The 137,430-nt window shown below is 36.3% G+C and overlaps 3 pseudogenes; all 3 read left to right on the plus strand.

Moving 5' to 3' along the window:
• Positions 1 to 9,659: 9,659 nt before the first annotated feature.
• Positions 9,660 to 49,629, plus strand: LOC144249028 (cytochrome P450 2C19-like; annotated as a pseudogene).
• On the plus strand, positions 14,402 to 14,874 carry LOC113176872 (putative ribosome biogenesis protein RLP24 pseudogene; annotated as a pseudogene).
• A 16,214-nt stretch (positions 49,630 to 65,843) lies between the features above and the next one.
• On the plus strand, positions 65,844 to 100,502 carry LOC113176870 (cytochrome P450 2C19-like; annotated as a pseudogene).
• The last annotated feature ends 36,928 nt before the right edge of the window (positions 100,503 to 137,430 follow it).

Raw genomic sequence — 137,430 nt, forward strand, 5'->3', positions numbered from 1 at the left:
ACAGAGCATTTTAAAAGAATGATTCATTCCAGGTATTCCCCTGTGGCGGTTGTGATTCACTTCTTAATTTTGGAAAGGTCATTCCTTAGCTCTCAGGAACCATTCCTAAAGTCTTAATTACTTGGTTCCCATAGTGGGTGTGTGCAGATAACTTGGACTATGGTGGGGAAAAGGTAATTGTGTTCCTGGCCCCAGGTTAGGAAGGGGAAGAGGAAGAAGAGGAAAAGAAAACATCATCCATTTTAAAATGAGCCTCAGTGGAAGAGCAGCAAGGACCCTATTTAAAGCATGAGGTAGAGCACTGGTACAAGAAGGGCAAACTTTCCTAACATGATAAAGTTTATTTACCAAAATGTACATAAAACATCATTCTTAACATTAATATGTTAAACCTCCATACATTCCAGCAGATGAGAATTGAAACAAGCATGCCTCTACCAACAATTCTATTCAATGCTATGCTAGAAATTGTAACCAGTGAAACAATACCACAGAGAAATTAAGACATGAGAATTAGAAAATGCTAAATAAAAATATTAATCCAGTCAGCCAGATAATGCACCTTGTAATTCCAAATAAATCTGCAGATAGGTCATTTTGTAAGGACAAATGACACACACATGAAAAAGGCGGGAGACAGGAAGGAAACCTCAGACCAGCAGGCTTTTCTTTATTCAGTATTTAGCAGTGGAGTTCATTGGTAGAACCCTGGTGTGGCTCATTTGCCGGGGCAGAAAATGGTCTGGGTTATATAGGCTTCCTTTAGGGTAGGACAGAAGGGCATTTCCTGGGGACCTTTGTATTGGCATTAGCGTGGTACAGGTGTGTCAACAGGGAGTTTTCTGTGGCTTATTGTATTGGTAGGAAGTGTCCCATTAGGTTGCAGGAGGGTCCCATTAGGTTGCAGAGGGTCAGGTCTGTGAGGTGCAAGTTCCTTTTGTGGTCTTTGTTCTGCCTGAGGCCTGGGATTTTAAAAGACAAAAGTTTAAGGGGAATGTCCTTGGACTTATTCTCCATATCCTTCAAATTTCACAAGAGTTCCAAATATAAGATTATAAGATCAAAATATGATTAAATGAATTCTATTTCCACAAAAAGAAATGACGGACATTATAAAAATTGTAATAATAAAACATTTTTATTATTCAGGAAAATCCTAATAAAAAATGTATAAACCACTGTACTGAACACAAAACATTAAAGAGAACATGTTTTATTTATGAACTGAAACATCCATTGGTCACATATCAGTTCTTTCCAAATGCATCACAGATTTACCCTCACCATGATAAAAGACCCAGATGAGTCAATGGGTGAATTGACAAACTGAATGATAAATATACATTTGGAAATGTAAACACTTAAGAAGACTGTGAGATCAGGTAGCAGGAGGCGACCAAAGGAGGCAGATTTAAAAGGAAGCCAAATGAGGGGAAGGAGGCTTTATTGAGATGTCACTCCAGGGTGGAACTCTATCAGACCCACAGAGTGGACAGGAGAAGGGTCTGAGGAGACCAGACTTGACCAGACTGGAATTTTATGGGGGCTCTTGGCAGGAAGGGAAGGGCTTGGGACAGGAAAAGGTGTTTTTAGAGTCCCTTGTCCCGTTGGAATTGGTAGGGGAGCTGGCTGAACTCCAGGATTGGCCAGGAGACCCTGTTGATTGACAGGCATTTCCGTTGACGCCTGACTGATGTTTCTTTCCCGTCTGGGCTGCTTGGTCCTAAGTCACCACCACCAACCTGACAAAGAACTAAAACAATATTAAACTGACAGAAGAAACTTGGAAGACTTGCACTGCCATATACCAGCTCCTCTTCTAAAGATTTATAGCCCAAAGTAGAAACAGTGACTTACCAGCTAGAGTCCAGGAAGAGATTGTGTGGTTGTCAGACAGTGGATCCTTTGCATGCAGACGGAGCTGCATGCCCTAGACGGATGCTGTTTTGTCTTGGATACATAGACCTCATTCTCACCAGCCAGCCCCACGCAATGACCTCTGATGTTAAATTCAGAAACTACCTTATTCCCAAGGTGGGTTTCTTCTATGCTGCACCGTATTGTTCTCAATATTCCCCAAATCACAATATGATTCCAAACTTCTACTGCACGGGACAAAAGTGCTAAAACCTTACCTTTGACTACTTAATGGGTTTTTCATGGTTTGATTTTGGGTTATAAATCTTTAGAAAAGGAACTGGCATTTGGCAGTGCAAGTCTTCCAAATTTCTTCTGCCAGTTTAACATTGTTTTAGGTCTTTTTAGTCCATTTCCCCAATGACTCATCTGGGGTTTTTATCATGGTGAGAGAAATCTGCTATGCATTTGGAAAGAACAATATCTTGACTTTTCAATTCATAAATAAAGTACATTTCCAATTTATTTGGGCTGCACATTATGTTCTTTTTAATGTTTTGTGTTTGGTACAGTGGCTTATAAATCTTTTATTATATGGAAATACAATTAATTTAATCATTTTTTGATCCTATATTTAGAACTCTTGTGAAATTTACCATTCATTGCCAATGATCTATCTATAGATTTATTTGGAATTACAAGGTGCATTATCTGGCTGACTGGATTAATATTTTTATTTAATATTTTCTAATTATCATGTTTTAATTTCTTGCTGTTATTGTTTCACTGGTCAGAATTTCTAGCACAGCACTGAACAGAATGGGTGGTAGAGGTGTGATTGTTTCAATTCTCATTTGTAGGAAAGTGTGGAGGTTTAACATACCAGTGTTAAGAATGATGTTTTATGTAGATTTTTGGTAGATAAACTTTATCATGTTGTACCAGTGCTTACCTCATGCTTTAAATAGAATTCTTGCTGCTCTTCCACTGAGGCTCATTTTAAAATGAATAATGTTTTCTTTTCCTCTTCTTCCTCTTCCCCCTCCTAACCTGGGGGCCAGGAAGAGGATTATCTTTTTTCCCACCATAATCCAAGTTATCTATATTTGAGCACACACCTACTATGGGAACCAAGTAATTTAGACTTTAGGGATGGTGCCAGAGAGCTAAGGAATGGCCCCTCCCAAATTAATAAGTGAATCGCGCCCCCCCTCCCCCCCACGGGAATGAATATGTTCTTTAAAAACCCCTCTGCCTTGGGCTGGGGATATAGCTCAGTTGATAGAGTGCCTGCTTTGCATGCACAAGGCCCTGGGTTCAATTCCCAGAACCACACCCAAACCAAAACCAACCTCCACTGTTCATCTCTGATGGGAGGTTCAAGTAGGAGGATCCTTATCTCAAAGCCAGTCTCTGAAGCCAGTTTCTGAGGCCCGGCTTCCTCATTCCTAAAATGAGATTAGGAAGATAAACATTATGCAAATGGGATCTTGATAAATTAAATTTTCTTACTAAAATAGCTTATAAATAACCATAGTAACCAGGTTAGTGACATAGTAGTATACATCAGTCCAATGATGTATTGAATCAAGACAAGAAAATGTATTCTTCTATTTTGATTTGCATATTGTTCCTTCTGTGCTTGGAGTATGTTTGATGTAGTCCCTCACACCTGCCTCCAAAGAACATGGCTGTTTTTCTATATTAAATATCATTGCTTGTGGTCCACCATTTAATTCCATTACACCTGACAAGAGCATAATAAACTGCAACAGAAGCAGTCCCATCTGGAAATGACTGGGGACAGTGAAGACATAGTTTCTCAAGCCTTCTCCTTTCAGTTCTCTGAGATTCGCTCTTCCTCAGTCCTGCCAAGAATGTTTCACCCCCTAATGATGGAGAGAGGTGAAACCAAATCTGCCTCTTCTCCTTTGGTAGACTCTCTGATCGGCTATGCTTGGAGTGAAATAATGAGTATAGACTTGATGGGAACTTTGTTGGTCTATAAACATAGTGTAGTGTGCATTCAGAGTAACTATGGGGAGTGTTTGTTTCACTTTTCTAATGTGTTTTTTTAGTTAGCTATGGTGTCATAGTGCACCATTATGGTTGTAAGAAGAGTTCATTTAAATTCCAGTTCTATCTACAGTGAATTGTATGAGATAATGGTATCCTGTTTTTGCAGAGTTTCCCTGACCCATTTGACAAAACAAAACAAGAAAAAAAACCAACCAACCAACCAAACAAAAACACTGCTTTCTGTTCTTCAAATTTTTTGTGGGGGAGGGGGAATTCTAAATGGCAAATTCCATATTTTCTTAGTTAACTATTTATATAGTCTTAAAATGTATAGATTTTAACTACATATTTTTATATTCAGGCAGTTGTGATTTTAGTTCAATTCTTTAAAATATTTAAAAGACTTCAAACACAAACTGTCTCCTACTGTTTGATAAATTATCACAAGTGTTAGACCAGGACACAAGAAAAGACCATTGACTCCAATTAAAATAAAATTAAAGCAAGCTTATTATTTCTACTGGCCAGGCTGCCTCTCCCACCCCAAACCAAGGGAACAAGACAGCAGCCTCAACTTTCCTGCAGCCCAGTCTTATAGCCCAGAAAGTTACACAAAGGGGGGTTACAGATAACAGAACTCTGTGGAGCATAACACAAATGGTAGTTTACATTTTTTTGCTGGCCCCAACATCAGAATTTATGAGGACCATTAGAGCCTCAGAGAGGGTTGTTGCCTGGCCAGGGAAGGCCAATATTTATGAGGTGTCACTAAAGTTTCAGAGAGGGCTGCTATCTGGTCAGAGAGCCAGGCATGGGTGAGTTCAAGGCACAGGCATAGTATCACCAGAGGTTGTGTTGTTGAGAGCCACAGCCAAAGGGGCCCCAGCAAACTTCCAGCTGCCAGCAAACTTCCAGCTGCCGGCTGATGATTGGCTCACAGTGGCCCCAGCAACATCTAGCTGATTGGCTCCTCTGCGGAGCTGCTCATTGGGCTGTTTCCCTGCCCTTCAGACTGCCAGCTGATGATTGGCTCACAGTGGCCCCAGCAACATCTAGCTGATTGGCTCCTCTGCGGTGATGTTCACTGGGCTGTTTCCCTGCCCTTCAGACTGCCAGCTGATGATTGGCTCACAGCGGCCCCAGCAACATCTAACTGATTGGCTCCTCCACGGAGCTGCTCATTGGGTTGTTTCCCTGCCCTTTCAGACTACGGAGCTGCTCATTGGGGGACTTCTTTGGCTCCGCCCACACGACCCAGCCAATCGGCCTCAAGAACAGGAGGATTGTGGGAGGTGGAGAGGTTTGTGTGGGTGAGAGGCTTGTGGAAGCCAGTGGTGGCAGTTGGGCTCTGAGGGTTTTTTCCTGAGGAGCTGTTTTGCTTGGCATTTGTAGTTCTAAAAATAAAGTTAGTTTCTTTTGACAAGTGGCTCCTGAATTGTGCCCAGCCAGACTGCGGCATTTGGTGGCTCGCACGGGGAGCGACTGAGGGTAAGTAAACTGCTCGCCCCTGAGGGCAGGGCGAGAGGATGGGTAGCAATTCTAAGTTTCCTCTTTTGTTTTGCTTCATTTTTGTTTTAACTTGCCTGTCCCTGGAGATGAGTGAGACGGAAGAAAAACGGCTCACATCTGAGGAAAAACTATTTGCGTCTGAGGAACAGATAGGGAGAAAGGACGGATGCACACGTCAGGAGGATAGAAAGGCTATAATGAATTTTTGTTGTTCCATTTTTATTGGATTCTGTCTCGGTTTTGTTTGGCGTCATCTTGTTGGATTGTATTATAGTAGAAATACGGGATCAGAAATTAGTAAAAAACAAACCGAAAGACTGTTAAGTAAATTGTTAGAGGAAGGAGGCATCCCAGTAAAATCAAGAACAGTCAGGGCATACGTTGATACAATACAAAAATGTAGCCCATGGCTTTTTAAGGAGGAGTTGTTAAATATATCACAGTGGGACCATCATGGTGAAGATTTAAAAAGAATAGAAAAAAACAACCCAGGGACTCTGCCAGTTGGCACATTGCCATTGTAGACATTGGTATCTGGTTTGCTTAGTCCAAAGCCTTCAGTTCAGACAAAGGTAGAGGAAGGAGAAGACATATTGATTCAAGTAAAAGAGAAGGTCTCTCAAGTTAGTCAGACAGAGGAAAAGATTCAAGTAAAAGAGAAGGTCTTTCAAACTAGTCAGGAAAGAGGAAGAAAGTGTAAAGCAGAAAAGGCCATTAGGGGAAAAGTTACAACAGGAGACTGCTAATAACACCTTTCTATCAGAGAGCATAAGTGTCCAACCAACAGCACCACCTCTACAGGAGACTGCTACTAACAGCATTCTATCACCAGAGGGCATAAGTGTCCAATCAACAGCACCACCTGCATATGCTAGGAGGCTCCCAACCCCCGCAGTTGATAGTTGGGATCCTGAGACAGGATCTCAAGTATGCCCTGTATTTGAGGTAGGAGGGCAGCGAATTTACCAGGGTTTAAATTTCAAATCAGTGAAGGAGCTAAAAGAGGCTGTAACAACCTATGGTCCTCAAGCACCCTTCACTGAAAGCTTGGTCGAATCCATTACCAACTTAAACATGACGCCAGCAGATTGGGCTAATATTTGTAAAGCTGTGCTAAATGGAGGTCAATACCTGTTATGGAAGGTTGCCAATGAGGAATTTTGCAAGGAGACGGCTAGGCGAAATGCAGCAGCTGGTTATCCTCAGAGAAATCTAAATATGTTGTTAGGAAAGGGACCTTATGAGGATCGGCAGCAACAAATTGCGTATGATCCTGGTGTATATTTACAAATTGCTGTAGATGCAGTTAAGGCATGGAAGACTTTACAAGGACATGGAGGTTTACAAGGTCAATTATCTAAGATAACACAAGGAGCTAATGAACCTTACGCTGAATTTGTAGATAGGCTTATTCAAACAGCTACCAGAGTTTTTGGGAATACAGAACAAGCAATGCCATTAATAAAACAACTGGCTTATGACCAAGCAAATCGTTGGTGCAGAGATATCATTAGACCATGGAAACAGGAAGATTTAAACACATATATTAAATTATGTAGAGACATTAATGAACAAGAGCAAGTCATGGCAGCTGCAGTAAAACAGGCTTTAGATGCCAGAGACATTAATGAACAAGGGCAAATTGTGGCAGCTGCAGTAAAACAGGCTTTATATACCAGGCCAAGAACATGCTACAATTGTCAACGAACAGGACATTTTAAAAGGAATTGCCCCATAGGAGGAGGGTTTAACAAAACTAGGTATCAAAGGAGTAGAATACCGGGTATTTGCCCATGATGCCGTAGAGGGAGACATTGGGCTAATGAATGCCGTTCTCAAACCACCATAGAGGGTACTCCATTACATTGGGCTAATGAATGCCGTTCTCAAACCACCATATAGGGTACTCCATTATCAAAAAACAAACAAGGACCAAGTGTTTATCCACGATATCATGGAGAAAGGCATCAGGCTCCGTTGCCAAAAAATGGACAGGGGGCCCCAATGCTCCGGGGCCCCAAACCACAAATATACGGAGCACTGGAGGAACCCAGCAACCCCATCAGGGTAGTGACCAGGGCACATTGTCCATCAGATCCCTCATCAGACAAACCAGAGGGAGCGCAGGGTTGGACATCTCCGCCTCCGCCAGATCAGTACTAACTCCAGAGATGGGAGTTCAAATCATTCCCACAGGGGTGAAAGGACCTCTTCCCAAAGGAACAGTAGGCTTATTATTAGGACTCAGTTCTTCTACGCTAAAAGGACTTTTGATAAGTCCTGGGGTAATTGATCCCGATTATGAAGGTGAAATAAAAATTATAGCCAGTTCTCCAAAGGGTATATCAGTAATTTCACCAGGAGATAGAATAGCACAGTTACTAATAATACCAAGCCTACATGATAAATTTTCCAGTCATGCTGTAGAAAGAGGTTCCAAGGGATTAGGCTCCACAGGTGTAGATTGGGCTATGTTTTCTTTAAATTTAGATTCTCGCCCCATGCTAAAACTAAATATTCAAGGACATGAATTTAATGGGCTACTGGATACAGGTGCAGACCTTAGCATCATCTCTCGTCAAGAATGGCCAAAACATTGGCCATTAAAACAAGCCACTCAAACGCTTCGAGGCCTAGGAGTGGCGACTAATCCCGATAGAAGTGCAATGGTATTAGATTGGAAGGATCCTGAAGGATGTGAAGGAACTATACAGCCATATGTATTGGATCATCTTCCCGTAAATTTATGGGGACGAGATGTCTTAGATCAATTAGGTTTGACATTAACAAATAATATCAATCAAAATGCACCCACTATTATGGCTAGACAAGGTTTTATGAAAGGAAAAAGATTAGAAAAACAAGAACAAGGTATAGCAGCACCAATACAAATAGATCAAGGAACAGACAGACATGGGTTGGATTTTCACAAAGGGCCACTGAGACAATAAAAATTACATGGAAATCAGAAAGTATGGGTTCCTCAGTGGCCCTTGACTAAAGAAAAGATACAAGTAGCTCATGATCTGGTCAAACAACAATTAGTGGAAGGACATATACAACCTTCTGTATCTCCCCATAATACTCCCATTTTTGTCATCAAAAAGAAATCTGGTAAATGGAGATTATTGCAAGATTTAAGAGCCATTAATAATGAAATGGTCATTATGGGACCTGCTCAATTGGGGATTCCTCAATTATCTGCTTTGCCAAAAACTTGGTATGTTTTAGTTATAGATATTAAAGATTTTTTTTTTCAAGTCCAATTCATCCTGAGGATAGTCCACATTTTGCATTTACTATCCCTGCACTAAATCATGAAGGTCCTGATCAGAGATATGAATGGAAAGTACTCCCTCAAGGGATGGCTAACAGCCCAACTATGTGTCAAATTTACATTAACAAAGTAATCCAGCCACTTAGAAATCAAAATTCTGAACTACAAATATTTCACTATATGGATGATGTATTATTAGCACACAAAGCTAAAAATACATTGCTAGAATGTTATGCCACACTTACAAACTTATTAAAAAATTATAATCTAGAGATAGCAATAGATAAAGTACAATTAAATTTTCCAATTAATTATTTAGGAGTTCTATTATCCTCAACCATGATCCGTCCACCTAAAATTCAAATACGAGTAGATCAACTCAAATCACTTAAAGACTTTCAAAAGTTATTAGGAGACATAAATTGGATTCATTTTTGTTTAACTTTTCAAAAAATTACACAAAGGGGGGTTACAGATAACAGAACTCTGTGGAGCATAACGCAAATGGTAGTTTACATTTTTTTGCTGGCCCCAACATCAGAATTTATGAGGACTATTAGAGCCTCAGAGAGGGTTGTTGTCTGGCCAGGGAAGGCCAATATTTATGAGGTGTCACTAAAGTTTCAGAGAGGGCTGCTATCTGGTCAGAGAGCCAGGCATGGGTGAGTTCAAGGCACGGGCATAGTATCACCAGAGGTTGTGTCCTTGTTTATTTGTTTGTTTCTTTTTTTAAATTCTCTGTTCTTGTGCTCTGTCCCAGAATGGCCAAACCAGATGGTCAAGGATAGAGATTTGTAAAGAAGAGAAAGAGTAAACATAATTTATTTTTATATTTATCAGGTGACCAATGGACACTCAGAAGGGATTAGAATTTATCTAGTTGATTGGCTCTGCACTTTTATGTCAACAGGACACATTCTTAATTATGAGGGAGAACTATAAAAGCTTTACCTTGACTGTAAACTCACAATTGTGTCAATGGAAGGAGAAGGCATCAATGGATCCAGTTGTGGTCCTGCTTCTGAGTTTCTTCTGTTTGCTTCTGCTTTCACTAGGGAGACAGAAGTCTGGGAGAGGGAAGCTCCCACCTGGCCCTACTCCTCTCCCAATTCTTGGGAATATTCTTCAAATAGATGATAAAAACATCAAGAAGTCTCTAAGCAATGTAAGTATGCCCATGCTCTTCCAGTAGCTTGCAAAGGGTAAGTAAATTAATGCTTAATTTTTAATTAAATGTATTCATGAGACAAATCATTAAGAGATTATTGCTTTGCAAATGCTCTCTGTGGGCTTTGATGTTTCCATTTGCCTTTTAAATCTTCCATTGTTAGAAATAGTGAAATGAAATAGTGTATCTGGGATAAGAGAAACATTTATTATTTTGACTCAGAATCAAAATATCAAAATGGCAAAGGTGTAATTAATGTGCCTCTACCCTTGTCTTAATGTCATTTTCTGTAATTTTTTGAAAAGTTAAACAAAAATGAAAGTGTTTTGCAAGTAGAGCATTCCTTCAAGATGTTATCTGATGCATTATTTGTAATTATGTTCATGACCATCAAAAGTAAACTTCTCTACATCATGCTAAGTGAAATGAGCTGGCTCAGAAAAATTAAGGATGGAGTGTTTTTTCTCATATGTGGAACTAGAGAAAAATAAGGAAAACAAAGTAGAATTGATCACGTATCAAAAAGATATAGATTAGTGGAGAAGGATACCCAGGAGGAGGTAGTGGAATAAGAAAGGGGAGGAAATGTGTATTGAATTTACAAATCACATATTATGTGATTTTGTGCACATATAAATATACCACAGGTAATTCCACCTTCATGCAGATTTAGAAAGTTCCAATCAAAAATAAATACATAAATGAGTGAAGGAAGATAGTAGAGTATAGGAAGCAGAATTGGGTAGGAAGGACAAAAAGGGAACAGAAAGTGTAAATGAGTAAAAGTCAATGTATGTATGATTTTGTTAAAATAAACCCAACTACTATGTATATCTGTAATGCCCTACTAAAATAATAATAATTATAAATATGAAATAAACGGTGGGCATTTTATTCAGCTGAGTGAACCAAACAAAACATTATGTACTCATTCTCAGGTAAGAAATATAAATGTACAATAATAAATAGTGATATCAAAATATAAACTTCTTTCAAGAAGAAAGCTATACATATGTTAAGAAACAGCTATGTGATAGTCTGTCAATGAGATGGTGAAATAGGATATCCTAGCCTTTTACTCCCTTTTCCTGAGAGAACTACCCACAAAATAAAAAAGCCCAAGTAGACTCAGAGGAGTCCACAATAGTAACACTATGTTGTAAAAACTCAAAAATAATTTCTCAGCTCGGTGCAATGGTGCACACCTGTAATCCCAGTAGCTTGGGAGGCTGAAGCAGGTGGATTGCAAGTTCAAAACCAGCATCAGCAATTTAGCAAGGCCCTAAGCAACTTAGCAAAACCCTGTCTCTAAATAAAATATAAAAAAGGGCCAGGGATATAGCTCAGTGTCTGAGTGCCCCTGGGTTCAATCCTCAGTACCAAAATTAACAATAAAAACCAAAAAATAATAATTTCTCAAACTGCTAGGAAGAATAGTTTCATTTTACCTGCATCTTCTCCAGCAGATTAAAAAGTTCATCCACCACGATCAGGCAGGATCCATGCCAGAGTTCTAAGGATAATCCAATGTACATAAATCAGTAAAAGTGATATAATGAAGGACAAGAAGAACATGACCATTTCAATGGGTGTAGAAAAAGCATTTGAAAAATTTCAAATCCTTTTCTGAGAAAACCTTAAAAAATGACACAATAATAGTGTCATTTAGCACACTAAAACACACATGACAAACCAATAACTAACATCAAACTCCATGGTGAAACTTGAAAGTTTTCCCTGAAAAATTAGGGAAAGTGCAAGAATACTGAGTCTGCCAGTTTTACTCAACATAGGTCTGAAGTACAAGCCAGGACAATTAAGCAATAAAAATAACTAAAATGTATACAAGTCAAAAAAGAAAAGTAAGAGTCTCTGTTTCTATCAGATGTAATGTACACATGTAAGACCCTAAAGTTCAACCGAAAACAATTAGAACTAATAAATTAATTCTATAGATTTAGCATATGTAAATAACATACACAATTCAGCAGAGTTTTAAAAAACAAACTATTTGATAAACAATCAAGTAAATATTTCATTTACAATAGCATGAGAAGATAAAAATATTTAGTAGCAAATTTCACCCAGGAAGTGAAAAATCTGTATACTGAAATATAAAACCCATCAATGAAAGAAGTCATAGAAGACAGAATACATGGAAAAATAATCCATGATTATGAATTGAAATATTAATTATTGTTACAGCCTAAGTTGATTTACAGGTTTAATGTAGTCCCTGTGAATAATCCAAGGCCTTTTTCATAGAAATTTTAAAAATCCTAAAATTTGTTTAGAACCGCAAAAGATTCTGAATGACCCATGAAATTTTATACAAGAAGAAGTCTGTAGGCACTGAATTATATGCATACCTACAGTAGGCAAAACATGAGAATGCAGGCATAATACAGACACATAGAACCAAGGACTCCATGCAGAGTACAGAAATAAACTTACGTTTTTCATAAAAGGGTGAGGAATATACAATGGGGAAAGAATAGTCTTTTCAGTAAAGAGTGTTTGGAAAACTGTATATCCACATGCAAAAACAAATGAAATTAGATTCGTTTCTAACATTACACATAAAAATTAAATAAAAACAGATTTAAGACAAATGTAATTCCTGAAAGCGTCAAACTTGTAGAGGCAAACATAGGGAAGATGTTATTGTTACAGTAATGATTTTTTTTTACATTTCCCTTTTTAATTGACATCTAAGAATTATACATGTTTGTAGGATGCTGTCATGTGGAGACTCAAGGAAACAAATTTGTGGTCTGACAGGTGGAAGAATATGCAAGACACAGGATTGTAGAATTTTTTTTTTCAGAGGTGATGACAGCCTTCAGCCTCCAGGTTCAGCTTCAACCCCCAGCCAGTTCCATTTTAGTCCCCTATTAACCCTCAGGGCTGTCCAGAAGAACTCATTGGCACTTCAGAGCATACCATACCCAGCAGGCAGAGGTTTTTGCTATTCTGGCGTAGGTGTGTGCCCAGTTCACAATGGTGTTGGTGAGGAAATGCCTATAGATGAAAGGACAAAGCAGTTATAGGTATTAGTACAAGTAAAGCACATCCATCCAAGAGAATGCATGCCATCTCTGAGTCCCAGGAAAGCACAGGAGCCACCTGTGGCCCCTCCACAGCACAACTGTCAGTACATATCACTATGGGGGAATGCTTCTTTTGCTATCACCATTCAGCTCAGCTCACTGTTTTGTACTGCTATCAAACCAGACAGCATCTATTTCTGACTTCATAGCCACTGCCTTCCACACAAGCAGTTTTCCACAGCTGGTCATCAGTGTACGAAACACTGAACAGTATAGGTGCCTTACCTGCAAGAATCAGAGCCATTTGCTGCTGCTGTTTCATTTCTGCATTACCAATGGTTGGGCTTGCAGGTGTTAATCTTCCACTTCCTCCTCTTCAGATTATGGGAGAGGCAAAGGGATATTTTCAAGGTATGTAGATCTTGCTTCAGCAAACATACTTTAACTCTCAAGGCCTCTTTATCTTGAAACTCCCTTATCTTTGCAGTCTCTGGTACAGCTGCATCAATTTTTGCTCTCAGAGCTGTAAAAAAAACATTTATCCCATGGCCCCAGTGGCTGTGCACATAGCTCCTCAGGCTGTTTTTCCATCTCATCTGCAATACCACTGCCATCTTTGTCCTTGGTGTTGGGATGGTGCCTGGGCTCCATTGCTCAGGTCACAATTTGATATTCATGGACATATATGTTTATATATACTTGTTTTTTTTAGCATTTTTTTTAGTTGTAGATGGACACAATATCTTTATTTATTTATTTGGTGCTGAGAGTCGAGCCCAGTGTCTCACACATAGGAGGCAAGTGCTCAACCACTGAGCTACAACTCCAGCCCCATCACTTTTAACATTTTTAAATGTACGTGTTTCTTCTTGCTTATCTTGAGGGTTAGGGCTTTGGTTTGTTTATTTCGAGGTTGTTTTATTTTGTTTGCTTTTCTTGTTTCCATTTCTCTCTTCTCCCACTAAAAAAGCCACTTTTTTTGTTCTTTCTCTCTCTCTTTCCTTTTTTTTTCTCCCTATTTTCTCCTCTATCCTTATAACCATCACCTGCTTATCTCTTTTGCATTGTCTCTGTTTACTTTTGGACATTATAAACTCCGTTCTACCTTCCTATCACATTATCGTCTATCTTTATAAAGTGTATTTTTGCCATCTTTTAGAATAAATTGGTTTATATAAATTCTGCCCACACCATTATTGCTGCTGCAGTTATTACTGCTGTGTATGACATAGTAGACTAACCAGACCTGAAAGAAAATCAGTGCCAATTAGATTACTATATTCAGCAAAATTGTCCTTTAGAATTAAAGATGAAATAAAAATCTTCCATGGCAAATACAAACTAAAAGAATTCACAACCAATAAGCCTGCACTATAAAATATACTCAATAAAATATTTTACGCAGAAAAATAAAAATAAAAAAGAAGCATAGGCATGAATTATACTAGAATCATAGTAAATTAAAGGAGAATTTACTTCCCAGCTGGCCGTTTGGATGGTGGGCTCCCATGCAGCATCAACATGTGCATTGAGAAGTTTTATTTCTGTTCAGGGACCATCTATCCAGGTCATGACATGATGTTTGTCCCCAACGATTATAAGGTATTCAGATTTGGTAAATCCAAATGTCATAAAGAAATTTAAAAAAAAAAGCATAATCCTCCATAACCAGGTGGACTAAAGCATCCCAGAAATCAGCTGGTAAAGAGCTTATGGTGGATAATTCATTTGAATTTGAAAAACATTGAAATGAATCTGTCAAATACCAGCAAGAACTATAGAATAAAGTTAGGATGCAATGAAGAAAGTTGAAGATATTAAATAGAAACAGCATGCTAAATCAGATTGAAGAAAAATAAAGAGCTACAGAAAGTTCAGGACATTAAAGAAGTCAAGCAAAACATCCATCTTATCTGATCCCCTCTTGGAGGCCAAGGAAGAAAAAAATGGTACAACAGTTACAACAGGATATGGACATGGAGAACGTTTCTTAAAAATAGCACTCTCTGTAACCATTTCTATATGTACATTTGAAAATCTCTTTTAGAGACTTAGAATTTAATTCTAAATTATTTATTTTTATATAAGGTCAGTGAAGTGAAAGGTTATTACAAATACTTTCCTCCTACATTGCTATCTGCAAAGCATCAGATTATGGATGTTAGATTGTACCTCATTGTAACATCTTTATTGATAGACATGTTAATTATTACATAAATCATGGAAATTCTGTTTACAAATGCACAAGTAGATTGTGGACAGAATGGCGATGCCATTTGGATAATGGCACTGGGCAGCATTTGTGTAATAACTAATTACAAGTTCATGTCCAGTGATATATAAAATAAAATTTTCTTTATAGTAAAATGTTCTCTTTATTATGTTATAGAAGGGAGGATACAGCAAGGAACTAACAATTTGTATGACAATCTCAAAATCATTTATTTTTATTTCAGAATTTTCTGGTTTGATTTATGAGCTTAAAGGGGATTAATAGCCTAATACATGAAGCCTAGTTATGCTGGGCTGTTTGACCTGGTTTGCCTGTTCTTGGCTGGTTGCTGTGGGTGTTTGTCAGGAGCGTGAATTATCTTTAGTTGAAATGGCACTGTACTATTTCTGCTTTAGAGAATAGTCAGTTCTAATTTGTGATTCATGTTAGAGAAAACTCCCTCCCTTTCCCAGCAATGATCTAGAAACAAAGAAATCCCAGCATCTTTTAAATTTTTTTGTATTGTTTTCTTTTTCTCTCTTTCTTTCTCTCTCTCTCTTTCTTTCTTTTCTTTAAAAAAACAGATTCCTAATTATTATGGAAAATAGAGTTTATGGGTATTGCATCTGCCCATCATTTGTACACAAAATAAAAGCATTTTTCAGTGGATAAAAAAGTAGAATAAATTCTAAATTAAATGTTAGAAATAAATAAAATGGCAGGAAAAAATCATCTTCCTGAAATAACACTGAATTAAACAGTCTAAACTCTCCAATTAAGACATAGATTGGTGGGCTGGAGCTGTGGCTCAGTGGTAGAGCGCTTGCCTAGCATGTGTGAGGCACTGGGTTTGATTCAAGCAATTAAATAAATAAAGGTCCATCAATAATTAATAAAAATATCTATAAAAAAGACATAGATTGGCATATGGGATTAAAAAACAAGACCCAATAATATGCTATTTGCAAGAGACTCATCTTACAGACAAAGACATCCACAGACTTAAGATAAAATGATGAGAAAGGATATACCATGAAAATTGTAGCTAGAAGTGAGCAGGGAACTACTTTTATATGAGATAAAGTGAACTTCAAAGGATCAATGAAACAAATATTTGGTTTTCTTTTTTTTTGAAAGTACACATAAGATTGATAAACCCTAGCCAAACTTAGGCAGTGTAGACCTAAATTAACTAAATTAAAGATTAAAAAAGAGATATTATTACAAATACTACAGGCAAAGATGATGCATAAAACCTATTAGGGTAAGCTAAAACATCTTGAATTTATTGACAAATTCCTAAAGACATATGACCTACCCCAATTGAACCATGAGGATATAGACAATTGAAGAATATTAATATCAAGTAACTAAATTGAAGCAACTACTAAAAGCTTTCAAACAAAGAAAAACTCAAAGCCAGATGGATTCTCAGCTGAGTTCTTCCAGATCTTTAAAGAAGAGTTAATATCAATACTTCTTATATTATTCCACAAAATAGCAAAGGAAGGATCACTGCCAAATTCATTCTATGAAGCCAGAATCACCTTGATACTAAACAAAGACACATCAAAGAAAGAAAATTTCAGCACAATCTCTTTGATGAGCAGAGATACAAAAATTCTTAATAAAATATTGACAAACTACATTAAAATGTATTAAGAAGATAATTTACAATAATCAAGTGCACTTCATTCCATGAGAATGAACTTAGTTCAACAAAGATTCAAATCAATCAATGTCATTTTGCCACTTAAATATTTACAGACAAGAATTACATGATTATCTCAATAGATGCAGAAAAAGCATTTGATGAAGTCCAGCACCCATTTATGTTTAAAACACTAGTTCTCTAGGAATAGAAGAAACTTATCTTGATATTGTAAGGGTTATGTGTGACAAACCCAAGGCCAACATCATACTCAATGGAGAAAAACTGAATACTTTTCTTCTAAAAAATGGAACAAGGCAAAGATTACCACCCTCACCATTCCTATTCAACATATTCTTTGAAAACTTTGCTAGTGCAATCAGGTAAAAGAGGAAATTAAAGTGATACAATAGGATAAAAAGAAGTCAAATTATCACTGCTTGCTGATGACATAATCTTATAATTAATAAACCCCAAACTCACCAAAAGACCTTTAGAGATGATAAACAAATTTTAATAAAGTCAGAGGATACAAGCTGTACATACACAAACTGATCCCTTTCCTATATATCAATAATGAATCTGCTCAAAAAAATGAGGAAAACTACTATCCCATTAACAATAACTTTGGAAAAATACTTGGGAATTAATTGAATGAAGGGAGTGGAGGACCACTACAATGAGAAGATTATAGCACTGAAGAAAGACTTGAAAGATGGAAAGAGGTCCTGTGTTGAGTATAGTCAGATTTAATATTGTCAAAATGACCATATTACCAAGAATATTATACAAATTTAATACAAACCCCATCAAAATACACATGACATTATTCACAGAACTAGGAAAAAGTTCTTAAATTAATTTGGAAGAATACATAAAGTCAAGAATGGCCAAAGCAAGCCTGAGCCATGCTGGAGGAATCACAGTGAACCTAAAATTTTACTACAGAATAACAAAAATATCATGGTGTTGGCACCATAACAGACCTGAAGACAAAAGTAATAGAATAGGAAACATGAGATAAACCCCCATAGATAGCCATCTGGTGCTTGATAAAGATGGAAAACACATACATCAGAGAAAAGATACCCTTTGTAACAAATGGTGTTCAAAAAGTTGGATATTCATATGTAGAAGACTGAAAGTTGACCCCTATCCATCAAAGTAAACTCAAAGTGGACCAAAGACCTAGGAATTTGTCCCCAAACTTTGCAACCACTAAAATAAAATGTACTACAACATGCCAACATATTGGCACAGAAATTATGTTCTTTAACAAAACTCATTAATTACAATAAATAAAACCCAGAATAAATAAGTGGGACAGCATCAAATTAAAAAGTCTCTGCTCAGTAAAGAAGATAATTAAGAAAAAAAGCATACAGAATGGGAAAAGGCTTTTGACACCTGCTTTTCAGATAGGGGATTAATATCCAGAATATGTAGAGAACTCAAAAAATTTAACAACAACAGCAACAACCAACCCCAATTAATAAGTGGGATAAAGAACTAAACAGACACTTCTCAAAAGAAGAAGTACATATGGCTAACAAATATATGTAAAACTGTTAAACATCCTTAACAATCAGGGAAATGCAAAGCAAAACTAAAATGAGAATTCACCTTACTCCAGTCAGAATGGCAATTATCAAGAATACAAATAATCAATATTGGCAAGGTTGAAGGGAAAAAGTATCCTCATACATTGTTGGTGGGACTGTAAATTAGTGTAACCACTCTGGAGATCAGAATAGAGATTCCTCAAAAAACTAGGAATGGAATCACCATTTGACTCAGCTGTCCCATTCTTTATTATATATACAAATGACCTAAAATCATCATGATCTAGGGATGTGGCCACTTCAATGTTTACAGCAGCACAATTCACAATACCCAAACTATGTAACAAACCAAGTGAAAATGAAGTTTTGATATGAAACTTGATTCCCTTCTTCTGCTGACAGGTGGGGCTGGAGTTTCTTCACTTCTGCTAGTGGGTGGAGTCTGCATAAAGTTGCAGGCCTCTGCACCCAAGAGGTGTTGGAGCTTTCTTTGACGGGCTATGGCTTCCCTTCTGATGTTGCAGCAGACCCCAGCAGCTCACCATCAATTTATTTTTCTTCCTAGTTCTTGTCTTATGAAATCCACAAACCAGGAGGAGTGAATAAGAGTAGGATTTATTGAACAATAGAAAGTGGAACAGAACTCTTACAATAAAATAGGGGACCCAATAACAGGTTTTCTCTGCCTAAGTGTGCTAGTGTAGGGGTTTATAAAGCACTTGGGTCATTGCTATTGGTCTAAACTTATGTTAATTAGGGTTTGGAAACATACCAGTGCTATTGGTTAACTCTGGAGTCTGCCACTCGACCAGTGCTGGCTTCATGAAAGAAGGTTTGGTTCATAGGTAATTGCTAGGGAGTTTTAAATTAAAGAGACAAGACTCTCATTACCTTTAATACCAGCTCTGAGATGGCTTCTCCTAGCTCCCGCCTCCAGCCACCTAATTTGGTGGTGAGGTTTACAGAAGAGACTAGCGAGCGAGAGAGAGAGAACACACCAGGGAGTGGACTTTTATTGGGGAACAAAAACTTCTGGGGAAAATCCCATCAAATGAATGTAAGGGGGCAGCATATCCCAAGATCAGGGGCGACGATTGGGTCTTTGGGGAAGTGGCCAGACACGCCTCTGCATGGACAAGCCCTTGGACCTAAAAAAGGGTGGGGAAGGCTCTAACATAGCTATGTCTAAGCGCCTCTCACCCAGCCAGGGATGTAACTCAAATCACATGCAAGGATGGCCTCCCACAGTGGACTCCAACTTTCATCCAAGTCTGCTCCACTTCCATTTTCTCACTGCAGGTCAGGAAGTGGGAGGTTGAGGTCCTAGAATGGACTATGCTCGGAACTTCTGAGTGCAGTCCTGTGCCAAGCAGGTTGGGCTTCTATAGCAGACGTCAATATCACGCCCAGGCCAAAAGTGACAGGTCAGCATGCTTTGGTCCACAGTCCCTCAGGACCCAAATGCTTGCCTGATGGTTTCCACGTGGCTGTAGGTTGTGCTTTTCTGCTGGAATTTCAACCCGCCTGGGCTGCCACTCTGCCACTGTACTGCCCTGCTGCTAGTTGGCAGTCAGCTGGTTTCAGGCACTTGGCAGCCCAGGAGCCATGTCACTAGGTGCCCATCATAGACAAAGGCTTAAAGAAATTGCGGTATAGATACATAATGGAGTATTATTTAGCCACACATAGGAATAAAAAAAAATAAAATTATGGCATTTGTTTGTTAAAAGGATGAAACTAGAGACCATCATGCTAAGTGAAGTAAGCCATACCCAGAAACTCAAAGTTGAATGTTTTCTCTGTCCTACAGAATTTGGACCAAAATAAGAGACAAAAAATAAAAGGGGGGATTTTATGAAATATAGAAGAGATCAATGGATAGAGGATAAGGATTAGAGAGAGGTATGGGAAAAGAGAAGAATAGTAGAATGTATCTGGCCTCACTTTTCTGTGTACTATATGAATATATCACAAGTGAATCTCTCCTTTATCTATATCCACAAGGTATTAATTTTAAAAAATCAAATAGAAGAAAAATTAATAGAATAGAGGGAAGGAAATAGGGAGAGGGAGGAGGGAAGAAAAAGGGAAGTATTGGGGAATTAATTAGAGCAAATTATATTCAACGCTTGTATAATTGTTTCAAAAAAGAACCCTAATATTATGCATAACCAAAATGAACTAATAAGAAATAAAAAAGTTATCTGCACGCCACATTAATTGCAGCATCATTGCAATAGTTAAGAAATGACACCATCCTAAGCAAGTGTTCATGATGGCTGAATGATCAAACCAAGTATGGTTTATATATAAAATGGAATCTTATTCCACCTTAAAAAAGAAGGACATCCTACCAATCACAACAACATGAAATAAGCCTGGAGCTATGCACTTTATGCTGAGGGAAATAGCCAGACAGAAAGACTTTTACTGTATGATCTCGCTTACATGTGGTATTTTATAAATAAATAAACAAAACAACCTCCCACAAATTCATAGTAATGGAGACTAGACTGGTAGGTATTAGAATCTGTGATGTGGGAGAAAAGGTGAGATATTTGCCAGAGTGCAAGTATTCAGTTATAAGGTGAATAAGTATGGAGACCTAAGGCACAGCATGGTTACTACAATAAATCATAATATATCTTATACCCCAAATTTGCTAATGGGTTCTCAGCACACACAAATGAAAATATTAACACTGAGGTGATGTGTATGTTAATTACCTTGGTTGTGGTAATGCATACTAAATTTAAAAATCACACTTTATATTCTAAATGTATATAAATTTTATTTTTCAATTATACCTCAATAAAGCTCTTTAAAAAAAGAAGGAGAAAATTCCAGGTTTGGAGTCGGTATAAGAGAAGGAAAGAATTGGATCGTTCAGGGTCTGCTGGGGCATGGAGTGGGTAACATAATTCTGTGGATTCTACAGAGTGCATTAGTCTGTACCCTATGAATTCTGTGAGGTCAGAGAAATTATTCTCCCATGAAATGGTGCATGGTCTGGCATTGTCTCCATGGTACTTGCTCTTCTACTATATTAGTGATACCTGTGGTTTTGACTATAAAGAGTGTTAAGATCATCTAGGGTCACTTAAAAAATATAGATTTACAGTATTTATTGCTGGCTTACTTTATCAGGATCTCTACTGCCCGAGCCCTGCTGGTGACCCTGAAGAAGTCACCTGGGTGTTGGTGTAAAATTTGATGGTACTGAGAGCTGATAAATTGTCCAAGCTTCAGAAGTTGACAAATATAGGTTTAAATTTGGGTCTTCTGTTTAGTATTCATGGTAAATTAAAAATGAGTTTGTAATTCTTTTGACTTCATTTACTTTACATGTGAAACAGGACTAATAAGTGCTCTAAGTGCATTGATGTGAGAGTTATAATTATTAGGATAGATATCAGTTGCCTGACCCAGGCATGGCACATCATAGACCATCCATAAGCAACAGCTATGATCACCATCATGTTTGTTAACAAAATTCAGATTTGAAGATTCACATGGCAGCAATAACACAACAAGTACAATGAGAATAATCTGAATAACAGTGTGAATCATTCAAAATACATAGGTCCAATAATGATGTCTTTGGCTAATATTTGGATTTTCTTTCCAGTTTCCAGTTGTCAAAAGTCTATGGCCCTGTGTTCACTCTGTATTTGGGCATGAAGCCCACTGTGGAGTTGCATGGATCTGAACCTGTGAGGGAAGCCCTGGTTGACCTTGGAGAGGAGTTTTCTGGAAGAGGCAGTTTCCCAGTGGTACAAAGACTAATAAAGGACTTGGTAAGGGTGCATGTGCATGGGGTAGTGGGCAGTGGTCATGGATATGAGGAGCTCAGAAAAAAAGAGACTTGGAGATCTCCTAAGGCTAAGCTGGGCCAACTTTTGCCTGCCACTCATCAGCTACCTCTGCCTCACCTGGGATCTCACTCCTAGTTTGTGTTCCCCTCTTTTAGGAATCATTTTAAGTAATGGAAACAGATGGAAAGAGATGAGGTGCTTCTCAGTCATGACTCTGTGGAGTTTTGGGATGGGGAAGAGGAACATTGAGGAATGTGTTCAAGAGGAAGCCCGCTGCCTTGTGGAGGAGCTGAGGAAAACCAAATATGGGTGATTGATTATCACTGTCTTTACCAGACTATCTCCTCCCTACTAAGGCCCTTGGGCATAGTTCCACATTTTGTCCTGTCTGTCAGCCTTCATGTGGAGGAGGGATGATTTGAAGCAGAGAGCTAGAGTTTGTGTGTCTTTGCTGCCTGTGCACAGGCATGAGTGGGCATGCATGGTGGGTGTAAAAGGTCATATAATCCCGCTCTGACCAGCTTTATTTCTGTTTTCAAATCATTGCATTATAAAAATAGAAGGTTTAGAGTTTCATTTTCTTAAAGAATTAAAGAACAGGGTTTCCCCATGGCACATTTGTGAGTTTCCCACTCCACAACTTTCACCATTATTCATTGAACACAGTGGAAATATCTGCCTTAGACCCTGTGGCACTGAAGCAAGTGATGTGTGATCTTGTTGAATTGGACAATGGTTGTATAGACAACTTTACAGGTTTCTTCTAAGGCTGGTGCCTACAATTTCCACCAAGAATTATACTAATGTATGGTTGCTCATTTATTTGCTTACATCCTAGAAAATCTCATTAATCATGATTATGGTAATTAGTTTCCTCTCCCTGTCCTCTGTTGTGATCCATCAAGTGTTTTTCACATTGTCTGATTTTTGGCTTGGATCCAGATTGATCTGTTTTTAAGTTTCTCTTCCAAATGTAATAAGAGGAAATACTAAAAATCAGACTTTTATCTGTGAATGACACACAGAAAGAAATTCCTGAGCTTCTGAAATTGCCCTCCAGTTCCTTAACTGAAATAAAGCCTTTTCTGAAAGCTTAGAACCCTTTAACAATTAAAGGATATTGGCAAAGTTGTATATAACTCAGCAGATTTGCTATTAGCCAATGCTGTATGCTCTCTTTTTTCCTGGTTTATTTATTTAAAAAATTATTTTATTGCTCTTATTTATTAACATGTAGTTATTGTGCATGTTTATAGGGGTGAGTATGATATTTCCACACATGCATACTGTAGACACTGATCAAATCCATCCTTTCTTCATCTAATGTCCTTGATCTACTCACCACCCACCTTTGCCCATTTTTAGTAATCATTCTTCTACCTTTATATTGACTTTCTTTTCAACTACCACACAAGACCAACCATTCAATATTGTCTTTCTGTGTCTGGCTTCTTTTATTTATCATCATGTTTTCCATTTCTGTTCATTAAGCTGTAAATAACAGGATTCTGTACTTCTTTATGGCTGAATATAACTCCATTTTGTATATATAACACAATATCTTCTCTTGTTGATAACCACCCATATTAATATCATGGCTTAGCTACCATGAGTAGTTTCACAATAAAACATACACATCTGTGAATGTCTTTAGTATGCTTATTTCATTTCCTTCATCTATGTATCCATATCAGTGGATTAAACCACTGTTTAGATTATAATTCTCATAATCCCACTATTTTAATTCTGAACGTCCCTGCATTTTCTCACACATGAGCATTTGGAGGGCAATTTATATCCAAAACATAATAACCCCAAAAGGAAAACCTTTGTCTTATTTTAATTCCTTTACATATAAAATGATAGGATTGTCCATAATGATGATCAACATTCAAATTTGTTAAAACATATTATTCTATTGGTGAATATGTTTCAGAAAAATATCTCAAAAGTTCACAAGAGAAAAGATTTGCCAAATAGATTTAAATTTGAAGCAACTGGAAATGATAAGTACTCCTTGCCAAGGGGGGGGGATTTATCTCCCCCTCTGTCTCTGAAATGAAGAAACAGATTCCATTTGTCATTTTAATCTTTTTGGTTTTGTTAGTTTAAAATAAAAAGATTTCTCACTTTTATTTTGACAAACACACGTCATTGTTTATGTATGTTTGCCTTTTTTCTCATAAAACATAGATGCTTTCTGCTTTTATTCATTTGTTCCACAATATACAATTTTATCCAGAATTGCTCTCTGTTTACTCTGTCCCTCTGCTGGTTTTACACATGAATCTTTCAAAAGGTCATTATATATGTATATTTTTAAAAATGTCTCCCTTACTACTTTTCCTTTCACCATCATTCGCAGTTACCTACAGGGTTTAATAATAAATAGGATTTTGCACTGAACGTGAATTAGCAGGTGTTTTTAAAAGTGATCTTTTAAAACAGTTTCCAAAATAAACGATACTTTTTAGAATGGCTTAAATTAAGGAATGCTGAATGTTTTCCTGTTAAGGGGACTTCTTGATAGATCATGCTTGAAGTTTCTAAAATTACCTTTTCTTATTATTTCAAAGATATAAACTTACATAAGTATGTTTTAATGTTAATAGTTTTAATGTTTCCGCTCCTTTAGGCTCACTATGTGATCCCACCCTTTTCCTGGGCTGTGCTCCTTGTAATGTGATCTGTTCCATTATCTTCGATAATCGATTTGATTATAAAGATCAGCATTTTTAAACTTTTTGGAAAAATTAAATGAAAACCTCAAGATTTTGAGCTCCCCATGGATCCAGGTTAGATCAAATTTCCTTTTTCCTAAAAAAAAAAAAAAAAACACTTATGGTCTTTTCTTAGACGTGTCAAACTTCTAATGTTTCAAGCAGTGAAGTGAATCTATACACCACAATCTCACCTATGGAGTTGGTGTCAAGGAGTGAGTATCAAGAAAAGATGAATGAGGGCTGGGGTTGTAGCTCAGTGGTGGAGCACTTGCCTGGCACGTGTGAGGTCCTGGGTTTGATCCTCAGAACCAATAAAAATAAATAAATAAAAATAAAGGTAAAAAAAAAAACTAAAAAAACAGAAAAGGAAAGATGAATGAGCCCTTTATTTTATGCTCAGGAATATGAATGCCCACATAGAGAGCTGATATGCAAGCCCATTGGCTCTCTGGCCAGTGCTTTCCCCAGTAACTCCCAGAGCCCAATTTTCATAAAGTACTTTGGTGACTGCTCAAAGCAAGACCATGGCACTTGGTGGGCATCCAGACCCCTGTGGAGGACTTATCATTCACAAGGGCTTTCCTCCAATCACCACTTAGAGATTTTATCACTTTACTTGGCAGAAACACCTTTGTTTAGGATATTAAGGAGAGAGAATTGATGCATGCACAGTTGTTGTCAATAAATAAATAAATAAATAAGAGGGGTTTGATGCTTCAGTTGAGATCCTAGTGGACAAGATCATAAGGTTAGAATAACAAAATGACTGGATTTTACTCTGTATAACCCCTGAACAAACACAGATTTATCCTATTCTCAGCTGGCATGTACTTTATTCTCCATAAAAGCTTATTGTGAGATGTTCAGAAATCTACTGGCTCTTGTGCAGATATTTTATCCATTGAATACCCAATTGTATTTTATGGTATTTGCAAAACCTTCCCTATTCCTTATAAATTATTCTATTCTGAGGCTACTTTATACCAGCAGCAGCAGAGGGCAGCATTTGTGCTCTTTGTTGGGTTACCCAAACACCCTTATATGTCCTTACTCTGCCCTCATCTACAAAATATGAATTGTGGTAATTCACACCAATTTACACATCCATATTATAAGGAAAAATTTGGTTGAAAAAGGAGAGAATTTATATAGACTTATTTTTATCTCTAAAAAATGATGTGTAAATATAGGAAATTATTATTATTTCTGATCCTCTAGTCATAGTTCTTTCCTTCATGTCTTTCTTTAAGCTTGGGAATTATTATATATTTACAATAAAGATCTACCCCTCAGGGTGAACATAATTTTTCTCCTACAGTTTCTAAGATGGACTATGTGTAAGATTTATGTACCTTTATTACATATTATTATTTAGTGAATATTTTATCTTTTACGTTTGCAATAACTTTCCTGCTGTCATTGACTTTTTCCCAGGGAGTCATAAAATATTTATTAAGAATATTGCTGGAGGAAGCCCTGGGCCAAGCCAGACCAGACTGGAGGAGGAAGCCCGGCCCTGCCCTGAGCGATAGTCCAGAGGAAGCCCATCAACCCTTAAAACCCATCAAAGGGGTTGTGGCTACCAGCACAGTTCTGCAGCTGATCCAGGTACCTGGTTTCCAACTCCCCCACCCTTAGCTGCCATAACTCAAAATATTTCCCACAAGCTTTTGGGGGGTGTAGCTATCAATGCAAAACAATAACTGTACAGGCACCTGGTTTCTACCTCAGAGACTAGAGTAGGGAAGATACGGGTGGAAGCTCATGTCCTTTCACACTGGCTACATCTACCACCCTGAACACAGGGGCTCAAGCTATGAATAGACAACACCACCTACTGGAAGAAAGGAATACAGAGATCTGAGAGACTTTTTTTTTTCTCTCTCTCTCTTTCACAACCTTAACATATGTAAAACCAAGAGCTGTGCATGAACAACCGAATCACCAAAATAATATAATATAGAGGAATTGCATATGCCCCACCTTCCCCCATTTTTTCCTTATTTCTTTCTTTTTCCTTCTCTCTTTTTTCTCTTTTCTTCCTTGTTATTTTTTTGTTCATTCTTACTCCCTCTATCTCACTTTCAACCCCCTAACTTTTACTATCTATATATAGGGTAACTTTCTAGATACAGATAGGAGGTTGAATCTATACATTCTTCCATAAATTTCCAGTCTATTTGTTAGAGTTCTCCAAAGTTGCTAAGTTAGTTTAACCTCATACCCTCACTCCTTTCCCTCTAAGTATAACATCCTTTGTCTGAAATTCAGTTTTCTATATGCCACCAGATATGGTATGCCTTTTATGAAACTAATGACTATATTTTTAAATAATAATTGAAACCAATATCTGTAGACTTTGATTCTAACTATAAATGTATTAATAAGGAAAACTTGTGCTTATATTATGTACTGTTGATGTTAGGAACTGTTAACATTGTCTTTCTCCAAAAAAGAGGGATTTTGGAGCTATACAAGAACAATATAAATATATAAGGGGAAAACCATTAACACAACAGTTTCACAAAGCTAGAAAGAAACATGAGCAGTATGAAAAGACAAGGAAAGAAAGGACCACAAACAATGCAGGTCAATTCAACATTAGAAGAGGTAATATCTGCAGCTGATGGAATGTTGGATAACGAGTTCAAATTTACATGCTTCAGACGATCTGGAGTCTCAAAGAAGATATTAGACACAAAATCAGACAAAGAAAGATCACTTTGACAATGAATTACATAAACAAATCCAAGAAGCAAAAGATCAACTCTACAGGGAGATAGAGGAGATATATATATATATATATATATATATATATATATATATATACCACCAGAAATCCTGGAAATGCAGGAAACAATAAACCAAATTAAAAACTCAAATGAGAGTATTACCAGCAGAGTAGAATACCTAGAAGATAGAACATCAGACAACGAAGACAAAGTTTTTCAACTTGAAAAGAACATAGACAGCTCAGTGAGAATGTTACGAAATCATGAGCAGAACATCCAAGAAATATGGGATAACATAAAAAGACTAAACTTAAAGAGTTATTAGGAAACAAGAGGGTATAGAGGTCCAAACCAAAGGAATGAGCAATCTGTTCAATGAAATAATACTAGAAAACTTCGCAGACTTAAAGAATGAAAAAGAAAATAGAAGCCTACAGGATGCCGAATGTACAAAATCATAAGAGATCCACACCAGACACATAATAATGAAGATGCCCAGCATACAGAATAAAGAGAGAATCTTAAAAGCCATAAGAGAGAGGAAGAAGATTACATTTAGGGGTAAACCAATCAGGATAATGGCTGATCTTTCAACACAGACTCTGAAAGCTAGAAGATCCTGGAACAACATATTTCAAACGCTGAAAGAAAATGGGTTCCTACCAAGAATCATGTATCCAGTGAAATTAAGCTTCAGGATTGAAGATGAAATAAAAATCTTCCACGATAAACAAAAGGTAAAAGAATTTGCAGCTAGAAAACCAGCTCTTCAAAACATCCTTGGCAAAACATTACAGGAAGAGGAAATGAAAAATAACAATGAAAACTAACCGCAGGAAGTAGTATAGTAAAAGGAAAAACTAAACAAAGAGGAAAAACAAATCATGTCAAGTAACATAAATAACCAAATATGGCTGGAAGTACAAACCATATCTCAATAGTAACCCTAAATGTTAATGGCTTAAATGCACCAATCAAAAGACATAGGCTAGTAGACTGGGTTAAAAAAAACATCCAACAATATGCTGCCTACAGGAGACTCATCTGATAGGAAAAGACATACACAGACTGAAGGTGAAAGGTTGGGAAATATCATACCACTCATATGGACCTTGGAAGCAAGAAGGGGTGTCCATACTTGTATCAAATAAAATAGACTTCAACCAAAGTTAATCAAAAAGGATAAAGAAGGACACTACATACTGCTCAAGGGAACCATACACCAACAAGACTTAAAGATCATTAATATATATGCCCCAAACAGTGGTGCAGCTACGTTCATCAAACAAACTCTTCTCAAGTTCAAGAGTCAAATAGACCACAACACAATAATCATGGGAGATTTTAACACACCTCTCTCACCACTGGACAGATATTCCAGACAAGAGTTGAATAAAGAAACTATAGAGCTCAATAATACAATTAATAACTTAGACTTAATTGACATATACAGAATATACCACCCAACATCAAGCGGATACACTTTCTTCTCAGCAGCACATGGATCATTCTCAAAAATAGACCATATATTATGTCACAGGGCAAATATTAGCAAACACAAAGGAGTAGAGATACTACCATGCATTTTATCTGATCATAATGGAATGAAATTGGAAATCAATAATAAAATAAGAAAGAAAAAATTCTACATCACATGGAGAATAAACAATACGCTACTGAATGAACAAAGGGTTACAGAAGACATCAAAGAGGAAATTAAAAAATTCTTAGAGGTAAATGAAAACTCAGACACAACATATTGAAATCTCTGGGACACTATGAAAGCAGTACTAAGAGGAAAATTCATTTCATGGCGTTCATTCCTTAAAAGAAGGAAAATCCAACAAATAAATGACCCCACACTACACCTCAAAGCCTTAGAAAAAGAAGAACAAATCAGTAGCAAATACAGTAGAAGGCAGAAATAATTAAAATCAGAGCTGAAATCAATGAAATCAAAATAAAAGAAACAATCGAAAAAATTGACAAAACTAAAAGTTGGTTCTTTGAAAAAATAAATAAGATTGATAGATTACTAGCCATGCTAATAAAGAGAAGAAGAGAGAGAACCCAAATTACTAGCTTATGGGATGAAAAAGGCAACATCACATCAGACACTTCAGAAATACAGAAGATAATTAGAAATTATTTTGAAACCCTATACTCTAATAAAATAGAGGATAGTGAAGGCATCTATAAATTCCTTAAGACATATTAACTACCCAGATTGAGTCAGGATGATATAAACAACCTAAACAGACCAATATCAAGTGAGGAAATAGAAGAAGCCATCAAAAGACTACCAACCAAGAAAAACCCAGAGCTGGAAGGATATACAGCAGAGTTTTACAAGAACTTTAAAGAAGAACTAATACCAATGCTCTTTAATCTATTTCAGGAGATAGAAAAAGAGGGAGTACTTCCAAATTCATTCTATGAGGCCAATATCACCCTGATTCCAAAACCAGATAAAGACACTTCAAAGAGAGAAAATTTCAGACCAATATCCCTAATGAATTTAGATGCAAAAATTCTCAATAAAATTCTGGCAAATCAGATACAGAAACATATCAAAAAGATTGTGCACCATGACCAAGTGGGATTCATCCCTGGGATGCAAGGCTGGTTCAATATGGAAATCAATAAATGTTATTCACCACATCAATAGACTTAAAGATAAGAATCATATGATCATCTTGATCGATGCTGAAAAAGCATTTGACAAAATACAGCATCCCTTTATGTTCAAAACGCTAGAAAAATTAGGGATAACAGGAAGTTACCTCAACATGGTAAAATCTATATACGCTAAGCCTCAGGCCAGCATCATTCTAAATGGAGAAAAATTGAAGGCATTCCCTTTAAAATCTAGAACAAGACAGGGATGCCCTCTCTCACCACTTCTATTCAACATAGTTCTTCAAACACTAGCCAGAGCAATTAGACAGATGAAAGAAATTAAAGGCATAAATATGGAAAAGAAGAACTTAAATTAGCACTATTTGCCAATGACATGATCCTATACCTAACAGACCCAAAAAGTTCAACCAAGAAACTTCTAGAACTAGTAAATGAACTCTCAAAGTGGCAGGATATAAAATCAATACCAATAAATCAAAGGCATTCTTGTGTATCAGTGACAAATTTTCTGAAATGGAAATGAGTACAACTACTCTATTCACAATATCCTCAAAAAAAAATACCTGGGAATCAACCTAACAAAAGAGGTGAAAGATCTATACAATGAAAACTACAGAACCCTGAAGAAAGAAATAGAAGAAGACCTTAGAAGATGGAAGGATTTACCTTGCTCATGGATTGGTAGAATTCATATTATTAAGATGGCCATATTACCAAGAGCACTTTACAGATTCAATGCAATTACCATCAAAATCCCAACGACACTCCTTGAAGAAGTAGAAAAAGCAATCATGAAATTCATCTGGAAAAACAAGAGACCCAGAATAGCTAAAGTATTTCTAAGCAGGAAGAGTGAAATTGGTGGTATCGAGATTCCAGATTTTAAACTATACTATAGAGCAATAGAAACAAAAACAGCATGGTACTGGCACCAAAACAGGCTGGTAGACCAATGGTACAGAATAGAGGACACAGAGACAAATCCACAAAATTATATTAGACAAAGGTGCTAAAAAACAAAGGTGCTAAAAACATGCAATGGAGAAAGGATAGCATCTTCAACAAATGGTGCTGGGAGAACTGGAAATCCATATGCAACAAAATGAAATTGAATCCCTTTCTCTCACCATGCACAAAAGTCAACTCAAAATAGATCAAGGAGCTAGGAATCAGACCAGAGACTCTGTATCTAATAAAAGATAACGTTGGCCCTAATCTTCATCACGTGGGGCAGGCCCCAAATTTCTTAATAAGACACCTTAGCACAAGAGTTAAAACCAAGAATCAACAAATGGGATGAATTCAAACTAAAAAGTTTTTTCTCAGCAAAAGAAATAATATGTGAGGTGAATAGGGAGCATACATCCTGGGAACAAATTTTTACTCCTCAAACATCAGATAGAGCTCTAATCTCTAGGGTATACAAAGAACTCAAAAAGTTAAACAACAAAAAAGCAAATAACCCAATCAACAAATGGGCCAAGGACTTGAACAGAAACTTCCCAGAAGAGGATATACAATCAATCAACAAATACATGAAAAAATGCTCACCATCTGTAGCAATCAGAGAAATGCAAATTAAAACTACTCTAAGATACCATCTCACTCCAATAAGAATGGCAGCCATTATGAAGTCAAACAACAAGTGCTTGCAAGGATTCGGGGGGAAAAAGGTACACTCATAAATTGCTGGTGGGACTGCACGTTGGTTCAGCCAATTTGGAAAGCAGTATGGAAATTCCTTGGAAAGCTGGGAATGGAACCACCATTTGACCCAGCTATTCTCCTTCTTGGACTATACCAAAAAGACCTAAAAAGAGCATACCACAGGGACACAGCCACATCAATGTTTATAGCAGCACAATTCACAATACCTAGAATTTGGAACCAACCTAGATGCCCTTCAATAGATGAACTGATAAAAAATGTGTGGCACTTATACACAATGGAATATTACTCAGCACTAAAATATAACAAGATCATGGCATTTGCAGGCAAATAGATGGCATTAGAGCAGATTATGCTAAGTGAAGTTAGCCAATCCCTAAAAAACAAATGCCGAAAGTCTTCTCTGATATAAGGGGAGTGATTCAAAATGGGATAGGGAGGAAGAGCATGAGAAGAAGGCTACTACTAAATAGGGAAGAGAGGTGGGAGGGAAAAAGAGGGAGAAGGGGAGTTGCACTGAAGATGGAAGGAGAACTTCATTGTTATACAGAATACATATATGATGTTGTGATGAGAAAAAGAAAAAAAAAGTTTCTCACATTAGATTGGATAGAGAGAAAGGATGAGAGAGGAGGGGAGGAGTAGGGGGGATAGGAAGGGCAGCAGAATAGAATAGACAATATGATTGATGTATGTACATTCCATGTAAGTATTATATGTCAAAATACATTCTGCTGTCATGTACGACTAAAAAAAATAAAAATAAATTGTATGGTAAAAAAAAAGAATATTGCTGACTTGAAACAGTATTTTCTGGAGAAAATAAAAAAAACACTAAGAATCCCTAGATATTAACAATCCTAGGGACTTTATCGACTGTTTCCTGATTAAAATGGAAGAGGTAGAATATGAACAACAGCTCAGTTTTCTGATTGCTTGCACATTTTGTGATTAATGAACCACAATTTTCTGATTACTAGTGCTAGTTATAGATTGTTATATATCTTGTCTTTATAGATCTGCATGAATCATCATAGAAGAATTGAATGTGAAATTTAATTGTTAAATAACTAGAATACATGAATCCTCTTCTGTAGGTGCTAGTAATCTACCTGAAGATAGGTAGAATATGCACTTCGGGTGAAAAGGAACCAAGTGCCCAAACAGTGGCTCATGCTTAGTAATCCCAGCAGCTCGGGAGGCTGAGGCAGGAGGATCACAAGTTCAGAACCAGCCTCAGCAAAAGCCAGGTGTTAAGCAACTCAGTGAGATGCTCTCTCTAAATAAAATACAAAATAGGGCTGGGGATGTGGCTCAGTGGTTGAGTATGCCTGAGTTCAATCCCCAGTATACCCTTGCCAAAGGAACGAATTATTAAAAAGTTCCAAAATATAAATTGGAGCCATAAAATGCAGATTGAAAAGATAACTTGTCCTCAGTGTATGGGAGGATGAGAAGGAAATAGTTGACCAAGAAGGGCTTCCTGCATGTTCTGGTTCTGAGGTTTGAGTAGGTCTTGACATATATTCAGTGAGGGATAGGGTAGGGATTTTCAGGTGGGTCAAATGGTCTTTGTAGAGGCTCAAAAGTATGTAATAGCAAAGAGATTAGGTGAATGGAAAAAAAAGGAAAGCCTTAGTTGAGTATCACTAAAGTGAATTTGAACAGAAAAGGAATGGAGAGTGGTGTTTTCAAGTAAGCTATAAGCTATTTGTTGTCATGAAAAGTTGTGTTTTGAGTAGAAAGAAATATGAACTGGAAGAATGGAATTAGATAACTGTTAGGGAAATTTCTTAAAATCCTATAGAATGACCTACTGGATGATAACAGAGTACAAGAAATAGATGGATTTTTTTCATGTCTTCAGTTTTGAGCTTGATGAGCATCTGGGTGATGAAAGTGCAGACGAGTCTGATAAAATCAAGGTCATCCATCTGGTCATATTCTCAGAAATGAAGGAAGAAAATCAGTTAGGCTAGGCCTAGAAGTCAATGTAGAAGCAACATTTTAATATAAATAGAACATATAAAATTGGAAAGTGAAGAATGTTAATTTGACTAGAGTTTGTATCAGAGGAGTTCTATAGAGAGTCATTTTAGTAGAGAGAGAAAGAATGTAGTCAAATTATGGGGGACTTGCTTGGCAAATTTCCATATTAAAACCAGACATACTGTTTGAGAAGTTTAACCCAGAGGAAAGATTTGGATGGTAAGTTTAACTAGATAAGATCTAGTTGAGAAAGTGTATAACAAGGGGAACATAAATATTGCGAAGAAATTTTATGAGCATTAAGTTCTCACTGAAGCAATGTGAGGTGGATTCCAGAACCTACTGAAAAGAGCCAACTCTATGACATAGAGTGATGTGTGCTACTTAGTGATGTGTGCAATTTAGTTCCTTGAAATTTTGACTTGAAAAATGTAGAAAGCTAGGTAAGGGCAATGTTACATTTTCTAAGGAATATACCTATTGAAATAATGTCTGTATGAGTTTTGATTATGTATTATTGGACATGCTACAGACCACTTGGAGGTTATACAAGCATCATTAAACAAATTCTTGCCTTTGGACTGGCTAAAATTATACATTTTACATGTTAATTATGTTATGATTATTTTATAGTTATATTTAAAAATTATCTTTAGCTAAAATTTAAAATTAATCCTTGCTGATGTCAATTTTATGTAAAATTATCCCTTTAGTCCTAAATAAACACCGTTTATCAAGTACTTTCTCTTTCCCAGTTTCCGAAGTCAGAGCTCTATTGAGCTAGCCTCCTTTCAGAATCTTCATTGTCCCCACTCCTTTCTTAATTCTCAATGTACAGTAAACATGCTTTGCTCATGTTTGTAGAATCTTTTCAATTTGTATATTAAAAGTAGGGTGAAATTTATGGTGAATATATTCTTGTGTTTGTTTCCTAAGCCAAGTTACCTGTTGGTTCACATCTGAAATGCAATAGTTGCTAGCCCTATTTTGCCTTTAAAATTCATTCTAATGTTCTGTACTCTGTTTTATAATGTGATGCTATATTAGTTTTTGCAAATTTTCCTGATTGTAATGAGTGTGTGAAAAATCCTGAACCCAAATAAATTAGCAGTAGAAGAAAACTGCATATTCTTGATTTCTTATTATATCTTCTCTGGTATGGCCCTAATTTACTTGTTCACCTCAATTATGATCATGAATATTGGCAAGTAAGAAAAACTCAATAACCAGTGCTTAAAATGGTGTATTTGGTCATCTTACATGCAAAGAAGTCTTGTGGTGGGCCAAACTAGAGTTCGGACAGTCACCCAGAAACATTAGAGACTCAGGTGCCTCCATTTTCCTTCACTACATGCCTTGGGTTGGATATGGTTTCTTCACTCCAAAAATTAATTTGAAAGTTGTTTCATAATGTAAATTTTGAGAGGTTTGGGAAAAAAAATAAAACTTATTCTTTATAAACTACCCATTTTCTGAGAGTCTGTTATAGCAACGGATATTGAACTGAAAAATCATAAATGATTTTTAGATGCCACCTTTTATCTTCATGCTTAAATATTGCTGTATCAAAATTATTTCTGCCTCGCCAACAACTTGTATCTATGTTTTGAGTAAAAAGAAGGTAAGGGAAGTGTCACCATCAAACTTTTGCTTGTGTTTTATTGATAATAAATGTCTTAATTGGTCTTCCCAACTGTTAAAAGGATGGTGAACAGAATAAGTAACAAGGGGTGAGAGGGTAAGAAATGAAGATTTAGTTTACTCCTCTATAGTTTGCCACACTATACAGTAGCTTTTTTAAAACATTGCATTCTATGTTAGCGTAATTTTATAATAATCTGAATTATTTCGTATTTATTATAATTAAATACAAAATTCACTGTCCAACATTTGCATTGTATTATTCATAGGAAAAGTGCAATCAAGAGACCGAATTTACCACTGAAGCATTAATAACCACTATACGTGATCTCTTTGGAGCTGGGACAGAGACAATAAGCACCACTCTGAAACAGGGACTCCTGCTCCTGTTGAAGCACCCAGAGGTCACAGGTATTACTGCAGATTGTGAGCAGGGTGAATTTCACAACATAAATTGGCAAGATGTTGCTAGTGCCCTTCATCTTATTTCTCTTAAAGAAGATTCCTTATTGAAATTTCGGTGCCACCAGCTTTGATTTCTCCAAATTTAATGAAGGGATAAAAATAAGAGAACATTGTATAGTAGGGGACCATGTCTGAGAGAAGTGAAGGACAGCATGGGCAGTAGCAAGGCAGTGGATCTCTGTTCACATCTGGATTCCACTGGGAAGTCATGTGCAGCATGCAACAGCCAGCCTGACTTGGTCTAAGACTGTATATTGGTATTCCTCATGAGAAGCCACTTGGAACATTAAGTGTGTTCTTGCAAGATTTCTGCATATATCTTTCCCTATTCAGAACCACTAATGCTGGATAGGAAAGATCAATACACTCCTTATTGGAGCATAAGTAGAAACTAGAAATTTGGTAGTGGGGAAATTGTCTATACTCTGAGAAGTATTCTAAACTGTTTGAATCATGAGGAAGGTGTTGCTACTTAGGTGTGCCTAAAGGAGTTTTGAATTCCAGAAATATATTCCCATTAATCTTACCTTTTGTGAACAATTTTTTTTGGAAATGCACCTTTAAAGTGTTCCAGTTATACAGATTTTTATTGCAGATTAGAAGCATACACTATCTTTTCCTGTTTCAGGACCCCATCGAAACTATTATAAAGTAATTACAAATGAGAATTACACCTTTTAACGTGGGAGAAGAGGGCTAGATAAAACACTCAACAAGTTTCTGAAACACAGAGAGCAGAAGCAAAGGTCCTAATTAACAGACAGGATGAAGCTGTTATTTTCATAAGTGTGGAAAAGCCAGTCTGTGTCCCTGAAAAGTTCATAAGATTCAGGATTTAGAAGTATTAAATGTTATATAGGTTAGGAATGATGGACAGAAAATAGGGGCCCCTCTGTGCTCAGGTCCCCTCTACAACTGCTTTGAGCAGTTGCCTCTTTTCCTCTCATAGGAAGAGAGATGTTTACTATCTAGAGAAACTGAACCCAAGAGGCTCTGTAGAAAAGGACACCATGCACAAACACGAAAGGACCAAAACACAGAGCTGAAAAGAAGGTAGAAATCCACTGCTTGGAATCTGATGCTCTTAGCTTTTTTTCTCTGTCTGAAAAACTAACAACCAAATATAGAATCCAGAAAATACATAGCTCCAAAGAGAAAGATCTGCATGTCCACTATCAAGGCAGAAGATTCTTTCCAAGTGACCAATGAGCAAATGAAATAAAATCGTATACCAAGGAAAAGAGGTTCTTGGAATTTTAGAACATCATGGTTAAAAGCATACCAAGTTTCTGAAATAAATCAGGTCATACTTACATCACGGATCAAAATAGCATCCGTTCTTAATAACTGTCATTTTCTGCATTATAAGAAAAGATAAGGGCTGGGCTTGGTGGTGCATGTCTATAATCCTAGTTACTCAGAAGGTTGAAGCTAGAGGATTGCAAGGTGGAGATCAGTCTCAACAACTTACTAAAACTCTGTCTCAAAATAAAATAAAAAGGGCTGTGGGTGTGGTTCAGTGGCAGAGCACCTCTAGGTTTAATTCCTGGAGAAGTGGGGGAAGGGAGAAGAAAGAAAAGAAATTTTCACATCTGCATGTTTGCTAAAATTTTTCTTCCCTTTTTCACTTTCACATAAATACACTAGAGGATATGTTCAATCCAAATACTTGAAATCAAGGCAGAGGAAGTCAGAGGTTCCAGGAATCAGAAGATATATAAGGATGGGAGTTTAAGGGAGGGTCCTGGACACCAGGCCTAGGAAACAACCCGTTTTCCACACTAAGTAGATAAAGCAAGTGTAAGGGAAGATAAGAAAAATAAAAGAAGGAATCTGAAAATTAAACATTTAGAAAAAAACTATTACTGGAATTCTGAAACATAAAGCTAAGCTTTGGATACAATATTAATAAGAAACTAAAAAATTGGGAATTGTTATATATAAGTATATTATGTTCAAATATAAGTTAAACATAGGGAAAGAATGAAACATCAATAGTTACCTTACTAGTGATCAATAGTTATGTTTCATAACAGTATAAATCATGTATAGTGATATGATTACAAATTGTGATCAAAATATATAGGTAAAGTATCTGAGGTGTGTGTGTGTGTGTGTGTGTCTATTTGTGGTGTATATTTTGCATAAAGCAAGGATGGATCTTCATCTTCCTTACCAGGAAGTTGTTAGAAATTATGTAACATTGGATAAATCAAGAAACAGAATTGATCATTTCTTAGAAATATGAACATTTCAGAAGAAAATTCAAGAATAATTCTAAAAGTCTACAGCTACAGAGTGGGAGATTAATATGGGTCCCACTGACACACACACACACACACACACACACATATATGGGTACATGATTCATTAGTACAATATAATTTTAAAATGTCATATAATTTTGGTATAAAATTCAAATTTATTCCTGATTTTTTTCTGCAGTGACTATAATTTCTTGAATCAATTATGTGATTGCTTCACATTTGAATCATATCTACTAGCATATTCAATATCTATAGGTTTGTATAGATATACTTTAATATCTACCTTATAAGGGAGTCATAAATATATATGACTAATAATATATATGTGTATGTATTTGTGTGTGTGTGTGTGTGTGTGTGTGTGTAAAGAGAGGGGAGAGAAGGGAGGGAGGGAGGGAGGGAGAGAGAGAGAGAGAGAGAAAACAAGTGCCAGGATAGGTAAGTGATAGATAAGTAGATAGATATAGGTATCATGGCACTCATTTTATATTTCCAGATATATTTGGGGCATATAACTTTGGACATACCTACAATGTAACCCTGTATTATTAACTTCATATAAGCTGTAACTTCATGTAACTCTGAATTAATTGGTAAGAAATACACTATTTCTCCTTTCCATCAGTTTTTATTTGTATCTTATCAGCTAAAGTCCAGGGAGAGATTGACCGTGTGATTGGCAGACACCGCAGCCCCTGCATGCAGGACAAAAGCCATATGCCCTATACAAAGGCTGTCGTGCATGAGATCCAGAGATACATTGATATCATTCCAACTAGTGTGCTCCATGCAGTGACCTGTGATGTTAAATTCAGAAACTACTTCATCCCCAAGATAAGACTGTTTCTCCCACATTGCACTTTAGTGCTCCTGAAGTTCCCAAATTCGAAGTATGCTCCCAACCCTGTTCCAACACAAGATTGGGAAGTATAAAACTCATCCACATAGCAGTTTAATGGATTCATTTTTTGCTGGGCCAGTTTGGGTCATTAAGCTCCATAACTGTTCCTGATATGCAAAAGTATGAATTTTCCCAGTTTCTTCTGCTCTTTAAAGATTGTTTTATGTATGCTCAGCTGTTTACATTCCTAAAACAAATTTTAGTATCAGTTTGTTGATTTGCTAAAACTCTCTCCTGGAATATTTTCAGTATGTCATTAAATCTGCAGATCAATTAGGAAAGAATTGATATCTTGACCTGTTGTATTTCAATTCATGAACATTATATATGTTCCCATTATATTTTGGCTCTCTTTAATATTTGCCAATATTGTTTCTTTTCAATGGAATGGCTTATACACTACTGAAAGTTTTTTATTAGGTAATTAATATTTTGAAAGATATTATGAATTGTATGATTTAAATAATGTCTTTTCCATTTTGTTTTTCTTGGAATATAAGCATACAGTAACAGTTTTTATTTTAATCACTTTATATCTAGAATTCTTGTTAAATATATTCATCATGGCCAGTAATTTGTGTTTAGAATCAAATGGAATTTCTTAAGTACATTACCTTGCTATCTGGATTAGTACTTGTTTTATTGGTGATTTTCCCATTCTAGTGACCTTAAATTCTCCTTCTTGCATTACTGCACTGGCTGAGATTTCCAGAACAGTGTTGAACAATGGTGTGTTGAGTTCACTTTTATTTTTTTCCCCTCTAGCAGGGAGTGAAGGTTTAACATTACACTATTTCATATGATATTTTACGTACATTTTGGCAGATATTCTTTTTAAAAATTGAGTTTTTAAAAAATAAATGACAGCAGAATGCATTACAATTCTTACTACACATATACAGCACAATTTTTTATATCTCTGGTTGTATATAAAGTATGTTCATACCAATTTATGTCTTCATACATCATTTGGATAATGATGTCCATCACATTTCACCATCATTGCTAACCCCCTGCCCCCTCCCTTCCCCTTCCACCCCTCTGCCTTATCTAGAGTTTGTCTATTTCTCCCATGTTCTCCCTCCCTACCCCCACTATGAATCAGCCTCTTTATATCAGAGTAAACGTTCAGCATTTATTTTTTGGGATTGGCTAACTACACTTAGAATTATCTTCTCCAACACTATCCATTTACCTGCAAATTCCATGATTTTGTTCTTTTTTATTTCTGAGTAATATTCCAGATAAATAAGACCATTTATCCATTCTTCTACTGAAGGGCATCTAGGTTGTTTCCACAGTTTAGCTATTGTGAATTGTGCTGCTATAAACAAAGGTGCCAAAAACATGTATTGGAGAAAAGATGGCTTCTTCAACAAATGGTTCTGGGGAAAACTGGAAATCCATATGCAACAAAATGAAATTAAACCCCTATCTCTCACCATGCACAAAACTCAACTCATAGTGGACCAAGGACCTGGGAATTAAACCAGAGACTCTCCGTCTAATAGAAGAAAAAGTAGGTCCTAATTTTCATCATGTAGGATTAGGCCCCAACTTCCTTAATAAGACTCCTATAGTGTAAGAATTAAAACCAAGAATCAATAAATGGAATGGATTCAAACTAAAAAGTTTCTTCTCAGCAAAAGAAACACTCTGTGAGATGAATGGAGAGTCTACATCCTGGGAGCAAATTTTTACCTCTCACACATCAGATAGAGCACTAATCTCTAGGGTATAGAAAGAACTCAAAAAGCTAAGGACCAAAAAATCAAATAACCCAATCAGTACATAAGCCAAGGGCCTGAAGAAGATATACTTTCAATCAACAAATATGTGAAAAAATATTCATCATCTCTAGCAATTAGAGAAATGTAAATCAAAACTACTCTACGATTTCATCTCACTCCAGTCAGAATGGCAGCTATTATGAAGACAAACAACAATAAGTGTTGATGAGGATGTGGGGGAAAAGGTACTCTCAAACATTGCTGGTGGGACTAAAAATTGGTACAGCCAATATAGAAAGCAGTATGGAGATTCCTTGGAAAACTGAGAATGGAACCACCATTTGACCCAGCTATCCCTTTCCTTGTTCTATACTCAAAGGACTTACTATTTTTTAATCTTTATCTTTATCAGATTTATATTCTTTATCATATGAGGGAAGTTTTTCTTTTCTTTTTTTGATGTTTCCTTAGAATGTGTCGTTTTGTTTGTCACTAATGAACAATTTTATCAAATGGATGTTCTGCCTCTATTGATCATATATGGATGGTCAAATACTTTGGTCTCCCTTTCCCCAATACATATGTATATCATAAGTACACACACAGCAAGATTTGATCTTCTACAGTGTGTTAAAGACATTTGTATTTATATTTGTGACACATTGTTCTTCAATTTTTCTTCTAGAATATTCCTTGTCATATTTATGATACCAAATTAAATCTGGCTTCATACTATGAGAGGGATCATATTTTCTACTGTGGACTACTTATTTATTTACTTTTTGCCATTTTACCTTCTTATTCTTATCTCTGTGACTTTTTAGTTGGTGTTAGAATGCTTAATAATATTTACCTAAGCATATATATATATATATATATATATATATATATAGGAAAAGCAAAGCAACTTTGCATTTTCACATGATGTTCTTCTTCCCAAAAGACTTTTCCCTTCCCCTGCTAGGTGGTCAGAATGCTACAATACCTCCTGCCATGACTCAGAGCTATTGACTAACAGTTGAAAACTGCCTGCAATCACCAGCCAAACTCAGAGGTTCCTCCAGCTGTGCAATCTCAGAATCAATTTTTATTTCAGCAGCTTTCCAATGACTCTAACATAAGGCTTCTATGTATATTTGGACTTTTAGTCAGTATGCTCCAAGCTACTCCATTATACATGGGGCCAACACATTATGAAGGAAAATTAAAAATGATATAACTAAAAATTTTATTTTTGTTGTGTGTGGTGGTGCAAACCTGTATTCCCAGAGGCTTGGGAGGCTGAGGCAAGATAATTGAAAGTTCAAAGCCAGCCTCAGCAACTTAGCAAGGACCTAAGCAACTTTGTGAGATCCTGTCTCAAAATAAAAAGGGTTGGAAATGTGGCTCAGTGGTTCAGCACCCTTGGGATCAATTGTTGGCACACAAAAAAACTTAATTTTCATGGTGGAGAAATAATTTTGAATTTAGTAAGATTAGAATTAATATTTGCATCTTCTGGAGATGAGGGACTTGAGAATTTTCCCAGAGGTGATGTGCCTTCCTCTGATGATGATAAATTTTATACAAGGGTTAAATTTTATTTCTTTTCTTTTTGTTTTTATTATCTTATAAATACAAGGGTTAGATTTTTCAATTTGCTATTTTAAGCAAAGAGCACAACCTGGAGTTCAGGCTGTACCCAGTACCTTTTGATTATAGAGTCTGGAACCCAAGGGAATAAGCTTTTCCTTTCTGTGTGGAACAATTCAATAAAGGAACTTGTAACACTCCCAAGCTGATTCTAATGAACCCTTATGAATTAATAACTTTTTTTTCTGCTACCACAGGATTGGACCACCAAGCTAGATGGATAGAATGCTCTAAGACAATTTGTCAAACCTACTGTAATGGGTCAAAACAGTCAAAAGTCTAGTCTTTTAGGTAAGAGAGTTTCTCTTGCTGCTTCTCAACTCTGACATTGTAGCACAAAACCAGTCATAGTTTGTGTGTAAGTGAATGAAGATGGTATGTTCCAATATTTACCAACAGTAATTTTTACAAGTTTTGCGTATCACAATATATATTCTTTTTTTTTCAATTTTAAAAATTACTAGATGAAATTCTGTACAAGAACCAATGACATGTTGGATGGATTTGGATGGGTTGTGGTTTGCTGATGACCGGTCTGAGTCAGCACTGTCTAGAGAATTTTTTAAGTGATAGAAATGTTATGCATATCAGTACTGCCCACACAGTAGCTACTAGCCATATGTGCCGGCCGAGTGCCTGCAATATGATTAGTGCAAGTAAGGAACTGAATTTTAATTTAATTATTTTAAATTTCCAATTTGTTTTTAACACCATTGTTCAAATTTTAACTTAATTTAGTTTTAATTAAATTTAAATATGTGGCAAGAGTTTTTTTGTGTTGGCAACTGCAGATGTTAGACTTCCATTATAGTTGGGTAAAGGGGGTATTGAAATACAGTTAGAGAACAGTAATAAATCCTAGTGTTCTACAGTACATGGGGATAGTTGTACTTCACAACAATTAATAATACATGTTAAAAAGAATCAGAGGAGAGAACTTCGAATATTCCCAATGCATTGATAAAGTGATGAAAATACTACGTGCCTGATTTGATTTTGGCACATTGTATACGTGCATTAAGTTGTCACACCATAAATACATACATTTTTAAAAAAACAAATTCTCCACCATTATAAGCCCTGAAAATTAAAAAAAAAATGTATGGTTGGTGCTATTTCACTGAGTGGCCAAATCAAATTGAATTGGAGTAAACCAATTACACTTTTTGTGAAACATTCATGAATTTTGCTAAAAATGTACTTGTTCTATGTTATTGCACTATATTACTCTATTGAGAGTATAATTAAAATCTACAGTGTATATGTAATAATGCCCTTTTAAGATGTTGAGCAATGTGACAATGGAAATGCATTGTGCTCCTGAGATATCGCTTAGATACTGAGTATTTGCACCTCTAAGACACACGTTTATACTTGATGTTCATACTCATGGTTGAAATAGAAAGGTAAGCAATAATAAAACTGCCCCCTACTGACACACATACACAAACACCTAATTTTGAAATGGTTGATGAAACAATTTTGAGATGGATGACTTCCTCTGAAATGTAGAGGTCAATGGTCATTACTTCATTAAAAGTATGCCTTTTTTTGTGTGTTGGGGGATTCTTATTTCTCAGCCAGGGAAATGCAGGATCAGAATCACTGTTGCTTACATAAGGCAGCAGGTGAAAGGAGGGTCACTTGTGTGAAAGGGTATTTCCCTTTTGTCTTCTCAATGAATCAGGCAATGCCTTCTGGCAACTGCATCCAGAAAATGGAAAAGTCAGGCAGCTACTTAAAAATGGAAGTTCCTTTAATCTAAGAATTTTTATTATCCAAGGGTCAGTGCTGCAGCCCGGCTGCAGTAAAATAACCGGGGGGGGGGGGTGACGAGCAGCTTGTGTACATTGATACAGCAGGAGTGGGAGCCGTTTATTATAGGACAAGAGTGGTGCACCTCAGTATCAACTCTGGCTCTGCCACTCCTAGCTGTTATCTTGGGTAGATTTCTAATCCCTTTGGAGCCTTGGCTTTTTCATTTGCACATTACTGATAATACCTTATTTGCCTTATTACGATGATGTAAGAATTCAGCCTGGTAACATCTACAAAACAAAATCTAATACTAGAAGATATCATCTTCACCCATATGACTGATGCAGTCAAAGGATGAGAAAATATTATGTTGGTGAGGATATGTATAAATGAACACTTTCATGTGCTGTTGGCAGGATTCTAAACTGGTCCATCCATTTTGGAGAACAATTTGGAAGTATCTATTAAAATACACAGTGTATATCAAATGGTGTAACAATTCTAATTTGGGGGATAAACCTCATGTGCAAACAAGAATGTGCAAAATGTTCTTATTAAGTACTTGCTTATAACACAGAAATTTTGCAAATTGCTTAAAGCTTATCATCAGGGTAACAGTTTATTTATATTATTCAGCCTGTATAATGTAGATGTTTAAGTGTCAATATGGGGAAATATCTGAATTGTTTTATTAATACAAAAATCAAGATGCAGTAGACTGCCTGCCATTTGGATAAAAAAGATCAAAGTAAGAAGTTGTAATAACTGAATACAGATTTATCTTCCTTCTATGCAGAGAATAATTATGAAGGATCATATTCCCTGGAAGTATATATTACAACTGGTGGAGACAACTGTTTCTGGGAAGTCTCAATTGAGTTCTGTGGTTAAGAGAGAGGGAGACTTACTTTTCACCATGTATTTTTCTTTTGAGACAATGCAGTGTTCTATTTTTAATTGAGTTCTAAGTAATGTAAAATAAAATTCCCTCTTTTCTTTTGGCAGTACTGAGAATTAAAGGATATTGTTCATAATAAGCAAATACTCTAATATCTCTAGACCTACAATCACTCAATCTTAAGAGTAAAATCCAGTGAGTTTTGTCAAATTTATACAGTAATGCAACCACACAACATCAAGATATAAACATTGCTGGGCATGATGATGTACACTTGTAGTCCCTGATACTCAATAGGTGATGCAGGGAATTATTTGAACCTATGGGTTTAGGACTAATCGAGGTGATACAGTGAGATGCTGTGTCTATATATATATTATTGCCATCACTGCCTAAAATTTCTTCTTCCTCCTATTATAACCAATCACACTTTCTTTTGTATAGACCCTGGAGACCATGGATCTGCTTTCTGTACCTATTGTTTTATCAAGAAAGTCATATGCTAGAATGTGACATATAATACAGAATACATCAAAATTTTTATCTCTGGATATTTTGACTTAATTTATTCTTTCTCCAGTACTCTTCTTATATTAAGTTAAAAAATATTTGTGCATAATAATTATACAGAATGGTAGGTTTCATTGTGGTAAAATCCTATGTGCACATCACAAAAGTTGATCAGTTTCATCCCCAGTACCTTCCTTTGCCCTCCCCTTCCCCCCATTCCCTCCCTTATATTTTCACTATCTCTTACTTTTTAATGTAGCAGAATATGTTTTAGATTCATCTTCATGTGTAAATCTGTCAGTAGTTCATTATTTTTTTATTATGGAATAGTAGTATTCCATCACGTGGAGTACCATAAATTATTTATTCATTATAAGGAGATGGGTATTCTTGGTTGTTTCCACTTTGGGGATTTTTTTTTAAAGCCCTATGAACATTTGTGTACAAATGTTAAGGTGGATTATATTTCCCTTTCTATTGAGTAAATACTTATAGTGGGATTATTGCATAATTTTTTAACTTTATACAAAACAGGAAGAACCAATTTAATTTTTCATTTATAATGTGTCCTTTGTCTTATATACTTGCCAGCTTAAGATTCCACAATTTAATCTTTTATTTTTTCTAGAAGTTTAAAAGTTTTAGCACTCAAGATGTAATTGGTGATTCATTTCAAGTCAATTGTGATTTGTGATATGAACTAATGATCCTGCATTGATTCCTTTCCTTTCCTTTCCCTTCCTTTCTTTGCCTTTGCTTGGGGCAGGTCTCCCTATATTGTCCATTTCTGGCCCCAAACTCCTAGGTTCAAGTGATCCTCCTGCCTTAGCCTCCATGTAGCTGGGATTATGAGCATGCACCACTATGCCCCACTCATTTATTTTCTCTGTTTAAAGTATTTAGTTATTCCAACAATATTTGTTGCAAATGTGTCTGCCTTTATATCTTCAAGATACAGTTTTAACTAAGAATAGAACCACTTTATGACCCAGCTATACCACTCCTCAGCATTTATTCTAAAGCATTAAAGACAGCATAATATAGTGATACATTCATAGCCATGTTATGGCAGAACAATTCATAATAGACATGGAACTAGCCTGCATGTCCATTAACATATGGATTAAAAAAATGTGGTATATATACACACGGAGTTTTATGCAACCATAAAGAAAAATGAACTTATGTCATTTTCAGGAAAATAGATAAAATTTGAAAGCATTATGTCAAACAAAATAAACAATACTCAGAAAACAAAGGGTCATATGCATTTTCTCATATGTAGAAACTTAAAAAAAGGGAAAAAATAGGGGTTCTCATGAAAATTGAAGGCAGACCAGTAGGAGAGAGAAAAGAGACAAGCGAGAGGGTAAAAGGGAAGGAATAGGGAAAACAGTGGAACAATATTGACCAAATGATATTATTCTATTATGTGCATGTGTGAATATATAACTCTCTCTCTCTCTCTCTCTCTCTCTCTCTCTCTATATATATATATATATATATATATATATATATATAACAAATCCCATCATCATGTGTAATTATACCCATAAATGTATAAAATAAGGAAACATTTTCACATATTATTTTAAAGAATAAAAGGAATAATTTAAAAATTTTAAATTTTCAAATAGAAAACAGCATAAATTGATAATATTTACTGAATTGTTGAAAATTATTTTTTTTTAATTTATCATCTCTTCTGCATTTTGGAGGGTCTAATACTCATCTAAAAGGAAGAGCTCCCCACAATTCTTTTACTGTTTTTTTTTTTTTTTTGTAATAGGAATTCAACTCAGGGGCACTCAACCACTGAGCCACCTCCCCCCAGCAATTATACTTTCCATTTTGAGACAGGCTCTTGCTAAATTGCTTACAGTCTCACTAAGTTGCTGAAGCTGGCTTTGAACTTAAACTTACTGTTCTCCTGCTTCAGCCTCCTGAGCAGCTGGGATTGCAAGTGTGCACCAATCATACTGCTCTCCACATTTCTAAATTAAGAGAAACAAATTTTGTGGCAATCTTAAACATTCAGTGGTTTTGCTTTTTATTATTCCAGTAGAGCCTTATAAACAGATACCTTGAATATTTCCACAGTCAACAGAGATCCCTCTTAAACCAGAATCCCATACAAGGTGTGAAAACTGGGGTGACAATATAGAGTATCAAGTAGTGGCAGATACCAGTGTCCAAACTTGTTGATAAAGAAAACAGAAGTTTTGGTGCTCAGGTACTCAAGTATTTGCTACTTAAATTTCTATGGGGGTGAGGGGAGCATTTTAGAAAGATCGTAGCCAGTGGTCTTAAACTCATGCATTTTATTATTTGGTTGGCTAACTGGACATAGCACTGCTTGTCTTTGGACAAAGGTTTCTTATCTATCGATCACGATGTTTGGACTAAGTAAATTCCAACATTTCCTCTAGCTCCATGACTTCTTTTCAACTTGGTTTATCTGTGTTTGTTCACTTCAGGGCACATCCATAATAACATCACTGACTTCTGTGCTGCACAATAACAAAGAATTCCCCAACTCAGAGATGTTTGACCCTGCTCACTTCCTGGATAAGAGTGGCAAATTTAAGAAGAGTGACTATTTCTTGCCTTTCTCAACAGGTAATAGGAATTTATTTCTGGTAGCACTTCAGGGGAAAAAAACATCTTCATGGGATCAGTTAAATTTGCAGAAGGTTTATTTGGGGGATGGTTGAAATGTTCTTTGCACATGATCAAAAGCAACATGCCTAATGCTCGTGCATTTTTCCTGATCAGGATACATTTTTCTGGGTCAGATTAGTTAGCCTTTTTGGGAATTAACCTAGTTCTTCCAAAATAAGAAAGCTACAGAGAGGATAGATTGTTTCATGCCTCAATGTACATGTGCATTCCCCACAACTCTTCCTAGAAGTTTAAATTCATCTCCACTGTTCAAAGGACTGAGCCCTCCCTTAATAAAACTTACATTTTAGCAGACTAGAAAATAGAGAATAATGACTCAAATAATCTGTGATTTGTGGCTTACTAAAACCAAAGGGGGCAAGAATCTACTGTCTGGCACAATTACAAAAAATGTAATGGAAAGATCACATTTGACCTAGGATCTGAAAGAAGTATGAGAAGTGCATCCTACTCCAAAGGAACAGCATGAGATAAAGCTTGAAATGGCATTGTATTTATTTATTTATTTAGGTTCTGAGGATTGAACCCACAGGTGTTTAACCACTGAACTATATCCCAGCACCCCCCCCCCCCATTTTTAAGAAAATTTTTTTGAGATGGGTTCTCCCTAATTTGCTTAGGGCCTCACTAAGTTGCTGAGGCTGGCTTTGAACTTGCCTAAGCCTCTGGGTCCACAGGGATTACAGGCATGCTCCACTGGGCGCTGCTGTTGAGTTAAGTTTAAGACTGATGAGACAGACAGAATCAGATGAATGGGAGACAATATCACTGAACTTCTCATTGGAAACAGGGACCCCATGAATACAGATGATTACTACTTGTCATCTAAAAATGAGTGTGTGTTTCTGGGAAAAGATTGATGGACACATGAAATATCAAAAGAACACTTGTAATGTGGACATTGTTAATGAAGTTCTTGGTATAGACCTGATAGTAAATATTGGTTGAAAGAAGAGTACTGATAAAATATTGTGTCCATCCTTCTGTCTAATCAGCCAAGCTTTATATTTGCTCTTCATCCATCTGATCATTCATTTAATAGTGACTCTGCATTCTGTTTGTGCCAGTCAGAGATATACTGTTCTTTCTAGGAAAACGGATATGTGTGGGAGAGGGCCTGGCCTGGATGGAACTGTTTTTACTCCTGACCACCATTTTACAGAACTTTTGCCTGAAATCTGTGGTTGACCCAAAGGACCTTGACACCAACCCAGTTGCTAGAGGATTTGTCTCTGTGCCACCTATGCACAAGCTCTGCTTCCTTCCTATTTGAAGAAGAGCCATCTGTCTGTCTGTGGCTGTGCTCTCCTCTTTGGGATATGCTCCACCTCCTTCCCTATCAGGCATGCCTTCTCTGACCTGCTTCTCATCAACCTACTTCTTTGTAGTCCCATGAATACCAAACCCCTATTACAGAGAGTTTCCTTAGTTTTTATAAATAATGCACGCTTCCTATTCACATACTGCAACACTTGCATTAGCCAGAGTATATTTTAACACTCTTGTGAGTTTTTACTATGATCTCCCTATTAAACCAAGGAAAACCAGGGGAAATTAAGAGAAATAAGTCAGGCACAGCAAGATAAAGACCACATGATCCCACTTTTATATGTAATATTAGAGAAAAGTAATGATTGCCAGAACTTGGGAAGGGGGTGACAGTGTGAGTGGATGGGGAAAGAGAAGAAGTTGCTTAAAGGGTACAAAGGTTTATGTAGACAGGAGGAATGAATTCTAATTATCTCCAGCTGAACATGGTATCTTTACTTAACAATAATACTTTGCATATTTCAAAATTGCTAAAAAGGAAGACATTAAATATCCTACCCATAAAGAAAGGTCAAGTGTGTGAGATAATGACCATGTGAGGTAGCCTGATTCAATCATCCTTCCATGTATACATGTATCACAACAATGTGCCCCATGAATACAGGTATCGTGCCTCAAGAAAAATGTGTGTGGGGTGGGGGAGTCTCCGCTGACTTTTATATTTTTATGTATCAGTTAAAATGCAATGAAAATAAATAAATTATCTCTATATTAAAGGCCCTATCAGATACTACCATACTTTAATTGCTTTTTGAAACAAAAGATTAATGTAGAATTAAATATATATGTGTATATTTTTATTTATATCAATCTTCATTATATCTTGCATATTTGAACTAAAATCTTGTGCGGTTTTCTTTGTTTCTTACAAAGGATGGTGATTTCTCTGAGACTTTTTTCTTTTATTTACCTTTTTATTGGTTCTTTTTAGTTATATATGACAGTAGAATCCACTTTAATTACACAAGCATGGTACGTATCTTATTCTAATCAGGCTTCCATTCTTGTGGATGGACATGATGGTGGTATTTGCTATATTACATAAGAAAATTATGTCAGTTTCCTTTTTGTTCCAGCTAAAAAGCTGACTTGTTTTAGCATTTCTTGTATGACAGATGTACTCTGAAGAATTTCCTTACCTTTGTTTTATCTTGAAATGTCTTATTTTCCACAGAGTGTGGTGTTGGCAGGCAGAAAAGTCTTCATTGACCTGTTTCCTGTCAGCACTTTAAAGCCACGATGCCACAGGCTGATGTCTTCCATCATTTCTGAGAAAATCAGGTGTTATTTTCATGGAAGATACTAAGGCAAGGAGTCACATCTGTCTTTCTGCTTCCAATAGTCTCTGTCTTTGTTTTTGAAGTTTCTTTAAAAATATGCCATGATAGGAGCCTCTTAGGTTACATCCCACTTGGAGTTTAGTTTCCAGCCTGGGTAGAGTCATGACTTTCCTTAAATTTCAAAGTTTTCAGTCATTATATCTTCAGAGGTGATCTGCAGGTTTAGTCGCTCCTGGGTGGTCATTGCTTTAGTGGAGTGCTGCACTACCTGACTAATGGTTGCAGCATTTGCTGTGGACTGGGTCAAAGCTACACCAGCAGCAGTAGCTGCTGCCACCGCAGCGAGGGAAGCAGCTACAATAGCAGCAGTAATCCCCAAATCTCGCCTAACTTGGGAAATGGAAATATCTTTTGTAAAGTGAATCTCTTGAATGGAGGAGTCATCCTCTGTTGGAAACCATAACATGGTGGGGGGTGTTCTCATTAGCACTACTGTCTTAACAGAGGAATTCCAACAATTGGTTAACTCATATTGGGAATCATCACAATTAAGACGACCATTTTTGTGATTTTGAGTGGAAGTTACAAGAAGAAAGGTGGCTTAACACATACATGGCCTTTAGTAGCATGTTTAGCTGAGGGTTTTTTAAAAGAACCATTCAACCAAATGGCATCCATGGTGACAATAGGACTGATATCTATATATTTGTAAGCACCACATGACAATTGTTTGCCTAATTGCAAAAAGTCTCCTGATTGTCTTTCTTTTATGTTTTGAGCATTTGTTATCCAATCTGTATGATGTTTAAATATTAATGTATTTGTTTCTGTTAAAAATTCCATCTTCTCCATCCACCTTTTGTATGGGGACTTGACCAACTAATAAGCTCATCAGAAATGAAATAGGGTCTGGAAAGGGAGAGACAATCTCTCCAAGATATAGCTCTTAGAGGTATACCTTCATTGATGTCCTTAAATTTTTTCCATGGGCATCTCTGCAGTAAGGGTTAGGGCCAATGAGGTGAGTCTCTAGCATGAGGGGGTATGGTCATGCCACTGACAGGCAGATCACTAACAGAGACTACTTTTGCTTCTCTTTCTAAGGAGAGTGGCCAAAGACCTAAAATGCCTCCTATTCCTGGCTCCCAAAGAATATCATTGGGAAGGCAAATTGTAGACTGACACAACCTCTGTGCCTTAGACACATTCCTTAATATAATAAAGGCCCATGAATGATCAAGTGAGAGTGACATATTCCAAGGGTGCCTTGCGATTGGGTCAGATGTAACTGGACATCCTGAGGAAACATTAGTAGCAAACAAGGAAGGCAATTCAGTATCATCCAACCAACAGGTAAAAGAATCCCAGGAGATGGAGCTCCCACCCACCAAGCATGTACTTGCGGCTGAATGACAAAATGATGCACAAAAGCATAAATGGGGTCCTTTTCTGTGTTGATGCTAAATAAGAGGAAAGTCCAACTAAAGTCCCAGCAACAGAATAAGTTGTTTCCAATCGTTTGGGTGTGGTCAACTCTGGTCAGGTGCAGGAGAGCCGCAGCTGCAGTGTGGCTGTAAGAACCGCGAGCCTTATGATGATGTTGATCCGGGGGCTCCTGTTGTCCTCCTGAGTTTTGTCCTTGGGATGCATTCTGCAAGATTTGAGAGAGAAGTATGTACAACATCCTGATCACGATTACTTGAGCGTGGATTGCTCTCATGGTTATTTAATCCCAGTGGCATGAGTATTTTGCTCACTGAAGAGTTTTTGCCACTAGATGGTGCTAGCGGCTCCCCCCTAGAGAAGAACTGTCCCACAGACAGCCATTTATGAGTGATAGCTATCTGCAAAGCAATTATTCCCTCATGGGACATACTTGAAGTGTGTTCATTTTGCTTGGACAGACCAGAATAGGGCCTTGAGTTATCAGGCCGTTAGGCAGAGGTCTTTCTTCCTCCATACTTACCTGTTGTGCATTTACCTGTAAGTTGCAGGTTATAATTGCACACATAAGCAAGAAGAGAGTAGTACCAGGCTCTGGTCTCCAGCAGGTGACATGATCTGGGCTTGATCTGATAAGGGTTTGATATCACCCCAGGTTATCTTGTGAGCCCTCCGGTGGGGAGGTCGTAATGATCTCTTCTCCTTTTGGCTCGGTTTCCGAGGCCTGCCTGTCAGTGGCTGGTCTGACATTTCTTGCTGGTACCCAAATGGAGTGAGAGTTGATCTCTGGAAAAACACAGGTGACGCCTCTACCCTGGGTAATCAAAGGGTGTGGCCCTTTCCATGCATTGTGAGTGGACCTTTCCACTGTACCAGGGGTACTGGAGTCAGGGAGGGAAAGGAGCCCCAGTGCTTGTATGCAGGGCTTATCCCATTTGAATCAAAGGTAAGAAAACTGAGGGCAAAGAGAGCATGCGTCAATGCAAGGTGAGGATCTAGACATGTATGAGCATTTTTTTGTTTCTGCAATGTTTCCTTAAGTGTCCGGTTAGTCCTTTCCACTATACCTTGCCCTTGTGGGTTATAAGGGATGCCTGTTGTGTGAGTAATCTTCCAGGACACCAGAAAATTTTGAAACTCCTGTGAGGTATAGGCAGGTCCATTGTCTGTTTTTAGAGACCAAGGCACCCCAAGCATTAACATTGCTGCTATCATTGCCTTTATGGCATTTGAAGCGTTCTCTCCTGACTGTGCCATAGCATGTGTATATTTGGAGTAAGTGTCCAAGATAACATGGACATACTTGAGCTTACCAAAGGAGGAGATGTGAGTGACATCCATTTGCCAAAGTTTATTAGGGGAGAGGCCTCGAGGGTTTACTCCCTGTGGTTGCAGAGGCTCAAGTGGCCCCAGAGGGGCACAATTCTTGCAAGCCTGGACTAGATGCTTGCATTGTGTCATAGTAAGGTCAGGAAACAAGACCTTCAAATAATTTGCAGACTTGTGAAACTTAATGTGGAGGATGCGGGCTTGCTCCATCAAGCCCAATGACACAGGACAGCAGGAAATAAATGTGTCTGTTTCCTGCAGTACAGCGTCATTAGACCCATCGGAGATGAGTTTGTCCACTTGAGAGTTGCCTGTATCAATGAATCTAGGCAATCTAGTATGGGATCTCACATGTGATATGAACCATGGATGTTTCTGTTTTCTGTAAGATCCTTAAAGGTCCGGAGAGCTTGATCAATAGGCTTACCTGTGGGTCTAAAAATTGCACAGGGAATTGCTTTTGCCACCTGGACAGAGTACTTACTATCTGAAAAAAATATTTCTGGCAGTGTCTGCACTCATAAGGAGTGCCTGTATTAGTGCCCTAAGTTCTCCCAGTTGCACTGAGCCTGAGGGATGCTCCATGTTGGAGATGTCCTGTTTATTGGGAATTTTCAGGATAACACCAAAAGTGTGTTTGTTTGTGTCAGTAAATGCCCACATGGTGCTAAAGGTATGGGCTCTGATGCAGGGAATGCATGCTTAGGAGTTGTAATATCCAGCATTTGCAGTGTTAGGAGCAACTTATTGGGAGGGAGGTGATTATCAATCTGTCCAGGGAAGTCAGACAGTAAAGTCTGAAACAGAGTATTATTCTGTAGGAGTGTTGAGACCTCTGTGTGTGTTAATGGTAACACCAAGGTGTCTGGCTCTGTGTGAAAAATCTTATTATAGTGATATCTTACTTTTAGCCCCACAAGAATTATACTTTCTAGCCTACCTGTGATTTTATGACATTCACTCCAGGCCAGATGCACCCAATATAGAGGTCCCTGGGCTTGCCATATAATGCCAAGCAGTGCTCCAGAAGTCATTAGTATTATTCCTAACAGGGGGTTTTGACTGGTCATATCTATGGGTCTCTAATCTTGAGAGACTATCATTGATCATTTGAACAGTTGTCTCTGCTTGAGGAGTGAGCCTTATCTTGGAGGAAGGATCTTTCTCTTTTCTAAGAAAGTCAGAGGCATTAGTGCATCCAGAGGCAAACAAAGGAAAGAGTTGAGCCAATTGATTTCATCACATAACTGTTGCAACTCATTAAGTGAGTATTGAGATCTAATAGTCAGATTAGGTCTAAGAGGTTATATTCTTGCAGCAATTCTGTAGCCAAAAAACTCACATAGGGCAGAATGTTGCACTTTATCAGTGGCTATGTGAGGGCCCAAAGTGTCAAGATTGTACATCAATTTCTCAAGGCAGACTTGCAATTTATCAGAATCCGCATGAGCAAGTAAAATGTCATCCATATAATGCATGACCAGGCAATGCTGTGTAAGAGGCCTGGTCGTATGAGAAACAAAGAGCTGACATATTGGAGGGCTATTTTTCATCCCTTGTGGGAGGACTGTCCAGTGATATCTCTGGGCAGGTATCATGGTGTTAGGTTCCCACACCATAAATGCAAAAAAGGGTCTGTCCTGATGTGCTATAGGTATGGAAAAGAAGCAATCCCTGAGGTCTATGGCATCAATAAAATAGTTGCTTGGGATGCTGGCTGGATGAGGAATACCTGATTGAAATGAATATATCTTTTTCATATGTTTATTTATTGGCCTTAAATCTTGAAGTAACCTATGTTTCCCATTTTTCTTGGGGATTACAAAGATAGGCATATTGTGAGGGCTGGTGGAGGGTTCAATATGCCCAAGATTTAATTGTTTCTGAACTAGTTGCTTAAGAATTGTTAATTTGGGTTCTAGGATAGGCCACTGTTCCACCCAGATGTGATCTGTGGTGTCCCATTATAGGGAAATGGGATCTGGCTTAGTGATCAACGGAACAGTGGCCCCAGAATTGGGGGGGGGCACTGGTCTCCCCGACAGTCCTATTTTGTCATGTATCATAATTTCATCATAAAGGGCTTTATCATCAGTAGTTACGACAGCATCCATTTCCTCCAATATGTTCCTTCCCCATAAGGTGTTAGGGACTTCTGAAATCAAAAGAATAAAAGGCACCTTTCTCTCCACCAGTGTCCTGCCAGATAACAGGGGAGACAACTCTCCTGGTGGTTTATAACCCACCAACACCCTGAATTTGGGGACCCAGTACTGTCTTCCACTTCATCATCTTGGATGCTGAGTTGGAATTCATTATAGAAACATCAGCCCTGTGTCTACTACGCCTTTAACAGCGACATCATCAAGCATAAGAGATTAAAAATACAAAATATCAGTGAAACAAAGTTTCTATGATAACATTACATACCAACATTTAGTTCTGGTCAACTAGTTGCTCGGCTACCTTGTCACGGAGGGTAGAGACATGGAATCAACACACAGACTCCTGGAGCTGGTGAGAGAACTGTCTGGAGACCCACCTCAGATCATCGTCCAGTAGCTCAGTTTATTTTTGGAATGCATATAATTGTTGTAGGGTTTGAGTGGGGCATGCCCATCAATCATACACAAGCAAGACAGTATTCATAAGCCAATCATCTTATGACTAATGTAACCACACTATGAGGATGCTGTAAATATTGCTATCATCAGGAAGGGTCTTTGTCCCTAGGGGAGGGGGTTTCTATGTTAGGAGTTCCATGTGGAAGCTCCTGACTATCAGTTTCCTGGCCTGGCAGGTTGGCAATGCTAACCACAAGTGCTAAGGATGTGGTTTCACTAATCGCTTGCTAGAGCAGATCATCCCATCCTGCAGGCACTCCTATGAGGCCTGAACCAGTGTAGTTCTTCAAACACTCTGAGCTGCTCATAGCTGCTAGCTGTAAACTGAAAGTTATCCCAACATCAATGGAGTATGAGAAGGGGATTGAGGGAAAGAAGGAGTGGCAGGAAAAAGGAAGAAAAGTGGAATGAATCCAAGTCACCAATTCCTTATTATTTAATATAAAGTATAAGAGAGCGGATCTTTGAGATTCTTTCTGTTGCTAATAAACTGGGATTCTCCATTTTTCCAAATTTTTATTAATGTTTATTATTTGTACATAATAATGGGGTTCAGTGTGCTACTTCATCACATACCAACAGTATGCACTAATCAAATCCAACATCTCTTTATCACCCTCCCCTCCTACTCATCTTACCTAACCTCTAGTAATCACCATTTTGCATTCAAGTTGAACTTTTCTTTGCTTCTACATATGGCAGAGATTAGACACTACTTGTGTTTCTGTGCCTGGCTTATTTTACTTAATTTAATAAACATAATGTCTTCCACTTCTGTTCATTTTTTTGCAAGTTATAGAATTTCATTCTTTACACCTGAATTGTATAGCATCGTACATGTATCACATTTTATTTAACCACTCATCTGATGATAGGCAGCTGAAATGTTTCTGTAAGTTAGCTATTGTGAAAATTGCCACAATAAGTCTAGATTTGAAGTTTTCTCTTTAGAATGTTGATTTTTATTTCCTTTGGCTGATATTATTTTCCTTTTTTTCCCCCAAAGCGAGATACCTGGATCACATAGTTGATCTATTTCTTTTATTTGTTTTTTAGAGGAGTCTCCACTATTTTTTATGATGGCTATACAGATTTTCATTTCTCCTCATCCTCTTCAGAATTTAAAAAAAAATGTTTTTACTAGTGCCATTAGAGTAATGCATAATAGTTCGGTACATTTTGACATAATCATATATGCGTGGAATGTAAGCTTTTCCATTTCATTTCCAAATACCTGTTTTTGTTTTTGGTGGCACTTTTTTTTTAAAAAAACCTGTAATAGCTACTATAAAGGGGGTGAGGATAATATCTTTTATGGTTTTGATTTGCATTTTCCTAATGGCTAAAGACATTGAATATTGTCTCATATATAAGTCTTTTGTATTTCTTCTTTTGAGAAGTGTCTGTTTAAATCATTTGTCCATATGTAAACTTGATGTATGCCACCCATGAACTGTGTATGAACTAATGGCATTGAAGTCATTAGATGGCAAAGTCTGGTATCTGGGAATTTACAGTGGCACTCCTACTGGTGAGATCACCCAATACATGTGAAATTCCTACCTAACTCTGCCAAGTTCAGCACTGCACTGGACTTGGGGTGATCTGCAGCAGCCACATAGACACACAATGTCTCTGAGATGGGTGTAGTTTGCCAAAGTGCCCATCAATTTGTTTGCTTCACGTCCCCTGTCATACCTAGAAGCAAGACTTTTCCTGCTGAAAGCCTTTGATGTTCTCCCTTAAATAATGTACCAGGAACCTTTTTCTAGTTCATCCCGTCCAGCTCCTGTATGAGCTGGAAAAAAAAAAAAAATCAGGCGCTCCATTTCTCCTTTAAAACCATTTCCTGGCTCTGACTCTTTATTCTTCACCATTTCAGACTTTCATTTTCTGAGGTGTCTTATCCCCTTCTGAGCAGGAAAAATCACCCTAGCAGGGTGCTGGCCAACCCACAATAGTTACTTACCTCGTCTTTTGCTTTTTCAGAACACCTTTCTGAGTTGTTCTTATATTTTAGATATCAATCTTTTGTCTTTTAAAGAATGGGTAAGTATATCCTCCAATCCTGTATGTTGTCTCTTGATTCTATTTATTGTTTACTTCAGTGTGCAGAAGGATTTTAATTTAATGTAATCCTTTTTGCTTTTCTTTCCTGTGCTTTGGAAGTCATATCCAAAACAAAAACCAAATAAACTCCACCAACCCCTGATAGAAAAAAAAAAAAAATGTCCTGCAAAGAGAGAGTGCTTCCATGAAGGTACAGGTGCCCAAGAGAAAGTTTTCTACATTCCTGTATCTGAATTTAGGCTCTTACAACCTATTTAGTTTCAGCACTTAAGTTTACAGAGAGGCATTCAAGGTACCAATTCTGAGAAGGAATTCAGTGAGATGGGAAATCTCTTCCTAACCTACATAAACGAGGAAAAAAAGATGAACAAGAAAAAGTTGCCAACCTTAAAGAAAGCAGGGTCCCACAAAATTATTTGAGCATCAGGATACACACAATCTGGATCTGGCCCTCACTGAATGGGCCTTCGCTGAAATGGATGGAAGCCACCAGGCATGTCCTGATACTTACCATTATTTGCAAGCGCATGATGGATGGATGTACAATTTTAAAGCTTTAGTTAAAACTGCTAAAGCCTGAAATTTACTCCAGTATGTTCATGTGGTTTTGTTTGTTTGGTTTTTGAGGAGATTTTTGTGAAGGCCAGAAAGGGAGGATACCTATAGCTAAGACTTCTAGCCATCTCAGAGTCAGAGGGCTCATCTTCCTGGATGAGCTGATTCTATTTCTCATGCTCCATTGCAGTTCAGTGTGATCATGTGAATGAATTCTAGCCAATGGAATGTGGGCAGACGCATTGTATCCCCAGACCTCAGCCATGAAAACCTGCACAGGAGCCACCATTGTTTTTCCTCCCACCAGCTCAAACCACATGAGCAGTGACCTTGCAAACCACTGTGGAACAGGCAGAGCAGGAAATGGAAGGAAGCCAGGTCCCTGAACCAGCGCTTGAAAGAAAACCAAATCTGAATGCCCATTTCACTCTTCTGGTTGTTGAGAAATAAACTTTTTATTATTAAAAAAAAGAACAAATAAACATAAAGAAAAAAAAAACCCCAGCCATCCAAGCAAACAGCTGTTCCCCCAACAAAATAGCCTAAACATTGCTTCTACTAGTGTCTTGACGAGTTTCTGCCATGTTTTCTTCTAGTAGTTTCAGTTTCAGGACTTATATTTGTATCTTTGACCCATTTTGAGTTTATTTTGTACAGAATGAGAGATGGGGATGAAGTTTACATCTTCTGCATGTGAGTATATAGTTTTTATAGCTTATTAAAAAGTATATTAAAGAGAATGTTCTTTTCCCCATGTATGTTATTAGTACTTTCCTTGAGCATCAGTTGACCAGATGTGCATGAGAAGAATTTTTGTTAATTTTTCTATAAAAGTTTGATGGATTTCAGCACTAGCTCCATCCAATCCCAGCATTTTATTTCTTGGGAGAAGTTTTATTATTGATTAAAATTCACATCTTGTTATTGGTGTGCTTTTCTTTAATGTCTTCATACTTCAATTTTGCTTGGTTTTCTGTCTTCAGAAATTTATCCATTTTCTCTAGGAGTTACCTTTTGTTTCATAGTTTTTGAAGTACTTTTCAATAGTATTTTACATTTCTCAGATATCAGTTGTAATGTCTTCTTTTTATAATTGATTTTATTTTGTGTGTGTTCATTCTTTGTTGAAGCCTAACTAAATGTTGGTATGTAATGTTATCATAGAAACTTTGTTTCACTGATATTTTGTATTTTTAATCTCTATTTTGCTCATTTCTTTGGGTTCTTTCTCATTTATTTCCTCCTATTAATTTTATTTAGTTTGCTTTTGTGTCACCAGATTATTGACCTGCTCCATTAGGTTATTTATTTTGAAACATCAATATTTTTTGATGTGAAAGTTTATTGCTATAATGCCCTTATCAATAGTGCTTTTTTGGTGTGCTGGGTTATTCTTTGTTTCTATAAAGAGAGAAAGGGTCAGGCTATTGCCTGCTGGGTTAAAGGAAGATAGAAGAGATGATCATCTTGTGGTAGGGACTTTCTCAGAACAAAGGCACTATCAGTATGAATCTCCATGTTCCACAATGTTGTAACACTCTACTGTAGAAATAGAATGCACAATCAGAATGTGTATTAACTTGTGTGGGTGAAAAAGAGTTGGCAAGTAAAAGAAGAAGTAACAAGAGATACATAAAGGTAACTCCTTTCAGGGATCAGCCTTTGGATATGAAGCCACTAGGCTAATGCTGGCACTAATAAACACTACTTTCTCCTGAATGCCACCCTGTCTCTTGTGTGAGAATCCCACAACAATCTTGTAGGAAATAAAGTAAATGAGCTAACTGAGCATCTAAGTTTACTTTGTCCAAAACAAGAGAGTATGGTTCTATCAGATTCAGAGCCGAACTTGTTGGTTTAGAATAGAGAGCTCTGTAAGTGACACAACAAATTATTGCTTTTCTGTGTCCTGGATAAAGAGTTTATCTAGATTTTTGTATTCTAAAATTCTAAAGTTCAAAAAATCAAATCCTTCTGATCCCCATTTTGATCAGTAGATGCTGCAATGATTAACTCAATGTTTATTTCAAAAATCAATGATTATGTCCCTCTTTCAGCCTCCCTTGCTTGCTCCCCATCTCCCTCCTCCTTTTCTCTCTGACATACATTGGCTTGGATCTCCTCTCTCCTGCTCCGTTTTCTCTGCTTCCAGGGGCTGAGGTTGCTGTTGGGGGGCCTGGCTGGTACCCAAGGTCTCCATTCAGCACTGGAGTGAAATCACAGGGTTGCTGGTGAGGGAGAGATGGGCAGGGGCTGGGCAGAGGGAATCATGGCCTAAGAGTTTGTGTGTGGGGGGAAGTAACCATGTTTGGGGGGGGCAATACAAGGAAGGAGACTCAGTCCCCAGCCCAGCTATGGACTAGATGTGGAAGTTCTTTGGTGATGATTAGCTTACTTTAATAAAACATATATTTTGTCAAAGCTTGAGGATCTCCTTCTCTGCAGTTTTCACAAGAGTGTATGGTCCTTCTGGTAGGCTGGGCAATTGTATTGTACACATAAGGGTATATGTAGAATATCCTCTGTGATTGCTCTTCTAGACTTCAAAATTCTGCATGTTCCAAAAGGGTGTAGGAGCAATCTAAGTTGAGGTCCCTTATGGGTGTGGTGTCCATGATTCTTGTGTTATTTCTGTTGTTGCTTTGAGAGTAAATGTCCATTAGTAGGACCTTAGGCTCACCCTAGTCTTTTCTACTTGGGGCCTGTCCATTTTTTAATTTTTAAAAACTTGTTCTTTTTAGTCTTCACAATATACAATCATTTCCTATTTCTTTTTGTTGAAATTTTGCTGATATTTTGAGTGGAGTTAAGTTCTAGGTAGAACAAAGTGCATTCTCTCTTAGCTGATTGGGTATTAACTCAGCAGTAGAGTGTCAGCTCTGTGAACTTGTAGTGTCGAACTAGATTTCCAGCACCACAGAGAAAAGAAGGAAATAAGCAAGAGTAACAAAACAATATTCAGATTTTTTAGAAAAATCAATGCATACTATGCATCTATAACACAAATAACCACAAACACAAACAAGAATACCGGATCAACTATTAACAACAGCAATGCGAAAAAAAACATAATCCAGATATAGCATCATAGTAAACACCAGGTGTCAATTATGGTGTCCAGAGTACTAATAAGTGCAACAGGTATAGTGGGGGTGGAGATTATACAATGAATTTGTTCAAAAGATTTTTAAAGTATAATAGTTAAGAAAAAAGAAAATGGGTTATGAAGACAAAAGAAAGTTTTAAATATTCAAAAGGTGAAAAGAAAGAAAACAACAAATAACAAGTAAGGCCATAGGGAGGAAAAAAAATAAAACAAAAAGGGAATCTGGTTTCTAGAGAGATAAAGTGGGAGAAAGAGTAACAAGAAAAAAATATGACAAAAAATCTACTAACCCTCAAAAAATAAAACAGTGCAAAATAACAAAATGATAATAAAAAAGTCATAAAAAACAAAAAAGGATAAAATTTGTATAGATAACACATACATACACAAACTAAGTAGTACATAAAGCAAAAAAAAAGCAAAAAATTCTTAAATAAAAAATAAAAGAATTATTCCAATGCAGTTAATTGAAACTATGGAAGAGGATGCCAGCTAGCAATTATTTCCTTTTCTTTTTTGTCTATTCACCACTTAGAGCAAGAGCTCTTGTTTTAATGCAGGAATATGAAATGATTGGTTTGTGAGAGCAGTATCCTACTCAGTGCATCCTAGTTTGAATGGACTGAGTGGCAACTGTAGGCAGGTGGGGTTGACTGGAGGAGGTGGGTTGCTGGGGGTGATCCCTTCCTCTCTCTTTCTCTCTGATTACTTGCTGTCATGAGGCAAGCAGCTTCCCTCTGCCAGAACCATCCCTCCATGATGTTCTGCCTGACCTTGAACCCAGAACAATGGAGTTGGCTGTCTGGACTGAAACATCTGATACTGTGAGACAAAATAAACTTTTCCTCTTCTAAGTTGTTGTGTGTGTTTTGGTCATAGTAACAGAAAAGCTGATCACACCACTTGGGATTATATGGTAGACCTATAATTTTTTAGAAACCTCCAAACCGTCTTTATATTGGCTATAGTAATTTACATTTCTCCCAATAATGCATGAGACTTCCCTTTTCTCCACATTCTATCAAAAATTCATTTTTATGGTTTTTGAACTTTTATTATTGTTGTTGCTATTGATTTGTTTGCTTTTTGTTTCTTAATGTTAGTCATTATAACTGGAGGGATTTCACATCATATTACAGTTTTTAATTTTCATTTCCCTGATGGTTAATGATACTGACCATTTTTTTTGTATGTGTTGGGCATATTTGAGAATTGTCCATTAAGATAATTTGTTCATTCTTCACTTGGATCACTTGTTTTTAGTTTTATTTTTTTGAGTTTTTCATATATTTGGGATATTAATCTTTTGTCAAATGAATATATGGCAAATATTTTATCCCATCCTATATGTTGTCTCTTCAATTTGTTGATTGCTCACTTTGATGTATAATAATTTTAGTTTGATGTAATGCATTTGTGCATTTTTGCTTCTGTTTCCCATGCTTTGGGGTCATATACAAAAAAATATTGTTTCTGTCAGTGTCTTGTGGAATTTCTCTTGTATATTCTTCCAGCAGTTTTAGAGAATCAGATCTTCCTTTAATGACTTTGACACATTTTGAATTTATTTCTGGGATCTCTATTCTTTCCATTGTCTATTTTTCCTTTTTCATTTTTTTTTTAAGTTTCATGCTGCTTTGCTTTCTAACACTCTGTAGTGTGTCTAGATATTAGGAATTAGGATGCCTCTAGCTTTGTTCCTTTTGTTCAAGATGTTATTAGCTATTTAGGGTCTTTTATGCTTTTATTCAAATTCTAAGGCTGTTATTTCCATTTGTATAAAAAAGAATCCACAGGGATTTTCATGGTGATTGCATCGAATCCTTAAATTTCTTTGAGTTTCATAGCCCTTTTAATAATTCAAATTGTTCCAATACATGGGTATGAGAGGTATTTCTATTTTTCTCTCTTTCTTTGTGCATTTTCTTCAATTTCTTTCAGTAATGTTTTGTGAAGATGTAAAGATGTTTCACTTCCTTGGTTAGATTTATTCCTCGATAGTTTATCATTTTATTGTAGCTTTTATGAATGGGATTTATTTCATGTTTTCTTCCTCAGAAGTCATATTGACAAGGACACATTGAACAGCAACAGAAGTGGTTCCATCTGTGAGTGACTGGAGGACAGAGGATACACTATTTCTCAAGTTCTTACCCTTGGGTTCTCTGAGATTGGATCTTCCTCAGTTCTGCTGAGAATGTTTCACCTGTGTAGTAATGGAGGAAGGCAAAGCCCTATCCACTTCTCTTCCTTTTCATAGAATCTCTGACCCAATTATCTTTGGAGCACAACATTAGGTAATGACTTGGTGAAATCTTGTTGATTTATGAAGACAGTCAGTATATTGCACATTCAAAGTAGTGTTTAGGGCATTTGCTCCACTTTTCTAGAGTGATGTTTCAAGCAACTATGGAGGAAGCCACACTGTACCATGCTGGGCTAAGGATAACTCATTTAAATTTCAGTTCTAACTTCTGTGAGTTGTGTGTGTTTCCTTGTTCTCCTGGAATCTCCTTGAACTCCTTTGACAAATAAAAAATAACAATCTCTGTCCTCTGCTCCTTACATTTTGTTTTAATGGGTGAGGGTGGGGTAAATGGTAAATGCTATGTCTAATTACTTAGTTAACTACTGACATATGTTTGGTCTTCCAAAATATATAAATTATATAGTTACTTTATGTTTAGGCAGTTGTGATGTTAGTTCAATTTGTTAAAATATTTAAAAGACTTTATTTTCAAACACAAACTATCCTAATGTTTAATGAAGTATCACAAGTTAAATACTGTTGTTATGGGCTAATCTAAAAATTAGGCCAGGCTGACCCCATGTTGTTCAGATGTCTGATGGTGTGAACTTGGGCCCCTTTTCCTCATGAGCCCACTTGCATAGAAGTTGACATCTCCACCTCCACCCACTTGCACTCTCTTTGAACTATGGAGCTGACTGACCATTGCTTCCTAAGTATGTAGAAAAAGGTGCAAATTCCGAAAAAATATATATAACTTGTGCTTTCTACTTTATGAAGTGTGTCTTGTGATTGTACTTGCCTCTCCTGCCCTGCTTCTTTGTGTGTGTGTGTGTGTGTGTGTGTGTGTGTGTGTGTGTGTGTGTTTCTATTTTCTGTTTTTAAGCTGCTCCCCACCAGCCTTCAGTGTCTTGGGCTGCAGAACTGTCTGCTTTCTGCTCCCTTGACCCTGGCCAGAATAAATCCTTTGTCTTTACTTCAAAAAGACCAGGAGTTTAATTTGGGATTTTGGAATAGTGCATTAACACAGTTATATAGTAGTCAAAGATGTGTTGATTTCCCCCTAAAGTCATGAACTTCCAACTGGTCATCAGTCTGAGCACCCAGAATGTTGAGCAATGTTTTCAATCAAATGTGTCTTTTTTTTCCTTAATCCTAGCTGCACCTTGTTATAACCAAAGGTTGTGCCCTTATTTATTTGTGTCCTTGTTGTAAATTGTCCATCCCTCTGCTCTATCCCAGAAGGATCAAAGATAGAGGTTTGGAAAAGAGAACAAAAGTAAGCAACAATTTATTTGTAACTTTATCTTGTGACCAGTGTACACTCATAAGTGTACACTGAGTATATTATGTTCACATATAAATATACTCAGTGTATAAGGGCTGAGACTGACTCAGCCCTTTATATGTAAATAGGACATATTCTGAATTATGAGGGAGCACTGTAAAAGCTTTACATTGATTTCAAGCTCACAGTGGTCTCAGTGAGAAGAGAAGGTTACAATGGATCCAGTTATGGTCCTGGTACTCAGTCTCTCTTGCCTGCTTTTCCTTTCACTATGGAGATGGAGCCCTAGAAGTGAGAAGCTCCCACCAGGCCCTACTCCTCTCCCAATTCTTGGAAATATCCTTCAGATAGATGCTAAAAACATCAGCAAATCTTTAAGCAATGTAAGTCTGCCCCGTGCTCCTCCAGTGGCTTCCAAAGGGGTAAGTAAATTAATACTAAATTTTTACTAAAGATATTCATGGATGAAAATTACTGAGAGATTATTCCTTTGCAAATACTCTCTTTGAACTTTATTTTTCCATTGCTTTTGTATGTTTACCATTTTTAGAAATAGTTAAATGAAATAGTGCATTGGGATAAGGGATTCATTTAACTCAGTGTCAAAATATTGAAATGGTAAAGATATGAAGTGCCCCTGTTCTTTATTGTGTTATGGTCATTTGTTGTGATTTTTTTAGTTAATAATATTGAAAGTGTTTTGCATTTAAAGCATTATTCAAGATGTTATCTGATACATGACTTGTAGGTATTTTTCATATCCATCAAAAGGAAGTTTCTCTACATCATGCTAGGTGAAATGAGCCATGCTCAGAAAATCAAAGGTTGATTTTCTTTTTCACATATGTCAGCTAGAGCAAAGAAGGTGGGGGAAATCATCTATCACAAAGATATAGAGAAGGTCTGTGGAGAAGAAGGCTATCCAGAGGGAGGAAGGAGCCCTCTGTGGAATAAATGTAACAAAAAAATCATAGTATGTTCACATATAAATATCTAAAGGGTATTCTATCTTTATGCATATTTAGAAGAGAAAATGTGGAATAAATGTAACAAAAATCACAGTATGTGCACATATAAATATACTAAAGGGTATTCTATCTTTATGCATATTTAGAAGATATCAATAAAATAAATACATAAATAAGTAGAGGAAGCTGAGTAGGAGAGGGAGCAGGGAGAGGAAAAAGGGAGGACAAAGATGACTGAAACTGAGTAGATCAAAGTTCATGTATGGATAATTTTTGTCAACATAAACCAAACTACTATGTACAACTGTAACATTCTAATAAGATTGATAATAATAAAAAATTAAGGGAGGACATTTTGTTCATCTGATTGAACCAAACAAACTATTATGCTCCATGAAAGAAATATAAATGTACAATAATAAAGTAATAATTACTAAAAAGAAACTTCTTTCAGGAAGCAAACTATGCCTATGTTTGTCAAGAAACAGTCATGTGATAGACTCTCAGTGAGATGGTGAAATAGGATATCCCAGCCTTCATTCCTTTTACTCTAGAATGACAATATAGAGAATTATCCACAAATGAAAAAAGCTCAGTGAGACTCAGGAGTTCATCACAGTAGCACCATGGTGTAAAAACTCAAAAACAACTACTCAAGAACAGGTTTATTTTACCTGCATCTACATCTTTCTATCCTCCAGCACATTAAAAGTATCATCCACCATGGTTAAGCAGGATTCATCTCAGAGATATGAGGATGTTTCAACACACACAAATTAGTAAATGTGATATACCATGTTGACAGAATGAAGGACAAGAATCACAGGACAATTTCAATACTTGAAGTAAAAGCATTTGACAAATTTCAAATTTGTTTATGACAAAACTTTAAAAAAATGACATGATATTGGCCACAACACAAAAAATCAGCATGTATGACACACCAATAGCTAATACATATTCCATGGGGAAACATGAATGGTTTTCCTCAGGAATTAGAAAGAGCACAAAATGCCCATCTGCCAGTTTAATTCAATGTAGCACTGAAGTCCAAGCCAGACTAATTAAGCAGGAAGAAGAACTAAGAACCATACAAATAAAAAAGGAAGAAGTGGAATAGTTTGTTTCCATTGGAAGCAATCTATGCATGGAAAATTCTAAACTTCAACTGCAAACCATTAGTACTACTAAATGAATTCTAAAGATTCAGGATACAAAATAATGTAGAAAATTCAGTGACATTTTCAACAACAAACTGATGAAGCATCAATAAAATATTTTATTTACAATAGCATGAGAAAAATAAAATACTTAGTAATAAATTTAACCAACAAGGTGAAAAAATCTGTATCCTGAAATATGAAAAAAAATCAGTGAAAGAAGTTGTAGAAGACAGAAATACATGGAAAACTAATCTATGATTATGAATTGAAATACTTATTATTGTTACAACCAAGATGATATATAGACTTAATGCAATCTCTTATGAACAATTCAATGATATTTTTCATAGAAATTTTGAAAATTCTTTTACAATTTCAAAATATTCTAAGTAACCAATGCAATCTCATGCATGAAGAAAGCTGGAGGCATCAAACTATGAACAAACCTAGAGTAAGCAAAACATGAGAGTTCAGGCTTAATGCAGACGCATAGATGCATGGTCCTCATGAAGAGCCCAGAAATAAACCTACCCACATACAGTTGTTTAATTTTTCACAAAAGGAGCAGGGATATACAACAGCGAAAGGACAGATCAATCTTCAATGAGTAGCCTTTGAAAACTGTATATCCACATGTAAGTCCAAAATAAATTAGATTCGTTTTTTAACACTACACACAGAAAAAAATCAGTTCAAAATAGATTCAAGATAAATGGAAGACCTGAAATCATAAAACCATTAGAGAAAAACATGGGGAAGATATTCCTTAATCTTGTCCTAGCAATGATATTTTTTAGGGAATTTAGAAAGTTCATAGTTAAAATGTTCAATGAAGATCTAAGGAATGAAATTCAAGAAAGAATGCAGGATATGAATAATAATTTCAACAAAGAGAGATTCTGAAAAAGAACCAAATAGAAATTCTGGAAATAAAATGACTCAATAAATCTAATTAAAAATTTAATGGAAAGCATCACAGAATAGATTAGACCACTTTGAAGACAGATTTTCAGGACTTTGAGGACAAAGTGTATAATTCTGAAAATAAAGATGACAATAAAGAATACCTGTGAAGGGACCATGACCAGAATAGTCAAGAAATCTGGGATGATATGAAGAGACTTGATTTAAGAATATTTGGGACAGAAGAAGACTTAAATATAAACTAAAGGGACATACAATCTTTTCAATGAAATAATATAAAAAATATTCAAATCTTAGAAAGAATATGGAAATCCAAATACAAGAGGTTTGAATAATTCCAAATAAGCAGGAACAAAAGAAATCTTCTCCAAGATACATTATAATAAAAATGCACAATATATCTAATAAAGATAGAATTTTAAAAGCTGCAAGAAAAAAACAGCAATTAACACTTCAATTGATTTCTCAACCCAGACTCTAAAACCAGGAGAGCATAATAATAATTAGTCTCTGAGAGAAAACAGGTACCAACCTAGATTACTAGATCTAGCTAAATTGTCTTTCACAATGAAAGATATAATAAAACCTTCCATGGTTAGCACAAAGAATTCATGACCATGAAGGCTGCACTACAAAATATATTCTATGAAAATCAAAATGAAAAGCAGCATAAAATAAATTAAACAATAAAAATAATCAAAGGATAATCAAGTCTGAATTAATCATTAAAAAATGTACCAATGAGGAATGTATAGAGAAGAAATTAGGGAGAAATTTTTTAAAAATTCTCAGAATCAAGTGAGATACCAAACTATTTGGGGCAGTATAAAGGAAGTTTTAGCAGGATGTGGAGAAAAAGGAACACTTTTCCACAGTTGGTGGAATTGTAAATTAGTATAATCACTAGGGAGATCAATGCAGAGACTCCTCAAAAGACTAGATATAGAACCACTATATGACTGAGCTATACCATTCTTCAATACATGCATTTCCATGTTTATAGCAGCAAATTCACAATAGCCAAGATATGGAAACAACTTAGATGCCTGTCAATCGATGACTGGATAAAGAACATTTTGTATCTATATACAATGGAGTATTACTCAGCCATAAATAAGAATAAAATTATGGCATTCACTGGTAAATGGATGGAACCGGAGACCCTCATGCTAAGTGAAATAAGCCACACTCATGAAAACAAAGTTCAAATGTTTTTTATGATATGCAGAAGCTAGACCAAAATAAGGGGGAGAAATGAAAAGGAGGCATTTCATGAAAATAGAAAAGAGATCAGTAGAATGGAGGAAGGTGATTGAGGGGAAGGGAGGAGGGAGGGGAAAACAAAAAATGGAGTAATGAATCTGACCAAGCTTATCTATGAACATGTATGAATATACTATAGTGAATCTTACCTTCATGTATATTCACAAAGCAATAATTAAAAAGATGCAAATAATAAGACAAAAGATCAATATAGTAGAGAGAAGGGAACAGAGGCAGGAGGAGGAAAGGAAAGTAGAAGTAGTAGAGAATGAGTTAGAGCAACAATACTTGTATAAGCACATCAAAAGAAGCTTTATATTATATATAATTAATAAAATAAGCATCTGTACTCCAAAAAAAGAAATTTTATTCAACATCAATAAAGAAGCACATTCTATATATAAACAACTCAAAAAATTAACACCAAAAAATCAAAAACCAAACAAATAACCCAATCAATAAATGGGCAAAGGAACTGAACAGGCATTTCACAGAAGAAGAAATACGATCAGTCAACAAATATATGAAAAAACTTTTCAACATCTCTAGAAATTAGAGAAATGCAAATTTAAACTACACTCAGACTCCATCTCACTTCATTCAGAATGGCAATTACCAAGAAATAAAGTAATAGTAAATGTTGAAAAGGATGTGGGAAAAAGGTATACTTATACATTGCTAATGGGAATGCAAATTGGTGCTACCACTCTGGAAATCAGTGTGAAAATTCCTCAGAAAACTACAAATGGAATCACCATTTGACCCGGTTATCCCAATCTTCGGTTTAGACTCAAAGGACTTAAAATCAGCATACCACAGTAATGCAGCCACATCAATGTTTATAGCAGCTCAATTCACAATAACCAATCTATGGAACCAGCCTACGTACCCTACTACAGATGAATGGATAAGAAAATGTGGTAAATATATATATATACACAGTGCAATATTACTCAGCCTTAAAGAAGAATGAAATTACAGCATTTGCTGGTAAATGAATGGAACTGGAGACTATTGTGTTAAGTGAAATAAACCAATCTTCAAAAATCAAAGGTTAAATGTTCTCACTGATATATAGATGCTAACACACAATGAGTGAGGGAAGGATTGGATTAGATGAAGGGGAATGGAGGGAATGGAGGATGAATAGGAATATGAAAGACAGAAGAATGAACTGGACATAACTTTCCTATGTTCATGTATGAATACACAAGCAGTATAACTCCACACCAAGTACAACTACAGGAATGAGACCCTAATTAGAATAAGTTATACTCTGTGTATAATATGTCAAAATATACTCCTCATATATATTTAAAAAGATAACAGCAACAAAAAGAAAGACTTTCTACTAATTAGAACAACATGGAATGAGCCTGAGTACTTTATGCTGAGGGAAATAACTAAATGGAGATAATTACTGCATGATCCCACTTACATATGGAATCTTATCAAACAAAATGACTCAAACTCATAGTAATGGAGACTAGAATGGTGGATATTAGGTGCTGTGATGTGGGGGAAAAGGTGAGATGTTGGTCCAAGAGCACAAACATTCAGTTATAATGCACAGTATGGTGACAACAGTAAATAATGATGTATCTTATACCCCAAATTTGCCAATGTGTTCTCACCACACACACGTGAAAATGTGAACACTGGGGTGATGTATATGTTAACTAGCTTGACTGTGGAATTATTTTTCATGCATACATAAATTTAAAATAATCACAATATGCTCCAAATATATATACTTTTAATTTTCCCTCATACCTCAATAAAGCTGTTAATAAGAAGAAAATCATGGACTAGGAATCAGTATAAGAGAAGGAAGAATTAACCATTCAGTGTCCACTGATTGATAACAGAATCCTTGTGGGTTTTCACAAGGCTGCAGTCTGTACCCTATGAATTGCTTCAGGGTGAGAGAAATTGTTCTTCCATGAGATGCTGCATGGCCTGGCACTGCCACCCTAGTACTCACTCTCTTCTTGTGTTAGTGATACCTGCGGTCTCAACAAATGAGTGTTAAGATCATCTGGGGTCACTTTTAAAAAATATAGATTTCCAGTACTCATTGTGGGCTTAATCAAAATCTCTAATGACCTGGAAGAAATCACCTGAGTACTGGTGCAATGGTGGGTGGCACTGGGGACCCATGTATTGTTCATGCTTCCAAAGTTGACAAAATTAAAGTTTAAATTTGGGTATTCTGTTTATTGGTAGACTAAAATGAATTTGTAATTCTCTGATTTAATTTCCTTTACATGTAAAACAGGACAAATAAAGTTCTCTAAGTGCATTGATGTGAGAATGATAATTATTAGGATAGTTGTCAGTTGCCTGATCCAGGCATGGCACATCGCAGACCATCCATAAGTGACAGCTATAATCACCATCACATTTGTTAACAAAATTCAGATTTGAAGATTCATATGGCAGCAATAACACAACAAGTACCATGAGAATAATCTGAATAACAGTGTGAATCATTCAAAATACATAGGTCCAATACTAATGTCTTTGGCTAATACTTACATTTTTCTTTCCCATTTCCAGTTGGTCAAAAGTCTAGACCCTGTGTTCATGCTGTTTTGGGGCATGAAGCTGACTGTGGAGTTGCATGGATATGAAGCTGTGAGGGAAGCCCTGGTTGATCGTGGAGAAGAGTTTTCTGGAAGAGGCAGTTTCCCAGTGGTAGAAAGAGCTAATAAAGGACTTGGTAAGGGTACATGTGCATGGGGTAGCGGGCAGTGGTCATGGATATGAGGAGCCCAGAAAAAAGAGACTTGGAGATCTCCTAAGGCTAAGCTGGGCCAGCTTTTGCCTGCCACCCATCAGCTTCCTCTGCCTCACCTGGGATCTCACTCCTAGTTTGTGTTCCCCTCTTTTAGGAATCATTTTAAGTAATGGAAACAGATGGAAAGAGATGAGGTGCTTCTCAGTCATGACTCTGTGGAGTTTTGGGATGGGGAAGAGGAACATTGAGGAATGTGATCAAGAGGAAGCCCAATGCCTAGTGGAGGAGCTGAGGAAAACCAAATATGTGTGATTGATTATCACTGTCTTTACCAGACTATCTCCTCCCTAGTAAGGCCCTTGGATGTAGTTCCACATTTTGTACTGTCAGCCTTCATTTGGGGGAGGGATGATTTGAAGCAGAGAGTGAGAGTTTGTGTGTCTTTGCTGCCTGTGCACATGCATGAGTGGGCATGCATGGTGTGTGTAAAAGGTCATATCCTACTCTGACTAGCTTTATTCCTGTTTTCCATTATTGCATCATGAAGACACAAGTTTTAGAGATCTGTTTTCTTAAGAGTCGAAGAGCAGGGTTTCTCCATGGCACATTTGTGAATCTCCCATTTCACAGCCTCCACCATTGTCCACTGGACACAGTGAAAACATCCTCCTTAGACTCTGTGGGGCTTAAGCAAGTGATGTGTGCTTTTCCTGAATTGGACAGTGGTTGTCCAGTCACTTTCCGCTGTCTCACATGCCTCAGGGTTTCTTCTAAGCCAGTGCCTACAATAGCTACTGATTATACTAATCTATGCTTTTCCATTGATTTGCATATCACCTGTAAAGTCTTGTTAATCATGATTATGGTAATTACTTACCTCTCCTTGTCTTTTCTACAGATCCATGAAGTATTTTTTCACAGTGTCTCTGATTTTCAGCTTGGATCCACATTGAAATGTTTTTAAATTTCTCTTCCAAATTAACAAAAAAGTAAAGACTAAAAATCTGACTTTACCAGTGAATGACACATACAAAGAAATTCCCCAGATTCCCAAATTGCCTTCCAACTCTATAGCTAAAATAAACATTTTTGTGAAAGCTTAGACCCCTGGAACATTTAAAGGAGCCTGACAGAAAAGTATAGAACTCAAATGGTTTGCTCCTATCCAATTCTCTACACTTAATTCACATATGTTTTTTTCTGGGTTTGTTTCCTTATTTTCTATATATATATATATATAATTCTTTTTATTAACAAGTTGTTAATAAACTTGTTAAGCATACAGCATACATTGATCAAATACATCCTCTTTCTCTCTCTACCATCCTCATCACCACACATCCTTTCCCCACTGCAATAATCACTGTTCTATGTTCAAGTTGACTTTCTTTGCAACTTCCACACAGAGATGATTCGATGCAATACTTGTTGTTCTATTTCTGACTTCATTCATACCATAATGTCCCCCAGTTCTGTCTATTTTGCTTCAAATGACAGGATTCCATTCTTCTTTATGGATAAATATAATTAATTGCATTTCCTTTATCTATTAATTTGTTGATAGCCACCTACATTAATATAACATCTTAGGTATTATGAGTAGTTTCACAATAAAACAGGAGTATGCAGAGTCTCTTCAGAATGTGTATGTCATTTCTTTCATTTATGTATCAGATGCTACACACCTGGATCATATGATAGATTTATTAATTTTTTTAATATTTAAATAAACTCTAAACTGTTCTTCATAATGGTAATCCTAATGTACATTAACTGTCACCAACAAGTATAATGGGTCTCTTTTCAACACCTTCCCAATATTTGTTATTTGTTGTTATGATGGTGGGGATTATTTTGTCTTCCTTGTTTTTGTTTTTGTGTTTTGATGGTAGCCATTATAACCTTGGTGAAATGATATCTAATGGTAGTTTTGATTTGCATTTCCCTGACGAGTAATGATATTGAGCATTTTAAAATATATTTATTAGTCATTTGTATTTTTTCTTTTGAAGTGACTCTTAAGATCATTTTCCCATTTTTAATTGTATTACTTGGGTTTTTAGTTTTTTGCTTCTTGTATACTTTAAATGTTAATTATTTGTGAAATAAATAATTGGCAATTTTTATCCCCCAATCTGTAGAATATCTCTTCACTCTATTGACAGTTTGTTGTGTAAGAGCTTTTTAGTTTGATGTGATCAACTTGCCTATTTTGGCTTTTGGGGTCAAACACACATACACACACACAAATCATTGCCTGTACCCAACTTGAGGTGTTTGCTCTGTTTTCATCTATTTCTTTTAGGGTTTCAAGTCTTACATTAAAATTTTGAATCCATTTTTTATTTGAATTTTATATATAGTGAGAGACAATGTCAAGTATCAATCTTCTGCATGTACCATTTATTAAAGAGGCTCTCCTTTCTCCACTGTATGTTTTGGTAACTCTGTTGAGAATGAGTCGAATGTAGATGCACGGTTTTTTGCCCCCTTGAGCCCCGCATCTCCATTCTCTTCCATTGTTCTATTTGCCTGTTTCTGTGCCAATGCCATGGCTCTTTTGCTTACTGTGGCTCTGTAGTGTGGCTTGAAATCAGAAAATATCCTGCCTCCAGCTTTGCTCCTTTGCTCAAGATTGTCTTGACTATTCAGGTTCTTTTGTGCATCTGCATGTATTTTAGGATTATATTTTTCTTGTTCTGTGAAGAATGTCATTGGTATTTCATGGGGATTGAATTGAATCTGCAAATTGTTTCAATAGTATGAATCTTTTAAAAATATTAATTCTTCCAATCCATGAATATGAGATTTTTTTTTCTCCCATTGTTTTTTTGGGAATCTTCTTCAATTTCTTTCATCAGTTTTTCTTTTTTTTTTTTTTTTTTTTGGTGATTTTTATTCTAGAGGTCTTTCACTTCCTTGGTTTAGTTTTTTTTTTAATCAAGTCACCCAAATGAAGTTTATTGATGGCTTCATTGTAAATTCACTTTACATAGCCCTATGGTTTGGGTCAACGTTTTGAACTACTTTGATTTAAAAAAACCAAAATGGATAAAAACAATTCAGAGCAGGAGAAGTTTACTTGGGCTCACATTTTCAGAGGTTCAGTCTATGATCAGCTGACTCCATGACTCTGGGCCTGAGATGAGGCAGGATATTATAGTGGAAGGGTATGGTAGAGGAAAGTAGCTCAAGACATGGCAATATCAAAGGAGAGAGAGAGAGAGAGAGAGAGAGAGAGAGAGAGAGAGAGAGAGAGAGAGAGAGAGAGAGAGCGCTCTACTCACCAGGGACAAAATAAATAACCCAAAGTCATGCCCCAGTGACTTACCTAAACCCACCTGTCCAGTTAACACCTGGTTAATCCTTATCAGTATATTCATCTACTATTTAGATTGTAACTCTTAACAATCCAACCATTTTCCCCTGATCATTCCTGCATTATCTCACACATGAACTTTTAGGGCATAATTTATATCCAAACTATAACAACCACAAAATGAAAATCCTTTGTCCTATTTTAATTTCTTTATCTATAAAATGATAGGATTGAACATAATGATGGTCAACCTTCAAATTTATTTGAGAATATACTACAGTGAATCCCACCATAATATACATCTATGAGATGCTAATTTAAAAAAAAACCCTGTAAGTAAATAGCAGAAAGTTCAGTAGAGTAGAGGGAAGGGAACAGGGGAGGAGGAGGGGCATGGAAAGGGAAATACTGGGGACTGAATTAGAACAAATTATATTTCATGCTTTTATAATCATGTCAAAAGAATCCTATTGTCATGTATAACTAAAAACAACCAATAAAAATGTATTATTCTATTGGTGAGTATAGGGTTAATAAAAATATTCCAGAAGTTCACAAGAGGGCAGATTTGCCAAATAGATTAAATTTTGAGGCAATTGTAGAAGATCAACTCTGCTTCCTAAGGTGGGGAAATTTATCTCCTCTCTGAAATGAAGAAATAAACAGTCCATTTATCAATTTAGCCTTTTGTTTGTTTTCCTCAGATTCAGTTTAAGATAAAAGTTTTTCACTTTTACTTTAAAAAATAAAAAGCATGTCATTGTTTATAAAGGTTTTTTCTTTTTTTTCTCTCATAAAAATGGATGTTTTCTGATTCTGTTTAATTGATCCACAAATACACAAATTCATCCCTAAGGGCTCTCTGTTTAGTCTTTCACTCTGCTAGCTTTACAAATGAATCTTTCAAGGGTCATTATGCATTTTTAAAAGATTTACATTCATTCCTAACTACTTTTTTCTTTCTCCATCATTCCTATTTACCTACAGTCTCTGATGACAAATATAAATCTGCAGTGAACTGATGAGGGCCACAAACAAGTCAAGAGGGTGCCTGGCACTTTGCCAAGAAGAGTGGTTTGAGAAGCAATGCCAGCGAGCCATTGAGATGATAGAGATTCCTTAATGACTGACTGCTGTGTCTAGATTATGTCAATTAAGTTAAGCTGTGTGTAATTATTAAAATGATGAGGATTGCTTAATGACCAATTGATGTATCTGGATGTTAATTGAAACAAGCTGTGTATAATCAGTCAAGTGTATATATACCTCTACTGTCCGACAATAAAGCAGCTCCCACTCCTGCTGTATCAACCTTCACAAGTTGCTCGTCACCCCCCAGTTAGTTTGCCCAGCCAGACTGCGGCAGTGAACTTGAATTAGCAGCTGTTTCCAAAAGTGATCTTTTAAAATGTTTTCCAAAATAAGCTATACTTTTGGTTTAAATGGTTTAAATAAAGGCAGTAGATGCGAATGGAGCATTAGAAAAACCATTATTAACCTGGTTAGTAGAAAAAAAAGTCAAGTCAAGTTTAAGGTAAAAGTAATATCCTCATTTTTAGCATGCTGAATATTTTCCTGTTAAGGGGATTTCTAGATAGATATTGCCTAAAGTTTCTAAAATTGCCTTTTCCTATTATCTCAAAGAAAAATACTTTTAATGTATATTTTAGTATTAATTATTTATTGTCCTCAACTTTTTAGCCTCACCTTGTGATCCTACCATTTTCCTGGGTGGTGCTCCCTGCAGTGTGATCTGCTCCATAATCTTCCAGAATCGTTTTGACTCTAAAGACCAGAATTTTCTAAACTTCATGGAAAAATTAGCTGAAAGCCTCAAACTTATGAGCACCCCTTGGATCCAGGTGAGACCAAAATTCCTTCTTCATGAGAAGATACTTATGGTCTTTTCTTGGACAGGCCACTATTTACAGTGGTTCAAACAGTGAAGTGAATCTGTACATCACAGTCTCTCGCCCATGGACTTGGTGGTATGGAGTTAATATTAGGAAAAGGTAAATGAGTCCTTTATTTTATGCACAGAAATATGAATGCCCACATATAGAGGCAACATGGCAAGCCCATTGGCTCTCTGGCCAGTGATTTCCCCAGTAATCTCTAATCCTCATAAAGTACTTTGGTGACTGCTCAAAGCAAGATCATGGCACTTGGTGGGCATCCAGGGCTTTCTTCCAATCACCACTAGATTTTTCATCACTGTATTTGGCAGAAATACCTCATTAGGATATTAAGGAGAGAGAATTAATGCTTGCATAGGTGCTGCAAGGAGACTCTGAGCAAAGAAGAGATGTTTCATGCTTCAACTGGGATCCTAGATGACAAGGTAATAGGGTTAGGATTAGTATAATAATTGGGTTTTACTGTGTACAACTCCTAAACAAACCCAGTTTTACCTATACGTAGCCGGTGTGTTCTGCATTCTTCATAAAAGCCTGTTGTGAAATGTTCAGAGATCTCCTAATCACTCTTGTATAGTTACTTTATCCTTGGACTGCCCAATTGTATTTCAAGGTATTTTCAAAATCCACTGCCTGTTCTGTAGAAATCAGTCTATTTTTGAGGTTGTTTCATACAGTAACAGCAGAGAACAGATTGTGCTCTTTCTCAGTTTACCCAAAATCCTTTAAACTATCTTAACTTCTGTCCTCATCTACAAAATATGAATTGTGGTAATTTATGTCAATCTACATTTCCAGATCTCTATGGAAAAATTGGTTTAAAAATTTGGTTTAAATGTATTTTTATATCTGAAAATGATGTATGAGTATAGGAAATGATTATCATTTCTGATCCTCAAGTCAAAGTACTTTCTCTCAAATCTTTCTATAATTTGGGAATTATTATATATGTACAGTAAAAATTTTCCCTTCAGGGTGAACACATTTTTTCCCTTTCTATTTTATTGGTTCTTCTTAGTTATTCATAACAGTAGCATCCATTTTGATAAAAATTTATACAAACATGGAATATATCTTATTCTAATTAGGAGCCCATTTTTGTGGGTGGGCATACTTAATAGGTAAATTATATACAATAAGTGTAAATTATGTTATATTTATTCTACTGTCTTTTCTATTCTTGTTCTCTCTACCTTCCTTTTATTCTGCTTTATATAATCTATCAGTAGATTTCAAGTCCTATAGAGTTATTTCTGTGATGATAAGGCAGTTTAAGTTTCTAACATGGACTAGGACTAAGATTTCTATGTCTTTATTACATGTTCTTATTTAATGAATATTTTATTTTCTAGGTCTGAAATAATTTTCCTGCTCTCATTGATTATCTCCCAGGGAGTCATAAAAATTTATTAAGAATTTGACTGAAATGAAACAGTATTTTTTGGAGAAAACAAAAGAACACCAAAAATCCTTGGATATGAACAATCCTCAGGACTTCATCGACTGTTTCCTGATTAAAATGGAAGAGGTCGAATGTGAACACAGCTCAGTTATCTGATTGTGTCTACATTTTGTGGTTCATTGATTAATTCTGTGGTTACTAAGGATGCTTAAGTGCTAAGTCAAGAAATTCTTGACAGACATTTCAAGCATATCTTGTCTTTATGTATCTGCAGAAATCATCATAGAAAAATTAAAATCGAATTGTTAAATAACTAGAATAAATGGATTCTGTTCTGTAGGTACTAATAATATACCTGAGGACAGACAGAATTTGCACCTCAGGTGAAAAGAAAATAATTATAAACAAGTTAAAAAATATAAAAGTGGAGCCATAAAATGCAGATTGAAAATATTACTTGTACATAGTGTATGGGGAAATGAGAAGGAAAGGCCTGACTAAGGTTGCCTTCCTGCCTGTTGTGAAGTTTGAGTAGATCTCGACATATATTCAGTGAAGGATAGGGTAGAGAATTTCAGGTGGGTTAAATGGTCTATGCAGAAGTTCAGAAGTGTATAATGGTGAAGAGATTAGGTAGATGGAATAAAGGAAGTCTTGGTTGAGCATAAATAAATTTAGAGAGAGAAGAAGTCCTAGTGTGGTATTTTCGAGTACCCTATAAGCTTGCATGTTGTGTCATGGAAAGTTCTAATTTGATCAGAAATAAAAATGAGCCAGAAGAAGATTGGAATTCAGATAATTGTCAGGAAAAAGTTTCAAGTCCTATAGAGTGATTTATGTGATGATAAGGCAGTTGAAGGAGTATTTGGAAATTTTTCTGTCTGTAGTTGAGCTTGATGAGCAGCTGGACCATGGAAATTCAGATGAATCTGATAACATCAAGGCCATCCATCTTGTCATATTCTCAGAAATGTAGGACAAAGACCAGTTTGTCAGAATTATATCTCTTTTATGAATTTCATCAATTAATTGGATTCTCTCTGGGTACCTCTTTTCTGCTTTTCCGTATCTGTTTCCCTGCCCTCCCCTTTATCCTTTATCCTTCATATTTCTCTCATTTTAACTTCTATTTCTCTTTTATTTGCCACCATATTTTTCTTCTATTTTCCTAACATTTTGTTTATCAATTTTTATTTTTTTAAAAAATGGAATTAAAAATGTATGTTAACATTTAATATTCTCAGTCTATTCTAAATCATTACTCTTTGGTCAACAAAGTTGTAGTGATGTGTAATAGTAACTAGTGTAGCAGATGTTGTTATTTGGTTAGCTCTGAAATCACCATGGTCACTCTCTCCAAGAGGTACTGGTGGTTGAATTAATAATATTTTAAAAGCTGACTTGATGTGTTGAAACTAAGATATATCTCCATCCCAGAGCTTATTATTAATAGACAACTACTTATTAAAAGACCCTCACACAAGTAGGAAGAGGAATCCTCAACACATAAACAAAACAGGACTCCAGATAATGAGCAAACAGGCCAACAAGACACCATCTTCTGGCTTATTTTTTCTTTCTGATCAAATCAGAACTTTTCATGACAACATCCAAGCTTATAGGGTACTTGAGAATACAAAACTAGGGGCTCCTTTTTTGTCCAAATTTATTTAGGCTCAACTAAAGCTTCCTTTTTTTATTCCCTCTACCGAATCTCTTCACCATTATACACTTCTGAACTTCTGCGTAGACTATTTATCCCACCCCTACCCATCACTAAATGTAAGTCGAGATCTACTCAAACATCAGAACATTCAGGAAGCCGAGCTTGGTCAGGCCTTTCCTTCTCATTTTCCCATACACTAAGTATAAGTAATCTTTTCAGTCTGTATTTTATGGCTTCAATTTTATTTTTCATTTCTTTCTCAGAAAATTCATTATTGGAATACAGAAAAACTTGAATTTTGTATGTTGATTTTGTATCCTGTTACTTTTCTGAATTTGTTTATCGAGTCTGGAAGTCTCAGGTAGAATTTTTTAGGTCTTCTAAGTATGAAGTCATGCTATCTGAGTTTATTCCCTGCTCAGAATGTGACTGTGCCTGACAATGGTATCTGCTCTTCTTAATCTTGATGGGTGAGATTCTTTTGTCTCCTTGGAGGGGAACTTCCGTTTCCCCACTGAGCCTCTACTACCTGGACACTGCTTCTGTTTGTTGCTTTTGTTAATTCTCTTTCCACTATAGAACCTGATGTTTTAGTTTGACCTGTTTGCTAGCTCTAGGAATTTTCCCACAGACTTCCTACCAGAGTTTGCCTCTGTAGAACTGATGTTTTCAATTCATACCCAGGGAGCTGAAATAATCTTGTGTTTCCTCTGAGCTAGAGTGTTCCTTATTTTTAGTACTGCCATCTTAACAACAGTAAGTGCTTTATTCTAAGACCTGCCTATTTAAGTCTTCTTTAAAATTTTGACCTGAAAATCTTAGAAAGCTTGGTAAGATCAATGTTACCTTGTCTAGGAATAGACCTGTTGAGAGAGTGTGTTGATTACGTATTATTGGACATGCTATAGTTCACTTGGGGGATTATACAACCTCCATTAAATAAATTCTTGCCTCTGGACTGACTATAAAATTATGTACTTTACATAACTCATGAATTACAGATTTTATAGTCATGTTTAGAAATCCTCTTTTGTCAAAACTTAAAATTATCCTTGTTGGTGACTGTTCTAATAAGTTCCCTCAGTTCTAAATCAGCTTTGATGCTATCTAGTGCTTTCCTTTCTCCATTTACAATATACGAGAGCTGTATTGAGTCAGCCACCTATCAGGATCTGTATTATCCCTACTCTCTCCTTCATCCTCAATATACAGTTAATACCTAAACTCTCTCTCCTCATGTTTGTAATGTCTTTTCAATTTGTATTAGAATTAGAAGTAGGGTAAAATTAATGATGAATTAATCTCGTATTTGTATACCAAACTAAGTTACCCATTGCCTCATAGCTGGAATACATTCTGTCTTTAAAATTCATTATCTTTGTCTGTATTCTACTTTATACTGTGCTTTAATATTAGCTTTGCACAGTTCCCTATTTTCAGTTCTTAATGGGTGTGTGGGAAATTCTAAGTCCAAATAAATTCTTTATCAGAAGAAAAAAACTGCATATTATTTTTTGACTTTTTCATTTATTTATTTTTATTTGTTCTTTTTAAATATGCATGACTATGGAGTGTATTTTGACATATTATATTATAAATACATGGAATATTACATAGGATCCCATTTTTGTGGAGATTCACTGGTCATGTATTCATATATAAACATAGGAAAGTAATGTCCAATTAATTCTACTGTCTTTCCTACTCCTATCCACACCCCCTTCCCTTCATTCCCCTCTGTCTAATCCAGTGAACTTCTATTTCTCACCCCTTTATTGTGTGTTAGCATCTGCATATCAGAGAGAACATTTGGCCTTTGGTAGTCTCCAGTTCCATCCATTTACCATAATTTCATTTTTCTTTGTGCCTGAGTAATATTCCATTGTGTATATATACCACATTTTCTTTATTCATTCATCTTTTCTAGGGCACCTAGGTTGGTTCCATAGCTTAGCTGTTGTGAATTGAGCTGCTATAAACATTAATGTGGCTGCATCACGGCAGAATGCTGATTTTAAGTTCTTTGGGTACATACCAAGGAGTGGGATAACTAGATCAAATGGAGGTTCAATTCATAGTTTTCTGAGGAATCTACATACTTCTTTCTAGAGTGGTTGTATCAATTTGCATTCCCACCAGCAACATATGAGTGTACCTTTTCCCTTAAATGCTTGCCAACATTTATTGTTACTTGTATTTTTGATAATTGCCATTCTGACTGGAGTGAGATGGATCTCAGTGTAGTTTTAATTTTCATTTCTCTAATTTCTAGAGATGTTGAACATTTTTTCATGTTTGTTGTTTGTATTTCTTCTGTGAAGTTTCTGTTCAGAAAATTCAACTCAAAGTGGATCAAAGACTTAGACACTAGAACAGAGACCCTTTGCCTAATAGAAGAAAAAGTAGACCCAAATCTTCACCATGTTGGTCTAGAATCTGGCTTCCTTAACAAATCCCTAAAGTGCAAGAAGTAAAATCAAGAATTAATAAATGGGATAGATTCAAACTACAAATCTTCTTCTCAAAATGATTTCTGTCCTATCTGTACCTTGTATCTATGTTTTGAGTAAAAATCAGGAAAGAAAACTGGCTCCAGTAAACTTTTACTTGTATTTTATTGATAAGAAATATGTTGTTTGGCCTTCCTGACTGCAAAAAGAATGGTGAAGAGAATCTTTAGGCAACAATGGGTAATAGGGTAAGAAATGAAGATTTGGTCAAATAATGTATAGTTTACCACACTGCACAGTAAGTTTTTAAGATATTATATTATACAGTTTCCAGATTATCTTAAATTTCTAATAATTCCAGTTATTTTGTATTTATTATAATTAAATGCTAAATTAATTGTAAAATAATTGCATTGAATTATTCCTAGGAAAAGGGCAATCCATAGACTGAATTTACAACAGAAGCCTTGACAACCCTTATGAATGATGTGTTTGGAGCTGGGACAGAGCCAGTAAGCACCATTCTGAGATATGGACTCCTTCTCTTGCTGAAGCACCCTGAGGTCACAGGTATGACAGCAGATGGTGAGCAGGGTGAATTTCACAATGGAAATTTGGCAAGACACTGCTAGTGTCCTCCATTTATTTCTCTCTCTCTCTCTCTCTCTCTCTCTCTCTCTCTCTCTCTCTCTCTTTTAAATACTGGAGATTGAACTCAAGGGTACTCAACAACTGAGCAACATCCCTAGCCCTTTTTAAAAATATTTTATTTAGACACAGGGTCTTACTGAGTTGCTTAGTGCCTCGCTGTTGCTGAGGCTGGCTTTGAACTTGTGATTCTCCTTCCTCAGCCTCCAGAGTGGCTGGGATTACAGGCATGCACCACTGCGCCTGGCCATCTTATTTCTATTGAAGAAGCTTCCTTATTGAAATTTCTGTGCCACCAACTTTAATTTCTCCAATTTAATAAAGGGATAAAAATAAGAGAACATTGCACAGTAGGGGACAGTGACTGAGAGAAGTGAAGGACAGCATGGGCAGTAGAAAGGCAGTGGAGCTCTGGTCATATCTGGATTCCACCGGGGAAGTGATTGCAGCATGCAACAGCCAGCGTGAGTTGGCCTAAGACTGCATGTTGGTCTTTCTAAGGAGAAGCCCCTTGGAACATTATGTAGGCTATTGCAAGATTTCTGTGGAAATTGTTCCTTATTCAGAAAATTCAGCGTCCTAATGCTGGATAGGGAATATCAAACATCTCCATTTGGAACTTAAAGAGAAACTAGAAATTTATTAAGGTGGCAGGGAGGGATTTCTATACTCAGAAGTATTCTGAATGTGTTGCTACTTAGGAGATGTGCCTAAAGGAATTTTGTTATTCCACACATACGTTTCCATTAATTTTCTATTTTCTCAACAAATTTATTTTATGAATGCACTTTTAAAGGGTTCCAGTTAATCATTGCAGATTAGAAATATGCTCTATCTTTTCCTGTTTCAGGACCTCTTCAAAACTATTACAAAGTAATTACACATGAGAATTACTCCATTTAACATGGGAGAAGAGGAATAGAGGGAACAGCTCATGAACCTTCAACAAATTTCTGAAACATAGAGAGCAGAAGCAAGGATCATAATTAACTCAGCAGACAGAATGAAGCTGTAATTTTTAGAACTGTGAAAAAACCAATCTGGGTCACTAAAAATGCCATAAGATTCAGGATTTATCAATACCACATGCCAAACAAGATAGGGGGGAAATTGAGGCAGTAAATAGGAGTCCCTCTGTGCTCAGGTCCCCTCTACAACTGCTTTGAGCAGTTGACTCTTTTCCTCTTATAGGAAGAGAGACGTTTACTGTCTAGAAAAACTGAACCCAAGAGGTTCTGTAATCAAGGACACCATGCACAAACACAAAAAGATCGAAGCACAGAACTGAAAAGAAGGTATATATTCACTTCTTGAAATCTGATGCTTTTAGCTCTTTTCTCTGTCCAGGAACTAACCACCAGATATAGAATCCAGGCACGCACCACTGCTGGTGTCCTCCATCTATTTCTCTCTCTCCAAAGGGAAAGATCTGCATGTCTATGATCAGGTGGAAGATTCATTCCAAGTATCCAGATGAGTGAATTAAATAAAATTATCCACTCCAGAAAAGAGGATCTTAGAATTTTAGAACCTCAGGGTTGAAATCACATCAACTTTTGAGAAGCAAATGAGGTCATATTTAAAGCATTATGAATCAGAATGGCCTCAGAGTTCTTAAGAACAACCGTCATTTTGTGCTGTTAAGAGAAAGGATAAGAGCCCAGTTAGGTGGCACAAGCCTGAAATCCCAGTTACTCGGGAGGTTGAGGCTGGAGGATTGCACGTTGGAGGTCAGCCTGGGCAACTTACTGAAACCTTGTCTCAAAATAAAATTCAAAGACCTTTGGTATGGTTCAGTGGTAGAGTGGTAGAGGGCTTTTGGGTTCAATCTCAAGGGAGAAAAAAGAAAGAGGAAAGAAAAGGTATTTCAAATTCATATGTTGACTAAAAATCTTATTTCTTTTTTCATTTTCACAGAAAGATACTAGAGGATATGTTCAATCCAAATATTTGAAACTAAGGCAGAGAAAATCACATGTTCCAGGAATCAGGAGACCTCATGTATAAAGATGAGAGTTTAAGGGAGGGTCCTGGTAACCAGGCCTAGGAAACAACATATCTTCCACAATAAGTAGATAAAGCAGGTGTAAGGGAAGATTAAAAAAATAAATAAATAAAAGAGAGAATCTGAAGCTTAATTATTTAGAAAATTGCTAGAAATTTGAAATATCAAACTAAACATTAAGATACAATATAAAACAGCAGCTAGAAAATTAGGTGTTGGTATCAAAAGGTTAATAATCTTGAGAACTGTTTGCTAATCTTGTTCCCAGAATGTGCTGTCCCCAACTGCCAAACTGCAGAATGTATTCCCTCACCCAGTTGCAGGCAAACCGCCCACTTGCCCTGACCCGTCAATGAACTTCCCTCCCTGCCCTCTCCAAGGAAAGTATATAATCTCTGCTTAAACTGTTCTCAGGGCTCTTTGCTCTATTCAAGTGAGCTCTGAGCCTCAGCATGCTGGACCCCAATAAACCCTTTGCTGTTGCATGAGACAGTCTCTTAGTGGTCTCTTCCTCCGACGCTCGCCTGACCTTTACAGTATAAATTGTTCAAATATATGTCAAAATATGCAAAAAATCAAACATGTACATAGCTCCCTTACAAGGTAACAATAGTTATGTGATCATAACAGTGTAAGAAACATATGTTGATATAATAAAAAATTGTGATCAAATATATACGCGAAGCAGTAGAGAGAAGTATGGGAGGGATAGGTGTGTGTATCTATTTGTGATATGTGCTTTGCATAGAGTGGAGATTGATCCTGACCAGGAAGTCATTAGAAATTTTCTAGAATTGGGTAAACCAAAAAACAGAAATAGAACATTAGGTGGAAATATGAATATTTTAGAAGAAATATTTAGAATGATCCTTACTCTAAGGAGTGAGAGGTTGAAAACTGTCCCACTGAAAACTGTACACACACGTGCACACTCAAAGATATGCAAACATGATTCACTAGTAGAATTTAATTTCAAAATGTCATATATAATTTCAGTATAAAATTAAAATTCATTCCCGTTTTTCTTTTTGCAATGACAGTATTTTTTAAATTATGTGATAAGATCATATTTGAAACATTTAGTAATTTCTATTTGCCTTTTATATCATATATGCTAGTATATGAGGCTTGTATAGGTTTGTATGGATATATCTTAATTAGTACCCCATAGGAGAGTAATAAATATGCATGATTGATAGAGTGCCAGGGATCGCAACAGCCTGCAGCAAGACCCGGGAGATCCAGGCCAACTGATTTGCGCGGCCTGCCCTGTGGCTACAGAAGGTGTGGCGCCTCAGTGAAGCCATTAATTAGCAAGCAGGGAGGTTAGGGACTGCCATTAGGTGGAATCCCGCCAGCCAAGCCCACACGGACCCTTGGGCCGAGCACGGGATCTCAGAAGGGGAAGGAAGCGGTACAGTCCCATCCCCCACAGCGGACACTCCACCGAGGCAGTCAGCGGCCACCATCCGGTAAAGCTGAAGGATACACCGCCACTCTCCTTCAGAGTGCAACATCCAAACAGGTTGGTGTCATTCAGCTCACCCCCCAGACAGCGGGAATTCGCATAAAATCTCTCCTAGGCTTGCCGGGAGAGGGAGTATCAAGCTGAGCTTCCATAAAGACTAGTGGGAAACTAGAGACACCTGACCTCCAACCCCTCCTCCCAGTAGCAGCCAAAACGAAACCTGGCTAGCCAGCGCTGGGGGAGGGGCAAGCAGAAAAAATCAAAGTGATAGAGTGCCAGGGATCCCAACAGCCAGCAGCAGGACCCCGGAGATCCAGGCCAACTGATTCGCGCGGCCTGCCCCGCAGCTACAGAAGGCGTGGCGCCTCAGAGAAGCCATTAATTAGCAAGCAGGGAGGTTAGGGACTGCCATAGGTGGAATCCCGCCAGCCAAGCCCACCACCCACGCCCAGAACAGGCCCAGCGACCTGCCAGCATGGTAGTCACGACACCCCAATTGGAATAGGGACAGAGCAGAGCCGCCTTCCACTCCCGGAACAGGCCCAGAGAGACGCCAGCGTGGTAGACACGTCACCCCAATTGGAGTAGGGGCACAGCCGCCGCCCGCACCTGCAAGGGAGACTTTTCAACTATACAAGAGCAACATAAATAAATAGAGGGTAAATTTCAAAAACACAACAGTTGCACCAAGCAGAAAGAAACGCGAGCAGTATGAAAAGACAAGGAAAGAAAGGACCACAAGCAATGCAGGTCAACTCAACTTTAGAAGAGGTAAAAGCTGCAACAGATGGAATATCAGATAAAGAGTTCAGAATATATATGCTTCAGATGATCTGGAGTCTCAAGGAAGACATGAGACAGCAAAATCAGACAATGAAAGATCACATTGACAAACAAATCCAGGAAGTAAAAGATCAATTTCACAGGGAGATAGAGGTAATAAAAAACAAACAATTAGAAATTCTAGAAATGCAGGAAACAATAAACCAACTTAAAAACTCAATTGAGAATACTACCAGCAGAGTAGATCACTTAGAAGAGAGAACATCAGACAATGAAGACAAAGGATTTCAACTGGAAAAGAACATAGACAGCTCAGCAAGTCTGCTAAGAAACCATGAGCAGAACATCCAAGAATTATGGGACAATATCAAAAGACCAAATTTAAGAGTCATTGGGATACAGGAAGGCACAGAGCTCCATTCCAAAGGAATAAACAGTCTATTCAGTGAAATAATACGAGAAAACTTCCCAGAATTGAAGAATGAGACAGAATCCCAAATCCTAGAAGCCTACAGGACGCCAAATGTGCAAAATCATAAGAGATCCACACCTAGACACATTATAATGAAGATGTCCAACATACAGAATAAGGAGAGAATTTTAAAAGCTGCAAGAGAAAGAAAGCAGATTACATTTAGGGGTAAACCAATCAGGATAACAGCTGATCTCTCAACACAGACTCTGAAAGCTAGAAGATCCTGGAATAACATATTTCAAACACTGAAAGACTATGGTCTCCAACCAAGAATCGTGTATCCGGCGAAATTAAGCTTCAGGTTAGAAGATGAAATTAAAACCTTCCACGATAAACAAAAGTTAAAAGAATTCGCAGCTAGAAAACCATCTCTTCAGAAAATCCTTGGCAAAACATTACAGGAAGAGGAAATGGAAAATAACATTGAAAACCAACAATGGGAGGTAGGACAGTAAAGGGGGGAAAGTAGTCAAAGAGGATAACAAATCAGGTTTAGTAACATCAATAAACAAATATGGATAGAAGAACAAACCATATCTCAATAATAACCCTAAATGTTAATGGCTTAAACTCACCAATTAAGAGACACAGGCTAGTAGAATGGATCAAAAAACAAGACCCAACAATATGCTGTCTACAGCAGACGCATTTGATAGGAAAAGATATACATAGACTGAAGGTGAAAGGTTGGGATAAATCATATCACTCATATGGACCGCGGAAACAAGCAGGATTGTCCATACTCATATCTAATAAAATAGATTTCAAGCCAAAGCTAATCAAAAGGGATATAGAAGGACACTTTATACTGCTCAAGGGAACCATACACCAACAAGACATAACAATCATAAATATATATGTCCCAAATAATGGTGCAGCTGTGTTCATCAAGCAAACTCTTCTCAACTTCAAGAGTCTAATAGACCACCATACAATAATCATGGGAGACTTCAACACACCTCTCTCACCACTGGACAGATCTTCCAAACAAAAGTTAAATAAGGAAACTATAGAACTCAATAACACAATTAACAACCTAGACTTAATTGACATATATAGACTATACCACCCAACATCAAGTAGCTACACTTTTTTCTCAGCAACACATGGAACCTTCTCAAAAATAGACCATATACTATGTCACAGGGCAACTCTTAGACAATACAAAGGGGTAGAGATAATACCATGCATCTTATCTGATCATAATGGAATGAAACTGAAAATCAATGATAAAAGAAGAAAGGAAAAATCAAGCATCACCTGGAGAATGAACAATAGGTTGCTGAGTGATCAATGGGTTTTAGAAGACATCAAGGAGGAAATTAAAAAATTCCTAGAGTTAAATGAAAACACAGACACAACATATCGGAATCTATGGGACACATTGAAAGCAGTTCTTGTGAACGTCTAGTGCGTTCGGGTCCCTGGGTAAGGGTCGCGAAATCACCGGGACACAGGGGATGCAGAGCCAAGGCAGCAATTGCAACTGCATGCTGAGGTTTATTTGTAAGTTTCTTTTATATTCTTCTTCTAACAAAGCAAGCAATTCTTCAGTAACACTTCATCTACATTGCCCAAATATCATGCCTCAGTGGGTACACAGAGCTAAATCCAAATTGTTCCTGTTCATTTGATAAGTACCCTCCCAAAGTTCTTTGTAGACATTATCTAATCCCCGAATGTACTGTTCCCAGGTCCAGTATGCAGGAAGCTTCTTCCTCTAGGCCAAACCATGCAGAAGCTTGTGTCTTGTGATAAGGGGAAAAGGACCTTTCCTTCTCCTAGTGAGGCATGCCTTCAGCTGACCTAAATCACAGCCACAGCTTCTTGCAAAGTGTCAGGCTGAGGGAGCTAAACTCTGCACACTTAAACCCCAACAAGTTCTAAGAGGAAAATTCATTGCTTGGAGTTCATTCCTCAAAAAAAGAAAAAACCAACAAATAAATGATCTCATACTTCATCTCAAAATCCTAGAAAAAGAAGAGCAAAACAACAGCAAAAGAAGTAGAAGGCAAGAAATAATTAAAATCAGAGCTGAAATTAATGAAATTGAAACAAAAGAAACAATTGAAAAAATTGACAAAACTAAAAGCTGGTTCTTTGAAAAAATAAATAAAATTGACAGACCCTTAGCCATGCTAACGAAGAGAAGAAGAGAGAGAACCCAAATTACTAGCATACGGGATGAAAAAGGCAATATCACAACAGACACTTCAGAAATACAGAAGATAATCAGAAATTACTTTGAATCCTTATACTCCAATAAAATAGAAGATAGTGAAGGCATAGATAAATTCCTTGAGTCCTATGATCTGCCCAGATTGAGTCAGGAGGATATAGACAACCTAAACAGACCAATAACAATAGAGGAAATAGAAGAAACCATCAAAAGACTACCAACTAAGAAAAGCCCAGGACCGGATGGGTATACAGCAGAGTTTTACAAAACCTTTAAAAAGGAACTAACACCAATACTTTTCAAGCTATTTCAGGAAATAGAAAAAGAGGGAGAACTTCCAAATTCATTCTACGAGGCCAACATCACCCTGATTCCGAAACCAGACAAAGACACTTCAAAGAAGGAAAACTACAGACCAATATCTCTAATGAACCTTGACGCAAAAATCCTCAATAAAATTCTGGTGAATCGGATTCAAATACATATCAAAAAAATTATACATCATGATCAAGTAGGATTCATCCCTGGGATGCAAGGCTGGTTTAATATACGGAAATCAATAAATGTTATTCACCACATCAATAGACTTAAAAATAAGAACCATATGATCATCTCAATAGATGCAGAAAAAGCATTGGACAAAGTACAGCATCCCTTTATGTTCAAAATGCTAGAAAAATTAGGGATAACAGGATCATACCGCAACATTGTAAAAGCAATCTATGATAAGCCACAGGCCAGCATCATTCTGAATGGAGAAAAATTGAAGGCATTCCCTCTAAGATCTGGTACAAGACAGGGATGCCCTCTCTCACCACTTCTGTTCAACATAGTCCTCGAAACACTGGCCAGAGCAATTAGACAGACAAAAGAAATTAAAGGCATAAAAATAGGAAAGGAAGAACTTAAATTTTCACTATTTGCAGATGATATGATTCTATACCTAGCAGACCCAAAAGGGTCTACAAAGAAGCTATTAGAACTAATAAATGAATTCAGCAAAGTGGCAGGATATAAGATCAACACGCATAAATCAAAGGCATTCCTGTATATCAGTGAAAAATCCTCTGAAACGGAAATGAGGACAACTACTCCATTCATAATATCCCCCCCAAAAAATAAAATACTTGGGAATCAACCTAACAAAAGAGGTGAAAGATTTATACAATGAAAATTTCAGAACCCTAAAGAAAGATATAGAAGAAGACCTTAGAAGATGGAAAAATATACCCTGCTCATGGATAGGCAGAACCAACATCATCAAGATGGCGATATTACCAAAAGTTCTCTATAAGTTTAATGCAATGCCAATCAAAATCCCAGCAGCATTTCTTGTAGAAATAGATAAAAGAATCATGAAATTCATATGGAATAATAAAAGACCCAGAATAGCAAAATCAATGCTAAGCAGGAAGTGTGAATCAGGCGGTATAGCGATACCAGACTTCAAACTATACTACAGAGCAATAGTAACTAAAACAGCATGGTACTGGTACCAAAACAGGCGGGTGGACCAATGGTACAGAATAGAGGACACAGTAACCAACCCACAAAACTACAACTATCTTATATTTGATAAAGGTTATGATCTACATATTGTGGGATCGGGCTCCAAATTCCTCAATAGGACACCCATAGCGCAAAAGTTAACAACTAGAATCAACAAATGGGACTTACTCAAACTAAAAAGTTTTTTCTCAGCAAAAGAAACAATAAGAGAGATAAACAGGGAGCCTACATCCTAGGAACAAATCTTTACTCCACACACTTCAGATAGAGCCCTAATAACCAGAATATACAAAGAACTCAAAAAATTAGACAATAAGATAACAAATAACCCAATTAATAAATGGGCCAAGGACCTGAACAGACACTTCTCAGAGGAGGACATACAATCAATCAATAAGTACATGAAAAAATGCTCACCATCGCTAGCAGTCAGAGAAATGCAAATCAAAACTACCCTAAGATACCATCTCACCCCAGTAAGATTGGCAGCCATTAGAAAGTCAAACAACCATAAGTGCTGGAGAGGATGCGGGGAAAAGGGCACTCTTGTTCATTGCTGGTGGGACTGTAAACTGGTGCAGCCAATTTGGAAAGCAGTATGGAGATTTCTTGGAAAGCTGGGAATGGAACCACCATTTGACCCAGCTATCCCCTTCTCGGTCTATTCCCCAAAGACCTAATAAGAGCATGCTACAGGGACACTGCTACATCGATGTTCATAGCAGCACAATTCACAATAGCAAGATTGTGGAATCAGCCTAGATGCCCTTCAATAGATGAATGGATAAAAAAAATGTGGCATTTATACACAATTGAGTATTACTCTGCATTAAGAAATGACAAAATCATAGAATTTGGAGGGAAATGGATGGCATTAGAGCAGATTATGCTAAGTGAAGCTAGTCAATCTTTAAAAAATAAATACCAAATGACCCCTTTGATATAAGGGGAGTAAACAAGGACAGAGTAGGGACGAAAGTTTGAGAAGAAGATTTACATTAAACAGGGATGAGAGGTGGGAGGGAAAGGGAGGGAGAACGGAAACCGCATGGAAATGGAAGGCGATCCTCAGGGTTATACAAAATGATATATAAGATGAAAGGAGGGGTAAGACAAGATAATACAAATGGAAGAAATGATTTACAGTAGAAGGGGTAGAGAGAGAAAAGGGGAGGGGAGGGGAGGGGAGGGGGGATAGTAGAGAATAGGACAGACAGCAAAATACATCAGACACTAGAAAGGCAATTTGTCAATCAATGGAAGGGTAACTGATGTGATACAGCAATCTGTATACGGGGTAAAATTGGGAGTTCATAACCCACTTGAATCAAACTGTGAAATATGATGTATTAAGAACTATGTAATGTTTTGAACGACCAACAATAAAAAAAAATATGCATGATTTATAGTGTCTATGTATTTACATATATATCACAGATATAGACATAGATATACATGCACACATATATACATATGTGTAAGCACATAACACACATAGGTGTACATGTATATACACATATATGCACAGACATACATATATGCATATGTGCACACATGTACACGTATATATAGATATATGAATATGTATTTACATATACACATATGTATATAAAGACATGATATATATGTCTACATATGAAGACACATATCCTCACACATATATATACTTTCCATCAGTTCTTATGTGTATCTTTTCAGCTAAAGTCCAGAAGGAGATTGAAAATGTGATTGGCAGACATCGCAGCCCCTGCATGCAGGACAAGAGCCATATGCCCTACATAGAGGCTGTTGTGCACGAGATCCAGAGATACATTGACCTCCTGCCAACCAATTTGCCATGTGCAACCACTTGTGACATTAAATTCAGAAACTACTTCATCCCCAAGGTAAGACTGTTTCTCTCACATTTTACTTCAGTTCTCTTGAAAATTCCCGTATTCTCAGTATGGTCCCAATACTCTGTCAACACAAGATGAGAGAAATACAAAACTCATCCATGCAGCACCTTGATGGACTCAGTGCTGGGCCAGACTAAGCCATGAGGATCCCTAACTGTTCCTGACATCCAGCAGGGTGTCATTTCTTCTGCTCCTTCAAGGTTTTTTTTTTTTTTGTCTACTCTAAGCAGTTTACATTTTCTGACAAAATTTAGAATCAGGTTGTTAATTTCCTAAAACTCTCTTGGGATATTTTTCAGAATGTCATTAAGTCGACAGACCAATTTGCAAAGAATTGACATCTTGACATGTTCAATATTTTATCTAATGAATATTGTAGATTTCCTACTTTATTTGGGCTTTATATTTTTCCAATAATATTTTGTTTTTAATTAAGTAGCTCACACATTTTTGAAAGCTTTTTTAGTAGGTAATTAATATTTTGAAAACTTATATACATTGCACACTTAAATAATGCCTTTTCCATTCTGTTGTTTTTGGCCGGTGGGCATGTAGTTACAATTTTTATTTTAATGATATTATGTTTAGAATTCTTGTTAAATTTATTCACCATGGCCAATAATTTGTGTTTAGATTCATTTGGAATTTTTTAGTACATTAAATTGCTACTGGGTTAGTACTTGTTTTTTTTTTCTTTTTATGACTTTCCAATTCTAGTGACCTTATTTTATCTTTATTACATTATTGCCCCAGGTGGAATTTCCAGCACAGTATTGAACAGAAGTTGTGTGTTGAGCAAGCTTTAAAACTATATTTTGTCTCTAGCAAGGGGTGAAAGTTTAACACTACACTATTTCATGTGATGTTTTATGTACATTTTTGGCAGATATTCTTGAACAGATAGGCAAAGTGTTTTTTATTTGTGTTTGATTTTTTATAATGTATCATTTTGTTTGTCAACAATGTACCATTATACCAAATTAATTCTCTCCCTCTCTTGATCTTATATTTTGTCATGTATTTTGGTCTCCCTTTTTCCACTAAGTATGAACATCATTAGTACACTCACAGCAGGATTTGATCATCCACAGTTTGTTATAGACATTTGAATTTATTTTTGTGACAGATTGTTCTCCAGTTTTCCTGCTTAAAATTTCTTTTCTTTTTTTAGAGAGAAAAAAGAGAGAGAGAAAGAGAATTTTTTAATATTAATTTTTCAATTTTTCAGTGGACACAACATCTTTATTTTATTTTTATGTGGTGCTGAGGATAGAACCCAGCGCTCTGCACATGCCAGGTAAGAGCGTTACCGCTTGAGCCACATCCCCTTGAAATTTCCTTGTCAGATTTCTGATACTAAAGTAACTGCCCTCACAAAATGAGGAAGATCTTATAACCTACTTTAGGACTACTTTTATTGCCTTTGTATCCTCTTTTTCTTCTCTATAGCTTCTTAGTTGTGTTTTTGGAATTCCCAATAATATTTGTCTAAATACAGTTATATAAGAAAAACTGCAGTTTCACGTGTTGTTCATCTTCTTCCAGAAAGGTCATCAAAGTGCTGTAACATGTCTTTCCCTGACTCAGAGTTGTTGACGAACACAGCTAAAATTGATTGCAGCCATTAGTTAAACTCTGAGGTTCCCTCATCCCAGCAGCTTTCCAGTGACTCTTACATAAGGCTTCTATATTTATTTAGACTCTATAATTATGTTCTAACTTATTTAGACTCTATTGTTATACTCTAAGTTACTCCATTTTATTTGAGGCTAACACATATTGCTAATGAAGTTTACAAATGATATAACTAAAAATTTTATTTTCTTGGTAGGGAAAATTATGAATTTAGTAAGATTAGAAATGCTATTTTCAACTTGTGGAGAAAAGGGAATAGAGGAGTTTCCCTAGAGGTGATGGATGGACCTTGCCCTGATGATGACAGATTTCAAACTGGGATTATATTTTCAATTCACTGTTTTCAGCAAACATACAAGCAAGAGATTATGTTATGCCAGGTTTCTTTTGAGTGAAGAGATTCCAGAACCCAAGATAATGAGCTTTTCCTTTCTGCATGGGACCATCCAATAAAAGAGCTTACAATATTTCATAGCTGATTTTAATGATCCCCGTATGAGTTTAAACATGTTTTCTGCTATGATAGGATTGAGCAACTCAGCTAAGTGGACGTAATGGTTTAAGACAAGTTGGCAAACTTCTTATATAATGGGCTAGTTAGTAAGTAGTTTAGAATTTTAGGCAATAGAGTCTTCCTTGCCGCTCCTGAACTCTACCATTATAATACAGAAGCAGTCATAGATTGTATGTAAGTGAGTAAAAGTGTGTTCCAGTATTTACGAACATTGATTTTTATAATCTTTGCATGTCACAACAGATATTCTTTTTTTCCAATTTAAAAATTACTAGTAGAAAGGGTGTACAAGAACAGATGGCAGTGGTTGATGATGAGTGGTCTGAGACAGCACTGTCCATAGAACTTTGGACTTTGAATGATGGAAATGCAGTGTATCTGTGCTGGGCAACCCAGTAGCTATTAGACATATGTGCCTGCTGAGTTCCTGTATTATGATTAGTGCAAGTAAGGAAGAGAATTTCAATTTGATTATTTTAAATCATATCAATTTATTTGAAAGGTAATTACATAAATTTAATTTAGATTTAAATAATTTAAATTTAAATATGTGGCAAGAGTTTATTGTGTTGGGAAGCATAGATCTTACACTTTTTTTCCAAACAGAATTAGAAGTCACCTATCATGGTTGGGTAAGGCATAGGAAATATAGTTAGAGAATAGTAATATATCCTGGTGTTAAAAGAACACTAGGATAACTGCAGTTTACAAAAATTTTTTATAAATCTTATAAAGAATCAGAAAACAGGAGTTTAAATATCTGATTCTGCAACATGTACACTCAGAAAAATGAGAAATTATATCCCATCTATATGATATATCAAAGTGCATAAATGTACTCTGTTATCATATATAACTAATTTAAACAAATAAAAATATAAAAAAGGTAAAAAAATGAAATGACAAAGAGATGAAAATGCTAGTTACCCTGATTTGATCATTACACATTGAACATATCTCTTCTAGTATCATACCTTTATGATGTTTAAAAAAAGAAATCCTCCCCCACTAAGAACCTTGAAAATAAAAATAAAATGTATGTTTGGTGCTGAATCATTGAGTGGACAAATTGAATTGAATTGAGTGAACCATTTATATTTTTATTTACTTCACTTTTGTGAAATCTTCATATATTTTGCTAAAAATGCATTCGATTCTATGAAATTACTTTATATTAACCCTTTAAATAATAAAAAATTATTATTACCCTTTGTAATAAAATCTACAGGGCATACATGATAATGCCTTTCTAAAATGTTAGACAACATGAAAATGGAAATACTCTGAGCTCCTGAGAGTTCCCTCAGAGACTGAACAATTGCATCTCCATGGCAGATATTCATATTTAAGGACTGAGTCAGAAAGGTATGACACAATAAAACTGCCCATCCAACATATACAGTCACATAATGTTGAAATGGTTGATGAAACAATTGTGAGACTTACTCTGAGATGTAGAAAGGTCAATGGTAATTACTGCATTAAGGCTATGCCTCTTTTGTTTTTGGGAGTCCTTATTTCTCAGCCAGGAAAATGCAGGATCAGAATCACAGTTGCATATGTGGAAGAGGGTGAAAGACGTGTTACTTGGGTGAAAAAGTATTTCACCCAAAAGAGTCAACAGAGATCACCTTTAAACTAGAATCCCATAGAAGGTATGTAAAAACTGAAGTGATAAAATAGAGTATCAAGTACAGGGCAGACACAGCATCCAAGCTTGGTGATAAGGAGAACAGAAGGTTTGGTGTTTAAATACTCATTTGCTATTTCAAATGCTATTTCAAATTGGGAGGCATGTTAGTAAGTTCGTAGGCACTGGCCTTAAACTCATGCCTTCTATTACTTGGTTGCCTGACTGGAAATATCACTTCTCTTCCTTGCACAAGTGTTCCTTATCTATAGATCATAACAATTGGACTAAGTAAATTCCAACATTTCCTCTAGCTTCATGTCTTCTTTATAATTTTATTTATCTCTATCTACTAAGGGCAGGGCACAACAATAATAACATCACTGATATCTGTGCTACACGATAACAGAGAATTCCCCAACCCAGAGATGTTTGACCCTGGCCATTTCCTGGATAAGAGTGGCAAGTTTAAGAAGAGTGACCATTTCATGCCTTTCTCAGCAGGTAATAGAAATTTATTTTCATTAGAACTTCGGGGAACAACACATCTCCATGGGATCAGTTAAACTTGCATGATACCTATTTTGGGGTCAGGAGAAATGTTTTACATGAGATTAGGAGCAACACTCCCAGTGCCCATGCACTGTCCCTGATCAGGCTATAGCAACATTACTGGACTATATTAATTGGACTTTGGGGGAATTGACCAAATTCTTCCAAAGTAAGAATGCTACTGAGAAGATGGATTTAATTACATTTTAAGATACATCATTGCCCTCCCGAACTCTTCCTAGATTAAATTCATCTCCATTGTCCTCATCTGCTCTAAAGGTACCGGACTACAGAATGTTGTTGACTATCTTCCATGGTGACTCTCATTTTTTGGCTGAGCCCTGGGGATGCAAATATCCACAAGCATAGAATGGATAACAAGAGGCCCAACCAGTTAACCAAGGAGATGAATATAGAGATTATTATAATCCAATATGACTGGTCCTTTGAGAAAGAGAGAGAAGAAAGGATTGGCTGTTCCTAATGGCAGAAGAAGAAAATACCTCCTTCCTTTTCCCTGGTACAACACAAGGAGGCATAAAATGGATTGAGTTGCATTAAAATAGGAGAAAACAGAGCTGCCTCACAGCAGGCATAGAAACAGGAAAGAAGAGAAGCAGGACATCTTTTACAGAGGCAATGAGCCATAGGAGTAGGATACAGGATATTTTCTCTAGATCAAGGATGCCGGGATCTTCTGCCTGTTAAGTGAGGGTCAGAAAATCTTGGGTGTGAGGCAGATTAGCATTTAATGATTCCAGAGCACCTTGATCTCCCTATATCTAGTTTCTCTTTGGGTTACAGAGCCCTTCACACCTGAAGTGTGTGTTGAGTCCCTGGCATATGATTGCCTAAATTTATTCTTTGGCTCTGGATGCCTCCTTTTGGGTCTGTCAATGTGTAGATACTGAGATGACAAGGAATGACCCTGCCTTAAGAGAACTTGCATTTAGTAGACTAGAAAAATTAAGAAAATAATCATTTGAATAATCTGTGATTCATTGCTGATTAAAGCCAAAGAGGATGAAAATTTATTGTCTGGAGAAATCACAAAGAGCCTAATGGAAAAAAATGACATTTGATATATAATCTGAGGGGCATATGAGAAGTGCATCCTAGTCAAAAGGCACAGAATGGGATAAAGCTTGCAAGTGCATTGTATAAGACTGATGAGTCTAAAAGGATCAGATGTGTGGGAGGAAAGATCATGAAACATCAAACTGGGAACAGGGAACACAAATAATGAGTGTGTTTTTCTGGATAAAGATTGAAAGAAACTTGAAATGTCAAAAAAGAAAAACAGTTATAATGTGGGAATGGTTAATGAAGTTCTTTGAGTACAGCTGATAAGCATAAACCAACAAATATTGTTTGAATGAAGTGTGCTGATAAAATATTAGGAGGATAGCAAGTGTGTCCATCCTTGAGGCTAATCAACCAGCCTTAATATTTGTTCTCTATCCATCCATCCATCCATCCTGTCATCCATCTGTCCATCCAATCATTCATCTAATAGTGACTGTATTCTTCTGGTGCTAGTCAGAAATTTACTGTTGAAGGAGTATTTACTCTTAGTTATTTTCAGGAAAACGGATGTGTGTAGGAGAAGGTCTGGCCCGCATGGAAGTGATTTTATTCCTGACCACCATTTTACAGAACTTTCACCTGAGATCTGTGGTTGACCCAAAGGATCTTGATACCATCCCAGTTGTCAGTGGATTTGCCTCTGTGCCACCCACATACCTGCTCTGCTTCATTCCTGTCTGAAGAAGAGCAGTCTGTACTGCTGTTGCTGCTGTGCTGTCACTTGAGATCTCCTTCTTGGGGCATGCTCCACCATATTCCCTAGCAGACATGCCTTCTCTGACCTTGCCTCTTCTCATCACACTTTCCTTTGAAGTCCAGGGAACATTCCACCCCCATGAAAGAGAGTTTCCTTGGTTCTCACAAATGCATGTTTCCTATTCCTATTTGCATTAGCCACTCTGTTTTAACACTCTTGGGAGTTATTTTTTAATGTTTATTTTTTAGTTGTATTTGGACACAATACCTTTATTTTACTTATTCATTTTTATGTGGTGGTGAAGATCAAACCCAGGGCCTCACACATGCTAGGCGAGCACTCTATTGCTGAGCCACAACCCCAACCCTTGTGAATTATTACTATGACATCACTGTTAAGCCAAGGAAAACTTGGGGAAAATTATGTGATATGAAATAGACCACATACAGCAAGATAAACACCATATGATATCACTTTTAGATGCAAAATAAAAAAGTCAAAGTCTTAGAACAGAGATAAGTAATGGTTACCAGAACTTGAAAAGGGATGATAATGTGAGTGGTTGGGGAAAGAAGAGAAATTAGTTAAAGGTAGACAGGAGGAATCAGTTCTAATGATCTAGTGCAGAATTTGGCGACTATTGTTAACAATAATGCCTTTCATACTTCAAAATTGAAAGGACAGATATTAAATATCCTGCCTATATGTAAAGGACAAGAGTGTGAGAAAATAGTCATGTTATTGAGCCTGATTTAATCATCCTACCATGTATACAAGTATCACATTATCACAATGTGCCTCATAAATACATATTATTACTAGTCATCAACTAAAAATAACATGGAAGTAGATTTAAAAGAAGCAGTGCAAATGAAAACTACAATGTATCCCTTTTTAACACTCTTGATTGGTAAAGGAAAATATATTAGTACTGACAAAAGTGTGGAAAAACAGGCCGGCTTATAACTTGATAGAAAGTCAATTTCTCAATGATGCCACCTCTAAATATTTTACTAAAATTTATAATATTCCCTTTACCACCACATTCCCCATCATTCAAATTCTGATTCCCCTTAACCTGGTTTTGGCACTACACACACACACACACACACACACACACACACACACACACACTTACTTACTCGTTCTCATAAACCTATCACATAGACTGTATTTGTATTAGTTAAACCCATGAGATAGATTATATTTGTATTAGGGCAAATGAGGCTCAGGTCTGGGAACCAAGGTTTAAGGGTCCAGCAATTGAAAGAAGATGGTGGACATGGTGGAAATATTGGCCATCCTTTGGAGACAACCATAGCCATGAACCAGTCTTCCTACCCCCAGCCATTTGCAAAGGCCCTTTTTATGTAAAGTTCAAAACAGGAAGACACAATGTCAATAAGTTACAACAGTTTGCACATGCTCACAAGCAAACATTTATGACCTCAAGTACACACACTAAATCAGATTGTTTCTGACCTTGATTACCTACTAACCATAACATAGACAATTCATGGCCTTGGCTACATACTAAGAACATAACATAGCCCGCCATAAACCTTGGTGAGGGAGCTTAACTATAGCCATTTTGGGGCTGCCCCCCCCCACCAAATCCACCCATTTAGGATTCCTCACCTTACCTACATGTCTGAAGTCATTCATAATGATCCATTAGTGAGGAGGGCAAAGCCCAGCATCCACAGGCCACAATAATAATATAAGCTGCAACAACATAAAAACAGGAAGAAAGTACCATCATCTAGTATTATTAAGAGCCACCTCTAGGTAGTGCCTATATTAGCCCACCATTCCTGAAAAAGATTACCAGTTAGCTACTGTATGGCTGCCACTTCAGAAGTCCTATGTGCTAAAACCACACTAATATTCTTGCCGTGATCTGGAATGTACAGCATTCAGTACCAAGCATCACACATACCCTGTGCTGTTGTTGACAAATCAAGTGGCCATGTGATTTTTCAACACAACTTTACATATTTGATATTTGATACATTCCTTCATTTACCAGAGACAGTTAAGGCTTGGGCTGTGTGCTGAGCCACGGCAGTTACCTGCATCTCAGTCGCTAAGTATGCCCTTTGTACCCTTGTGGGAGGAACAAAGCCAAAGGATAATACCACTGATTCTTCTGGCACACTCTGTAATGGGCTTGTACAGTCTCCCAGTTACTAGGCCTCTGAGGCAATATTTGGCATATAGTCACCAGGAGATGTGGGCAACCCCAGGTGCAATGCTGTGTCCAGTGCTATGGGAGGTACAGCAACCCATGAATGCCACAAACCCACAGGGTGACAGAGGGCAATGGAATGACATTCATACATGTTCTATTGACATCTGGTTGGACAATCTGTTAAAGACCTCTATGAACCCAACCCACAGATTCTCTACCTTCTATTTTCTCCAAGCATCAGGTTACTGGGCTCCTTAGCTCTACATTTTCAGCTGAGAGCCAGGCCATTCCATCCCTAATGAAGTACTCCAGCCATGGGTGACAGGCATTAAGTTGTGCCAAGACTGCCATCACAATGATTGCCTTAGTTTCATCTCACATTGAAGTAGCAGCAAAAGTCTTTCCCAGTCATGCCCAATTGTCCAGGGACATAGTCTGAACTTGCCTGGTTTGGGCACTACACACAGGGCAGTCCATCAGCAGAACTCATATATATCTGGCAGGCATAAATGCTTGCTATTCTGGCATGGGTGTATCCCCAGTCCACAATGGTGTTAGCAAGGCCACATCTATGGATGAGAGGACAAGACAGTTACAGGCACTGGTAAAGGTAAACTGTGCCCACCTGGGAGCATGCAGCTTTGAGTCACAGGAAAACACAGTGGCTACCTGTGATGGCTTCCCTAGAGTATGATATCACACTCATGCAGTTTCATCCTGTACTTCAGCAGGCTTGGTGTGCACCAGCACTGGGGGACTCACTGTCACCCAAAGGGAAATAACATTCCCTTTAAAATCTGTGTCCTATCCACAGGACCTGTCCAAGTCACATGTACTGGGGGCGGGCATTCATTAGTTACCCATAGTGTTACAAGGAGATCACACTCCAAGCCTCTTCCCTGCGGGGCTAATAGGGCTACCCAATGAAGGTAGTGGGGGCCCTTTATGGTACAGGGTCATATTTAATTCATAGTTTCCCCCTATTCAATCCAGTGGGAGCAGGCAAAAGAACATCCCCTTGCTTCCCAAACCGAGGCTTAAGTACAACATTCTTTGTTGTCACCTGGACCTGTATTGGTGCTGCTGTGCAATGTGGCAAATCCTCCACAGGAGCTGGTCCCCTCAGTGGGGACATTCCTTCAGAGCTCTCCACAACTGTCCCCAGGCACGTGCCCACCCCTTCTTAGCAGGTGGGTTGACTGTAGTCCTTGCTTGAGCAGGCATTATACCTTTCAATCATGTCTATAGACTGAGGGAGGTACAGCTTCCATTGAATCTGTAACTGAGAACAGAAGTCACCATGCATATCCTGACCCATAAAGTAAATGCCTTCATCAGTCTCTATTATGATGGGCTGACCATATAAAGCAGTCAACACTGTCAGGGCATGAATTATAGTATGCATATTTGCTTGACCACTGGGCCAGCAAACAACAAACCTGTCAACCTGCAATGATGTCAAAGGAATGCATCCCCAATTTATCTGACCATCCACGGTTCAAAGGCATTGGGGGTGGTGGATATTCCTGGACACAAACCGCATATGCCTGGAAAGCCTCTACCAGGGCATCCCATATCAAAGCAGACCCCACCGTTTGACTATATTCCACATAGTTTTTACACCTGCCTGCCTAGGCAGTGATGCGATGCAGCCAAGCCACCAATTTGGTGGGAGGTGCCTGCTCTCACGGCACCCTAACCAAAGCATCTGCTTCATTATTCTCTGGGCTAGTCGGGATGGTATGGCCAGTAACATGTATACAGTTATCTTTGTTTCATGGCCTGTAGCCAAAAGGTCCTGACACATGGTTTGATGCACAAAGGCTGATGCCATGCCATTAAACTGTTTACTTTCCACATAGTAATCTGCAAAGTTAACTCCTTAAAACAGCCCAGCTGTCTGTACAGATAATCAGGGTTCCTGGTTCATGCAGTGCCACCATCCATTTGTCATGTAACGCATCCCTCTGACTGCTCTGTTCCTTTCCCCCATTATACCACAAGGTATCAGTAAAGGGCTGCATAGCAACCGTAGTCCAATGAGCCAAAGGCCATCTACTGGATCCACCAATGTACCAAGCACTGTTGTCCACCAGTGATGCTCCTTCCTTCCGGGGTGATGGCTCTACTGACTCACATGTATCAGCATGGTCTGGTGCTTCTTCAATTGGTTGTTGTACCATCCTTCAAATCTGTTGCAGTTATGGGACAATGGACTAGTACACAAAGCACTTCTTTATTCCAAATCTGTCCCCCACTTTACTAGGGTAGGTGTCTGGGCTATACCTGTCCTTGGGGGTAACTGCCCAATTCTGCACCCATCCTGCCACAAGATACATGGTGTGCATCAAGACTTCAGCAGTACTTATAATGGCCTCTGAGGTCACCAGGACTATAGACACAGCTACAAGTGGCTTCTCAATCAAGGTGCAAATGAGCCTCTATACCTTTCCACAACTGTGACCAGAGCCTACTGGTCTCTGCAGTCACTCATGCCACTGCCATAGACCACCCTCCCCACCAAAGAAATTCCCTTCTTGGTTACATGAACATTTACTTAAAGGGATGAGCTGGGTCTACCATCTGCAGGGTCTGATCTTTCAGGCCCTCTTAGTGGCCTATAAGTCCTGTTCAGCTGCTTCAGTCCAGTTTCACCAAGCCCCTTTCTTCATCAGGGTATACAGAGGATGACACAATTGGGTTAAATGCTGAATAAAGTCTTACCAATATTGCAAAAATCTCACAAAGATCTGCAGTTGTGCAACCACTTTTGATTAAAATCTATGCCTAGATTTTAAGAATAAAGCTTCCTGCACAAATTTCGTCTTACCTGACCAAACAAGATATTATCACAAATTTTGTCTTACCTAAGAACCCAACAATCCAGGTCCCAGCACCTTGGCAGTGATTACTTCTCAGTCACATGTCTCCAAATGGGCCACTAAGGTCATAATTACAAGATCTAAATCTATAAGACAGCCAGAGGCCAACAACACATCATTGATATAATGAAACATGTGTACAGTGAGAGGCTGAGTCCACTGGATCATGTCACTGGCCACCAAAACACAGCATATGGTCAGGCTATGGAAATAACATCGTGGCAACACTTGAAATGTCCACTGTTGGTCTTCCCATGGGAAAGCAAACTACTCCTGGCTCTCTGGAGCCAGAGCAATAGAGAAGAGAGCATTAGCCAAGTACAATGCGTAGTGATATGTACACAGCTGCAAAGTCAATTGGTCCATGAGATCATGCACGGAGGGAACTGCTGCTTGCAGGGAAGGAACCACTTTATTCAGTTCTCAATAATCCACAGTCATTCTCCAAGTGCCATCAGGTTTCTTCACTGGCCACACTGGAGAGTTAAAGGAAATGTGTGTGTGCTGGGTTATGCACACCTTCCCCTGTTCCAAGATAGTAACTCCAATTTCTGCAGGCCTCCCTAGTCAGAGTTGAATGTTTACTCCAATATGTAGAAGATATTCCAAAGTAAGGGAGGAAAAAATGAGAAAGAGAAAGAAAAGGACATGGAAGAGGTTATACGAAAATAAAAGAAAGACCTGTGGGCTAGATGAAGTGGACTGAGGGGGAGGGAGAAGAGATGGGTTAATGGAAGAAAAGAGAAATTAATCTGACCTAATACTGAGTCTTACCATCATGTATATCCAGAATACGCTAACTAAAACAAACAGCAACAACAGCAAAAACACCCAAATAACTAAAATAGCAGAAAGATCAATGGAATAGAGGGAATGGAAGAGGGAGAGGGAGGAGGTGAATAAAAGGGGAAACATTGGGGAGACTGAATTAGAGAAAATTATATTTCATGATTTTCAAATCATGTCAAAATGAATCCTAATATTATACATAATTAAAGAGAAACAATAAAAAACATTTATGGTAGAGGAAGGGGTCAGGAAGAGGGAGGAGGGAAGAGAAAGAAGAAGCTGGGGATCACAGTGGAGAAAATTAAATTCTGTGTATATATGATTAAGTCAAAATGGATCCAACTAGCCAGGCATGGTGGCACACACCATTAATCCCAGCAGATTAGGAAGCCAAAGCAGGAGAATAGTAAGTTCAAAGCCAGCCTTGACAACTCAGCAAACCCATAAGTAACTGAGCAAGACTCTCAAAATAAAAAAAAATTTAAAAGATGGGCATGTGTCTCAGTGGTAAGCATCTCTAAGTTCAATTCCTTTTTGTTTGTACCCCAAACAAACAAAAAGATCCAACTATTATAATCAACTATAATGCATAATAAAAGCATTAAAAAATAATCCCTAATGCCCCACTGTTTGGACACATTGAGAATGTGTCATGAGAAAGGAAAGTGCATGGGCTTTGGAGTGTTCAAAGAGCAAATCGGCCGGGCCCAGGAGAGGCACCACATAAATTCCAACCAGTCCCAGAAAGGTACTTAATCCCTTGAAACACATGGAAATGAGTTTCTGCTTCCTGACAAGTAAAACATGTAGTTACTTCTCTTAAAGTTGCCACTCTCACCCAGAATGTGGTCAGGACCAAACATTTCTGTGTTGGGGGATTCCTTGCTGCAATGTGGCACAGATGCCAGTGATGTTAATATGGTTGTGCCCTGGGAACAACAGACACAGGTAAACCAAGCCACAAAGAAGTCATAGGGTTTCAAGATCCAGGGGAAGTCAATTAGTTCAATCTTCTTTTCTATAGAAGAGAAACCAAAATACAAAGAAGATCAATCACATGTCCAGCCAGATAGATCATGAACCAAGAGGATGGGTGAGGGGATTTGAGAGGTCATTGGCTGTGTGCCCTTCCATAGCATGTGAAGGGTGAGTGCTTGTGAACTTTGGTACTTTAGTCTATTCTCATCACCATCAACCTTGGTCACTGTTTTATGTCACTACCTGTTGCTCTATTTAATCACTGTAGTTTTCACACATCTTATTTGGATGATGATTTCCTTTGGAGGGCTATGTTGAACTATGAAATAAATGCCCATAACCAACAATGGCATAGATGATACCCATGTCCACACCTCACCAATGTAATTCACTATTATGTACTTTTATACATAGCATCTATGTATTTTTTCATCCTCAAATCATAACTGGAACCTAGTCTATAGAAAACAGTCAACTAAACCAACCTGAGTGTTTTGGTTTGTATCTGAAATCTCCCCAAAGACTCATGTCCTGAAGGCTTGGTCTCCTACTGGTGGACTATGGGGGAACTTCTGGAAATTTTAGTAAGAGCTGGCTAATTGGAGGAAATAGGTAAATTTATGCCTTTAAAGAGTATATCTTGTCTCCTCACTCTCTTCCTCTGTCTTTCTCTCTGTGTTTCCCAGCTGACATGAGCTGAGCACATGTGCTGTACCCTCCACTCTCTGCAATAATTTTCTGTCTCACTACGGGTCTAAAGGAATGGAGTCAACTGACCCAAACTAACTCTGAAACCATGATCAAAACCAAATCTTTCTTTTTAAAATTGTTTATATGAGGTATTTGCTCTCACAGTGATGGAAGGCTGATTAATGTGAAAGTACATTTTAAATGTTTTGAGAAAGAAAAAATTATGAACCAAAATATCTTAGGATTCTAAAAGAAATGTCATAAATATATATGCTTTACTGGATTCCTCAGTAAAGTTTCACCCTGGAAGGAATATACCACTCAAATGAAGGGAAATGTTTCTGATTACAAGAGACTGAAAAGGATGGGGTAACCATATAATAAGCCAGGTGCCTGTTAACAGTTGAATGATTAGATAAAATGTTGTTTATATTTATCATGAAGTTCTACTCAGTCATAAAGAAGACTGACATTATGGAATTTGCTGGTAATGGATGGAACTGGAGAACATCATGCTAAGTGAAATAAGCCACATCCAGAAAGTCAAGAGTTGACTGTTATCTCTCATATGTAGAAACTAGAACAAAATAAGGGGAAAAAGGGTGGGGGATCAGAAGAGAGATCAGAACAGAAGAGAGATCAATGGATCAAAAGAAGGAGATTGAGAGGAAGGGAGAAATGACAAGAAAAAGGAAGAAAAGGTGAAAGAAACTGAGTCACCAATTTTCTCATTATTAAATATGAAGTATTAAGATAGGGGATCTTTGAGAGTCTTCCTACTTCTAATAATATGGGGGAGAGTCTCCCATTTTTCCAAATTTTTTATATATATATTATTTGTGCATAATAATAATGGGGTTCAGTGTGCACTTCATCACATGCTTAGAGCATGTACTAATCAAATCTAATATTTCTTTATCATTTTTCCTTCTTTCTACCCTACTCAACCTCTAGTAATCTATCAGAGATTAGCAGTACCTGGCTTATTTCACTTAACATAATGAACATAAACATGGAATTGCAGGTTTTTCTTTGGTATAGTGATTTATTTATTTATTTATTTTGGCTGTGTACCTACTCAAAGTTAGATACTTCTGTCCATTTTGCTGTAAGTTACAAAATTTCATTCTTTATACCTGAATAGTATAGCAGTGTGTGTACGTGTGTGAGCCTTGTAATTACCCACTCATCTTTTGATGGGCAGTTAAATTAATTCCCTAATTTAGCTATTGTGAATATTGCCATAATAAACAAAGAATTGCAGGTTTTTCTTTGGTATACTGATTTAATGATTTTTTTTTTGGCTGTGTACCTACCCAAAGTTAGATACCTGGCTCATATGATTGAGCTATTTTTTTGTCTTTAGAGAAGACTCCATGCTATTTTCCATGATGACTATACTAATTTTTATCACCAAAGAGAAAGTTTCCTTTTCTTTTCATCCTCTTCAATTTTAAAAATCTCTTTATTAGTGCATTCGGGCAATACACAATAGTGGGATATATTTTGATATAATTATACATGTATGGAATGTAATTTGCTCCATTTAATTCTTGAGTACTTTTATTTGGTGGAATTTTTTCCCTATGATAGCAATTATAACTGGGGTGAGGATAATATCACGTTTTCCTAATGGCTAATGGCATTACATGTTTTTTTTTAATATATGTGCAAATCTTATATTTCCTCTTTTAAAAGTATCTATTTAAATCATTTGCCCTAATCATGCACTAATCAAATCCAACATCTCTTTATCATCTTTCAATTTTAAAAGTGATTATTTGCCTTGCTTTTGCTTTTGCTTTTAACTTTTTGAGTTATTTGTACATTTCAGTTATTAATTCATCAGAGAAAGAGTTGGCAAGGATTTTTCCAATCCTGTAAGTTATCTTTTCATTGCATTCATGATTTGCTTTGATGTGCACAAGAATTTCAGTTTGATGTAATTCATTTGTGTATTTTTGCTTTTTTTCCCCTCTCTGCTTTGGAAGTCATATGTTTTGAAGACTTTCAACTATGTTTTTATCTAGCAATTTCGGCTACAGGACTTATATTTATATCTTTGACCAATTTTGAGTTTATTTTGTGCAGAGTAAGAGGTAAGAATCAAGTTTCATTTTTCTGTATGTGAGTAAATAGTTTTCACAGCTATGTTAAAGAGAATGCTTTCTCCTATGTATGTTCTTAACACCTTTGATGAGAAACAGTTGACTGTCTATGCATAACTCTTCTGGGATCTTGATTCTGTTCCATTACTTATTGATCTGTTTTTAAGCCAGCGCCATTCTGATTTGATTACTATAGCTCTATTGTATATCTTGAAATCAGGTACTGTTGTGCCTCTCGCTTTGTTCTTGTTTAAGATGGCATTGCTTATTTGGAAGTCTTGAATTTCCATATGAATTGTATAATTGTTTTTTCTAGTTCTTAAAAAAATTCATTGATGTTTGTATGGATATTGCATTGAATTTGTTAGAATGCCTTTGGACAATATTTATTCTTCCAATTCTTGAACATGGTATAAGATTGGTTACCTCTGATAGTTTATGGGTACAATTTACACGGTATATATTTTCTCATTTTTTCACCCTCAGTCTGTTGAAATCCTTGCCTATAAGGTGAGTTTCTTGCAAACAACATATAGTTGGGTTTTGTTTTTCAATCCAATTTTCCAATTTATGTCTTTTAAAAATTATTTATTTGTTTTTTTTAATATATGGTGGCAGAATGCAATTCAATTAATATTTCACATATAGAGCACAATTTTTCAAGTCTCTGGTTGTACACAACGTAGGTTTACAACATTCATGTCTTCAAACATGTACTTAGGGTAATGATGTCCATCTCATTCCACCATCTTTCTTACCCCCATGCCCCCTCCCTTCCTTTCCATCCCGTTTGCCATATTTAAAGTTCCTCCATTTCTCCCATGCTTCCCACCCCTCCCATCCCCATTATGAGTCAGTATCCTCATGTCAAATAAAACACTTGACTTTTGTTTTTTGAGAATTGGATTACTTACTTCACTTAGCATAATATTCTCCAACTCCATCCTTTTACCTGCAAATGCCATGGTTTTGTTCACTTCTAATGATGAGTAATATTCCATTGTGTATATATACCACTGTTTTTCCCTATCTATTAATGTACTGAAGGGCATCTGGGTTGGTTCCACAATTTAGCTATTGTGAATTGTGCTGCTATAAACATTGATGTGGTTTCATCCCTGCTGTTTTAAGTCCTTTGGGTATAAACTGAGGAGTGGGATAGCTGGGCCAAATAGTTTTTGACCCAAGTTTTCCAAGGAATCTCCATACTGCTTTCCATATTGGCCGCACCAATTTGAAGTCCCAATAGTAATGTATGAGAGTGCCTTTTCCCTGCATCCTTGCCAACACTTATTGTTTGTATTCTTGATAGCTGCCATTCTCACTGGGGTGAGATGAAATCTTAGAGTAGTTTTGATTTGCATTTCTCTAATTGCTAGAGATGTTAAACATTTTTTCATATATTTGTTGATTGATTATATATTCTCTTCTGAGAAGTGTCTGTTCAATTCCTTGGCCCATTTATTGATTGAGTTATTTGTTTTTTGGATGTTTAAACTTTTGAGTTCTTTATATCCCTAGAGATTAGTGCTCTATCTGATGTGTGAGGGGTAAAGATTTGCTCCCAAGCTGTGGGCTCTCTATTCACCTCACTGTTTATTTTTTTCTGAGAAGAAGCTTTTTAGATTGAATCCATCCCATTTATTGATTCTTGGTTTTAATTCTTGCACTATGGGAGTCTTATTAAGAAAGTTGGGGCCTAATCCGACATGATGGAGATTTGGACCTACTTTTTTCTCTATAAGGCACAAGGTCTCTGGTTTAATTCCTAGGTTCTAGACTCACTTTGAGTTAAATGTCATGCATGGTGAGAGATAGGGGTCTAAATTCATTTTATTGCATATGTATTTCCTGTTTTCCCAGCACAATTTGTTGAAGAGGCTATCTTTTCTCCAATATATGTTTTTGGCATCTTTTCCCATTATGAGATAACAGTAGTTGTGTGGGTTAGTCTTTACATCCTCTATTCTGTACCATTGGTCTACCAATGGTGCCAATGCCATGCTGTTTTTGTTACTCTTGCATTTTAGTATAGTTTATAGTCTGGTAAAGTAATGTCACCAGCTTTACTCTTCTTGCTAAGGATTGCTTTGATTATTCTGGGTCTATTATTTTTCCAGATGAATTTCATGATTGCTTTTTTCTATTTCAATGAGAAATATCATTGGGGTTTTGATTGGGATTGCATTGAACCTGTGTAGTGCTTTTGGTAGTTTGGTCATTTTGAAAATATTAATTCTTCCTATCCAAGAACAAGGGAGATATTTCTATCTTCTAAGGTCTTTTTAATTTCTTTCTTTAGTGTTCTGTAGTTTTCATTGTAGAAGCCTTTCACCTCTTTTGTTAAGTTGATTCTCAATTTTTTTCCAGGCTATTGTAAATGGATTAGTTTTTCTAATTTCTCTTTCAGAAGATTTGTCACTCATGTATAGACATGCCTTTGATTTATGAGTGTTGATTTCATACCCTGCTACTTTGCTGAATTCATTTATTCATTCTAGAAGATTTCTGGTGTAATTTTTTGGGTCTTCTAGGTATAGAATCATATTGTTGGCAAATAGTGACAACTTGAGGTTATTTTTTCCCTATCCATATCCCTTTAGTTTATTTTGTCTGTATAATTTCTCTGGCTAGAGTTTCAAAAACTTTGTTAAATAGAAGTAGTGAAAGAGGGCAGCCCTGTCTTGTTCCAGTTTTTACAGGGAATGCTTTCAATTTTTCTCCATTTAAAATGGTGTTGGCCTGGGGCTTAGCATAGATAGCTTTTATGATGTTGAGATATGATCCTGTTATCCCTATTTTTTTCTATGATTTTGAACATGAAGGGATGGTGTGTTATGTCAAATGCTTTTTCTGAATCTATTGAGATAATCATCTGATTTTTATCTTTATGTCTATTGATGTGATGGATTACCTTTATTGATTTCCATATGTTGAACTAACCTTGCATCCCTGGGATGAACCCCACTTGATTGTGGTGAACTCTCTTTTTGATATGTCTTTGTATTTGATTTGCCAGAATTTTATTGAGAATTTTTGCATCTATATTCATTAGAGATACTTGTTTGAAGTTTTATTTTTTGATATGTCTTCATCTGGTTTTGGAATCAGGATGTTATTGGCCCCCTAGAATGTGTTTGGAAGTGTTCTCTCTTTTTCTGCCATATTGTCTTATAGTGTCCCTGCAGGTTACCAATACCTCACCTTTAAGGAGGATGTCAGTATTACAGCACACAATGTACCCAACATGCAGTCATAAATCAATTAATTTCTATTTTGACATTTACAGATTTGTGGCTATAATCAGAAATGATGAGTTCAGTTATCTTCTACCATATAGTCTATAGATTTGCATAATGGTTTATAGTTTCTAATGGTTTGAGGGGGTGGGGGAGTTGTCTGTGATGTTTATGAGGTAGAAGTTGAGAATATAGAGGTATTTTATTATATATCTACTGAAAGGGTAATCATAAGAAGTTGGCTGTTAGGAGAAACCAGAGAGAGGCAACACCATGCAAGACTCCCTGTTACCTCATCAACAGGATGACTGTTAGTACCCATAGTAGAGAGACCTCTGGTGCAGCCAAGACCACAAGGACCTTGATGACATTTTACCAGGTCCTTATTTTTGTCCCTTGATAGATGTAGTGATGTCCCAGTTTGATGTCTGTGGCAGCATCAAGGCTATATGTACCCTGATATTGGGCTGTGGAGCCACACTTTGGTGAATAAGGAACACCAAGTGTGGGGTGCCTCCCTGCTTGGGCACAGGGTGTCTCTCTCCTCTGGGTCCCTGGACCACCAATCTATGTCTTTTGATTAAAGTGTTTAGACTGTTTACATTCAATGGTATTACAGAGAGGATTTTATTTTCTTCCACTTTATTTCTGATATCTAATTCAGACTTGATTTTCCTTTAACTGATTACTCTTCTAGCATAAGAAACCTCTATGCTGGTTTTCAATTTTATTTTTTATTTCTTCATAAAATATTTCATTCAAAATATTTTGTATTGTAGGTTTTGTGTTATGAATTCTTTTGGCTTCTATTTATTATGAAAAGTTTTTATTCCTTTTTTAATTCTGAAGCTTAATTTTGCTGGGGATAGTAGTCTTAGTTGGCACCCATCTTCATTTTGAGCTTGGTATGAATTATGCCAAGGCCTCTTGGATTTTAGGATCTGGATTGAGAAGTCAGTTGAAATCCAAATTTGTTTACCTCTAAAAGTGACCAGCCATTTTTCTCCAACAGATTTTAGTCTTCTATCCTTATTCTGTATGTTAAGCATTTTCATTATAATGTAACTTGATTAGGTTTTTTCCAATTTTTGCATATTTGAATACTATATGCTTCTTATATTCTAATTTTTATGTCATTTCTAAGGTTTAGAAGTTTTCTAATATTATTTCATTAAAAAGATTGTGCACCCCTTTGTTTGCATTTTAGAACATTAATCTATCCCAATAATTCTTAAATTTGGTTTTTTAATGTTGTCCCATATTTCTTGAATATTCTGGTCATGGTCTCTTAACATCTTTTCTTTATGGTGAACTTTATTTTCAAGATTATATATTTTGTCTTCAAGGTCTGAAAATATATTTTTAAAATGATATGATCTGGTTTATAGAGTCTTTCATTTCCAGGATTTTTGTTTAATTCTTTTTCAGTATCTCCATCTCTTTAATAAAGTGAAATTTCACTTCCTGTATTTTGCTTCTAATTTAACTCTTTTTTTTAAAAAAAAACCCTGATCTTTTAAAATATTTTTTTTATTTTTTTAGTTATAGTTGGACACAGTATCTTATTTATTTTTATGTGGTGCTGAGCATCAAATCCAGGGCTCTGCACGTGTCAGGTGAGTGTTCCACGGCTGAGTCACAACCCCAGCCCCTCTAATTTAACTCTTTACATCTTCTCTTAGGTCATTGAAATTTTAACTATGAATTTTCTAGATTCTTTCTCTGACATCTTCTTCATTGTGTTGTCATTGGAGTCACTTGTTAGTGTTATGAGATATTTGAAGTAGTTTATTTCCTTGTTTTTCAATATTGCTTGTATATCTACCCATATTTTGGGATGGTTTTTGCTTTTTCTTTTGATCAATGGACTACTTCATTAGCTTCTTTTTCTTATGAGCCCTGAATTGAGTGAATATTTAGGTACTTTAATTTAGTGTGTGGCCTCAGTTGATTCCAGTCCACATTGGGAGATTATGCTGAACCCTATTTACTTCAATCATTTCAAAGACAAGCCACATGCTATTCAACCATATGAAAGTTGAAAAACTTGTTGATATTGTTATCTAAATTTCTTCTAATCCAGGTATAATCTTGTAGTAAGTTTTTGGAGCAGGTTGAAGAATTAATTATTCTATATAGTAAAATTGTTATAACATTATCAGGCTGAAAGTATAATAAAAAATTGAGCAAAGGATTGAGAAAAGGAAAGAAAAGATAGAATAAAATGAAATGGACCACGTTAAAAAGGAGAAAAAAAAAGTGGATGGAGGGTATTTGAGGTAGTAGCAGACAGTGTGAGAGAGAATAGGAGTTTTTAGGAGTCTAATCTAGGACTAGGAAAGTATATAATTATATATATATATATATATATATATATATTATATATGAAGTATATAATTATAAAGTATATAATTATTTCAATTAATACTTTAACAGTCAGAAGAAATACATTCAGATGGATTGAAGGTAAAATATTGGTTATATAAAAAGTTGATGTTAGAATTATGTATAGTAAATAATACCAAGATGAAGATGAAGACAATACTTGTTGAATCTTGGCTTGGATTTCATTAGGATTGCGGACATTTCAAAGATGTTCATTATTCTTTGGTTTTAGATCCCTCCAGCGGTACTGGGGTGCAGGAGCCACTTTCCTAGTTGCTATGGACTTCCCACTGGTCGATTTTGGTTTGTCAGGTCAGTGGCCTGTGGCTAACTGCTCAGAAGTGGGATGTTGTGTCTATTGGTTGTTTCTATTGTATGAAGAGGTTCCGACTACAGGGTGTGGTCTGTGGTTGTGATTGTAGTTGGTCATCATGTACCTACTCCCCTTTTCTTGCTGTAGATTCTGGTGGCTGTCTATCAGTGCAGGTACTGTGGTTGTGAATTTTCCATGAGCAATCTGTGGAGCAAAAATATTCACCCTGGCTTATGTAGCTCACTGACGTACCATTGCTATTACTGAGTAAACGGACTCAACAAGTTCATCTAGGTTTTAGTTTCCACTTCCCCAGGTTGTAAATGGAAGGCACCTATTTTTTCTGCTGATTATGGCTAAGGCAAGATCTATCCAGTATTCAAAGAGTGCCTTATCACTCTGCAGTTATGGTGAAGGGTCAGGCTGGGAGTCAGGTCAGCCTGGGAAATAAGTGAGTCTGGTGGCTGTTGCTTTTCATTGCATTGGGCCCAGGGAAACTTCTGCCTTTACTGACCTGCTGATGGCTGTAGTAATTGTCTGGGAACTTTTCATTTAATCTTCTTGAGGACTTAGGCACCTTCTTGTTGTGGTTTTCTGCTATATGCAGCCATGATATGGAGATTCACACCTCTGTGTCACTGGATATTCAGGCAGCTTTACTCTGAGTCAGCCCAATGGAGGCCATTATCAGGGGCACAGTCTCATACTTTCTTAGAACTAACACAGTTTCCCACTGTTTTTCCTCATCCCCTCAGTGTAAGCAGGAAGCAATGGCAGTTATAAGGGCTCCCCTTTCCCAATTCCTCTTCTCAGGGCTTAAAATGCTTTGGGGCTCAGATCTGAACTCTGATTTCCACCACCCCAAATTGTGGGCATCTTCTCTGTTTCTGTCTGGGACTGGTGACAGCCAAGAATAGCACTGTATTAAGTGAGCACTTCCCAAGCAGGGCTGCTCTACCCTGTTTCCCTTGTTCATGGTGGGGGGAGAGGTTTCAGTGACTTTCAGCTAGTACCAACCCCTCCATAAATTTTTTCTAGCTGGATTCTTAAGAGAACCCATAGCAGGGTGCTCTGATTTAATTGGAGGCTAAGGAGGTGAGGAGATGGTATGTTAATTCAAGGGGTAACAGGTCAAATGTGGGCTCCCCAAAATGGCTGCTTGATCTTACAGGGCTTTCTATTCATTATTTGGTTTTATACTGCTTGATCTGCTTCAAGAAAATGTTGTTAAGGGTATTAGCTTATGTGCTTTTCAACTCCCTTCTTCTTTCTCTTCCTCTCTCTGTTGTCTTTCTACTCTTCCCCCATCCTGGTCTGGGTTCAGGGTTGGGGGACTCTGTAATTAGTTTCTACTAAGATAACCAATCTTCAAGTTTTCTAGGCCTCAGACTTTATAACATTGGTTCTTAGAGGGCCTATTTTGTCACCCACCTCTCAGACATGTTGTTTCTTCTCTGTTTTCTTTCTGTGTTGTGAGGGGATCAGGAATCACTGCCTAGCTCCTTTCTGCCATCTTCTGAGAGCTGTTGTATATTAATTATTTAATTGAATTTTTCTATATTTCTTCTTTCTGAATTTTATCCTCTTCATTTTTCTATTTTTCCTCTTCTCATTACTTCTTCTCTCTTTTTTCTTCCCCACTTTTTATATTAGTTTTACTTTCATTAATGCTTAGTATAGAATAGGCTAAGAAATTAATCTCTTATAAATTTGTACTTCCTTTTTGTTAGTGGAGTTTTGGAGATCATTTAAAATAAGATATTGTTGTATGTTGATATCTGATTTGCTTCTAAGTTGTTGCTGTTACTTCCAATTATTCTCTCCACTCAAAATGCAGTTGGGTATTGAACCTAGCACTTTGAACAAATTAACTGGGAGCTTTGACAATGAGATACATTCCCAGATCTTGGAACATCACAAAGAGAAAGTAACTTACTAAAAAGATCCTCACATAATAATAGAACGGATACCCAGCTCCAAATTATGCATCTTAATATAAAAGTACAAGAAAAATGAAAAAATAAGGGAGCAAGATGTACCCATAAATTCATAATTTCCCAATGACTAAATTTATAGATACCAAAGTGGATGCCAAAGATACCTAGAAAATGATTAATCAAATCATCAATAAATTCAAAGAAGATAAAAAGTCAACAGAATAAATTATGAAATGTAATGAGAGATAAGAAAGAACATTTTAATAAAGAGGTAGAGACTCTAAGAAAGAATCACTAGAAACTTTGGAATTTGAAAGTTCGATATGTCAAATAATGACCTCAGGTTAAAGTATTACCAAATACACTAGATCAAATGGAAGAAACAACATCAGGTAATGAAGGCAAGGTGAATGAACTAGAATATTCTGAGAATAATAAAAAAAGTAAGAAACTTTGTTCTCTATAGATCTTTGTAGTAGAAGTTTTGAAGTACCAAATGTAAGACTCATAATTCTTGATGAAGGAGTACAGATAGATGTTAATAGTATAGAAAATCTATTCAGTGACTAATAACAGAAAATTTCCCAAATCTTTATGTATATATATATATATATATATATATATATATATGTGTGTGTGTGTGTGTGTGTGTGCTTGTGTGTGTATAACATATATATAATATTATTTGTTCTTTTTAGATATACATGACAGTAGAATGAATTTTTCATATTATACATACATAGAGTATAATTTATTCTAACTAGGATCTAATTCTTGTGGTTGAACATGGTCTGGAGTTACACCAATCATTTATTCATAAATGATCATAAGAATATTATGTCCAATTCCCTTCACTGTCTTTCCTAGTTTCCCAAATCTTGAGCATAAGATGGACATTCAGATACTGGAGTCATTTAGAACCTCAAAAAGACATGAGCAAAAAGTACCTCTCCACAACATAGTTAATTTGCCAAAAGTTCAGAGCAAAATAAAATATAAAAATCAGGAAGATAGAAGCACAAAATTCCATATAAAGGCAAACATATCAGAACAATAGGTGTCTCAGTAGAAATTCTAAAACAGGTTGTGAAATGATGTATTTCAAGCCCTGAATGATAGTAACTGCTAGTCTATATTGTCCATATAAAATATCCTTTCAAATTGAATAATAAAATCCTCCAAGATAAACATAAAGTAAAGGAATTAATGATTACTAAGTAGATTTTGCAGAACACCTAAAGAGATCATACACAGGGATGAGGAAGATATATAAAGTTGTAAAGCATGAGAAAGAATAAATTTTATTAGAAAAAAACCTTAAATGACTAGAACACTTAAGCAAATTATTATTAGGAATGAATCAAACATTAGGAAAAAAAAGAAAATGGCAGGTATTGTTGCATATTCTTAATAATAACTATGAATGTAACTGATCTTAAGTCTCTGACTAAACCACACAGACTGGTGGATTGGAATTAAAAAAAACCAACATGTCCTAACTGTATTTTGCCTTCAAGAAATACAGCTTACTGGCAAAGACATACATGGAATGAACATGAAAGGATAGAAAATTATATTACATGTGTAGAGAATCAGACGTGACTGCTTGCATGCTTGTAAACGAGACCCTTTGCAGTCTTTGGTGGAACTTGCCTGCAAACAGGATGTTTTGCCAAAGATATAGAGAATCAGATAGGATGACTGCCTGCATGCTTGCAAACAAGGCGCTTTGTGATCCTTGGTGGAGCTTGCCTGCCAGCAGGATTTTCTGCCAAGTGGGCTGGAAGGTGTCTGAGAAAATAATATACATGGAAATAAGAATGTTTATCTGTTCTTAAGAAGAAACAGAGCTCAGAATGCTCCAGCCCAAGAGTAGATTAAGACATGATCAGCAAGTTACTTCTGATTAGTAGGTTAATTCTGCATATAATGTTTTGCAAGCTTATAGACCTGAGACATTGCTGTTGGAATGCTGCCTTCTTTGTTCACAATGCTATATAAAGACTGCTGTGTTCAATAAAGAGAGCTTCTGCTTCTTCTTCTTCCTTGCTGAAGCTGACCTGCGTTTGAGTTCTTTGCAATTGGCATAGTCGGCAGGATACAGCACCAAAAAGGTAAGCACCCTGGGTTAAGAAAATGAAAGGGGGACTTTTGGTATGAACAGTGGAAACTCCCAATCCTTAAAGGAACAATATGTAAAGTTACTACAAGGATTATTACATTCCATAGATGTAAAAACATCTCATAAGAGACTTAAGGAGTTATTTAAAAATTATAGAATGTCATTATTACTGGTTCCAGTATCAAACCAAGGTCCAGTTAAATTTAGGGGAATGGAAACTCATTCAGAAAGAGCTCCCTAAGCAGCATCAGGCAGGAAATGTTATTTCCTTAAAGATTTGGACACTATGTAATGCTATTACTCAAGCATTACAATTATTAGAGAGTAATACAAAAAGGGTTCTCATCATGAAAACAAAGTTGACACATCAAAATCTGATACAAAATTAATGAAACGGAGCCCAAAGAAGATATCTGTGATACTGTAGGTGATTCTCCTAAATCAGATTTGCACGATGAAAAGGATTTATAAAGTTCAGATAGTGACTCTAGTATGAAAGAAATAATGAAAACCTTTGTGGAACAAATGAAATTTAAAAAGCAAAGGTCCTCTCTTAAACCTACTGCTCCTTCTTATGCTTCCCCTTTTCCAATTACAAAGTCTAAAGTTGATGTGGATAGAGAACAACAGCGCTTTTCATTTTCTCTTACTATGATATATGATGATGATGTTGATCTTCCAGCTCCTTCTGGTGGTTTTATTAATCCACCATATTTGTTTCCTATTACTAGACAACAAAAATCTCATAATCCCCAAATGATTGATGTTCAGTATACTGCAGTGGAATACAAGTTTATAAAGGATTTAAAAGCTGCGGTCTCTCAATATGGCCCTTGATCTCCCTTTATGCTAGCTATGTTAGAAAATTTAGGAACTTCTAAATTACTTATTCCCTTGGACTGGGAGGCATTAACACAGTTTTGGAAGTATCTCAATGGTTACAATTGAGAAGTTGAGAAGAAGATGAGGCATGGAAACAAGCTCGAGAGAATGAGACTCAATTGGCATATCCCCCTGGACCTATGGAGGATAAGATAATGGGGGAAAATAATTACCATGCCTTAAAAGAACAGGCTCAATATACAGATCAAGATATTCAACAAGTTCCACAGGTTTTCTTGAAAGCTTAGAGACATGTAGTACCCACTGGCCAAGCGCAACCTTCCTTTATTAAAACCATACAAGGGGCTACTGAACCTTATATGGATTTTCTTGTGAGACTGTGCACTGCTATAATGAGGGCAATAAGTCAAGATCAGATAGCAAAGGTATTATTGGAAACATTAGCATTTAGGTGCTAAAAGCATGCAATGGAGAAAAGACAGCTTCTTCAACAAATGGTGCTGGGAAAACTGGAAATCCATATGCAACAAAATGAATCTGAATCCCTTTCTCTTGCCATGCACAAAAGTTAACTCAAAATGGATCAAGGAGCTTAATATCAAAACAGAGACTCTGCATCTGATAGATGGAAAATGTTGGCTCTGATCTACATACTGTGGGGTCAGGTTCCAAATTCCTTAATAGGACACCCATAGCACAAGAGTTAATAACAAGAATCAACAAATGGGACTCACTCAAACTAAAAAGTTTTTTCTCAGCAAGAGAAACAATAAGAGAGGTAAATAGGGAGCCTACATCCTGGGAACAAATTTTTACTCCTCACACTTCAGATAGAGCCCTAATATCCAGAGTATACAAGGAACTCAAAAAAATTAAACAATAAGAAAACAAATAACATAATCAATAAATGGGCCAACGACCTGAACAGACACTTCTCAGAAGAGGACACACAAACAATCAACAAGTACTTGAAAAAATGCTCACCATCTCTAGCAGTCAGAGAAATGCAAATCAAAACCACCCTAAGATACCATCTCACTCCAATAAGATTAGCAGCCATTATGAAGTCAAATAACAACAAGTGCTGGCCAGGATGTGGGGAAAAAGGTATACTTGTACATTGCTGGTGGGACTGCAAATTGGTGCAGCCAATTTGGAAAGCAGTATGGAGATTCCTTGGAAAGCTGGGAATGGAACCACCATTTGACCCAGCTATCCCCTTCTCGGACTATTCCCTAAAGACCTTAAGAGAGTGTTCTATAGGGATACTGCTACATCGATGTTCATAGCAGCACAATTCACAATAGCTAGACTGTGGAACCAACCTAGATGCCCTTCAATAGATGAATGGATAAAAAAATGTGGCATTTATACACAATGAAGTATTACCCACCACTAAAAAATAATAAAATCATGGCATTTGCAGGGAAATGGAGGGCACTAGAGCAGATTATGCTAAGTGAAGCTAGCCAATCCCTAAAAAACAAATGCCAAATGTCATCTTTCATATAAGAAGAGCAACTAAGAACAGAGCAGGGAGGAAGAGCATGAGAAGAAGATTAACATTAAACAGGGACAAGAGGTGGGAGGGAAAGGGAGAGAGAAGGGAATTTGCATGGAAATGGAAGGAGACCCTCATTGTTATACAAAATTACATATAAGAGGAAGTGAGGGGAAGGGGGAAAAAAACAAGGGAGAGAAATGAATTACAGTAGATGGGGTAGAGAGAGAAGATGGGATGGGAGGGGAGGGGAGGGGGGATAGTAGAGGATAGGAAAGGCAGCAGAATCCAACAGACACTAGTATGGAAGTATGTAAAAACGTGGATGTGTAACGGATGTGATTCTGCAATCTGTATATGGGGTAAAAATGGGAGTTCATAACCCACTTGAATCAAATGTATGAGATATGATATTCAAGAGCTTTGTAATGTTTTGAACAACTAATAATAAAAATAAAAATTAAAAATAAAAGAAAATGCAAACCCTGAATGTGAACGTATTTTGGGGCCATTAAAAGGACAAAACACCTCATTGGGTGAATATGTGAGAGCTTGTGCTGGGGCGGGAGGAATTGAACATTAAGCTTCTGTATTTGCTGCAGCAGTGGCTGGAGCCCTTGAACCCAATAAATCAGGAACTTGCTTTAATTGTGGAAAAGCAGGTCATTTTTGAAAAGATTGTCACAAAAAAGGTAGCAATAGTAATAATAGTATATCTTCCAAGACAAAAAAGATACCTACTAAAGTTTGCTGACAATGCAAACAAGGCAAATATTGGACAAATGAATGTTGTTCAAAGACAGATAAAGATGGAAACTCTTTTCCTCAATTGGGAAACTACTCAATGGGCCATCATCCCTGGGGCCCACAAACAATACTGAGGACCACCTATCATTTGTTTCCCACAACAATGACCCCACCAAAGTCATCCACCAAAAGTCACCCACCAAGCAATCCCAGAATAGTACTAAGTTAACTATTGATAATCTTTATGCAGCTACCCAACAAAGTGCTGCTGCTGCTGACTTATCTATTAGTGAAAATGTCTTAATGTCTCCTGGAGGTGGTATTTACAAAATAAAGACTGATGTTTATGGACCTCTTCCCTCTAAGAGTTTTGGATTAATTGTCAGACAGAGTAGCTCTGCCTTACGAGGCATCCATGTAATTTCTGGAATTGTTGATCCTGATTTTACAGGAGAAATTTTAATCATGGCATATTCTACCCAAACCCTTTCATTGATTAGTGGAGAACGAATCATCCAGATTTTTGTTTTACCTTTTTTTTTTCAATTTCCTTCCAAAAATCAATCAAGAATTGGAAGATTTGGTAGCACAGGAAAGTATATATTTTGGGAAAATTTAATTACTGATAAGAGACCCTCTTTAACTCTAAATATTCCAGGAAAATATTTGGAAGGATTATTAGATCCTGGGGCTTATGTCTCAGTTATTTCCATAAAACAATGGCCACAAGAATGGCCTAAACAAAAATGCCAAATAACATTAAATGGATTAGGGGCAATGGCAGATGTGTGGGTCAGTTCTGGCCCTCTATCATGTCATACCTTAGAAAATATTAGGTTTCTAACAACTTTTTACATAATTAATGTTCCAATTAATATTTGGGGCCCAAATATTTTATCTCAACTTGGAGCACATATTCACATTGCTTCAAAAAACTTGTAGCCACTGTTCAGTCCCCTTGAGCAATGCCATTAACATGGTTAACTGCTACTCCTAAATGGATTGAACAGTGGCCTTTAAATAAAGAAAAGCTTGAGGCATTAAAACAATTAGTTATTGAACAATTACAGGCTGGACATATTGAATATTCCACATCACCTTGGAACTCCCTGTATTTGCTGTTAAGAAGAAGTCTGGAAAATGGTGACTATTGACAGATTTAAGGGAAATTAATAAATGTATTAAACCTATGGGGGGATTACAATTAAGATTCCCTCTCCTGCAGTGATTCCAAATAAATGGTCAATTTCTGTTATTGATTTAAAAGATTGTTTTTTTACTATCCCTCTCCCACCTCAGGATAAGGAAAAATTTGCTTTTATAGTACCTGAATATAATCATCATTAACCTGTTAAACGTTATCAATGGACTGTGTAACCTCAAGGTATGATTAACAGTCCTACATTATGTCAGGAATTTGTTGCCTGAGCCTTAGAACCAATTCGGCAACAATTCCCTATATCATTATATGGATGATCTTTTATTAGCAGCATCTACAAACAATGAGCATGATTGTTTTTATGAAGCAGTTCTAAAGGCTTTATCAAAATTTGGATTACAAATAGGTCCAGAGAAAGTACAAATTAATTTTCCTTATTCATATTTAGGATTTATATTAAATAAACAAAAAATTAAACCTCAAAAGGTTCAAATAAGAAAGGATAATTTAAAAAGTCTTAATGATTTTCAAAAATTGCTAGGGGATATCAATTAGATTTGTTCATCTATAGGGATCCCTACTTATCAGTTACAACATTTATTTGCTACTCTAGAAGGTGATACTGAATTACATAGTTCTGAAACTTTAACTAAACAAACATTACAAAAATTAACCTTAATTGAACAACATTTAAATGAATGATATTTATCTTATATAGATTTAGAAAAATACATACAACTAATTCTCTTTCATACTCCTCATCCTCGTCTGGAGTGCTAATTCAAAATGATCATATAATAGAATATTTTTTTACCTAATAAGTATAATAAACGATTAACTACATATATAGATAAACTGGACTTTTTAATAATTAAAGGTAGATCTAAACTGTTACAATTGAGTGGTAGAGAGCCAAATCAAATTATTACTCATATAACTCATCAACAAATTTCTTATAATCTACAATTAAATGAAAATTGGCAAATTGCTTTAGCCAGTTATTCTGGAGCTTTATCTACTCAATATCCTAAATCTAAAATTTTGAATTTTTTAGAAAATATTCTATGATATTAGTGAACCCTATTTCTTGAATTCCTCTTTCCAGTATTACTGTTTTTACTGGCGCAAACAAAACTTCAGCAGGATACTGGACTCCCATAGCTTCTAAAGTGTATCCTCGTGAGTTTTCCTCTGTTCAACCTGCTGAATTATGGGCTATTACTTTAGCTTTATTAGATTTTTCCAATGTTCCTCTTAATATTGTTTCTGACTCTCAGTATGCAGTTTTGGTGTGCACACATCTACCTTCAGTTAGTCTTTCTATCAATTCAAAAACCATATTGAGAAACTATTTGCATTTACACAAAGATTATTATTACAGAGAACTATTTCAGTATATTTTACTCATATTAGGGCACATTCTACTCTGCCAGCACCATTAACTAAAGGAAATCAAAATATTGATCAACTATTGTTCCCTTTACAAAAGACACATCAAGAACATGCTTTACATAATACAAACACAAAAGGACTTTACAAAAAATACAAAATAACCCCAAAGCAAGCATGTGACATTGTAGCTAACTGATCTTCATGTACTCCTTTTTAATATCCCTTACTGTCCTCCTGGTGTTAATCCAAGGGGACTCCATCCTAATGCCCTTTGGCAAATGGATGTTATTATAATTCAGTCATTTGGATGACTAAGATATGTACATCATACCATTGATACTCATACTCATTTTCAATGGGCCACAGCATTTTCTTCGGAAAAAGCCAATGCAGTCATTTCTCATTTATTATCTTTTTTTTGCTATCATGGGAATTCCTAAAGAACTTAAAACTGACAATGTACCTGCATATATGTCACAAAAATTACATTCATTTTTACAGAAATATGACATTACACATACATTTGGTATACCATATAATAGTAAGAGTCAAGCTATTATAGAATGGGCAAATTGTACGTTATGAAAATATATACATAAAATAAAAAGGGGGGAAATGGCTATGGCTTATGCACCTCAAAATATACTTCATAAAACCTTACTGTTTTTGTAAATGAGCCAAAGCAGAAGCGATTAGAGAGGTTTCATGTTTCAGTTGTCTTTGCATTTTCCAACGTTGGAAGACTGTATACAAAACAAAACATAAAATAAAAATTACTACAGTGTTACCAAAAGAAGTTGACAACAAGGTAGAGAAATGACTTAAAGGATTCAAATTAGCAGTATTTGAAGACAATCCTTGTAAAATGTCAGATCCTGTCAAATCAGGTAACGCCTTACTAAAGGTGTCCATATAATTTTTTTCCAAATTCAATATTTCTAAAGTTAAATTTTGATGTCCAATTAACTGTCTTTTAACAGTTTCCCATGAATCACTGGTGTTATATGGTACAGGAGTCACACAAATATGAGAAGAATTCCAGTCACACTTCAGAACACTTCTGGTAGCCAAAATAGTTACTTGATCGCCAAGCCAGGAAACAGAATGTTGTAAATTTATCATATCTGTAGCTAATTGAGAGTCTAAATCTTTTTGTTGTTGCCATAATAAACAAGCATCTTGATGCCATGTTCTCACAAAGTCCACAGTTTGAATGCCTTGATGTAAGTAACGCCAGCTATAGCAGCAGTGGCCGTCAACAGAAGTAACCGCAAGGATTGAAGCTATAACTATTCCTATCAATCATTGAGAGTGATGTAATAAAACTTGAATAGCATTGTACAAATGAGTAACAGACAAAGAATCAGACCAAGGGCGAGTCAAATTAACAGGCATCCACAACTCTGTGTGAGCTTTAACAATAACTAAAGAATAATTATTAGATTCTTCTAAATTCCAAATAGTTCTATTTACATATTGAGTAAGATTACAGTCTTCACCTGATATTGTTCCCCAAGTTTCATTCCATACCCAGTTTCCAATCATTAGAGAATAAGGGAATTTTACACATGCAGATGCAAAATAAGTCAGATTATTATGTAGATGTACTTCTAAAGGAGAGGAATGGGATACATTTAATGTGAAATTCGCAGTCCAAACAGTGAGTTTCCCAGATACTGCCTATAATTTCCATATATCCCCTCAAACATTGGAAAACTTGTAACATTGGAGGGACCAAAGCATAGAGTTGCATTTTAATTGTCTCACTACCCTAAGCATTTATTGTCCCATTATGTCAATTCCATCTTAAAGTACAATTTGACCAACTTTCTATAAATTCAGAATGATCAGGACTCCAATCTACTATTGTGATATTTTGATTTTTGACTACTGTTTTAGGGTGATGATCATGACATTTTTCCCACTCCAAATGAATTAATAAGGCTTCGAAATATTTATCTGAACATAAAGGAAGATGAGTTCTAACAAAACATTTTTTAGATGTTAACGATGATTGATTAACATACATATTAGAGGTATTAAACCCTTGGGATGATACCATGACAGTAAAAACAGCAGTAGAATAACTTTGATAATTAATTCCCCAAGCATTATAAAAATGAGAATTGTAAACAGAAAGAACGAGTCCCTATATACAACGGAACTCCTTCAATAGCTATAGTTATATTAGAAATATTATACAGATTCTTATGGAATGGTATATTTTCAATTCCCCCACATTCAGGCGGGGATGAGAAATTAGTATTATTAGTACACACACGAACCTCAGGTTGTCTCCAGGAAACACTTCGCACCAAAGAAGGATTAGGTACATAGGCCCAATAAGCAAAAGAATGAGCAGAAACTGAACTTACCTGGCAGTTAATAACTGCAAGCAAGGCTAATAAAAGAGTAACAGGATTTAAAGGCTGATTTGCCTTTTGAGCGGTTTTTTCAGCATCTTGAGTCAACCTTTTCATCTGTCCCCATGTTGGGGGGGTCCGCTGTTCTCATCACCATCATAAAGGTTCTCTGCATTGACAGCTCCTGAAATTGTCTGACAAATGGGTCGCTCATTCTGAAATTTGATAAGTCTTGAAAGTACCCAAAAAGGTGTTTTACCTGTAGAAATAAGAGCAAACCCCCTTCCCATGCGGTACAACAACCCAGAAGTCCATTCTTTATTTTCATCCCTAGACCATATAGGTATTTCCAACTTTTGAAATAATGGCTGTGATTTAAATGTCGAGAAATGTTGCTGGACTGCAGGAACCTCGGAAGCTGACCAAACATTTAAAAAATTTGAAGTTAGTAAGGTTTTATGAAGTATATTTTGAGGTGTATAAGCCATCGCCATCAAATGGCTTATACACCTCAAAATATAGATGTAGAGAATCAGACGTGACTGCTTGCGTGCTTATGGACAAGACGCTCTGCAGTCTTTGGTGGAGCTTGCCTGCAAATAGGATGTTCTTTGAAGGATGTAGAGAATCAGATAGGGTCACTGCATGCTTGCAAACAAGAGGCTTTGTGGTCCTTGGTGGAGCTTGCCTGCCAACAGGATGTTCTGCCAAGTGGGCTGGAAGGACTCTGAGAAAAAGAACATTACTTGCAACCAAGAATGTTTATCTGTTCTTAAGAAGGAACAGAGCTCAGAATGCTCCAGCCCAAGAGAAGATTAAGACATGACCAGCAAGTTACTTCTGATTAGTAAGTTACTTCTGCACATAATGTTTTGCAAGCTTATAGACCTGAGTCATTGCTTTGGAGCTGCCTTCTTTGTTCACAATGCTAGGTAAAGACTGCTGTATTGTATTCAATAAAGAGAGCTTCTGCTGCTTCTTCTTCTTCCTTGCTCATGCTGACCTCTGTTTGAGTTCTTTGCGACAACATGAAAGTGGAACTGACAATAAGCAGGAATAGCTATGACAATACCTAGCAAAGCAGATGTCATATCAAAATCAAGTAGAAAAAACAAAGAAAGTTATTAGATATTGGTAAAGGGAATAATCTACCAAGGAGAGAAAATATCATAAAAATATATTCAGTCAATATTTGTGCACCTAATTTCAAGGAAAAAACAGTACTGAACATGAAGGAACAGAAGGGTTCAAGTACAATAATAGTGATTAACTCCAATATTCCATTCTTACAATAGTGTCTGTTATGGTTTGAATTTGAGGTTTCCTCTAAAAATTCATTGTGTGAGACAATGCAAGACTTTTCAGATGTGAAAAGATTAGATTATAAGAAGTCTGATCAAATCAGTGGGTCACTCCACTAATATGAATTAACTGGGAAGTAAATGTAGCTACTTATTTATAATGCAGATTTATTTTATTTTGTTCTGTCTCTTTTTTTATTTTTTCCTTTGTTCATTTTAGATATACATGCATGGAGTAAAATTAATTTAAAAGTACACTAAAAAGTTCTAGTCACAGAAATGATGCAGTACTCAAATTAGAGATAGACCAATGGAAAATAATAGAGCACAGAGAAATAAATCAATACAGCTATAACCTCTGATTCTCAACAAAAGCTTCAAAAACATACATTGAGGAAAAAGGGCTCTTCAACACATAGTGATGGAAAAACTGGATGTTCATATATAGAAGACTGAAACTGGATCCCCCATATCAACCCATAAAGATGGTAATTCATATTGGATCAATGACCTAGGAATTAGACCAATAAATTTGAAACTGATAATAGAAAATAGAGGGGAAATATTTCAAGATATAGACACAACAACTTCCTGAATAGGACTACAATAACTCAGGGAATCATAACAAGAATCAACAGATGGGATTGCATCAAATTAAAAATCTGAAAGCAAGGAAATAGACAACAGAGTGAAAAGACAGCTACAGAATGTGAGAAAAATATTTATGAGTTGCTCTCTTAACAAAAGATAAACAACTATCAGAGAGTACTGAAAAAACTTACCACCAAACAACAACAAAGCCTCAAACAAAAATCCAGCCAAATAACTCAATAAATGAGCAAATGAACTAACCAGACACTTCTCAAAGAAATACAAATGGACAGTAATTATATGAAAAAATATTTAGCCATCAGAGAAGTGCAAAATCAAAAGTACGTTGAGATTCTGTATCTCCTCAATGAGGATGACTATCATGAAGAATATAAAAAGCAACAAATACTGGTAAGGATAAGGAGAGAAAAGGAACACTTATATACTGTTGTAAGAAATGTAAATTACTGTAGCCACTATGGAAGATTGCTCAAAAAAACTAAAAAATGGAAATACCATTTTATCTGGAGACATCACTCCTTGTTGTATCCCCAAAGGAATTAAAGTTAACTTCCTACAGAGATAGCTACATGCTCATGTTTATCACAGCACAATTCACAATAGTTGAGTTATAGAATCACCACCCTAGGTGCCTATTGATAAATGAATGTATAAAGAAAATATGGTCTGTGTACACAATGTAGTATTATTCAGCAGTAAAGAACAATGAAATCATGCTATTGGCAGCAAAATGGATGGAACTTGAGATCATCATGTTAAGTGAAATATGCCTGACTCAGAAAGAAAGGCATCAACTGTTTTCTCTTGTGGGTGGAATCAAGAGGAAAACCAGAGGACATGAAAGTAGATGATAAATCACTAAAGATAAGGAAGGAGATTAGGCTGAAGGGTGAGAAGAAGTTAAAAGGAGTAGTGGAGGAGTGGAAATGATGAAAGTATGTGATATGTATGTAAGAATATGCCACAATGGAATACATCATTCTGTATAATCAATCTGAAGGAATAAAAAAAATTATAAGAACCTTATTTATTTATCTACTAGATTAAATAGTCAAACTTTCTAATAAATTTACTTAAAGCTTTAAAAAAGAAATCAAGAAAACAATTCCATTTACAATAGAATTTAAAAGCATGAAATACTTAGGGATAAATTTAAGTACGTGAAATATCGGTATGCTAAAATAGATGAAATATCAATTGAAAAAAATTGTAATAAATAGAAAATGTAAATAAATATCAAAATAATCAAAAGTCATGGATTTGAAAAAATAATATTGTCAGAATGTTTATGCTACCCCAGGTGATCTACAGATTCAAAGAGATCACTATAAAAAATCCAATGGCACTTTTCTCTCTCTTACACACACAGAAATCCTAAAATTTGGATACAACCTTAAAAACTCTGAATAGTCAAATAATCTCATAGTCAATATAATCTCAGAATACTGGGTGCATCAACCAACCTGACTTTAAAGTATATACAAATCTGTAATAAACAAAACACTTTAATGCAAGCCAAAACAACACATAGACCTATGGATCACAATGGAAAGCCCAGAAATAATCTCATTCATATACAATCAAATTTTCACAAAAATTTGTGCAAAAAGGTGCCTGGAAAGGATATTTTATTCCTAAGAGATATTGGTTTTATCTTTTGAAATCTTTGCCTTGCTTTACTCTCAGAGTAGCCACAGATTATTAGGAAGTATTACCTCCTTAGTAATTTTGGAATAGTAGATTGATTTTAATTCTCTTGAATTTTTTTTTTTTGGTAGAATTCACCAGTAAAGTTATCTGGCCCTCTATCTTTCATTTTTTATGGGTTCTTAATTACAAGTTCAACACCTTATTTGTTGCAATTATTCTCATTTTGATGGGTAAACAGAAAAAAGTCATAAAGAAGAAAAGGGAAAAATTTGTGTGTGTGTATATATATACAAACAAAGTAGCACATAAAACAAAAGTAACCAAAAATTCTGAACAAAGAATGAAAAAAAAAATTATATCCATTGGAGTTAGTCAAAACTATGGACAAGGATGGATATTTACTGTCAATGCCAACCAGCAATTATTTCCTTTTCTTCTTTGTCTATGCACCCTTAGTGAGAGCAAAAGTTCTTGTATTATGCAGGAATATGAAATCATTGTTTGGTGAGAGCAGTAAGCTGCTCGGTGCATCTTTGTTTGAATGTTCTGGGTGGTAGCTGTAGGCAGGTGGGGTGTGACTGGAGGAGGTGAGTCACTGGGGGTGTACCCTGGAGGGCCCATCTTCACTGTGACACCTTCCTCTCTCTTTCTCTCTCTCTGATTACTTGTTGGCATAATGGAAGAGGTTTTATTATGCTACAACCATCCCTCCAGGATGTTCACTGTGACCTTGAGCCCAGAGTATTGGAGTCAGCTGTCTATGGCCTGAGTTGTTTGATACTGTGATCCAAAATAAACTTTTCTTCCTCTAGACTGTACTTGTGAATTAATTTGTTCAGACCAATAGAAAAACTGACCAAAACACTTAGGATCATTTGATATATATATATACATTTTTTTTAGGGACTTCCATAATGTCTCCATAATGGTGATACTAATTGACATTTCTCCCAACAATGAACGAGACTTCCCTTTTCTCCACATCCTATCAAAATTTTATTTCATGATTTTTGAGCTTTTATTTTGTTGTTGGTAGAGGCTTCTTTGTTCTGTTTTGTTTATTATAATCAATATAACTGGAGGGAGTTGATATCACATTGTTGTTTTACTTTGCATTTTCCTGATAGCTAATGATACTGAGCATTTTTTATATGTGTTGGGCATTTGTATTTCTTCTGTTGAGCAGTGTCCATTGAGACCATTTTTTTTTCATTCTTTATTTGGATTACTTGGTTTTTATTTGAAAAAAATCTTTTAGTGTTTCATATATTTGGGATATTAATCTTTTGTCAAATGAATAGATGGCAAATATTTTCTCTTATCCTATATGTTGTCTCTTCACTGTGTTGAATGTACATTTTGATGGGTAGTATCTTTTTAGTTCAATGTAATGCATTTGTGCATTTTTGCTTCTGCTTCCTGTGCTTTGAGGTCAAAAGCACAGGAAGGTCATATGCAAAAAAATATCATTGTCTCTGTCAATGTTTTATAGAATTCCCCCCTATACATTCTTCCAGTGGTTTTAAGGTTTCAGATCTCCCTTTAATGTCTTTGACATATTTTCAAATTTTGTACAGTCTGAGAGATAAAGACAACTTTAAATCTTTGAATGTGGATTTATAATTATCACAGCTGTATTGAAAAGGGTGATTTTTCTCCAATATATGTTATCGACACCTTTGCTCATAATCATTTGCTATAGGTGCACAAGTTTATTTCAGGATCTCTTTTCTTTCCATTTTCTATTTTTATGCCAGAACCATATTATTTTGCTTACTATGACTCTGTAGTGTTTCTTTAAATTAGGAATTAATATGCCTTTGACTTTATTCTTTTGTTCAAAATAGTATTAACTTTTGGGGTCTTCTGTGCTTCCATTTGAATTTTATGCTGTTTTTTCCACACTCAAATCCTTGTATATAGGAGAAATGTATTTAAATCAGTGAATATGTGGTTTACAACTGCAAAGGAGGAGAGGAAAAATAGAGAAGTTTAACAACAACAACAAAAAATTTCATTGGGATTCTCATGGGGATTGTATTAACTCCTTAAATTTCTTTAAGTTTTATAGCACTTTTAATAGGATTAACTCTTCCAATTTATGAGGATGAGAGGTATTTCTATTTTCTTTGTCTCCCTCTCTCTCTTCAATTTCTTTCATCAATGTGTTTTAAAATTTAGAGGTATTTATTTCACTTTCTTAGATTTATTCCTAATTATTTTATTGTTTTGTTGTAGCTTTTATGAATTGGATTCCTTTCATGATTTTTTTCTCAGAAATCATATTAATAGTTTATTAAATTGCTACTGATTTTTGCATAATGATATTGTATTCTTCAAATTTACTTATTATCTTATCAATTCTAATAGACATTTGGAGGAGTCTTTAAAATTTTCTATTTTTAGGATTATGTAATGGAAAACAGGGATAACTTGGACTTCTTTCTTTCCAATTTATGCCCCATATTTCTTTTTCTAGCTTATTTCTCTGGCTAAAATTTTTATGTTTAATAAAATCAATAAGAGCCCACACCCTTGCCTTGTTCTAGATTTAGGGGAAAAGCTTTCAAGTTTTACCCATTTTTTTATGTTGACAGTGTTTTTACCTTACAAAGTCTTAATTATGTTGAGGTATAATCCTTCTGTAGCTAATTTGCTCAGGGCTTTTATCATGAAGTAATGTTAAATTTTATGAAATGCTTTTTTTATCCTTTGTTCTGTTGATGTGATGTCTTATTTAATTGATTTCACTCTTTAATACCATCCATGGATCCCTTGAATAAATCCAATATCATTATCCCGAATGATCTTCTTGATGTTGTGTTAGCTTTTATTTGCTAAGTTTTTTGTGTGTGAATATTTGCATCTATGTTCATCAGGGATATTAGTCTGTAGTTTTGTTTTTTGTTGTGTTCTTTTATGGTTTCAGTATCAGGTTGCTGCTGGCCTGAAGAATGATTCTGGAAGAGTTCCCTCTGTTTCAATTGTTTAGAATTGTTTGGAAAAAAAATTCTTCTGTGAGAGTTTGGTAGAATTCAGAGATGAAACCTTTGAATATTGAACCTTTATTTGTTGGGAAATGTTTTATTAGTTTTAATTTTAATACCCATTACTGATATTTTTGGTGTTTTTTATGGTTTAATATAATTAAATTTTCATAGATTAGAAGTGTTCAGAAATTTCTCTATTTCTTCTGAGTTTTCCCCTATTTTGACACATAGATGTGGAAAAATCTCTTGTATTCTTTAGTATTTCTGTGGTATTTATTATAATTTGTTCTTTGTTATGTCTTATTTTACTGATTTCTGTCTTCTTTCTTTTTTCTTAGTCTAGATAAATATTTGTTAATTTTGTCTATGATTTTTAAAAAACTTTGTCTCACTGATTTTTCTTTTTTTATTTTTCTTTTTTTTATTGGTTGTTCACAACATTACAAAGCTCTTGACATATCATATTCATACAAGAGATTGAAGTGGGTTATGAACTCCCAATTTTTCCCCAAATGCAGATTGCAGAATCACGTCAGTTACACATCCACAATTTTACATAATGCCCTATTAGTAATTGTTGTATTCTGCTACCTTTCCTATCCCCTACTATCCCTCCTCCCCTTCCCTCACATCTTCTCTCTCTAATTTTATCTATTTTTGATCTGATATTTCTTATTCCATTGCTATTATTATTTTTAGGTTTAGTTTCCTATTATTTTACCAGGTCATTGATATGTATCTTTAGATTATTTATTCAAAATTTCCCCAACTTTTATGCAGGCATTTATTAATATAAACCTTATTTTTAGTATTACTATTTCTATATCCCATCTTTTGATAGGTTGTATGATTCCTTTTTTCTACAGTAAGGAAAAGGCTCAGGCAGGAGCCTCAAGGATTATAGGAGGAGATTATAGACATTCAACTCATAGTGAATTAAGTAAATAGAACAAAGAGAGAAGTTTAATTCATTTTATACGTAATGATTCAGAGTTTGAAGACTGACTTGGTTGGTTTGGACTTCAGAGTTTTGTGAGTCAAGAAGCAAGTTACTGTTTCTGTTTGACCCAAGAAAAGAGTTTATTTTGAGCTGCTTTATGTAAGTTCTAAAGATTAAAAAAATTAAACTTTTCCTGATTCCCACTTTAGCAGGATGGTACTGGCCTTTTGGAATGAGTTTGGAAGAATGCCTCTTTTTCAATGATTTGGAACAATTTGACTAATGTTATTGATTCTTCTGTGAGAATTTTTTAGAATTCAGCAGTGAAACCTTTGTACCCTGAACTTTTTATTTGTTGGGAAATGCTTTATTACTGACTCAATTTCAATACCCATTATTGCTCTGTTTGTGTTTTTCATGTCTTATTGCTCAATTTGGGGAGGTTATATGTGTCCATAAATTTAAGCAATCCCATTAGGCTTATAATTTTCATAATACTCTCTAATTATCTTTGTATTTCTGTGATATCAACTACAATGTCTACATATTTCATCTGATTTTATTTATTTATTTCTTCTCTTTTTTATTCCTAGTCTAGTTAATAGATTATTGATTTTTTTCTTTTTAAAGAAACTTTTATTGATTTTTAAGTCTCTATTTTATTTATTTCTTCTCTGATCTTTTTTATTTCTTTCCTTCAATTAATTTTTGGTTTTGTTTCTTCTTACTTTATTAGGTTATTGAGATCCATTATTCTGTTATATATTTGAAATTGATTTATGTAGGAATCCATTGTTAGAACCTTATTTTTTAATGCTACTTTTCCTGTGACCCCCAAATTTTGGTATGTTGTGTGATTCTCTCTTACTATAAAAAGAAAAATGGTCAGGCAGGAGCCTCATGGGATGAAGTATGAGAGTACCAAAATTCATGTTATTGATAATAAATCTAAAGTAATGAAGACAGATATCACATTTATTTTATTAAAAGTAAAAATGTGTGGTATTTTTTGGTTTTTAGAGGCTGAGATGGTTGGTTTAGAGGTTGTAGCTCTGTGAGTCACACAGCAAGTTACTGCTTTGTGTTGATATGAATAAAGATTTCATCAAGACCTGAGTTAATGAAAATTCTAAAGGTTAAAAAATCAAACTTTTCTGACCACCATTTTAACCAATGAATGCTGTAATTATTAAATCAATTTCTAGTTCCAAAGTCACTTATGAGTGTCACCATGGAATAATGCAAAATAATACACACTTGCTAAACATTGAACTTGCTTGATTTTTTTTTGAGGTAAGTCTAAGAGAGTCAGGGTATATGAGGTCCAGTCTCAGTACTACCATCTACAATCTGTGTGCCCTTGGCCATGGCATGGAATCTCTGAGGCCCAGATTCCTCATTCCTGAATGGGAATAATTTTACTTTCTAAATATAATTAAGAAAATTAAAAGTGATATGATAGGTGTGAAAATTTTTGTTCATCATCAGCATCTCTGTAAACATGGAAATTGAACATTTTGTAACTATGATCTTATGTCAACAACTTAGCTCTCTTTACTAAATAGCTTAGAAGTAACTATGCTAACCAATTTGTTGATCTAGTAGTATCTATCAATCCAATGATGTATTGAATCATGACTACCAAAAGTATTCTATTTAGATTTGCATATTATTCCTCCTGTGCAGGGAGTCTTGATGTAGTCCCTGGCTTCCATTCACCTCCAAAGCACATGCTTATTTTTCTATGTCCAGTATCATTGCTTGTGATCCAATATTTCAT

Source organism: Urocitellus parryii, chromosome 5 (assembly GCF_045843805.1).
Source record: "Urocitellus parryii isolate mUroPar1 chromosome 5, mUroPar1.hap1, whole genome shotgun sequence".
Lineage (NCBI taxonomy): Eukaryota > Metazoa > Chordata > Mammalia > Rodentia > Sciuridae > Urocitellus > Urocitellus parryii.